At 39.4% G+C, this 144,179-nt stretch overlaps 4 protein-coding genes, 1 long non-coding RNA gene and 1 other non-coding gene across 7 annotated transcripts; 2 read left to right on the plus strand and 4 right to left on the minus strand.

Moving 5' to 3' along the window:
- Positions 1–11,500: 11,500 nt before the first annotated feature.
- LOC110907653 lies at positions 11,501–11,950 on the minus strand. Its single transcript, XM_022152602.1, has one exon. The coding sequence runs from the start codon at positions 11,948–11,950 to the stop codon at positions 11,501–11,503; it is 450 nt and encodes a 149-aa protein (XP_022008294.1).
- An 11,427-nt stretch (positions 11,951–23,377) lies between these two features.
- On the minus strand, positions 23,378–23,692 carry LOC110907652 (28 kDa ribonucleoprotein, chloroplastic-like). The gene has a single exon (XM_022152601.1). It carries the CDS (start codon positions 23,690–23,692, stop codon positions 23,378–23,380), a length of 315 nt encoding a protein of 104 aa, XP_022008293.1.
- A 22,477-nt stretch (positions 23,693–46,169) lies between these two features.
- LOC110904511 (WAT1-related protein At1g21890) lies at positions 46,170–50,119 on the minus strand. Its single transcript, XM_022150351.2, has 7 exons — positions 49,839–50,119; positions 49,676–49,738; positions 49,360–49,476; positions 48,492–48,741; positions 47,269–47,427; positions 46,690–46,841; positions 46,170–46,600 (listed from the first exon to the last, which is right to left on the minus strand). Exons 1-7 carry the CDS (start codon positions 50,030–50,032, stop codon positions 46,402–46,404), a joined length of 1,134 nt encoding a protein of 377 aa, XP_022006043.1. The 5' UTR covers positions 50,033–50,119; the 3' UTR covers positions 46,170–46,401.
- Positions 50,120–66,717: 16,598 nt separating this feature from the next.
- On the plus strand, positions 66,718–68,861 carry LOC110904510. Of its 2 annotated transcripts, none has more exons than XR_004883573.1 (3): positions 66,718–67,038; positions 67,122–68,520; positions 68,731–68,861. It is a non-coding gene; the product is annotated as an uncharacterized LOC110904510 (long non-coding RNA). The 2 variants fall into 2 exon arrangements; XR_002572582.2 differs by having other exon boundaries at positions 67,022–67,038; positions 68,449–68,520.
- A 7,725-nt stretch (positions 68,862–76,586) lies between these two features.
- LOC110907651 lies at positions 76,587–77,354 on the plus strand. The gene has a single exon (XM_022152600.1). It carries the CDS (start codon positions 76,587–76,589, stop codon positions 77,352–77,354), a length of 768 nt encoding a protein of 255 aa, XP_022008292.1.
- Positions 77,355–120,654: 43,300 nt separating this feature from the next.
- LOC118488494 lies at positions 120,655–120,761 on the minus strand. The gene has a single exon (XR_004885032.1). It is a non-coding gene; the product is annotated as a small nucleolar RNA R71 (small nucleolar RNA).
- Positions 120,762–144,179: the final 23,418 nt, after the last annotated feature.

The following is a 144,179-nucleotide window of genomic DNA, read 5'->3' on the forward strand; positions in this document are numbered from 1 at the left end:
ATTCTTAGGTAACTTTATTGCCACTTTTCCAAGCCTTCAGTGCTGTCCAGCTGGCTTCTATTTGGCTTTCACATATTGTTACCTGAAACGCGTTTTAAAAACATTTTGTCAGTGGGAAATACTGGTGAGTGAATCCCAGTTTAATCAAGTTTATATAAAAACAATTCCACAGTGAACAGTATTGAGGGCGCATCCGCAATTACATTTGTTTCCAAGTTATATCAATTACCACCACACGGTAATGTCGTTCCGACTTATGGTCATGTTACTCCTTTACCAGGTGGTAACAAATTTTGTATACAAAACCCCAAATTTACAGACTGTAATTGTATTCTTACAAATACTCAATAACTGTCATTCGCATGGAAAGATATTTAAGGTTTTGTAAAAACAGTTAACAAAAAGATTTACAAAAAGTGGATCAACTCACATTGCTGTCTTAGGTTATTCTTTAGGGTTTCCTGGTGAATATCTATAAATTACACAAATGCACGTGTATCAGTATAATAACCCATTTTAACATTAGTAATACCCTCCCCGAGACGGTATTCCAACGACTACGTCGGGCAGAACCACGACAGCCGTTACGGAACCCTAGATCAGTCAGGTACGGTCTGGCTGAAGACCCATAAACTTAGCGCTCTCGGGAGGCAACCCGAGTTTGTGTGCCAGTGTCTGTTTTGTTCTTCACCATGGCAGCAAGAAAGTGTGGGGAAGTTTCGCTTGATCAGGTACATGTACTCTTTCCTTTATCTTAGTTTGTTGCCTGGTGATCATGTTCTTTTAGGTGTGTTTTTGTATTTGGTGGTGTTGAACTATTATGTGTTAGGGAATGTGTTTTTGTTATTTGTGTTAGGAACGGTCGCTCATGAGTTTTGTTGGTTGGTATTCTCGGGTTTGTTTTAAAAGCACTATACATTGGGGACAATGTCGCCCAAGTGTGGGGATATGGAAACCCGGGAAGGCAAAGGCTTGAAAGAGGTTGAAAGTGATTGAAAATGATGAAAAGCGAAAAAATCGAAAATTTTGAAAATTTTAAAGAATTTCATCGCCTTAAGTGAACTAAATGGATATGAAAACCGAATGTTCCAATCACTAATGGGTCCCTTGCTGGTAGTAAACTAATGTAGTCCCTTGTCATGGTCGTTCCTTTAAGTTTCATGAGAGTAGGTCCGACAGGTGTTTTTAGGATAAAAGAATTGAGGAGAGATGTCTATTTAAGGGTAACATGCTTTAGATTGCATATGCTACATGTCGGCAACCTTTTTACCCTTCTTTGGTGAGAATTTTGAGCCTGTAGAAATGATAGAATAATTTACATTATTACTTCATTTGTTGAGAGCAGGCGGCATGTTATTTTGTGTTAGAACTTGTATGATTTGATGCATGCTGAGACTGTGGTTTAACATGTGCACGTAAATGATAAAGGCATTAGGATATACCTTACAACCGTTGTGTTTGTTTTATGTTTACCGAACCATTACCCTTAGAAGCCCTGTTGAGCCTAATTACCCTTTCGTTTATCCACCTAAAGTGAATTGTTTGATACCGACCGTGAACAGCAAGTTTTGAATAATAAAAAAAAAGAAAACAAAGAAAAGAAAAAAAAATTGAAAAAAAAAAGAAAAAGAAAAAAGAGCAAAAGTAGAATCGTTGTGAATATTGTTTATGTTCTTGGGTAGAAACCAACCCAAAAGTTTGTTATGTTTGCAAATAAAGTTGTCACGGTTTGGTCGTTTGTTTGTTCGCCACACATAAATAAAAATATAAAAAAAAACCCTAAAATCTTCCTACCTTTAGCCTAAGCCCAAAACCGAAAGTCCTTTTGATGCGTGCCGTGTTATATGATACAGTGGAGGTATGATTGTTATACAAGCATATAATTACAGAATTTCATGTTTGGTTTTGAGTGTTATACATACTAGCACATTACACGCTAGTTCAGTTTTTAAACCGAGAGGAGAGTTTATTGTGAGGGGCGTGTAGCATGTGTTAAAATACTAAGCATGTTAGTTTTGAATAGACAAGTCTTAAATTTTATAAATTGCATCAATTGCTCGTTGGACTGTCAATCTTGATTGTGTCAGCCTATGGAACGGGTATGACTTGGGACTTAAACTGTTGCATCGGTATAGGGTTTTAGAGGTGTTGTCACTATGGTGAGTAATTCCGTAACGGTTTGCTTAAGGACAATCAAAGGTAAGTGTGGGGATGTGATGGAAGGTGTGAAACACGAGGGTTAAGTGCGTTATCTTAAGTATTTTAATGCGTTTTATGTGAGTATATGCGTAGGATATGTTGACTACGAAGGTTTGTGTGTCTGCAGGTAAAAACGCGTAATTTGGCGAAGATACGAGGGTTAGAGACAAAGCGGAACGTGCGAGATGGATAAGTGCGGCAATTAGAAATGTTCGGGTATGATACAGGTTGAATTGATAGCTTAGATGCATAAAGGATACGAAACGTTGAAGTTGAGGGGCCATTCGGTCGTTAATCCGAAGATGAGTGTAGCGAAAATATACAAGGAATGTGAAGAAAAGAAGTTAAGGGATTGAAGGGTCATTAGTTGAAAGTTGATACATGTGGAATGAGGGGGAACTGCATGTTTCACGTTGTGGATTACGGACTTTATGTCGTGACCTACGGTGTATGCATGGGCCAAATAAAAAGACACAGCAACATTTACATGCAGCCTACGGTTCTAAACCGTGACTTACGGTCTCGGTCATGTTTTCATAAAAAGAACAGGAGATGGGACATGTGGGTTACGGTATTGATTGGAGCTTACGGTTTACATGTTCATATCTCAACTTTCAAGGTGCAAAGTGTAATTTATAATGGGAACACATTAAATGAAATACCATTCACGTGAATGGTATTTTCATTTAATGTGTTCCCATTATAAATTACACTTTGCACCTTGAAAGTTGAGATATGAACATGTAAACCGTAAGCTCCAATCAATACCGTAACCCACATGTCCCATCTCCTGTTCTTTTTATGAAAACATGACCGAGACCGTAAGTCACGGTTTAGAACCGTAGGCTGCATGTAAATGTTGCTGTGTCTTTTTATTTGGCCCATGCATACACCGTAGGTCACGACATAAAGTCCGTAATACACAACGTGAAACATGCAGTCCCCCCTCATTCCACATGTATCAACTTTCAACTAATGACCCTTCAATCCCTTAACTTCTTTTCTTCACATTCCTTGTATATTTTCGCTACACTCATCTTCGGATTAACGACCGAATGGCCCCTCAACTTCAACGTTTCGTATCCTTTATGCATCTAAGCTATCAATTCAACCTGTATCATACCCGAACATTTCTAATTGCCGCACTTATCCATCTCGCACGTTCCGCTTTGTCTCTAACCCTCGTATCTTCGCCAAATTACGCGTTTTTACCTGCAGACACACAAACCTTCGTAGTCAACATATCCTACGCATATACTCACATAAAACGCATTAAAATACTTAAGATAACGCACTTAACCCTCGTGTTTCACACCTTCCATCACATCCCCACACTTACCTTTGATTGTCCTTAAGCAAACCGTTACGGAATTACTCACCATAGTGACAACACCTCTAAACCCCTATACCGATGCAACAGTTTAAGTCCCAAGTCATACCCGTTCCATAGGCTGACACAATCAAGATTGACAGTCCAACGAGCAATTGATGCAATTTATAAAATTTAAGACTTGTCTATTCAAAACTAACATGCTTAGTATTTTAACACATGCCACACGCCCCTCACAATAAACTCTCCTCTCGGTTTAAAAACTGAACTAGCGTGTAATGTGCTAGTATGTATAACACTCAAAACCAAACATGAAATTCTGTAATTATATGCTTGTATAACAATCATACCTCCACTGTATCATATAACACGGCACGCATCAAAAGGACTTTCGGTTTTGGGCTTAGGCTAAAGGTAGGAAGATTTTAGGGTTTTTTTTATATTTTTATTTATGTGTGGCGAACAAACAAACGACCAAACCGTGACAACTTTATTTGCAAACATAACAAACTTTTGGGTTGGTTTCTACCCAAGAACATAAACAATATTCACAACGATTCTAGTTTTGCTCTTTTTTCTTTTTCTTTTTTTTTTCAATTTTTTTTTTCTTTTCTTTGTTTTCTTTTTTTTTTATTATTCAAAACTTGCTGTTCACGGTCGGTATCAAACAATTCACTTTAGGTGGATAAACGAAAGGGTAATTAGGCTCAACAGGGCTTCTAAGGGTAATGGTTCGGTAAACATAAAACAAACACAACGGTTGTAAGGTATATCCTAATGCCTTTATCATTTACGTGCACATGTTAAACCACAGTCTCAGCATGCATCAAATCATACAAGTTCTAACACAAAATAACATGCCGCCTGCTCTCAACAAATGAAGTAATAATGTAAATTATTCTATCATTTCTACAGGCTCAAAATTCTCACCAAAGAAGGGTAAAAAGGTTGCCGACATGTAGCATATGCAATCTAAAGCATGTTACCCTTAAATAGACATCTCTCCTCAATTCTTTTATCCTAAAAACACCTGTCGGACCTACTCTCATGAAACTTAAAGGAACGACCATGACAAGGGACTACATTAGTTTACTACCAGCAAGGGACCCATTAGTGATTGGAACATTCGGTTTTCATATCCATTTAGTTCACTTAAGGCGATGAAATTCTTTAAAATTTTCAAAATTTTCGATTTTTTCGCTTTTCATCATTTTCAATCACTTTCAACCTCTTTCAAGCCTTTGCCTTCCCGGGTTTCCATATCCCCACACTTGGGCGACATTGTCCCCAATGTATAGTGCTTTTAAAACAAACCCGAGAATACCAACCAACAAAACTCATGAGCGACCGTTCCTAACACAAATAACAAAAACACATTCCCTAACACATAATAGTTCAACACCACCAAATACAAAAACACACCTAAAAGAACATGATCACCAGGCAACAAACTAAGATAAAGGAAAGAGTACATGTACCTGATCAAGCGAAACTTCCCCACACTTTCTTGCTGCCATGGTGAAGAACAAAATAGACACTGGCACACAAACTCGGGTTGCCTCCCGAGAGCGCTAAGTTTATGGGTCTTCAGCCAGACCGTACCTGACGTTCGTTCATGGGGGTCGAAGTGAACATTTACCCACCGAGTTTCCTGCATATGCTCGGTAATTAACATTCCAAATTCCCATATGCTCTCTTCTACCAACGATATTTGTCGAATCAATACGGAACAAGTGAAATCCACATTTGCCTACCGAATTTCCAAGGTGTTTTCGATAGTTGACATGTCGAGTTTTCACATTCTCTCCTATCATGAATACTTCTGTTGGATCATTGCTTAGCCGCTTCAATATACCATGCCCGAGATCTTCTCTACTCACCTTTCTCTTATTCCCACTCGAGCCATCATCCCCGACTTTGTTAGTTGGAGTAATCAAAGTATGCTTCGGTTCGGGATAAACTTGGACTACATCCGTCTCTAGTTCTTCAGTAGGTGCTAAGTCTTCATGTGGGTTTAAACATATAACTTCAAGTTCAGGAAGACTTTCAACCTCTTCTTCATCTTCATCAACTAAGACAGGTATTTCTTGTGTTTTTTCAACAAATGCAGGAATGGATGTGGTATTATCCTCCACAGCCTTCAATCTTGCAATTTGTTCGTCTATTCGATTCGATCGTTGGACCATAGCCTCAGTTCTCAACCTGCTCTCTTGTGCCACCTCCCTTATAAAATCCATGATTTCATCAAGTTTAGAATTTTGGTGTTTACCTTGACAATCATTTTGACTTTCGTAATGCTGATCTAAACTCCCTTGGTAATTACCATGATTATTATATGCTGACTCGGAGTAGTCATGGTAACAACCATAATAATCTTCTTGGTATCTTGAGAAGGGCACCACCTCAGATTCATAATCAACATAATCCAACTTTTCATACTTGTGGTTGACATTTGACTGATAGTGTCCCTGATATGAAGGTGCCTTGTACCCAGACATCAATTTTTCTTTCCAAAATACCGGGTCTGCCCAAAACACTAGGCAATTGACGTGATGTCGTGGGTCACGCAAATTTAATCCCCAAACAACTATAGATAGTGGTAAAAGGGTATCGAACTCAGGGAGTATGTGGAAGGTGTGTCGATTGTATAGCTTTGTACTTAAACTAATATTAAACTAAATTGCAGAAATTAAAGTTCAAGAGTTTGGATTGTTGTTTTAGAAAACTAAGTTAAAAACTAATTCAAATCAAATGTTGGTTGTAAAGCAAATTAGGAGAGAACAATGATCACCTTAGGTTTCAGTTTCTTTAAACAGTTGTGTGTAATTCCAACTAGAAAGAGTTACGTAGACATAACTCGTGTATAAATGATTGAAGTGATAAAAGGGGACAAAGTACTCGGATTATATAAACGCGAGGTTGTTTCCCGATGACCAATTAATCAATAACCAACCCTACCCCTTCCCGTGATATCTCGATTGCCAACGGCACCAAGAACGTACGATTAAGACTAGAAATTGCAATATCGATTAACAAGTTACAAGCAATCAAACATACACCATGATATTCAAGCAACGCAAGTTATCATTCTAGAAATTCAGAAATAAAACACACAAAAGTTCAAGAAACCTTCACCTAAGATGATCACCGAAGAGTTTAGCCGGACATGGCTTGGTGAATCGTCATCATAATCAAACCAATGTTCATACGAATCGAAAATACAAACCGGATGATACGAATTGTTCAAAACCCAAGTAAGCAGCCAAAATTCGCCCCTAAGATGATCCAAAACCGTCCAATGATGAGGAATGCCGAAAAGACCCCATCAAACTAACTTAAATGTGGCAGTTACAAGTTTTCTCGCAGACTCCACCGTAAATTACGGCATCACCGTAATTTACGGTGAACACAAAAGTTTTATGGTGATTCTCTACTGATTTACGGTGAGCATATAATGAAATCCAGGTCCACCGTAAATTACGGTAGGACCGTAATTTACGGTGGTGAGCTGATTTATCTTCTTTGTTTTGTCTCTTGTTCCATGCTCGACCCGTTCATCACCAAAGTCTCCAAAACTGCACTTAATCCATCTTTTAGTCCCCGAAATGCACCTGAAACATAAGCAACAGTAGTTATCTAATTCAAGATAATTACACGATTAAGTGAAGGATTATTTCATCTTTTAACATGCTTAAGGGTTGTCCAATGGACCACCCGTCACATCCCCACACTTAACCGTTGCTTGTCCCAAGCAACTCATCAAAACGATTTCAAAACAAGTGATCAAATTAAACCAAGCAAAACATGCAATCTTTTTACCAACCCCTTTTTAACACCCAAGGAATGCACCCCTCTCAAATTCTCTCCTCTCGGCTACAAGTGAAACCTTGCAAAGATAAGCTAGACACACACTAGGCAAACGGGTGGATGCACAATTATAAGCTTGTACCTAAATCGATCATTCTCCTAAAATGGGTCAAACATGAATGCAAATCAAAGGGACTTCAAGGTTGTAACGCGGCTAGGTGTATAGGTAGGAAATGGAATATATATGAAGTAGCGAAAATTCGACCCGGTCTTTTTATTTCAAACATAAACAAACGAACAAACAAACTTAACTACTATATACAAGACAATTAAACTTCTCTTTTTTCATTATTTTTCTCTTTTTTTTTTCAAGCAAACTACCATACAATAAAGCATTAACCATATTTACTTCAAACAAGCAAACTACTAATACTATCACTTAACACTATAAGACCGGGTCAAATTTGGGTCAATTTTTAAGTAAGTGGCTAGGGGGAACAAATGATAAGCTTCAAAGGCACAAAATGGGCAACTAAATGTCCAAACCCCCGCCCCTCTCACTACCATGCTCATATATATAACTTATGAGGTCCAACCCCCCAAATCCCACACTCGCTCACACCAACGACGAGGCTACCTAAATGCCCTTATCCTTTCTACATTCATGTCTAACTAAGGACTCAAATCGCATTCAAGCACATGTTCTAATGCACCCCCACCCGTAGCCACTCTCATCAAAGACAATCATTATTTATGTACAAGTGTGGCTACAACTCTCACCAAGAATGAAAAAGGTATCAAGGGTTGCCGGTGCATCAACTTGGGGTTAAGTTAGGGCGTTCAACTTCTCACATCGTTTCGCTTGGCTCAAAATTTTTCAAAAACTCCAAAAATTCCCCCCATCCCCACACTTGGGATACATTGACCCCAATGTATGGCTTTGGGAGGCTTTGATCACTAACTCAATCAACATCAACAAAAGCTTGTTTACTCAAACCCCAAATTTCTTTTTGTATTTTTCATTTTATATTTTTTTTTTGCTTTTTTTTTTTAACACACAACACCACCAACAAGCACCAACCCAACCAACGACACAATCATACACCACCCAACCGCCCAACCATAAACAAAATAAAATAAAACTATGCACAAATTATACAAAAGAGAGAGCACCACCTGACTAATAGTAGCGCGGTCCTGGAGGTCCAAAAATGGATGACATCATGTCATTCCATTCTCCGAATCCAAACGCGCCGCTGCTACTCCCTCCTTGTTGTCGGGCTCCCTCTTGCTGCCTCGGGTCAAGCCATTGAGAATGGTGAAGTGGTGGAGTCGGATATGAGATGCTACCATTATAAGGCGGTAATGAGGCATAGTCCACATGTTGTGGATCCTCAACAACCGGCCTTCCGGCATGCCAATCCGCATGCATCCTCCTCTCCTGATCATCATGGTATCTATTATTAGTGTCCACTTCTCTAGAGTATGCGAAGGTACGGTTCCATGCCTCGTGGCGATCGAAGCTATGTTTTAACGACCGCTCTATACTTGCGCTATTCCTCGTGTTTTGATCATACAACGTCCTTTCCGACCCCGACCATGTATCAAAAATAGATGCCGGAGGACGTTGACTTTCAATCACCTCTTGCATTGTACCACTATATGCCCACCCCGGCTCATAAGATTGTTGCGCATAGTCATAGAACATACCACCGTGACCTCCACCATGACCCCCTTGACCCACATTCAAGTTTCACCCCACCTTGCGGTTGCTCCTCATAATCTTCATCCCCGCTTGGGATCTCTGCTTCACTCTCGGGTTCATCCTCTTCACCCGGTAACAAATCCCTTGCATTCGCCTTAAGAGCTCTCCACCTTTGGCCTTGCGACTTTAACTTGTGATAACGCTCCGTCTGAGTATACGTCCAAACACTCCCCAACTTATCCAACGTGAAAGGTTGGTGCCTTTTTGTTGTTCCCCGATCTTCCGATGTTATCGCCTTCTGTTGTTTCATCAATCCCGTAATTATTCGATAATAAGGGACGATGTCTCTTCCATACTTATTTCGGCAGATCCATAAGCGGTGCATGATAAGGTAACGTATCGGGAAACGTGGAGCCCCATGCATCAACGAATAAAGAACGGGTACCTCCGGAAACCTCACCTGTTCTTTGTCTCCCCTTCGTGGAATGACATTGAGAAGACAGATTGTATGCAACAGTTTAGCTTCTATCTTCAAATTCTTCCGGTATAGAATACCACTGTATTTACCGGGTAAGAATAATGCTGCTAACATGTCATTCCATCGAACATGTTTCTCCGGGTTAAGCAAGAGGTCATCGAGAGTGGGAACCATGTACTCACGAGCCGGGAGACTGTCATACTTCCCGAGCTTCTTTAACGTGTCGAATGACATCTCCACCGGTACCCCGTGCACCTTGCCAATCAACTTCATCTGTGACGGCTTGTTAAAATTATGACATTTCAAGGTCGCCATCCATTCTTGTATTTCTGTCATAAATAGGTTACTCTTGTCTTTGTCGAAGCATTTAAGCGCCCCTTCCCAACCTAGCGCCCGAAACTTATCAAACACCCCAAACTGTTGAAACTCCACTTCCCGAACCTCTCGTTCACAAATGAAAGCGGCTGCCTTGTTCTTCAACTTATTCATGCAATCATGGTAGAGTGTCGGTTGCCATTCCTCTGCTTGATCATCTAATGGACCCGAATTCCACACCGGCTTTTCACTCGGATCCAATTCCATCTCTTCTTCGCCTTCACTTTCGCTTTCACTAATACGACCCATATATTGCCTTTTTCGCGGTGGTTGTTCCTTTTGTTTGCCTTTGCCTTTCGATGAAGATGAACTTGATCCCGCTTGTTCTTTTGTCTTAGCCATTTCCTACACGCATGAGACAAGCAACAAAAGCAAACACAAAATTAAATCCTCTTTTCCAAAACATCCCCACACTTGCTTGTTATCATGGTTGTAGATGTTAGTGAACCAAAAGTATCTCAAAATTTTTTCAAAAATTGGGCATGGTGTCTCTACAATGTAGAACATCCCAAAAGTTCACTACTTTAACCACAAATCCTACATCTACAACCAAAACCATGTTCAAATAATCGATTTCATAATCATATCTAAGAACAAGCAAGTGGGCATGAACAAGTAACCTAAAACACCTTACTTTTCACAATGTAGCACCAAAATATAACAAAATCAGCTTTCATACCTTTGTTTGAAGATGCACAAGTGCTTGTGAAACTAAAACTCCAAAAACCCCCAAATAATCTCGAACTAGGGTTTGGGATTCGGACCCAAAAACCGTGTTTTCCCCTAAATCTCTCGTCAAAATCAACAAGATTGTGAAAAATTAGCCAAGTTAGACTAAAATTTCACTTGATTTGGACAAAAATTGAAGGAATTATGAAAGATTGAAGGTAGAAGAGCTATGGAGGTTGTGGTGGGTCTTGAGAAGAAGAAGATGATGGTGATGGAAGAATGTAGAATGACAAGAATGTGTGTGGCTGGGATTAACTCACGTGAAGTTGTGTTTTTATGTTTTTTTTTTATTTTTTTATATACAAGCGGACCTCAAACGTCGGACACAAAAAAACTCCGCACCGTAAATTACGGTCTCACCGTAATTTACGGTGAGACCTGGACATGTGTTCTTCGTCGTAAGTCAGTAGACTTCTACCGTAAAACTTCAAAATTTCTTAACTCCACTGTAAATTACGGTATGACCGTAATTTACGGTAAAAACTGAACCTGAAATCTCACCGTAATTCAGTAGAGTTTTACCGTAATGCCCAAAATATTTTAACAACCACCGTAAATTACGGCCATACCGTAATTTACAGTGCACACTGGGCATCTTTGCTTCGCCAAAACTTGAGGTTTTTATGTGAAAAATTTTTAGATTTTTTTTAATTTTTAATTTTTTTTTATGTTTTTTAATTTTTTCAAAACTTGTAAAAATTACCCTACCCCCTCAAAAATCCCGTGTTGTCCTCAACACAATGTAAGAGCAATTCGTAACCCGAACATCCCCACACTTGTTTCGAACACGGACTTCGAGGAACTATGGCAATTGTGCAAATTATACAAAACAAAACAAAACAAAATACTACTATATACACTACCGAACCTGGGCCTCTCATGGTTGTTCTTCATCGACCGGGCGCAAAATGTAGCCCGCTTTGTCAAGCTCCAAGTTGTTGATGTCATTTCCCTCCAAGTACTGCTTCAAGCGGTGACCGTTCACCGTTTGTTGTTTCAATGTTTGCTCGTCTTGGATGTCTACATCACCAAATTGCCCAACTCTCCGAATGACATACGGACCCATCCATTTGCTTTTAAGCTTGCCCGCGAACATCTTCAATCGTGAGTTATACAACCAAACTTTCTGACCCACTTCGAACGTTTTCTTTCGCAGTTTCGCATCATGCACTTTCTTGAGTTTATCTTTATAAGCCGATGCACATTCGTACGCCTCATCTCGAATCTCTTCTATCTCGCTCAATTGCGACTTTCTCAACTTACCCGCCTCATCGTAATCCGCGTTGACTGTCTTGATCGCCCAATGTGCCCGATGCGCCAACTCCATTGGCAAATGACAACCCTTACCATACACCATCCGCCAATAGGAGTCTTGTAGGCCGTACGGTATGCCCACAAAGCATCATCTAACTTGCTCGACCAATCCTTTCTATCCGTTCTTACCGTCTTCATGAGGATCTCTTTGATTTGACGGTTGGACACTTCGACTTGTCCACTCGTTTGCGGATGGTAAGGTGTGTCAACTCGGTGGTTCACGCTATACCTTTTCAATAATTTTCCGAAGTTGAAGTTCTTGAAATGTGACCCACCATCACTTATAATAACCCGCGGGATTCCAAAGCGAGAGAAGATGTTAGATTGAACAAATTTACAAACAACCGAATGGTCGTTTGTTCGTGTTGCAATAGCCTCAATCCACTTTGAGACATAATCCACCGCCACCAAAATGTAAAGAAAGCCATTTGAATTCGGGAACGGACCCATAAAATCTATACCCCATACATCAAATATCTCTACAACCAAGATTGGTTGTAATGGCATCTCGTCCCTTTTCGATATGCTTCCCATCTTTTGACAATTAATGCAATTCCTAGCAAACTCAATTGCATCCTTGAAAATGGTGGGCCAATAAAACCCACAAGAAAGAACCCGATAGCCTGTTTTATGCCCACTGAAATGACCCCCACAAGCGGACGAATGGGCATGAGTCAAGATTTCCAACACTTCCGTCTCGGGCACACACCTCCGTATAACTTGATCCGGTCCGATCTTGAAGAGATCCGGCTCATCCCAAATGTATTGCTTCACTTGGACCATGAATTGTTGTCGACGCTTTTTGGTCCAATGAGTTGGAATGGCACCCGTGGCTAAATAGTTGACATAATGAGCATACCACGGTGCGACGAAAGTGGAAACGGCTAAAAGTTGCTCATCGGGGAAACTTTCATTGATTTCACTCACATCATCGGTCCCTTCCACCGGAATCCGAGACAAATGATCCGCTACTACATTCTCACTTCCCTTCTTGTCTCGGACCTCTAGATCGAACTCTTGTAATAATAAGACCCACCGAATCAAACGCGGTTTCGCATCCTTTTTCTCCATCAAGTACCGGACCGCACTATGATCCGAATAAACCACCACCTTGCTTCCCCAAATATACGAGCGAAACTTATCCAAAGCATACACCACCGCTAGTAATTCCTTCTCGGTTGTGGTGTAGTTAAGTTGTGCTTCGGATAAAGTTTTGCTTGCATAGTAAATAACCACCGGTTTCTTGTCAACCCGTTGACCTAAAACTGCACCAATAGTGGTGTCGCTCGCATCACACATTATCTCGAACGGCTTTGACCAATCGGGTGGTTGCAAAATAGGTGCCTTGACCAAGTGTTCCTTCAAAACAGTGAAAGCTTGCATACACTCGTTAGTGAAATCAAATGGGACATCTTTTAATAACAAGTTGCATAAGGGTTTGGTGATAACACTAAAGCCCTTAATGAAACGTCTATAAAAACCCGCGTGTCCCAAGAATGACCTTACACCCTTAACATTTTTAGGAGGTGGCAAAGATGATATTACCCGTATCTTTGCCTTATCCACCTCCATTCCCCTTTCAGAAATCACATGGCCCAACACAATGCCCTCTTGCACCATGAAATGACTTTTCTCCCAACTTAGCACTAAATTTTTCTCAACGCACCTTTTCAAAACCTTTTGCAATTCGTTGAGACAAGCATCAAAAGTAGTGCCAAAAATGGAGAAATCATCCATAAATACTTCGAGCGACTCTCCAACCATGTCCGAGAAGATACTCATCATACATCGTTGGAAGGTTGCCGGAGCATTACACAAGCCAAATGGCATTCGCCTAAAGGCAAAGGTGCCATATGGACATGTGAAGGTGGTCTTGTGTTGGTCATCCGGGTGTATGGCGATTTGATTGTAACCCGAATACCCATCTAAGAAGCAATAATATTTTTGACCCGACAATTTTTCAATAATTTGGTCAATGAAAGGTAGCGGGAAATGGTCCTTAGAAGTGGCGGCATTCAATTTTCGGTAGTCAATACACACCCGCCACCCGGTAACCGGTCGGGTGGCAATTTGTTCACCACTTTCATCCTTGACTACTTGAATGCCGGCCTTCTTAGGCACAACTTGGGTGGGACTCACCCAAGCACTATCCGAAATCGGATAGATGATTCCCGCATCCAACCATTTAATTACCTCCTTTTTAACTACCTCCCTTAGGTTCGGGTTCAACCGCCTTTGAGCTTCTCGTGTCGGTTTGGCATCTTCGGTCGTGATGATTTTATGCATAACAATAGATGGACTAATTCCTTTGAGGTCGGCAATCGTCCATCCAATAGCACCCTTGTTCTCTTTTAAAACCTCCATCAATGCTTGCTCTTGTGCCAACTCCAAATTAGAGGCAATAATGACCGGTAAGGTGTCATTATCCCCTAAGAATACATACTTCAAATGGCTCGGCAAGTCTTTGAGCTCCAACTTTGGTGGTTCCTCCAATGATGGTTTTGTACCCGAATCGATTTCCACCGGTAGACCCTCGAATTGGTGGGTCCATGGTGGTCTACCTTCTTTCAATGCCATAGCATCTTGTGCTTTCAAACACTAGACGAAATCCAAACTTGTTGAGCATCCATCCCGAAGTCCAAACTTGTTGAGCATCCAAACTTGTGAGTACACTTAACAAAATTGTCCGATTCAAACACTAGACGAAATCCAAACTTGTTGAGCATCCATCCCGACACGAGATTCTTCCTTATCTCTGGGACATAAAGCACATTTGTCAAGGTAAGCTCCTTGCCCGAAGTCATCTTCAAGACGACCGTGCCTTCCCCCTTGATGCTTGCGGTAGCTTTATTTCCCATATAAAGATTTTCTTCACCTGAAGCTTCCTTGAATGTAGAGAAAAGAGCCTTGTCTCCACAAACATGGAGGGTTGCACCCGTGTCAACGAACCATCCTTTTGGGTTTTCACCCATCGCGTTGACTTCTTCAATCATAGCCGCTTCCTCGGTTATCATTGCGATTAGAGGCATACCATCCTCATCAACCATGTGCGCACGCTCACGCTTAGGTTTCTTGCATTGGTTAGCACGGTGCCCCGTCTCGTTACAATTGTAACAAGTACCTTGGAAAGGCGCAGGCTTCTTTTTCACAGCCCCCTTTTTCGGTCCAAGGTTGTTAACCTTTGCTTTCCCTTTGTTGTCCTTTTTACCCTTGCCTTTCTTGCCCTTTGAGGACTCCCCAACTTCCACCATGTTTGCCTTAGCCGAAGCTTGCAAAATGGTGCCTTTTTGGGCCACCCTGTTTTCTTCTTCTATACGAAGACGAAGAAAAAGATCCTCGACCGACATTTCCTTTCGCTTGTGTTTAAGATAATTCTTAAAATCCAACCAAGCAGGAGGTAATTTTTCGATCATGGCTGCCACTTGAAATGAAACGCGATTGTCCTCAGTTGAACCAGAACCAGAACCGCAACAACAACAACCAGGGCAACGGACACAACAACGGTGGAAACAACAACAATAATGGCAACGAAGCTAGGGGACGCGCTTTTGTGCTAGGTCGAGGTGACGCAGTGAACGATCCCAACGTGGTTATGGGTAAGTTTCTCCTTGATGATATTTACGTTACTGTTTTATTTGATTCGGGTGCGGATGCAAGTTATATTTCTGTGAAAGCCAGTAAATTGCTAAAACGTACATCAACACCCCTAAGCACCAAACACATCGTAGAACTAGCTAACGGTAAGAGTTTAGAAGCCACACAGATAGTCAAGGGTTGTAGTATTGTCTTAGCTGGTCAAGTTTTCTCCATCGACCTTATTCCCATAGTCTTGGGAAGTTTCGATATCGTCATTGGGATGGACTGGTTATCCCAACATCAGGCAGAGATCTTATGCAGTGAGAAGATCATTCGTATTCCACGATTCGGTCAAGAACCTCTCGAAGTTCAAGGTGACAAGAGTGGTGCTGTAGTTGGCATCATCTCCTTCTTGAAGGCTCAGAAATGTTTACGAAAGGGGCACACTGCCATTCTGGCACTCGTTACAGACGCATCAGCAAAGGAAAAGAAATTGGAGGATATTCCAATTGTTCGCGACTACCCTCAGGTGTTTCCTGAAGACTTACCTGGCTTACCGCCTCACCGTCAGGTCGAATTTCAAATCGAGCTCGCTCCAGGAGCAGCACCCATAGCTCGCGCACCATATCGTCTAGCTCCATCAGAACTGGAAGAACTATCAAAGCAGATACAAGAGCTCTTGGAAAAGGGCTTCATTCGTCCAAGCTCTTCGCCTTGGGGAGCTCCAGTACTATTTGTGAAAAAGAAGGACGGTACCTTCCGGATGTGTATAGACTACAGGGAACTCAACAAGGTGACGGTGAAGAACCATTATCCTCTTCCACGCATAGATGATTTATTCGACCAGTTGCAAGGGTCGTGTTACTACTCCAAGATAGACTTGAGGTCTGGTTATCATCAGTTGAGAGTCCGGGAGGAGGACGTCTCCAAAACTGCATTCAGAACTCATTACGGTCACTACGAGTTTCTTGTCATGCCGTTCGGGTTAACGAACGCGCCTGCCGTATTTATGGATCTTATGAACAGGGTGTGCAAACCCTATCTTGACAAGTTTGTCATTGTTTTCATCGACGACATTCTGATCTACTCCAAGGGTCAGGAGGAACACGAGCAGCATCTACGCCTTATTTTGGAACTCCTACGGAAGGAACAACTGTATGCTAAATTTTCGAAATGCGACTTCTGGCTTCGTGAAGTCCACTTTCTAGGCCATGTAGTAAACAAGGATGGGATCCATGTCGATCCATCCAAGGTAGACTCGATCAGAAACTGGCCTGCACCACGTACGCCAACGGAAATACGCCAATTCTTGGGTTTGGCGGGGTACTACAGACGGTTTATCTAGGATTTCTCAAAGATTGCTCAGCCACTTACACTACTGACACAGAAGGGTGTCACCTATCGCTGGGGAGACCCTCAGGAGACTGCTTTTCAGCACTTAAAGGATAGACTTTGCAGTGCACCTATCCTCTCTTTGCCAGAGGGCACAGACGACTTCGTGGTTTACTGTGATGCATCCATTCAGGGTCTTGGATGTGTGTTAATGCAGCGCGACAAGGTTATTGCTTATGCCTCGCGTCAACTTAAGATTCACGAACGGAACTACACGACGCACGATTTAGAGCTGGGAGCTGTTGTTTTCGCGCTTAAGATATGGCGACACTACCTGTACGGTACCAGGTGCACGATTTACACCGATCACAGGAGTCTCGAGCATATCCTTAAGCAAAAGGATTTGAACATGCGTCAACGACGATGGGTTGAACTACTGAACGATTACGAATGCGCCATCAAGTACATCCAGGCAAAGCCAATGTTGTGGCTGACGCCCTCAGTCGGAAAGACACTTTACCACGGCGCGTGCGAGCGCTACAGCTTACGATTCAGTCTAGCCTTCCAGCACAGATACGAGATGCTCAGGTAGAAGCATTGAAACCCGAAAGTGTCAAAGCTGAAGCCTTACGCGGCTCACGACAACGAATGGAACAGAAGGCAGACGGCGCCTACTATGTAACGGGGCGCATTTGGGTCCCACTTTATGGCGGTCTACGCGAACTTGTGATGGATGAAGCACACAAGTCTCGCTACTCGGTACACCCAGGGTCGGATAAAATGTACCACGACATCAGAACTACTTATTGGTGGCCTAGCATGAAGGCCCACATCGCTACTTATGTCAGCAAGTGCTTGACCTGTGCGAGAGTCAAGGTTGAATACCAGAAACCAGCGGGCCTACTTCAGCAACCCAAGATACCGCAATGGAAATGGGAAGAAATTTCCATGGATTTCGTTACAAGCTTACCTAGATCCCAGCGTGGGAATGATACCATATGGGTGATCGTGGATCGACTCACCAAGTCTGCACACTTCCTAGCTATAAAGGAAATGGATAAGTTCTCCACTCTCGCAGACATTTACCTTAAAGAAGTTGTTTCGAGGCACGGGGTGCCCACCTCCATCATTTCGGATCGGGATGCACGATTCACGTCAGAACTATGGCAAGCAATGCACAAATCTTTCGGCTCACGGTTAGACATGAGCACAACATATCATCCTCAAACGGATGGGCAGTCTGAGCGAACGATTCAAACTCTTGAAGACATGCTTAGGGCATGCGTTATCGATTTCGGCAACGGCTGGGAAAAGCATCTCCCTTTGGTGGAGTTTTCGTACAATAACAGTTATCACACCAGCATACAAGTCGCTCCATTCGAGGCATTGTATGGACGTAAATGCCGGTCACCCCTCTGTTGGGCAGAGGTGGGCGATAGTCAGATTACGGGTCCAGAGATTGTAGTGGACGCCACGGAAAAGATAGCACAAATACGACAACGCATGGCGGCAGCACGCGACCGTCAGAAAGCCTACGCGGACAAGCGTAGAAAGCCTTTGGAATTTCAGGTCGGGGACCAGGTTTTACTTAAAGTCTCACCCTGGAAGGGTGTGGTTCGTTTTGGCAAACGGGGCAAACTAAATCCGCGGTACGTCGGACCGTTCGAAATCATTGAGAAAATCGGCAAAGTAGCCTACAAGTTGTACCTACCAGCTGAACTCGGGGCAGTTCACAATGTATTTCACGTGTCGAATCTGAAGAAGTGCCTATCAGATGAGACCCTTATCATTCCTTTTAAGGAACTCACTATCGACGAGCGGTTGCAGTTCGTCGAGGAAGCAGTAGAAATCACGGACCGGGATGTGAAGGTCCTCAAACACAAGAGAATCCCTCTTGTTCGAGTACGTTGGAACTCCAAACGTGGCCCAGAGTACACCTGGGAATGCGAAGACAGGATGACAGAAAAGTACCCCCAGTTATTCGGAACCAATGCAACCACTACTGAGGCTGAAGCTACTACTTCGGAATTTCGGGACGAAATTCCAGATCAACGGGGGGAGGATGTGACACCCCAGGAAAACCAGTGAACGTTATAATCTACCTAGCTTCCTCAGTGAGTGCATACCAAATTTCGGGACGAAATTTCTTTTTAGTTGGGGATAATGTGACAACTCGTACCTTACCGTCTTTTATATTACGTGTAACTGTTGAACTAGATATGATTGCGTGAACTTTAATAATTGAATGTTATGATTATGTGATATGTGTGTTAAATGTTAGTGTAGTGAACGAGCCCAAACCACACACTATAACCCGAACGCACAAGGCTAACCGGTCACACAAGCCCATTCGGGCCACTCCTTGTAATCGGACACCATAGGGCAGCCGAGTTGGGCTCGGCCCACTCCCCTTTTACGCAAACAAACACCCTCTAGGGACTTGTTTTCTCATTTGTTGCAAAACATAACACACACAAGTTACACCAAAACCCTAGAAGCTCTCTCTCTCTCTATCGTGACTTTTGGGACCCGACGGCAAGCATTCTTCGAAGCTCGTGAACCCAAATCGATCCCCTACTTTCATCTCGGTTAGTATGATGCCACTAATTGTATGCTTATATGTGATATTGTTAATAATCGGATTACATGATCGGTTAGGGATATGCTAGTAACTCGGTTGATATGTTGTATGATATGTGTATGCATGATAAACGGATTGAAGTTTGCTATCCTTGTTATTGTTCTTGTTGTAAATCGAATTGCCTGTTTAGAACCGAATGGATATGTTTAATCGGTTGTGTCATATTTGAACTTGGTTAATATGTTTAGATGGTAGGGTTTAATCCGGTTGGATGATGATGATAAGTTGTTCATGCTATGTTTAGTCTAGGGTTCATACGAATTAAGGTTTGGAAACCCTCGTTCGATCTAGAATTTACATATTGTGAAACTGTTAGTTGTTGATTGATTTTGTGCAAGTTTGGAAACCACGAAACTGATTGCATGAAACATGGAAATCTGTTACAATTTGATAGCCACACGGTTGCGACTCGAGACCACACACTTCCGGCACAAACCGCACCAGTCGAGACCGAGGTTGCGAGTCCCGTTGCGACTCGAAACCGGACCATGACAAGTCGAGACCGAGGTTGCGAGTCCCGTTGCGACTCGAAACCGGACCATGACAAGCCGAGACCGAGGTTGCGAGTCCCGTTGCGACTCGAAACACTCCTGTTGCGACTCGAGATCGCTGGTTGCGACTCGAGACCAGTTATTTCGCACACACTGTTTTGGACCCTACACTATCACGGGCCCAATCGATTGGGCCAAGTAATTGGACTTACGTACTAGACTGCTAATTGGACTGTTTATGTTAGCTGGGCCGGGTATAGTTTGGGCTTAGACATCCGAATCGCACAAGTGGTGAATTGCTATACTTTGATTGTTTGCATGCTATACGTGTTTGCTATGATTCATGAGTGCATTACTTGAACCAAACCTGACTTGTATAATAACCATGATAGGACGTGGTTGACCACTTACTAGCTACCTATACTTTCTGTGTATCTGCCGAGCAACCCAAGGTGAGTTCACACAAGCCAAGGCATGGGGTTCCCAGGGTGGGAATGGGGATTTGATGATTTACTGTACATACATAGATGGTAGAACCTACTGCTAGACTAGTAACACTTATTGAACGATCTTCGCACACCTGCCAAGGGTTGGCCGCGATATTATGACTGACTTCGCAGACCTGCCTTAGGAAGGCCGCGAACTGTAATCTGCTAATCTTCGCACACCTGCCTGGTAGGCCGCGATACAAACAAACCTAGTCTAGAATACTCGGGAGGAACATCCCCTAATATCTTCGCACACCTGACTGGGAGGCCGCGATACGAACTAAATGATATACGACTTAACGAACGAACAAAACGCTACTCACACTATACTATTACTGAACTGTTAACTGTGAACTCGCTCAACTAGTTGTTGATTATCTGCTGCATGCCTTGCAGGACCTTAGGTACATTATGGAGCTTGCACAGGGAGGAGCAGGTCGTTGTGGGATACGGATCGTGAACGATATTTGAACTTATAACTTATTTGGGTTTTCATTATTATGCTTCCGCTACTTAAACAAAGTTTGGTTTTTGAAACATCAATCATGTCGTGATGAATTACTCTATCTACTTTTATTATTAAATGCTATGTTTGATATGATTGATGGCTTGATCCTGGTCACGTCACGCCTCCAAGCGGTGGTACTCCGCGTGTGGGATTTTGGGGGTGTGACAACTCAGGTCCCTGCGCGCGCGCAAGACACACTGGTGCGCGCGTAGGTTTGCACACGCATGCGTGGTGCGTCCACTTGGCTCAAGTCTATATGCGCGTGCGCCACGTCACCTGTGAGCCTATACGAGCGCGCCACACAGTCGCGCCGTATTGGCTCACTCTGGTGCGCCGCGCACGACACAGCAGGACCCATGCACCATGCGCGCAACCGCGCGCCTCCGTGCCATGTGTACTCGCGCGCGCATATGCATGACTGCCACGTCATGCGCCGAATCACCTACCACTTGGTCCTTGCAACCCTTGTGCTCCACCACACGCGCGCGGTCAAAAATACAAAGGCGGCTCTCAAGCGGCGATTCGAAGTGCAAAGTGCGCCATCAAAGCGCCACATTGCGCCTCATCGCCCACGCCACGCGCGCGCGCGCGAGCGTGTGCGAGTTAGGGTGCTCCGCACCCTTCGCGAGGACACTAGTGTGTGCTTCCATGAAACAATAAGGATGGAGAGATCCTACTTAAATACCCCTTTAAGTTCCATCTCTCATCCTATGTGGGACAAGGTGCCACTTTCCCACTTATTTCAGCATTCAAGTTTCAAACACCAACTTTGAGCATCGATGTCTCATTCATCTTAGCTCCGTTTTGGACGTGGTTTAGTTCGTTGCGAAGCCCTTCCAACGTAGAACACAAACCCACAAATAAATACATAAAACCCGCTCATTTTATTATATTTATTTTTAGTCCAAAATTAGGAAAAAAATCATTTTCCTAACAAAATTTCCAACATTATATGTATTTTATATGTTTTATATAGTATATTATAAGTTTAGTCCAACGATATTACAAGTATTATCATAGAAGTCATGCATAGAGGTAGGAGGATAAATCTTCTATTTTAAAACCTCTTTTGTATATTCACCAATGCACAAGTTGTCATAAGACAACAAGGATGGTCATGAATGAACAATAAAAAAATGAAATATACATACTAACTAGGAGGAAAACATCAAGTGAGGTGTGGATTGTAAGTAGGATAGCCCAATCTTTCCAAGTAATCACACATACACAAGTTCAAGCCTTGTTCAACACTTGTGGGTTAAAACCCTTTTAAAAACAGAAAGTTTAGAGGATTAAAACCTCTGGATTTGTAAATTACAACCTTGTTTTTAAGCACACTTAATCATAGTCTTGATTAGTGGCATAAGGACGTAGGAATGTTTGAAGAAAACATAAGTTTATGTATGTTTACTTGATCAAAACAGAAAGTTCTTGCACTTTTAACCTCATTATGGTGCTGTTCCATCTTTGGTTTTCCATAGAAAACCTATGGAAACATACCTAGGGTTGTTCCAAGTGCTAGAAACAAGAAGAAGTGAAAAAGATGGAAGATAAGTGAGTTTAAACTCACTTTTGTAACTTGATATGATTCTGACTTTGCTACTGTTTTTGCACCAGATTTGGAGTGTTTAGAGAGTGGTAATGAAGTGTTTGTAAAGTGGGAGAAGTGTGGAAGTGAGTTGGGTTTTATAGGAGGTGATTAGTGTTGAAAATGATAATCAGAGATGAAAAAGATAATCAAAGGGAACTGATTTTATTGATATATTTCTTCCATTCAAAACAGAAAACGAGCCTTTATTTATAGGCTTTACAAGAACAAATAAAAGGAAAGACTTAAATATGGAGATGATGTTAGGATCTTTTATTTTTCTAAATTATTTTTTTCCTTTTCTAACACTCCCCCTCAAGTTGAATTGTGGGATTGCCACGACTCAACTTGGATTGGTTTTGTTTTTGAGTTTTGATTTTGGGTTTTGATTATGTTTGGTTTTTGGTTTGGCTACCGTCTCCTTGACATGGTAGTTTGAGCTATTGAGTTACCGCCTTTAGACATGGTAACCTTTGATTTGACTTGAGTTACCGCCTTTCGACATGGTAACTTTTGGTTTGATTGAGGCTACCGCCTTTCGACATGGCAGCCTATTTTGGGTTTTGGTTTCCCCTGAAGTTGAAAAAATTCAACTTGGTCATTTGGGTCTTGGCATTGGTTTTGAGTTTTTGGGTTTTGGTTTTTTGGTTTTGGGTTTTTTGGGTTTTGGGTTTTTTGGGTTTTTGGTTTTGGGTTTTTGGTTTTGATTTTTTTTTTGAGTGGATTTTTTTGAGCTCTGATTTTTTGAGCTTTGATTTTTTTTTGAGCGGAAACGTTATTTGTTTTTTTTTCTTTTTTTTTAATATTTTCTTTTATTCAAAAAAAAGGGAGACCTTTGCATTGCATGTTTAACTCCAATGGTGCGACCTCCAACTGATGACCATTTTTCAGCTCAATTGCACGCTTGGCATCATCAGTCGCAACAAATTGAACAAAAGCAAAGCCACGGTATTCAGTCGACCCTTTCTGTGTAACTATAAGGCAGCGCCTAACTGGTCCGACATCACTGAACGTTTCTTCAAGCTGAGAATTATCGAAAGAGTAGGGCAAATTGGAGACGAAGACGATGGCTGGACTGTGTTGCTGACTTCCACCGTCTTCTTGCTTCATCTTCCTCTTGTTTTTCCCCATCGATCTATCTGTGATTACGATCAAATGCGGACAAATCAGTTGGTTTTAGGGTTTTACGGACAAAAGAGAGCAAATGCGGCTGGTTGGTTTTCAAAGAGGCTAAGATCCTTCGATATACAGAGGAGATATGGGCAGGGTTTTTCAAAGAGATCAACAGGGGTTGGTTTTCCTAATCGGTGAAGAAGAGCTTATTCCGGCGAAACTGCGGTGGAGATACGGTGGTCACAGTGGTTGGTTTGCTTTGTTTTTCGATCCGTGAACAACCTTTTAGTAGCGCCGAACAGAACTGTTAGGGTTCAAACAACAAGAACGAACTGAAACAAGGTCTGAGCGGCTAGGATTTCTTGCAGCGACGGTGGATTCAGTCAGATTTTGGGATTTTGGTTGAACGGTTTTGGTTTTGGTTTTGGTTTGAGATTGACGAACAGAGTTTTCAAGGATCATAACTCTGCTGTGATACCATGTTGTAAATGATAATCAGAGATGAAAAAGATAATCAAAGGGAACTGATTTTATTGATATATTTCTTCCATTCAAAACAGAAAACGAGCCTTTATTTATAGGCTTTACAAGAACAAATAAAAGGAAAGACTTAAATATGGAGATGATGTTAGGATCTGTTATTTTTCTAAATTATTTTTTTCCTTTTCTAACAATTAGGGTTGGTTTAGGTGGCCATTTAACGCAAGAAACACAACCAAAAACACAAAATTGGTCAATGTTGGAGTTGCAAACAACAATCTGTCGGATCAGGGGGTGTAGCATTGCACGACCACAAGGGGGGGGGGTACCTGTGGCGCGACGCGAGGGTGGGTAATCCGGGAACAAGTTTGATTTTTGACATATTAGCCCCCTGTAGTTTATATTTGAGGTTTTAATGTATTTTAGGGGCATTTTATTTAATAAAAGCATATTATAAGTGGTTTTTAAGTAACATAAACATAAGATCAAGTACGGTCACGTATGATTAAGTATATGCATCGAGTACATGCATCGTATAAGTTTAAATCATGCGTAGAAAGCGTAGAATCCATGTATATTACGTATTTGCTAGTTTATCACATATTTTCAAGAATTACACATATAGGATCAAGTGTTTTATGAATCCAAGTGTACGAACATGTACGAATATGTAAAACATGAATGTAAGGAATACGAATTTTATTTATGATCCAAGTCTCGGATTTTACAACGGTATAAATGAAAAGACGAAATACAAGAATACAAGATTTCCAAAAAATAGAAATACGAACAATGCTTTCTAATTATGGAAGGTACGAAAAAGCAGGGCATTACAACTATTAGCTAATCATTCCAATTTTAATGATATTTTGAAACCGAAAATCTGCAAACAAACCTCAATCATTCCAGTTACGTTTCAATCACAATTCGACCTAAATACCCACTCGGAATTGCATTCATAACGTTTGCACATTCGATTATACCCTCAAGTTTCCCTCTGCAACCATGTACAACGATCAGCGAACTCACTAGAGTAACTGACCGCCGAACAGGAACGTGTTCCACCTTTCCAACGTCCTATCCGGTAATTAATTACATACATTCTGATTGTTTTTATTTGTAGTATAAAATCCCTATGTTTATTTAATAATCAGAGGAAAATGTATACCTAATTTGATGAATCAGTAGGCTAGGGTTTATGTTTGTTTAATTTGGGAATTTAAGTCTTTTGGCAACTGATATGCCCTCAATAAATATTATGAATTTTCAAAAATAAAAAAAACCCTCAGCTGCCGGCTGTTTCCAACTCAGTTAGACATTTAGATGAAAATGACAACTATTTGCAAAAGTGAGGGCCATTATGGTACAAAAATGTAATTTTGGACGAAAATGACAAACAGACCCAAACCTCAAGGACGATTTTGAGAATTTACTCTTTTTTTAATCAAAATGTCTTTAATGAAACACACACACGCACGCGCGCGCGCACACACACACACACACACATATATAGAGGCCGGTTAACGTATAATACCTCTTATCCTACATTATGTATGCGATGCCCTCAGCCGTACGATTTTCAATCGATCAAACAGAAGAAGACTAACAACGATCGACCAGCAATCGAAGAAGATGAACAGTAACACACACACAGATTATACACATGCGTTTTGTTTTCTTGAAAAAAATAACATGCGATTTAACTGGGAAGATTCACATGCGAATTAAAAAAAATATTTAGTAATATGCGAATTCCTTGGAAAAATAAGAACTGAGTAACACACATGCGAATTCCTTGAAAAGACAAAAAAAAAAAAAACATTAAGACGTACATGCGAATTCAAAATGAAACATTGCAATACATATTCATTTTATTGGATTTCACATATTATGATTTCGCAAATGGAATTCATTAAAATAATTTAATGGGGGGAATCGCATGTTACAATTTTTAATTAGTTATGGGAATTCACATGTAAATATTTTAATGTGCATATTTTAGTTATGCGAATTCAAAATGAAACATTGCAATACATATTCATTTTATTGGATTTCACATATTATCATTTCGCAAATGGAATTCATTAAAATAATTTAATGGGGGAATCGCATGTTACAATTTTTAATTAGTTATGGGAATTCACATGTTACATTAAAACATAATCGCATGTTAATTTTTAGTGTATATGTTATATGCTATGAAATCGCATGTGTATATTATTATTTAATGTGCACAACATCTAATCGCATGTTATTATTTTAATATGCATGTTATTGTTCATGAAATCGCATGTGTTTAGGTTTCTTCAAATGTAATGCTCTGATCTGATACGAATCAATCAAACAATCAATAAAAACCTAAAAATTGAACTGATACGAATCATAATTACAGAGATAGTTGTCACACCCCCAAAATCCACCATGTGGAGTACCACCGCTTGGAGGCGTGACGTGACCAGGATCGAGCCACAATCATATTGAACAACGTAATAAGTAAATTAAATCAACCACAATACAATTGGTGACCAAAGCTAGTTAACTAAGTTCGAATTAATCAGCGGAAGCATTAAAAGTAAAACCCAAAAACATAAGTCCATAGTTCATAAGTTTAAAGCGTAAGTTTAATAAGTTCAAAAGGAATTAAATATTAAATACGGAACATAACAGTCCGTATCCCACAACGACTCCTTCCTCGTGCAAGCTCCAGCATTTAACGACCTGTAAGGCATGTAACAACGAGTCAACAACAAAGTTGAGTGAGTTCACGGTTGGTTGTTTAGTTTTAAGTTGTTTCTGAAAACGTGGTTTGTCTTTCGTTGGCGTAATTGCCGTGGGGGTTACCCCGTAGTTGAAAGCATGATTAACCAGTTCATTCTTTATTACCCAAACCATATCCATGATCAGTGGGGGCTTCCCCATGTGAACCACTAGACTTTACCATATCGACCACTAACGCAAATAAGTTGTGCCCTGTGTCAGTGTCTATCGTCACTGACAGTCTGCCATAGTCCATTAGTACACGCCCGTCCGACTGGCACGGTGTGAGGTTTGTTAAACCTAATAGCGCTATTAACTAATGACCCACTCGCCATTGGCCTTGGCGATTAAGTCGATATAAAATGAGGGACTTCATGATAGAGTTTTGTCTAGTAGGTTTTAAGGTTGTTGTCCTACCCAAGGAGGACGAACGTATGTAGTTCTACCCAAGGAGAATACGCAGGATTAATATTGGCATCCTACCTATGGAGGATGGCCGTACATATCCTACCCAAGGAGGATATGTAGATTCCGTTTTAAGTTCTTTAACCCATTCCCAACACCGGGAATCCCATGCCTTAGAAAGTGTGTGAACTCACCTCGGTTTGCTCGGTTAGATTCTCAAATATAGCTAACAGTCGAGGTCGGTCAGTCACGTCCTAATATAATTACCAGTTAATCATTTAGTGGTTTTTCAAATAGAGCACAAAGTTCCTACACGTATCTATCACATAACATGCATTACTTTAACGGTCTATGCCCATATAATCTCCCCATCTATTCCCGTTCACAAATAAACGTACGATATTGCACATAACACTTTTATTGACACATAACATGTTAGATCATTCACAGATAGCATACTCGACATATAGACACGCAAATTACTACTTATGTCATTTCAACTTAAATATCCAAAACTGGCTATTTTTTGAGCATTTTAATAAAAAAGTTAACTTATTCCAAAAATTCCCAAATTTTTACAGAATATCTTAAACGATCCAAGTATTATTGTGTAAAAATATCGGGGTCCAGTTCATTGCCAATATTTTATAAAAAAATCATTTTCCGGACTGCACTCAGATTTATCTTTTTCTGACTGCAGTCCACTGAATAATTCATTGTAAGTCGGATTGACGAAATTCCAGTGGGACAATTACTAAGACATCAGTGTCCATCTACAGTACCCATTTCATGATCTAACTCTACACAGAATTCAAGTTATGGCAGAAAACAGAACGCATATTTTCAGTAGCAAAAATGCAGCTTTAGCTGCTGTTACAAAATGACACTTTAAAAATAGTAAACGAAGTCCAAAAATTATGATTCCAGTGCCATTAGAACCGTATTTCATAATACATAAATCTAGACTTCGGAAAATACATTTTTCGCTAAGTTACAGTCCTGTTACAGCCAACTGAAGTTGGCTGTAATTACCAAACAACCTACTATTTCAGCTTCTAACTTTCTAACTTGTGTTCGATTGATCCGTTAACATGTTTAGTGATCACAACAACATCAAATATCAATATTAACAAGTAAATCAGCAACATAATCATCATACACCAAACAACATCATTCTAACATCATTTCTTCATGTTTAAAGCTTTATGTTTAAGTTTTAACTTTATGTGCTTTAGTGTTCTTGAAGTTCTTCACATTTACCATCATGTTTCATACTTTAACCACCTCCATAGAATGTGAAATGAGTAGATCTAAGAGACTTACCACTAGCTTAAAGCTAGGAGAGTTCAAGTGAAGAAATTTGGTGGTTAATAGCGAATGGAGAAGGTCCTTCAACTTCCGAACGCACCGAGCTTCGTTGTTTACCTTCTTAAACCCTTGTATGCTTGTAGAATGCTTGAAAGTGATCAAGTGGTGGTGCTACTAGGGGCGGCCGAACAAGGGAAGAAGGAGAGAGCAAGTGTGGGTTGAAGGTGTGTTGTGAAGTAAGAGAATGGTGGACTAGGAGTTATTACTTATAGGCCCCAACATTTCTTTAACCTTGGTGTAATGTGTCATGTAAGAGGGAACATAATCTAATAAACAATTGAAATAAAATCAATTGGTGTAAGGGCCATGATGACCGTAGGTTAGGTGGGGGGGGTATGTAGAGTAGGTTTAAACTAAGTTAGTTACTTTAAGGTTAAATCGTAAGTATTAGTTAGGTCTCTAGTTAGTTGATATTTTTATGAGGTGTTATGATGTTCGGGGACCATAACTAGCTCAGTAATGTTAAAACAATGCTTCTAGCATTATTTTGGTGTTCCGGATAAAGTCCGGTTGTTCGGTTCGGTGTTGTTCCGTTAAAGTGCTTAATTAATCCGTAAAGTGTCATACAATATATATTTTTGTAACGTTTTTAATTTTCAACACTCAGAAAAACATAACAGACTATTTAATGACTTTTCTGTACATTATTAGTATGTTAACAAGTACATGTAAGTATAACACAGTAATCAGAGAGCAGTTAAGTAATTCCACACAGTCGTCATGCACTTTAATTAACATTAATAAATTGTACGGAATATATGGAATTTTGAGGGTTGTCACATTCTCCCCCTGTTAAGAAAATTTCGTCCCGAAATTTAGCGTGTGGTTACTGAGGAAGCTAGTTAAGCTGCGTTGGTTTCCTGGGGTGTCACAATAGTTGTGTAACGAACTCATGATATGCTTGCTTGTTGAAGGAATTGTCTAATTTTCCCTCTGATGATTGAATGGGATGTTTGATATACCCTTATCTAAGAAAAATGAATCAGGGACACGTGTAGGGCTGTGGGCATCGCGTACGTAATGTAGGATTAGAGCTATTGTATTCTACACTTTCTCCACACACACACACACACACACATATATATATATGTATATATATATATATAATAAAATTAAGCTATATAAAGGAGATTACTTAAAAAATATATATAAGAGTTAAATGCCATTTTAGACTCTGTGGTTTGGGCTATTTTGGCAGTTTAGTCCAAAGGTTTTATTTTTCACCCGTGGGTCCAAAAAGGTTTCACCATTGCCATTTTAGTCCACTGGGTTAATTTTATCCATCATATTTGTTAACAAGAAAGGCAATTCGGTCATTTATATGACCGAATTGCCCTTCTCGTTAACAGAAAAAATGGATGAAGTTAACCTAGTGGACTAAAATGGCAACGGTGAAACCTTTTTGAACCCACAGGCGAAAAATGAAACTTTGGACTAAACTGGCAAAATGGCCCAAACCACAGGGACTAAAATGGCATTTAACTCAAAATATAAAACATAATGTAAGAGTAAAATGCCAAAATCATCCCTAATGTTTGGTTATATTTTCTTGTTTCATCCAAAAGAACAAACATGTCCTTCACCTTAACAGAAAAATAAACTAAGTTAGTTATTTAGATGAAAATGACAATAAAACGCAAACTTGAAAGACTTAAATGCATACAACAATCATTTTGGATGAAACAAGCAAATATGAGTAAACCGTAGGGACAATTTTGGCATTTTACTCTTCTAAAAACTTATCATGTCCATTAAACAGGTTAGTAAGCTAACATGTTTATTAAACTGGCCGACTTACTATTAATACATTTATTTTAAGCAATGTTATATTCAGATTATTAATCCATTTAATAAATGGGTTATATTATTCAATTATAGGGAATTGGATCTTATCACCACAAACTAATCAAAATTGGCCGCTGTGCCACTCCCAACTTTCACTTTGGCTCCCGTCACCCCTAACTTAACACTTTGGTGTACCTATCAACCCGACGTTAACTAAACACTAACTCTGTTTGTTTTTTTAATCATACGTGTCATTGTAATCCTACGTGGCCAATCCGATGTAGAATACAAACCCCCCTTATCCTTTGCAACCTTATAAAACCCCCAAAATCATAACATCGATACGTAACACACACACTCATCTCTCTCAGTCGACGATTAAGACCTATTCTTTTTCAGTCGACGATTCAAGCCAAAAATCATACAAAACAGAGGTAAGGTTTATGTTAGAGTTTATTGTATTGTGATATTATAGGTCGATTTAACTCATGAAAGGTATTGAAGTGATTCTTTGGTATGGTGGATGTTTAGACTTTGCTTTTGAGCAACCTCAACATATTGGTTGTGATTCTAGGTTGTTGCTCGTAGATATTGACCATCTCGCGTACTTTGAGCTAGTAGATTATGCCATGGAAATCAATACCTATAAAAGTAGGGATTTTTACATGTATGCGCTGATGCTAATGGTGAATTTATGCTTTTAATGAATGATAAAGATGTTCTGCACATGGCAACAAAGGCTAAAGCATGGACTAAACCATTCATGGAAATGTTTATTCAAGAGAGCACAGTTAGTTTTGAACATAAGGCCCAGTCCAGTTCCCAGCACATTAAGCCACAGGCCCAGTCTACTTCCCAGCCCATTAAACCACAAGCCCAATCTAGTTCCCAACCCCAAAAACCAGTAGCCAAGTCCAAAAAAAGTAGTCCATGTAGGGAGAGTGACCAGGGCATCTGGTAAAAGTGTTACAACTCCTGTAGTCCCTAGATCTAGATATACTAGGTCAACTACTTTAGGTGTACATGCTGTAGTGGAAGAACCTGCTAGTTTAGATAAGGAGACTAGTGTAGAAAAGGCTACATGGGCATTTGATTTTGATAAGGAGTCTAGTGTTAAAGAGGGGGCAGAGGAAGAACCAACTGGTCAAGATAAGGAGTCTAGTGTTAAAGAGGGGGCAGAGGAAGAGCCAATTGGTCAAGATAAGGAGTCTAGTGTTAAACAAGGTGCAGAGGAAAAAGTACTCGTCAAGAGGGAGACACGGGTGTTAAACAGGGTGCATAGGAAAAAGTATTTGGTGTTGATAGGGATAGTGCTGGTATAGAATCTGATTTGGATGAAGATAGAGAGGTTAGTGAAGACAATGATTACAATGTTGAATTAGTTAGGACAAAAGAGTCTAGTTCTGATGATGATGAGGGTCTTTTGAGGAGGGTAATGCTGTTGAGGTTTAGGATGAATTAATTGGCTCAGTGTCAGACATAGAATTAATTGGCTTAGAGTCAGACATAGAATTAATTGGCTAAGAGTCAGACAGAGAAGATGCTGGATGGAGACAGTCACAAGATGCAATTAAACAAGCTAGTAAGGATGAAGTTGCAGCTACAAAGAAGTTAATTGAAGAGTGTCTAAAACCTAGTGAAAAAGAATGTAATTTGCATGAATCTAATGATGTAGGGTGTTCACATATAGAGGGATATAGTAGTTATGTGGAATCTGATGGTGACATTGCAACATCTGATGATAGTGAAGAGGATGATGTCAGAGGTAAGAAGTTTAAAGAATCTGCTCCCACTGTAAGTGAAAACACCAACGGGAAAAAGTTTACTTGGAAAGTTGGAACAAGGTTTGCTTCAAGGGATTCTTTTAAAGAGGTAGTTAGAAGATATGTTATGTCTAATGGAAGGAATCTATTCATTGCAAAGAGTGATAAGAAGCAAGAAGGTCGTATAGTAGTCAAGTGTGTAGGAGGGTGTCCTTTCTATCTGTTTTGTTCAATGCACATAGGGAAAGAGTATTACATGATTAAAAGTGTGAAAAAAACACACTTTCTAGAGAAAGATGATTAAGAATAGGCAACTTACAACTAAGTTTATAGCTGATGAGTTCCTACCTTTATTTAAGGCCAAACGAGACTGGTCTGCTATGGAGATCATATCCGCTGTTAAACAAAAGTACAAGGTCATTATAACTAAGTGGTTGGCTTATAAGGCTAAATCATGTACACATAAGAAGCTTCATGGATCAATGAGAGATCATTATAATAAAATAGGTTCATACCTGGATGTATTAAGGAAAGCAAATCCAACATCAACTTTTAAGTTAAAAACTGCTCCACCAGGTTTCATTAATCCAAATCCAGAGGCCACATGTGAAGTATTCTTTAGACTGTTAATATGTTTTGATGGTGTTAGAAAAAGGTTTTTAGTAGAATGCAAGAAGGTGTTGTGCTTAGATGGGTGTTTTTTAAAGACCTCCCTTGGTGGAATGTTGTTAACTGCAGCTGGAAGGGATGGTAATGAGAAAATGTATCCCTTGGCATGTGCAGTTATAGAAGGAGAAAAAAATGAGAGTTGGGAATGGTTCATGGATGAGCTTAGGAAATGTTTGGGAGTAATTGATGGTGGGAGAATCAGGGACATTCATATCTGACCAGCAAAAGGTTGTTCATTACTTATGTTTTATACATACGTTTAGGTATTCAGTACTTATGCAATAAACAACTGTTTTATACTTATGTTTTAAACAAATGTTTGGTTGTGGCAGGGTCTGTTAAATGTTATTGCATTGGTATGGCCAAATGCAGAGCATAGAAACTGTGCAAGACACATATATGCAACCTGACACAAAACATTCAAAGATGAAGAGCTTTTTTTTTGAACGGCAAAAGATGAAGAGCTTAAGGAGTTGTTTTGGAAAGCAGCCAGGGCGTATTGTGAAACTGACTATTTGTAAGCCATTGATGAGATGAGAACAATCAATCCTGATGCAATAGAGGCCTTACTGAAGCAGAATCCCAAATGGTTTAACATGTTCTATTTGAACACCCACACCAAGTGTGATGTAGTAGTAAACAACATGGCAGAAACTTTTAATGGTCTTATCATAAATGCAAGGTCAAAACACATTATATACATGTTAGATGACATAAAGATTCAAGTCATGAGTAGGCTGGATACAAAATGAACAGAAATGGCTGCCAGAAATGTTATCATACGCCCTAAAATCCAGGAGATTCTTCTAGGATGTTCCGTGACAGGCCTCGAATCAACCTCCTGTAACTGTTGAAATTACTAACAAGAAACTTCTTACTAGAAGAATCTTCTACCACGTATTTGGCTTCCAAAGTGTTCAAAATAAAAGGAACAAGACTACCCTTTATGAGCTTTGGTACAAAAAACCATCTGAGCTGCGTAAATTAAGAGTTTAGGGTTATGGAGCTGGGGTAAGGGTCACTGATCCTAAGATGAGGAACATAGGGGAAAGAGGTATAGACTGTATTTTCATTGGGTATGCTGAGCATTCATTTGCTAACAGGTTCTATGTAATAGAACCAAATGACTACGTGTCTGTGCATACGGTGATTGAAGCAAGAACTGCAGATTATGATGAGAACAAATTCTCTTCTATACCTAGACCTAAGAATATAGTTCCAAGCTCTAGTAACTCTCAAATGGTTGATCAAGTGATTGATACTCCTCCGGAACCTAGGAGGAGTGGTAGAGCACGAAAAGCTAAATCATTTGGTTATGATTTTCAACTATATTTGGTTGAAGGATCTAGAGATGAGATTTAAACTCAATATTAATATTGTTTCATTATTGAGGAAGATCCTAGAACCTATAGTGAAGCCATGACATCTCGGTATATAGCATTCTGGAAAGAAGCTATAAATGATGAAATGGACTCTATTTTGTAGAATGATACTCGAAAATTGTCTGATCTACCCCTTGGGTGTAAACCACTTGGTTGTAAATCAGTCTTCAAGAAGAAGATGAAAGTAGATGGTTCAATTGATACTTTTAAAGCTCGATGGGTTATCCAAGGCTTTAGACAAAGAAAGGCATATAATACTTTGATACATATGCTCATGTATGTAGCAAGAATATCCACTATTAGATTGTTGGTTGCTCTAGCTGCAATACACAATCTTGTGATTCACCAAATGGATATGAAAATAGTTTCTTGAATGGTGATTTGAATGAAGAGATATATATGAAACAACCAGAGGGTTTTGTTATGCCTGGCAATGATCATAAGGTTTGTTAGCTAGTTAAGTCATTATATGGCTTAAAGCAAGTATCCAAACTGTGGCAACAAAAGTTTGATGATGTGGTTTTGTCTAATGGTTTTGTATTAAAACATGCGAACAAGTGTGTATATAGCGAATTTGATGATTCTAGAAAAGGAGTCATAATTTGCCTATATGTAGATGACATGTTGATATTCGATACTGACCAAGATCAAGTTGATAAAAAAGAAATTTTTGTCATCTTGCTTCGAAATGAAAGACATGGGGGAGGTGGAAGTGATCCTTGGTATACGGATCAAACGTGAGAACACTGGCTTATCGATCTCTCAATCTCATTATATTGAGAAGATGTTGAAAAAGTTTAACTTTCATGATAGTTCTCCGGTTAGCACTCCAATGGATCCTCCTTTTAAGCCCTCACCTAATAAAGGTGTAGCTGTAAGCCAACGTGAATATTCAAGGGCTATTGGATCTCTCATGTATTCTATGATTAGCACTATACATGATATAGCTTATGCTGTTGGAAAGCTTAGTAGGTATACTAACAATCCATGGGCAAGTCATTGGCAAGCTATGAATCGAGTATTTAGGTACTTGAAAGGAACCATGAAATATGGTTTGACTTACACATGATTTCCTTCATTTTTAGAAGGTTATTCAGATGCAAGCTGGATTAACAACATTGAAGATCATTCTTCCACAAGTGGATGGACTTTTCTGCTTGGAGGAGGTGACATATCTTGGGCATCTAAGAAATAGACTTGCATAACTGATTCAACAATGGAATATGAGTTTATAGCATTAACCGTAGCCGGCAAAGAAGCTGAGTGGCTAAGATGGTTGATTTATGAGATTCCTTCATGGCCTAAACCTATATCACCAATATCTATTAGATATGATAGTGTTGCTACCTTGGCTAAGGCCTGTAGCCAAGTGTATAATGGAAAGTCTAGACACTTAGGTGTTAGACACAGCATGATTCGTGAGCTCATCATGCATGGGGTAATATCGGTGGAGTTTGTGAGAGCTCAATAGAATTTAGCCGACCATTTAACCAAAGAGTTAAGTAGAGATCTTGTGCACAAGGCGGCTGTAGGGATGGGATTAAAGTCCACATGAAATTTCTCGTGTTAAGATACCCAATTCCCACCCAATATAATGTTAGGTGCTGAATTCAATGCGGAAATCTTAACATCTAGAAATTGGAACACATTAGTAGCATCATCCCAATGTATGTGTTTAGACCTGCAAGTTAAAGAGGTTGAAGGCTTTCTTCTTAATAGTTCTTTGAAAAATTGCATATACAGGTGCAAGAATAAAGAGGTACCTATATGAGCATGAAGTTTAGCCGCTTCAAGAAGCTAGGACTTGGCTTTGATATGTTCATTGAAGGATAGGACACATGCTAGTAAAAATAGTGTCAAGAAAGAACATATGAGTATCTAAACTTAGGTGTATATTATCTTCATGTATTCACTATGAATAGAAAGGGTTCAATCCTTAGCGACCCCTCTATATTCGAATATTTGGAATGTGTAATATACTAATGTGAAATTCAATCGTCGTGATATTTCATTTATTCATAAGTTTGATTGTTGTGAATTTATTTAAGTTAATCAAGGATTACGCTAAAATGGGGAAGGATTGTTAGATATTTTAGTGTAATCGGGATTAACTTGGTGACCAAAGGGAATTATAATATACATCGAACAAGTTAGGAGGTGCAGGAGTGCACGCTTGTTCGAGTTGTTATAATTATAAGTGTTCGGGCGGAGCGTCGAATGAGGGTTCTAAGGGGGCAATGCCCCTTTGGCGGGGATCCGGGGGCAGCGCCCCTAGGAGCAGGGTCTAAAGGGCAGAGCTCCTGGCTGGAGTCGAGCTGCCCAGAGGCAGTTATCTGCAAAACAATCCCCAAATTCGTATCTTCTTCTTTGGTGACATCACTGGTTCATTCACGAATTCAAAAACACACATGTAGTTCAATTTCTCAAATCATAGTTATATCCAATTGAATTACTTGGGGGAACCACCTAAATAATTTGATCTGAGAGTGATTATACGCATCATTAATTATATCTGTGGTATACAAAATTCTCCAACAATATATATTAGTCAGAATCGTTTTGACTTTGTATCATACGGTATGAAAAAAAAACCCCTTTATCTAGGGCTGTCCAAAAAGCTCGCAGCTCAGAGCTCGCTCGGATTTAGCTCGGAAAAAGCTCGCTCGATATGGCTCGGTTTGAAAGTGAGCCGAGCTGGTTAGAAAGTGAGCCAGCTCGGCTTGGTTTGGCTCGCTTGGTTGCTCAACTCGGCTTAGTTCGGATTATTTTCTTCATAATATATTTATTTTTATATACATTATAATATATTACAAAAAAAACTTGTTATTTATATATATTTAGGCTTGTAATTTGATATCCATGGCATATTTGAATCTTAAGTACCTTGCTAATAAACTAATATTGCATTCCATTGAAATTGTAAAACTTATTTTTCGTTGTTAAACATGATTTTAACTTGTAATGTATTAGTATAAACTTATTTTGAATATGTTTTTTTGAAGTATTGAATAATACTTTAGGCTGTTGAATTTTGAGAGTTATATATTATATTTTTCTTTATAAAAGGCCCAGACTATCCGGACACCTTCTCCGCCTAATTTCACACTTTTTGTGCCCTAGACGCCTCGTATAGCTCTATACGAGGCGTATATGCACTGAATTCGAGGGGATCTCAGAGGGCGTCAGGCACGAAGTTTAAGGAACCCTATACGAAGGGTATAGCCCTATAAGAGGCGTCTATGCTTGGTTTTTTTTTTGGCTGAAATGAGGGGTGTTTTGATGGGTTTTGGTATGGTTTTTTGGATAGTTTGGAAGATGTGTTTTTTTATTGAAATTTTTTTTGTTTTTAAAAAAAGTTTTTTTTCTTTTTTACACTATAAAAAGTTTTTGTTTTTTAAAAATCAACTATTTTAAAAATCGTCCTTTTTTGGTTTTAAAAAAAGTTTTGTTTTTTTTGTTTTTTACACTATAAAAAGTTTTTGTTTTTTTTAAATCAACTATTTTAAAAATCGGCTCTTTAAATATATTATATCGATTAAATATTATATTGTTTTTAACATTTTACTTTTTTAAATATTATTCTTTCGATTAAAATTTTATCTCTTTCAAATATTGTTTCCGTATTATATTCAGGGGGTTATATTGTTTCCGTATTATATTCAAAACATATTTTGTTTCCATATTATCTAAATTTAAGACAACAATCATTAAGTAACCGAATAACTGAAAACAAACATAAATATGACATATATAAGATAACTTTTTACATCCATAACAAAAATATATAAGATAAGTTTGTACATCCATAATAAAAATAAAAACAACAACAGGTCTATGCATCCAAATCCGAATCCGAATCCTGATGCTGCGGCTGGTGCTGCTGATGTGGTGCTCGAACCGGTGGAAGCGGTATCGGGGGTAATCCCTCTCTCTCTCGTCTATCCTGCTCCGCCCGTACCAGCCAACCTACCAAATCGTTGAGCCTGTCAAGCTCGGCTCGTACATCCGGATGTAGCGCAGCTCCTGGGGCATGACCTGGAATAACGTGACGTGGAAACTGAGGTGCCCCGGCAGGTGGCGGTGGCTGTGGCACCGCTGCACCGTCTACATCCTCCGGAGGGTCCTCCACGGGCACTGCATCAGCAGGATCTGCAGGAGGATGAACGGGCTCGAAATGCTCTGGTAGGGGCTCCTCTATCCATACGCCCCCTTCGCGGTTTTTAAACCGCGGGCCAACGGGGAACCTCTTGATTACCCTCATCCCCCACAGCGACTATATACCCATCCGCGTCGGCATGATTGCCGGCGTCCGTAGATGTGGGTCCTGGTGTGGTACGAGGCCCAATGAACGGGCAATGACGGTCACGTACGCCCCGCCATACAAAAATCCGCGCTCCTGCCGGTGATGGGCGGAGGCGTAGTACTGGGCTAGACCGTGTGCTAGCGCGCACGGCCTCCTATACAACAAACAATAAAGGAAAAAAAGATCTGTGGTCGTACACCACTCACGGCTGTAGCCGCGCGCTGAAATAGAAGTAGCGAGCAAATGGTGCAGATACCTGCAGATAGTGTTAGCGAAATACAAAAACAGAGATTAATAAACAGTGCATATATAATCACAATAATTGCCATAATAAACGTACATACCTGTACAGTGGGTCCCTAACAAACGACACCCTCCCCTTCGACTTGTCGTGCTCCCAATGATCCGCCCCCGCAATCACCTGCCAAAACCCTACAAGAGTGGGTTTTTCAACCACCACTAGCCCCGCTGTGTAAATCTCAGTCTCGATCTCCCCCTGCATGTATAAACCACAATGCACCGCAAACTCTGCTAGCGTCATCGAACGCATAACACCAGCAAGCCTGAAAGAAACCTCAGGCGGATGGGGAGCACCTGGGTACGGAAGCGGCATTGGGACCCCAGGAGGGTGAAATGTGAATGACGAAAGGAACTCGACCAGCAGCTCCCTGTAGGTCGGCGTGTGCGTCAAATCCAAAAAGACGATGCCACGGCGAATCGACAGGTATAAACCGACGCACTCTCGGCGTCTTAGCAATCTCATCCATCGCATCCCAGTCGATCGATGCATGCGATCCAATGTGCATCCTCCTAAGCTTCTGGCAATGACGGGCGGCCTCGGTGCCGTCGGGAAACTCTAGATATGGATGCCCCTGCAGCGTATCCACAGGCGGTCGCCGTCTCCGTCGTGGACCCTGCTGAACCGGCTGTACGTGAATGTCATCGCCCGGAATCAGATCGTCCTCCATAATAAATACTGTATTCGTATAAAAACAATAATTAATAAGTAAATAATTAAATAATAATAATAATAATAATAATAATAATAATAACAACATTAATAATAATAATAATATTTAATAACAATAATAATAATGTTTTTAATAATAATAATTAATAAATAATAATAATATTAACAATAATTAATAATAATAATAATAATAATAATAATAATATTTAATAACAATAAAAATAATGTTTTTAATAATAATAATTAATAAATAATAATAATATTAACAATAATTAATAATAATAATAATAATATAATTAATAAATAATAATAATAATAATAATAATTAATAAATAATAATAATATTAACAATAGTTAATAATAATAATAATAATAATAATAATATTTAATAACAATAATAATAATGTTTTTAATAATAATAATTAATAAATAATAATAACATTAACAATAATTAATAATAATAATAATATAATAATTAATAAATAATAATAATAATAACAATAATAATAATAACAATAAAAAAATAATAATAACATTACAAAAAAAAAAAAAAAAAATTCAGAGCCTCGTATAGCCCTCGTATAGGGCTATACTCGGCGTCCTGTTCTACTTGTTCATCTTCAACCTTATAGTCAAACCCCCAAAACCCAACAAAATTCAAATTTCAGGGCAAACCTACGGTCTAAAGGCAAAAACGAGACAAAAATACTTAACTATGGGATGAAATACGTACCGGTGATGCTTCAAATCTTCAAAAATACGGTCGAAATACGTACGAGGCGTATAGCTCTGTCTTCTCCGTATGTGTGTGTTTTTTGTTGTTTGGGGGTGTAATCAGTGTCGTCTAGGCCCCCCCAGACTTATACGAAACATAGACACCTCGTATAGAGCTATACGAGGCGTCTATACTTTTTGTTAAATGACTTTTTTGCCCCTGTATAGCCCCCAGTATAGGCATTTTTTAGGGGCAAAATGGTAATTAACCAAACCAAAAAGATATTTCTGGAGTGGTTAATTACCATTTTGCCCCTAAATAATGCCTATACTGGAGGCTATATAGGGGCAAAATGGTCATTTAATAAAACTTTTTTAATAATTAAAAAAGGAAAAGGTGTTAAAGTTGCCGCCTCAGTTGTACTCCTCGTACAGACCTGTATGTGTCGTCTAGGTATGCAAATTACCTTTGAGCCCATGTTAAAGGGCTATACTGGGGACTTTCAGGGGTAAAATAGTAATTAACAAAAAATATTTTCAAAATTCAAATTTAAAGTAAAAGAATTGTTACCGCTCAGATAGACGACCCGTACAGGTCTATACGAAGCGTCCATTTTCAAAAAATTCAAATTTTGAAATTCAGATATTCAAAATTTAAATTTTCAAAAACCCGCCCAAATAGACGATCCGTATAGCTCTATACGAGGCGTCTGGTTTAAGTAAAATTACTTTTTAGCCCCTGAAATAAGCCTAGATTGGGGGCATATCAGGGGCTAAATGGTCTTTTGGTCAACCATATACGACCCGTCTAGCTCTATACGAGTCGTATAGTTGTATTTTTTTGTAGAAATTATAATAAAAATTACTTTTTAATGAATTTTAATTATAGAATAATGATAGAAATTATAATAAAAATTATAGAATTTGTAGAAAATTATAGAAAAATACGATTAATTACAAAAAAATACTATTAATTACAAAAAAAATAGTATTAATTACCAAAAAATACTATTAATTACAAAAAAATACTATTAATTACAAAAAAATACTATTAATTACAAAAATCATTCTCCCGTATAACTATCTATGTAATTAAGACTGGGGTTTGATCTTGGCCGAGGATTCATTATCGATGTATACCATTCTAAACGTGGCAAGTACATATCTTCCCATTGTTCTGTATGGGGTCTTCGGTGGGTCAACCATAGCCCGTGTGCTGGTGGCATAGGATAATCCCCTTCCAGCTTAACATGTATGAAGTGGTTCTCGTTAACATGTGTAAGCGTTATGAATAATGGTTGTTGATTAGCCGGAGGACTTAGTATTGGGAAGTAAGTGGAACTCGCACCCATGGTTGTCGTTAACAGGTGCACCCCGATACCGTACGTTTGTGCAATAAGAAGTCCTGCAAAGGGGAAGTCCATCTAGTGATTCTCCCCACAACCGGCCACTGAATCCCAAATTAGGCCCTGACAATGCGTGTAAAAATAACCTTCAGCCCATGCTTCAAATATTGGGAACCAGATCGATTCGTTCTGATCCATTTCTTGGACAAGGTCCCTTCTAATAAGCCCCCATGAACTCTGATCCATCCCTAAGCCCACAGCCACAGACCGAAACCCACAATGACCGTCCGGCATCACATCTCGTGTGATGATTCCCACGTACTCGTCCCCAATGATTAAAGGAAAACCGTGATCATCTCGTGTCTCTTTCTTCTTAGAACTCTTTGAACGGCTTAGGCTCGCTTTGGGTTTTTGGGACCTTATAACCGACTGTTGTGAGGCCTGAGACGGAACGTACGAGCTGTGGCGAGGTTTATCGTACTTACTTTGTCGTGAACCTTCAAAGCACGTGTTTGCATCACCGAAGGAGCTTCTCCTCAATTCTTCATCTATACGAGAGGCCTCGTCCAACCTTTCTTGTACCTGCTTTGTTGTTGGTCGGCCACGAGTATTTTGTTGGACAACCGGTGGTTTCTTGGTAGATTTCGTTGGAGTCAACACTGCTTTAATCTTTGAAAGCAGGCTTTTTTGCTGAGCTGGGGGGTGCGACTGTAATTGTTGTCTAACAACATCTAGCTCTTCGACCACGTCAACGGAGTCGTCTATCAATTTACAACTTTGGAAGTTAAGTTTCCGCCAGAAGACGTCTATGTCTTCGAGTTGAATCGGACGCTCTGCACGGTTAAAAACAATATTGTTTAAGTAAAATGAAAAGAGGAAATATATCACACAAGTGTTGTACGTTTAACAATTATTACCTTCACGCATGTACTTTTCTATCCTACAAGCACAGGGCAACCCACAGCTGTGCCACATTTGGCAACCACATGATGAATTAAAGCGCTCCAAGACATCTAGCTTCCTAATTGCCTCTCCATGCAACAAGTCAAGGGCTGTATGGGATACTTTTCCAAGTAGGTGTTGAAACATCGGGTGTTTGTGGTGTTTCATTGTTTTTTCGATGCTTTCTCGAAAAGTCTTCCTTATTTCACCGAACTGTGTCTCAACTATATCCCGGACACAACCAACTATACGGTCCAGCGAGCTCCTATCTTCGACGTATCTCTTTAAGTTGGCGTGTTGGCTCTCAACTCTGTTTGTAGTACGATTACCAAAGTTGCGCCTCTTATCAGTCCACGCAAAGACAAACATCTCCTTATAGTCTTTTAGCCAGTTATCGTACACGTATTTAAAGACTCCTAAAAAGTAAAAATAATTTAATAAAATTTGCCTAGGTGAGTCGTATGTTATTAGAAAAACTTACTAGAACGTTTGCACTCCACAAGTCGCTTTCGCATGTTGCGCAAGTGGTAGTCGTAGATGGGTATGGATGGAGACTCAATCAATGTCCCCCAGAATGACAAAAATTTCTTCCAGTCTTCGTCTATGAAGGCACCCTTGCAGTGCTTCATAACATTCTGTTGTATGTGCCACCTGCAAAGAAGCCTGGAGGCGTCTGGAAATACTTTAGCACACGCGCCCATAAGGGCTAGGTCTCTATCCGTTAAAATCACACGCGGCTCCATACATTCATCCAACATTGACTTAACCCTCTCAAGCACCCACACAAAGTTATCACCCCGTTCTTTACTAACAACGGCATGCGCGATAATAAACGATTTGTTGGTAGGCGTCATACCAACAATTTGGATAAAGGGCATATTGTATATGTTTGTCTTGTACGTCGCATCGATCATCATGACGTGGGGGAATGCACGCCACATGACTCTCGAGTCCCGATGAAGAAAGAAGATCTCTGTTACGATCTCTGTTCCGGGTTCTTCCTGTGTCTCGTAAATAAAGTCGTTGTTTATCAGCACATTTTCTAGTGACTGCATGGGAGTCAATCCTTGTCTTTGTTCGGCTCTAATCTTTGCTACAACGTTTTGAACGTCTTTCTGAACATGAAACCTGTCGGGGTCCTGCTTCCTTATCGTTTGAAATATTTTGTGCGGCTCCATGTTTTGAGCTGTCAGCTGCTCGATCAGTTTCATTTCGCTTGGAGTAAACCTTCGCACAAACGCGTGGGCCGACAGGTCCTCACAAAGTCCGTGGTTATGTTCAATTGTTCCGTCTTTTATCTCCCAGGTTTCATACGGGTGGTTTCGGACAGCCAGCAGGTAAAACGGGCAACCGGTTTTTTTGCTTCCAGCTTTTCTAAGTGTTGCTGTACTCTGGTGCTCACCACCACGATCACATTCAAGCCATACCCTCCCGGTTCTTCCCCCGATTTTCTTTGATCGACGGGTGACAATAACCAAAACCATCCGCGTTTGCTATTTCTTGTATCCGTTTCTTTAGTTCATCTAAGGAGTTGAAAACCTGTAACATCGACAATATTAATAATAATAATAATAAAAATATTAATAATAAAATAGTAATTTATACCGTCTTTTTTAAGTACGGACTGTCCAGAATGGGAGGTGCTTCAGCACCATATCTACCATATCCACCATAACCTCCAACGTCCGTATTGTTTTGATGAACGTAAGGAGTGCCCGGGGAAATGAATTGCTGATGATCACCGTCTCCTCCGTATCCACCGTATCCCCCGTATCCACCGTATCCACCGTATCCACCATATCCACTGTCTCCTCCGTATCCACCATCTCCTCCGTATCCACGGTCTCCTCCGTATCCACTGTCTCCTCCGTATTCACCGTTTCCTCCGTATCCACAGTCTCCTCCGTATCCACCGTCTCCTCCGTATCCACCGTCTCCTCCGTATCCACCGTCTCCTCCGTATCCACTAGCATGGTATGAGTCATCTACAGGAGCTGTTTCATCAACAGGAGGATGCTTGTTCAAATCTAGAAACGGGCTGTTTTGTTTTCCTTGTATACTAGACACAACCTCCTCTTGCTCATTAGAATCGGGAACGCCAGACTCCTCCAAAATAGACAACCGTATCATCATTAGTAAATAATAAACTAAAACAACAAGTAATTAAAACATTTACGCTAATAACTGTTACCGGAACGCTTTCGTGCCCCCACTTTTCGCTAGAATACTGCCCGAAGATATAGTTGCCGTCCCAATATGATGACATTTCAACACTTCCGGATGATAAGAACGCAAATACAAACAACAAGAGTCTTTCGAATAAATAAAAGAAGAAACAGAATGTGAGTGTTTGTTTGTTGAATGCTCGGATGTGGACCAAGAACGCACTGTAGGTTGCATTTTATGTGAGCTAAAGACGCCTCGTATAGGTCTTTACTCTCCGTATGCCTTTAAGTCATGTCGGGCATAGTCTCATCATAGTCAAATCGGTCAGCCCAAGACGCCTCGTATAGGTCTATACGAGGCGTCTAAGTACCCTCGTATTGACCCCTCGTACAGGGCTAGACTCCCCGTCTGATGTGACTGATGTGACGTTGTACGAGGTGCAGAAGCTGGTCGGGAAAAGCAAACCTATACGCCTCGTATAGGGCTATACGAGGCGTCTAGAAGGGTGTGGAAATAGGGAATAAGGTGTGTGAATATGTAGACCCTTATAAAATCGAGCCAAATCAAGCCGAGCCAAACCAGCTCGGTTTAAAACCAAGCCGAGCCCGAGCTTAGATTTTCAGCTCGGTTTCAAATCCGAGCCGAGCCAAGCTAGCTCGGTTTATAATTGAGCCAAGCCCGAACTTACCCTGACTCGGCTCAGCTCGGCTCATGAACAGCCCAACCTTTATCGCCATGGTTTTTGAGCTAAAAAATCACACATAATGATGTGTGTGGGGGCCTTTTAATTCAGTTTCTAAAGGTTGGCGTTTAAATCGGAATTGTCTACCACTAATCCGTCACAAAAGGCTTTCTGTCACTTCCATGTCGCTAATACCCTTCGTTGGTTTGTTACAGTCACTAGAGCTTCATTCCACCTTCTAACATAAATGAATACCTAAATTTTCTTTTGAAAAATTGTCTGCCGACAAAAAAAATCATCGTGAACCAGAAGTTCTGCTGGTAATATAGTGGGAAGGAAATTACGGGCAAGCATCAATGACAAAAATCTTTGTGTAATCGATGTGTCATAACAGGTATTACTAATCGATATCTTTGTCATTAAAGCCCTTGTTTGTAGTAGTGATATTTACTGATGATAGATGTGATGCACATAGTTTAAACTTTGTTATCATCATTTTCAGTTTCCATTTACTCAATATGTACTATCATCATTAGAAGCGGGCCCACGATTTGGTGGCCGGTTAAGTTACCACTGAGAACATTTAATTTGTTAACGTCCTGTAGTATTTGATTCTCGTTTTTATGTGTAATATACGGAAAAAACACATATTCGAAAAATGACCCATATAAAAAAAAGTTGTTGCATGCTCCTTTTCATAAGTCATAACTATGTCAAAAGCAGTCACAAACTCAGAATGATTTCATTATATGTTGCAAAAAGATGAATTTGTAGCTCACATTCATAATAAACCTTTGATTGGGTTACATAATAACAATAAAGGGATATATATATATATATATATATATATATATATATATATATATATATATATATATATATATATATATATATATATATATATATAAGTTATAGCTAGATAATTCCACCACTTAAGGTGAAGAATCATGAAAAGGGAACCACATAAAATACAAGTCAAGAAAGGTTAAGAGGATTCATGGCTCTTGTGGAAGACCTGTCTCTATTTTTGTGACCTTAATTGGTTCATCCATGGTGTCACATGTCGGGTGATGGCGCTTGTCGACGGTTGGTAGCTCGTGAGCCGCACCTTTCTCTATTGTTAGTAGATGATCTTTGCTTTTACCCCACACCACTGAGTAAAGCCCCATCACTATGATAACGGCCCCTATCAAACTGTTATCACATGTCACAAAATGATAAAGTTAAGTTATAGATATCACTAATGTAGTTAAGTTGATTTGAGAAAACGAGTAAGCAATTACCTTCCAAGATGAACTTGCTCAGACAACACAATAGCACCAAGAACCGCGGTTATGATCATGCATAGTGGGCTGAATGCAGTCACAAACACTGGACCACGCATCCGGTTAACAACTCCTTGAACATAGTAGGCAATCCCAGAGCAAACCACCCCCTAAAAATTCATTAAAACTGTTAGGATCAAGAATCAAGCTTTAGACTTTATCTTTAAATTTTAAAAACCATATCTAAATCACTTTATTAGTGTCCCCAAAAAGACTATTACACAGAATAATATCTTTTATCTGCATATTGTAATGTGATGGAGCATATAATGACATCATATTAAATACTAAAATTATACGGATTCTGTCACATCTTAATCGTTATATTCGAGAGTTGTATAAACATCAAAACTATAGAAAGAATATGTCTCGTCTTGCAATATATGAAAGATACCTTAGGGCAAAAGTAGATTCATTAGAACAGTTGGTATGATCTCAACAGTTGGAATATGAATATATATATTATTCCTCTATCTTCACATGCAGATATAAACAAGTAATAAAAAAGAATATAATGTTATATAATTAATAACTTACGGAGTAAACTGAAGCTAGGAGCCGAGAATCGAAGCCAAGAGCCCATGCTTTAGGATCACGCTCTACAGCCATGGCTATAATCCCGCCTTCCACTGTACCGGCTAAGCATACCAACGCCGTTAGACTCAGCTCAGCTGGATACTCTTTCAGCGTCATGGACTGTGCTTGTAAAATTACATTTTCTTATTATCGACTTTTCATAATATTAGGAGCCAAAAATAAAGCGTGCAAAGTATCCAAAGTTAAAATGGACCATTGATCAAGAAAAATGAATGGTCAAGATAGAGACGGTGACAAATGTGTAAATAGCTAGAAACGACCTATAGTTATTTTATGTGTATACGATTGCGTGATTAAGTACACAAGTTGCGCTTTTTACTTGTATAAATGTACATGGTTATATATATAAGTTGCGTAATTATCTCAGTTTCTTACGTTTTCCACAAAAAAAATTCAGTTTCTACACGAACCTCCCTCTATATGTTTGTAAAGTGGTACAAACTTGGAGAAATAAATGGCTAAACTCGATATAATCTTGATAAGGAAACTTTAACGGATTTTATTGTGAAAAGGGTTAATGATTTTCATTTGAGAGTTATTTCACTTTCATATATGTTTTAATCATATATGTATAATTTTATTATATACTTGAATAAAAGAAGTTATTATTAATACCTTTTTAATCATGTTATTGTAATATAGGTCTTTATTTATAAAAATCAAATACCATGAATGGTTAAAAGCAACATAAGTGGATAATGGCCGGAAACAAGCATTTGATTAGAATACGTTAAACTAATATCTATCCCATTATTAGTTAACGTTAAATAATTCCATTTTAAAGCTGCACGACAAAGATTCGTACGATAGATAGAATTTGTTTGTTTCGAATAATACAAATGTATATTAGTTTAAGACAAAATACTGCAGAAAGAACAATCTGATGAAAATATCAAACTCTTCATGTTAGGTGATATAATCATATGTGATCTAAAAAGTAAAAAGATATATTTTTATCATTTTGGTAAGTATAAATTCGTTATTTCTTAATAAAATTTACGGTATATATTCGTTCTCTCTTAATAAAATTTATGGTTAATATACCTTAATCAAATTATTATTTACCTAGAGTTTGCACCTTATACTATTTACCATTATTTTATACGACAATCTGAATCTACACTATTTGCTCACAATATGATACTTGAGATGTTACACAATACCTGCACGATAAAGTAGCCGGCCCAACAGCATGTGCAAAGTAGAATCATCACAGTACCGGCGAGCCACTGTTGTTGCCCGGAAGACGAGGCGGCAGCATGGTGCGCGCTTGATGCTCCATGATGAGAGTACCATAGTATGTCAACAATTGGCCCTTTGTACAAGGTCATAACCATTGCTCCAGTCACTGTAATCACTGTCCCGGCTACCTTCGCTTGACTATGTATCCGCTTTAGATTCAACTTCTCCAACCTAGATTTAAATTTTCATTATTTAAAAAAGCTGATTAAGAAAGCTTAGTGAATTTTGATTATTAGAAAAGGTTGATTAAGAAAGCTTAGTGAATCTAAACAAGGTGATATACGAATTTTTTGGATTAGTACGTGGTTAGATTCCGCCAATTACTTTTAGACGCTTTATTTAAAGTTATATGTTTCTCACTGAATTTTCGGTGGTTCAGGTGGTTTGGAGTTCTTAACATAGTTTTTGTCATATGTTTGGCTTCTAGGTGATGAACTAGTGGATCAGGTACGTTTCTTACAATTGAACACTGCCACCTTGTGCGAAACGTACTGGATCCGCTAGTTAAACTAGCGAATCACCTAGAAGCCAGACATGATTCAAAAACTGACCAGAAACCATGTTAAAAACTCCAAACCATCCAAGTGAACTCATGCAAGTTCTATTTCGACTTGGTGAAAAGTAAACTCCATAGAGTTTATAACCAAACTTAACCCCTCGCTTACATATTTTCACCAAACTCCATTGAATTCGCTTATAGGGTAGTGAACCGCACATAGAAACACTTAGTGGAATCCTAAACCACCTACTAAACCCAAAAAAATCAGTGATGTATATATACACACACACCTGAAGATTAAGGCCAGTATAAAGGTGAGGGCAGGAAGGACGTTGATGATCGCAGAGGCGTATGTAGCAGATGTGATGGACATTCCCAAGAAGTACAGGTTTTGATCGATCACAGGTCTGTAAATATGATTGTAACATCAGTGATCTGTCTATAAAATTTTGATAGAGCACAGGTCTTTTCAGATATCATGTGTTTTCTACTTGTTTCTGTAAGTAACTAATTATTTATGCCATGCAACTTATAATTAAAAAAAAAACTTAAGTTAAAATATATCTTTACAAAGTAACAATAATATTTCATGGTAAGAAGAATTACTCAAGCAATCCAAGAAGTAGAACTTTGAGGAAAACCGAACGTGTCATCTTGGGCCTTATTTTGCTGCAAAATAAGAGCAAACCATCAAGTTTAACTCATAACTAATTAGGCTTGGTGTGGATGTGCATGCATGTACATGTATGTAATTCATTGTGAAACAAACCTCTCAAAAGCAAGCGCGAAAGGAGCGATGACAAGAGTAGCCGTAGCATGACGATATACCACGAAAATCCAGTGGCTGAGTCCGCGTTTCATGCCGATCATGGTTATGATGTACATTCCTGCATAACCAAACTGGAGAGCCACCATGAGTAGGTATGGCTTTGCTGAGCTTAAAGCTTGTATGAGAAAACCCATTCTGCTATGTGTGTAGAGAAATGGGTACTCTAGGTTTATATGTATTTAGTTAGTGGAATTTAGTTTCTACTTGATGTGCTTATTTGGAGTATTAGTGTGGGTTTATATACACATGGAAAGCAAATTTTAACCTAGGTGGTAAATGTTGAGTGGAGATCAATGGGAACACAATGTTTGTCACGACATCTATGCTTGCACCAAGGGAAAGCACTCACTTTGATTCTTGCATTAGAATATTCTCTCATCCCTTTAAACATTTCGTATGATGTTATTCATGTTTCACAACGATATGTTAAGTGATGGAATCTATACACATGGGTAAAAGTAAACGTACCTCTTATATGCTTGACGCATCTCCTTATGAGAAAATACTGACGTGATGTGAATGATTCACTAGCTAGGGGGAGGGGGTAAAATAAATAAAAACCACAAGACGATAATACTTTTAGCACAACCCTTAATTGAATTTTAAAACCTGCTAATGTAGTAAATGTATTAAAACCGAATATTACTATGCGAAAAAAGAATGATTACATGTTAGGACATCACTATCAATGTAATAAATAAAATACATCCAACATATGATCTCTTACATCAACTAATATTGGGTGTTTTATTTACAAAGTGCACACAAATTTGTTTTGGTTGGTTGAGTGGAAATTTCCAAGTCGCGTAGCATGGATTACTCCCTCACATGTTTACTTGTGGAGTCATCCTCTTATTTTTAGCTAATGCGTCCAAAAAGAAATGATTATATTTGGGTGGGTCATTTTTTATAGTTAATTATCTCTAACCACACAAAACACAAATAGTTAAGTATCTCTCACTGGACAAAACACAACGAGGTAAGATTCATCTAAGGTGTCGCATATACATGAGAAATACCGACATGATTTTAAGTGTATAAAAAGTAAATTAACAATAGTATTTATGTGGTTCACTCAACTCGACTCATGCAATTAATGTATATCTATGGTTAGAAAAGAGAGTTTTCTAGTTCATTTTATTTATGTTTACGGTGACAAGAAAGATCAATTTGAGAGGACCAACAGTCTTATTATTTTGATGAGTCCTTGTTGTCCTTCCCGTGTTCTTTAAGAACTCGACTTTAACTGAGTTGTTGCGTACTAGCTAGGGCTCTCTCCATTATCGTAAAGGTCAATCCATTTTCACAAAAATCGGCTTGGAACGATCACATAACTCAACTATTGTCGAAATTGTAGCTCCGTTGCCTCCAATATGAAATTATAAAACATCTAGAGACTCCTCGTGTGGATGTTGTATAGTATAAAATGGACTAAATTTGAGTTGTTGGTTAAACTTCAGACATACAACCATGGCCTGACACATGTACCTTCTAATAAGTCTAACTTAGTTTAGCCAGATATCAGTCTAACCCGAATATCTCTAGCCATAACTATCATACATCTCAATATCAATGTAGCATCATAACATATATAACTCCTAAAAAGCAATAACATTATTAGCGTTAGATATCTCTATCATGTCTAGTAATAATATAAGTTGTTATCATACTAAAGTATCAAGTTCCAACAATACTTTCTGTTAAGAAACAAAATGTAGTATCACATTGAGTAGGAATCACCACAAAGAAACATTTAAAACTAAAAGAAAAGAATATTGATACATTGTTCTTTTATTTGAATATGAATTGAAATTTTGTTGGGGAAAATGAAACTTAACCACACGCGTTCGTATATAAGAAACTCAAACTAATACGAAAATAAAGGTATAATCTGAAATAATGTCACAACCCCTGACCCTGCCATGGGTGGGAGCCGTGACCAGATACAAGTGGTACCGGTGTTTATTAAAATTATCGCAACAGAAATTTATTAGGAACCGGTGTCAGGAAAAATATCAGAGTTTTCAAACACCGTAGTTTTCATTTCATAAACTCTGGGATGAAACCCATATTTACATAAAGGATTTTCACCAGGATAAACCCTTAATTACAAAACACGTTTTATTCAGGTTTACATAACCACTTATTTAAGCTTGAGTGCCTCATAACATTTTTTCTTATCTTCATAGTAATCACCTGAAACGCGTTTTAAAAACATTTGATTAGCGAAAAATACTTGTGAGTTCATTCAATTCGTATAAAACACACAATATTGTAATTACAGCATTAAGAGTTTTTACATTTGTTTATATCTTTCAATTACCCACAGTACTTGTCACTCGCCCATTTCGGTGACTGCGGTCATATTACCATTGGCCCTTTGTCCAATAGTAAAGATCATCAAGTAATGTATACAAAACCCCATATACCGGCTATAATTTCAAAATACAAAGACTTAATCACTGTAAATACAACTAGAAAATATTTAGGGTTTTGAAAGCATTTTGATAAAAGAGAATGACTCATATTGTAGATTTAGGGTTTTCATTAATAGACTTCTTGTCTAAGTCTTGGGTTCCTAATTAAGCAAACAATGCAACACGTATTAGTGTATTAACAAAATTCAAACTTTAACGATAATCACGAGATCAAAACCACAACGTAGATGACAAAGTATAGCCCTATTCAGGTAGCACTTAAACATCCGTTAATTTGGTTTCAGATCGATCAGACAGAGTATTGTACCAGTGATTCGGGTTAGCACGCTGATTACAGAACAGAGATTTAGAGCTTCGGGTATTATTGCAGTGTTACGAGAGGAAAAGAAAAAAAACTGAACAATTTCGAATGTCTAATTCTCGTTCCTTATATAGCTGAGTTTTGACCTCGTCGCGTCGCGCGACCGGTTTCTGGTTTCACCTTCGCGTAGCGCGAAGGGGTTAGCTAGGGCATAGGTGACATGAGTCACCACGTAGGCATGCCACGTGGTGCTGCGTGTTTTCTGGTAGTCAACGAGGTGTCGCGTCGCGCGATCGCATAACTTTACCACCGTCGCGTAGCATGACGTGACCCAACAAGGTTTTTCTTCGTTTTTCGTGCTGGTTTCCATCATACGCGTTCGGGGTCTTGATTCCGAATCGTTATGGACCTTATTCAAGGGTTGTTATAAATAAAGAACCGTTTAAGATCAGAAAAGAGAAAAGAAATAAGCATATACGTAAATAGATTGTGGTCCAGAGACGTTACAATTTCTTAAAAGAAAAGAAACAAGCGAACTTTCATAAACGAACAACACCAACATATCTCGATATGGTGGTACCAACGAAAAATGTTCAAAAATCCTAGAAGGTTAGGAGTATAGGTGTGAGTATATATTAATACTTGCAGGACCATTCATGCTTACCGTTGTACTCCTTTTTGTACCATCTAATATCATTGCAAGCCATCATAATCGTTATATAGTACGTCTGAGACACACCTTGATTCTAACTAAGCAGTAACATTTAATTTTTTTTTCTAGATAAACCGCTTTAGAGATGAAAATAGTAGATGCACAACTTAAAGTTGATAGTGTTATGCTCTATACACCAAATGAACGGTTGATGACGATACGTGAAGATGAGGCATTTCAAATGAAATTATATTTTCAATTTTCTCAATTTCATTTTGGTCACTTCACCAATAGAAAACTGTAAATTTAAATATACAAACTTAGGAGCTTTGGAAGAAGAATCTATTTTTAAGTTCCAAGTAATTTAAGGCAATTATTTGTTCGTGTGGCGTTGGAACACAATAACATGACCCCACAATAAGATTGATCGGAGAGAATCATGTAATCTGTATGGGAGAATCTGTAGCAACTTTAGAATCTCCACTGCTTTGTCAAGTAAATTTGATTGGATTGGTTGTGGGTTTCTTGATTTCATTGACCACCCAATGCTGTTAGGTTTAAGTGGCATATGACGTCATTTGTAGGGTTTAGGTTTCTAGTGTTTGCGAGAAATACTACTAATATTATTGTGTTGTGGGTGGTATCAACCTTTGCAAAATAATTGCTTACCACTTTCTGATTTGGATATTCATTCAATAATATATCATAATTCAAATAATTCACATTTCTTTTCCTTATAGTGGAAGTGACGCCTCCTTTATTCTATAAAGCCTAATGGATGAGAAATAATTGTGAGTTTGTGATTTATAATAAAAATTATTAAAATTGAAGTGTGTGCAAGAGCCAAGAGGGACACCAACCATGTATATTTGCTTATACGTTTACTTTATTTGTTTTTATTGATAATAACTAGGATTAAGACCTGTCCGTGTTGCGGCGCGGGTACATTGTAAACATTGAATGGATTAGTTCAAACGTTATATGATGCATTAACCATATGAAAACACACATTTCGAAGTATCCTGTTAAACTCAATGTAACTTGTATAAGCTTTGTGATTGGATCAAACGTAAAGTAAATCAAATTCATAATCATAACGTATTATATGTGACCCAAGTCATACATATAAAACGTAACGGGTATGAAGGAAAATCTGCACATGTAATCGAAAGAGATTAATTAGAGCTTTCGAAAAAGGGGAGAAAAAGAAACCATAATTTGACTCCACTCGGTACGAAACAAACTTTACAAAACATACATAAAAATAACACGAAAAATATTATATTTGACCTTAATCATTTCCCAAAAAAGTTTACATCGTGTAGGTCCCTTTTCTCGGAGGATTACGAACCTAAACCTTGTTATACAAACCTACTAGCGAGTGCGGAATCCAAGCTAGCAAGCAAACCGAGTTAGTAGCAAGTAGAGAAACAAACACACAAGTTCACCGATTAACACAACTTGTATTAATGCAATGAGGGTTCGGTTACAAGCTCAATGTTTACAGAAATGTTCTATAAACTCTCTAAGTGTGTGTGTGAGTTTTGGACAGAATGCTCTCAAAGCTCTCTATCTCTCGGATGTGCAAATGGCAGCACTTTCAGAACTAACTCACACATACACTGCATGGGTATATATATACCCAGCCCATGATGCCAGATCGAAGGATCCGATAGATGGTCCGAAGGATCATCTATCGAGGATAAGTTGTTCGAATCATCAGCATTGACCTCGAAGGATCATCCTTCGAGGTCTAACAGTCGAACTATATCTTTCGTGCACCTCGAAGGATCAACAGAATCCTTCGAGAAGCTATCCTTCGATCAGAACATCTTTCAATATACAAACTGTTGTCCAAGTCAAACCGGAGGATGGTTGACTTGGTCAACTTACAACACAAATCTGGACATCGTTACATACAGACCGAATACAGACAAAGTACAGACACAAGTGCACCAACAAACTCCCCCTTGGCTGTAGCTTTGTCTTTATCTTCTATGGTTGTAGACTCGTCTTGAACTTCGACGGTCTTTGGTCTTCGAGTTATCAAAACTCTGATGTCCTTTCAAGTCTTCAATGTCGGAGGATCTTCAAAGTCTTCACGTCTTGAAAGCAGAGAGTGTATCAACAAACTACCCGTATCATGTAGGAAGTGTGTTGACAAACTCCCCCTTAACATAAGCTCCCCCTTGAGTTATGCTCGTGAAAAGACTTTATCTTTATGAAGTGAGATCCTTGAGGTGTTGATGATGGTCAGCGGCTACTCGATCATCTTCATCCTTTGAGCGCCTTCTCGTCGTGTCTTCATTCCAAAGCTTGTCATCGACCATGTTCTCCTTGCCTTTAGAATCTGCACATGCAAGAAATCTAAACGCGTAATGAGAACAACCGCTTGGAACATAGTATAAACAAATGACACACGAATGACCATGTCACAATCAAACACCGTCCGACAGTTTGAAAGTTTAATAAAATTATCAAGTTTAAATTCTAACTTTCAAAATCTGCAAATTTTGACCGTTTATGAAGATTTAGTCAGTTCGGTTTTCGTTCAGGTTTCAGGTAACGAAGACTTGAGCTCCAACATCGTACGATCGAAAATAAAGCAGAAATAAAATCTTTTTGGCTTTTATAAAGTTTATATTAAAACACACCTAAAATCTTTTTGGTATTTTTGAAATTAAAAGACAACAATTTAAAATCCTTTGAGTGTTATCAAACGACATCACCGCTAATGTCGTGCTGATATGCACCAAACGACGAAACTGTTTTAAAAGAAAACAATAAAAGTTAAACAGTAAATAAATAAATATATACAAACATTCTTTTTGCGAGTTTCGAGGGTAAGAGAATCATATCAGTGTACGGTCATGTCAAAACACTCTTGTTGTTCAGTTAATTAACATTAAGATAAGCATCCTATAACAATTATCGGTATTGTTGTCCACTTAAGCTCAACTTATCAGATGTAATCATGTTTAGAGGATACGTTAATGTATGATTTATACTTACCGACCGGTGTTCATCCACATCACGACACATTCCCGTATCAAGGTATGGACGAGAATTCATCTTACCGGTGAGTATACTGATTATCATCTGTTTGACCTTATAAATTGTGAGATACTCACTTATTTTGATTTGAAAACAAGCCCTATGTGATATAATCACTTATTGATGAGGAACTTGATTTTCGTATGCATGAGGGCACAGGTGCAAGTCCGTGAACAGGTCAGTACTTCCGTACAGCAGAGAGACGAACTTGACACCCGGAAAAATGTGATATTTTATCACTTATTTGATATGGACATGTGATTGTTTATCACTTATTGAGGTCGAATGCAGTATGCAATATGTACACGTATGTATAGTATCATGGAAGATCTAGACTTGCGTCCCCGTTATTTTTCGGTAAAAGATACAACCATGATACCCAGATGATAAGCAGCATAAAGACCGAATATCTCAGAACCTCGGCAATCTATCAAACGAAATTTCGGTACTAAGACCATATGCCAATGAATGGTTCCCACCTGGTCTTCAGTCTATTAAGATTTATATCACCCTGCACACTTTAAAATGATTGTGAGCCTACCGACACATCTTATATAGAGCTGCTTATCGTTTTGCATTTAAGGTTTAAAGAGGTTAGGATAGACCACTGATGTACTATCATTTTCTCTTTTGCTCGCCAGGAAACTCATTTTTGTTTTTCTATTGTTTTTGTGTTTTTGAAATTTTTCGATGTTTTTGGATTTTCAGATTTTTGGATTTACTCCCCCTAAAATCAATAAACTAAGACAAATTTAAAACACAAAGGTATTTACAAAAATGATTTTCCAATGTTGGTTTTACTCTTGCTTGACCTTAATGCCGTTTACCAATAATAAGAAATCAAATCTAGATTTGTCAAAAACTTTGGTAAATAAGTCGGCACGTTGGTCATCGGTGTGGACCTTAACAACATCGATTAGCCTTTTCTCAAAGCAATCACGTATGAAGTGATATTTGATTTCGATGTGTTTGGTCTTTGAATGCTGCACAGGATTTCTAGTGATATCTAAAGCAGCAGAATTATCAACGTAAATAGGAGTAGTTAGGAATTCAAAACCGTAGTCCCGCATTTGTTGTTGGATCCAAAGAACTTGGGAGCAACAACTTGAGGCAGCAATGTATTCAGCTTCGCATGTTGATGTAGCGACACACGTCTGCTTCTTGCACTGCCATGTAACTAGGCGATTTCCTAAGAACTGACATCCAGCCGTTGTGGATTTACCGTCGATTTTGCATCCGCCAAAATCAGAATCACTAAAAGCTACCAATTCAAAGTTATTATCCCTAGGGTACCACAGACCGGTGTCAGGGTACGCCTTCAAATAACGAAAGATCCTTTTAACAGCAGCAAGATGGCAAGCAGGCATGTTGGGTACATTATGTCTGGCCTTGATGCTGTGAGGTACATAAGAGATCCGATCATAGCGCGATAGTTTGAGGGGCTAACAGCTTCTCCCTTCAAGTCAGGAGTAATTCCGTGATTAGTTGGCAATGGGGTACCAATGGGCGTTGCATCAGACATCTGGAACCGGCTCAAGATGTCACCAACATATTTAGTCTGATGGATGAATATCCCAGACTCCGTTTGTTGTACTTGTAGGCCCAAGAAGAAAGTCATTTCCCCCATAGCACTCATCTCGAATTTATCCTGCATGATGCGCTCGAATTCCCTACACAAGACATCATTAGTAGAACCAAAAATAATATCATCAACGTATACCTGTACCAGAAGAAGATCTCCATCTTGTTCTTTGATGAAAAGAGTACAGTCGATAAGACCTCTGTGAAAACCGTTCTCCAGCAGATAGTGAGATAAGGTTGCATACCAAGCTCGCGGTGCTTGATGTAGACCATAGAGAGCTTTGTTGAGCAACCAAACCCGATCGGGATGGATAGGATCTTCAAAACCTGGAGGCTGCTCGACGTACACCTCTTCTTCAACCACACCATGTAAAAATGCACTTTTCACGTCCATCTGATAGACCTTGAATCCTTTGAAGGACGCATAGGCTAGAAAGATTCGAATTGCTTCGAGACGTGCAACAGGTGCATAGACTTCGTTGTAGTCGATCCCTTCAATCTGACGAAAACCCTGAACGACTAAACGTGCTTTGTTTCGGATAACAACTCCGCGGTCATCCTTTTTGCATTTGAAAACCCAACGGGTACCAATCTTCTTGTATCCAGCAGGTTTCTCTACTAGTTTCCAGACACCCAGCTTCTGGAATTGTTGCAGTTCTTCCTGCATTGCTTCAACCCAAGCGCTATCTTTCAAGGCTTCTTTCCATGTTCTTGGTTCTTCCTGTGAGACATAACACGCGAAGGACCAGTCGTTTTGTTGCCCGGATTCTCGAATAGCTGCATACAAGCCTGCATTGTTGTTGTTTCGCAACATGTTTCTTGTTTGTACGCCACTTTGCACATTTCCAATGATGTTTTGTTGAGGATGGGTATTATGAATCCTTGTTTCTGTATTATCTGGAACTGGAACATTTATACCCAGGTTGTTAAGATTAAGATCAACAACCAATTCAAGACCCGGAATTGACGAAGAGGATGATGCAGTAGTCTCAGCTGTTCTATGTGTATCCACTGGAGGAGTACCCTCTGAAGTACCATGAACTGCTGTTGTAGGAGCTTCTTGATCTGCATCTAGAAATTCATCATCCTCTGAAGATTCGTTCAATTCGTTTGCATCATGAAAATCCTCATTGTTGAGAGTATTATTGTTCACCGAAGAAGATGGTTCTTGATTAACAAGAATCGGACGAACCACCGGTGAAACTGTTGCATTGTCACTCTCGAAAAACATCCTAGCCGCAGCATTTTCTTCAACGACTTCAACATTGATCGAATTGAAGAAGTCATCGTACTCAAACATCCAAGGTTGACCCGGATTTTTGACTGGCAAGGTGTGCCTTTGTACTCTGACCTCAGACCATTCCTCGACCCTTTTAGTCTCTAGATTCCAGACTCGTAAGTTAGGGGTGGCATACCCAAGAAAGTATCCATCAATTGCTCTTGCCCCAAACTTTCCATTAGGATCGATGATTGTGCATGGAGCTCCAAACGGTTCTAGATAAGACAAATCTGGTTTCCGTTTTTGAAGAAGCTCAAAGCATGTCTTGTTGTGTCTTTTGACTGTAAGGACTCTGTTCAATGTGTAACATGCAGAGGCCACAGCTTCAGTCCAGAATGGAATGGGCAACTGTGACTCTACCAACATTGTCCTAGCAGTCTCGATCAATGTGCGGTTCTTACGTTCAGCGACACCATTCTGTTGAGGAGTATAAGCTGCACTAAACTCATGAAGAATACCCTTTGAAGTGCAGAACTCCGCCATGGAATGATTCTTAAATTCAGTACCATTGTCGCTACGTATCCGCCTAACCTTCAACTTATACAAATTCTCAATCTGAATGATTAAGTTTTTGATAATACCAAAGGTTTCACTCTTGTGTGCCATGAACGCAACCCAAGAAAATCTTGAATAATCATCAGTAACCACGAGGCAGTATTGATCACCCCGAATACTCTTGTGCTTGACAGGACCGAACAAATCCATGTGCAAGCGTTCAAGAGGAACTGCCACCGTGTTGATCTTCTTTGTAGGATGCTTCTTCTTTGTTTGCTTTCCTTTCTGGAACGAAACACAGATGTCTTGAAGATGGAAATTTTTGAGGGGAACACCATTCACCAATTCATTTGAAACCAAATGATTCATTTTGCGTAAGTGAATGTGACCCATTCGTCTGTGCCAAGAGATAGTGTCTTTTTCTGTGGCTTTGGAAACGAAACAAGTTGCTTGTGCAGACGTGGTAATAGCTTGGCTCATGTCAAGGACGTACAAATCATTTATCCTTGGAGCCGACAAGAGAATCCATTCTTTTGGAATTTTGAAGCCGGGTTTCAGCACATAACATCCATTAGCATCAAAGTGTACTGAAAATTTCTTGTCACAGATTTGAGAAACACTAAGAAGATTGTGATCAAGTTGTTGCACAAAATTGATCTTGTCAAAGCTGACAATCCCGTTAGATATCATTCCTTCACCTGTAATGTATCCACCTTTATCTCCAGCAAAAGCAACATAACCTCCTCTAATAGATTTAACGTCGTAGAGAAGCTTCATGTCGCCTGTCATGTGCCTGGATGCCCCACTATCAACAATCCAATGACTACTGATAGTTCCTCCTGAAGCACCCTGCACATGAACTCAAATGAATTAGTTGGAGATGGGGACCCAAGCCATTGTGGTCTTGGGTCTTCCATTTTCATCAATGACAATAACTTCTTGTCTTTGATGGTTGGTGAATTGTGATGGTCCCCCTGTTTCAACAACCGTTTTTGGTTTCCAAGTCTGTTTGGTTTCACCAGTGTTTTTCTTCAAAATTTTAACTTCTTGATGATTTGAAGTTTTAGAATTGTCTGGTTTTACAACAACAGATTGTTTTTGAACCACATCGGTTTTAATCGCTTTTTCAATCTTTTTGACCTGTTGGCGTTTCTGTTTCTTTTCCCTTTCTTTTACAAGTCGGGGATCTTGTTTTGTGGAAACAGTTGGCTTACGGTCAGTTTTGCCACGGGGATCATCGACCTTTCCTTTTTGTTTATGAAGATATGGACAATTACGAATAATATGTCCAATGGTTCCACATTCAAAACATGATCTTCGTTCTACAAACCCCGAAGAATCATGTGATCGTCTAGCCGATGATGTTGAACTTTGTGAACCCGAGGTACTAGGTTTTGAACTGCTTGGTTCATTTCTTTTCTCGACAATAGCTTTCTTGACAAAATCTAAGTTAGATTGATTTTCAAACTTTTCAATTTTGTCCGTTCCCGTCGATTTCACAAAGTTAACCTTTTTCTTCTTCTTTTGGTTCGGCTTCTTGTTAGCTTGAGCCGGTGCTTTACCTTTGGGTTTGGTGTGATTTTGTTGTGTTGGCAATGTTGGCAATTTCTTGTTGCCAAATTGCTTTCGGATTTCAGCTTTTGGAATAGGAGGACACTGTGTAACTGTAACTTTAGGTCCTGCCTTTCCCAAGAACTTACTCGTTGAATTCTCAAAGACTTTACAGATTAAGGATTGATTGACATTCTTAATGGGAAAATCTTTGTCTGAGTAAATTTTATCATCACCAACTAGAGTGTACAGCAAAATCACACTCTCCGGCTCTTCCGCAGATGAGGACTCAGTTGCAACAGTCTTAGCGGGTTGAACAGGGGGATCACATAGAATGTGATTCTCAAGAGGTATGTCCTCATTTTTGGCTACCGCATCAGACTTTGCTGGGACAGTATCGTCAGATTCATCATCAGACGAATCAGCATCCTCAATCACAACTGGAGGATCTTGATTCTGTTCAGCACTCACAAATGTATCTGCTGACACATCTGAATCTGAGGATACTTCCTTTTGGTATCCGAGTCCTGCAGTAAACTCCTTAACATCTAGAGGCACAGAAGGTTCAAAGAAAACCCTGTCCTCTTCATCAGGCATGGCATCATAATTATGTCTCACTGGTGGTGGACACTTCTTGTAGCCTATGCATGTGACATCTCTCTTTTCCTTCTGAACATCAATGATGTGATCTAACACATAGCTAGAGCTCAAATAACTGTCTAGCTTGAGTTGGATCGCATCACTTTCGGTTTTCACACAAGCCATCTCTTTTTGCATTGTTTCAAGACGAGAGATATACAAATTAATATCAGTTTGTTTTCTTGAAACCATTTTAGTCAGTTCAGTTTTATCTTTCTTTAATGTTTCAATTACTGACTTAAATTCCTTTTCATGGTTTTCATAAAACATGTTGGCTTCTGTGCATTTAGAGAGATCCACAGTCAACTTCTGATTGTGGATGAATGTCACATCATATTTCTCTTGCAAAGCCTCATGCTTGCTTTGCAAGTCACACCAATCAGCACTCAAGGAACTATGTTTGTCTTGCAAGTCAAACAAACTAGCTTGTAAAGCATCATGTTTGGCTTGCAACTCAGACATGTTTCCTTCCAAATCAGCACACCTAGCATGCAATCTATCACATTCATCACAGTTAATAGCAGTGGGTTCATCGACACATACCTGACTTGATGAACCGTCGACATTAGCCATAAAGGCTGAATGGAGAGAAGACGAAGTATAAGCAGCTTGATCCACCAGAATAGATCTTCTTTGAGTTTCTGCTGCAGCTTCCTCCAAGAGTTCATCAATATCTGCATCGATTGCTGCATTCGATGTCTCACCCACATAATCATCACCAGAATTGGATGATTCTTCATCAGCACTCCTGCTATAACCAGAAGAGTCTTCATCTTCAGACGATTCACCACCACTGGCAGAAGATTCTCTACCACTGGTGTGAACTAACTCTTTCACAATTTGAGCAAAACATGCTGTTTCATCAGGAGCATCACTACCCAACTGGATTGACCAGTCACAACCTTCATCCACCTGAACTGCAAGTGCTCGGTTGGTTTGGTTATTTGCAGGCACCAATGAACGCTCAGTGTTTCTGTTCTGATTCTGCTGGTTGCCTCGGTTTCTGAAGGGATTTTGATTCCCGTGCTGTGCTGGCTTTGTACATTCCCTTTTAAAGTGGCCCCGTTCACCACAGTTGAAGCACTTAACAGCCTGCTTATCGAACCCATACTTGGTGTCTCGCTTACTTTCCAAGCTGGTTCTGCCAGTACTTTCCATCCAATCCTTTGCTCTTCTCACAGCACTCGCAAAGGCCCACTTGATATCCATCAAGTCCATCTCTTCCTTATCAATCTGCCTGTAATCTTCTTGTGTCAGATTAATGTTTCCAATCTGACCTTCTATCAACCCACAGTACGCGCTCACTACAGTGTTAAGTAGCTCCATGTGTTCCTTAGCTACTTCTACACTGACTTTAGAGAAACTTGAAGTGTCAAGCTGTACTGTATTTGGCTTTGATTGTTGACCTGCAGCAGATGATGTTCCTCCATAACACGCATATTGTGGTTGTTGAGCAGGAGGAGGAGGTGGTTGTATTGGATTTCCATACAGATCTGTGGTTGGAGGCGGCTTTACAGGAACTTGCACTGGATTGCCATACATATCCGTGCTTGTGACAAACGCCGTTTGAAGTGGAGCATGTGAACCGGCTTTTGCAGATGAAGAAGTGGAGGTGCCATAATACATCTCTGGATTCTGTGGCACTGCAACTCTCTTTGCCTTCAACGTTTCTTCCTGATCCTTGTTCTCCAGAAGCTGCACGAAATCGTTGATATTTGTAGTTTTCAACGTTCCGTTGTACTTCAAGATTTCCAGGAAGTTATTCCATTGAGGAGGCAATGCATCGGCAAACTTCTTTACCACCTCTGTTGGAGTCGTTGTGACTTCAAAGTTGGTCAGCTCAGTAAGTAGGTGATAGAAACGGCTTGTCATATCTCCCAAGGACTCCTTATCCATACATGTGAAGCCATCGAATTCTTTCTTCAGTAGATCTCGTCGTAGTTGACGTGTGGCTTCATTACCTACTCCTCTTGTCTTCAATGCATCCCACAGCTTCTTCGTAGTCTTGAAACTGACGAACTGATGATAAATATCCTTGCTCAGTGCTTGAGTGAGAATAGCGTATGCTTTCTTTTCTAAGTCATACGTCTTCTTTTGATCATCAGGAAGATCGGCAAATGTAGCTGTCGAAGAAGCAGCAACCTCGATAGATTGATCGAATTCCGTAGTGAACCGCAACCACAACTCTGTATTTTGACCAAGAATGTATGTATGGAAACGATCAACCCATCCCGGATATTCATTAAGATGCATCAACTTTGGAGGCCTGTTCAAACTTCCGGTTTCACTTTCGCTTAGTAGAAGACTTTGAATACTCGGAGTTTGATTTGAAACAAACGCCCATTGACCAGCTGGAGTGGCATTTGTTTGTGAGGATGTAGATACCGGCGATTCAGCCCATGATGGAGATTGACTGGTATTCATGTATTTTCCACTGTCTGGAGCCGGATTTCCCCACCAACTCGGATTCATCTTTGACAAGAAAAATAAATTCTATGTCCAAGTCACGAAAGATGATGAGCACCCGAAAGATCACACACAGTCGAAGGACCCTAGTTCGAAAGATCTTAAAAGAAAACAGAAACTTGTTAGCAATAAACAGACCACACTTCGAAAGATCAAATCTTGTTCGAAGAATCAACAGTGCTCGAAAGATCACTGTTGAATCTCGAACAATGATTTCGAAAGATTCAAGAACTCGAAGGATTCCCCTTTGAAAGATCCTTATCTTTCGAGTTAAATCCTTATCTTTCGGACACCTGTCTTTCGAAAAGATTCCTTTATCGAAAGATATGCTTCGGACTTCGAAGGATGGGTCGAAGGATAATAATCTTTCGAGCCTTCCTTGATCGAAAGATAGTCTTTCGAGGTCGAAGGATATCTTTCGAGAGGTTCTGACACACTGGCACAAAGTGATGGGTTGGTGAAAAGGTGACAGGTTGGTAAGTCAACTTTCGGCAAAAGGAGGTAAGGTCTGACACAGATTTCTACCAACTTTGAAATGACCTGAAAGTTTACCAAATATGGACAATCTTATCCACACAGTCCGGTGACCGGAATAGTTACCGGAGTATGCCGGAAATCACCAAAACACTCAAAAACAAGTTTCTAAGTTACCCAACCCCACTTTAAACACTCCCGGTTAGTTTAGACACGTTTTTACTCAAAGAAAATGCAAGAAACTAAGTAAAAACAGGCGCAAAACCAAGTGTTTCAACACACCAAAACTTGTAAAAACCCGGTTTTAAACAAGGTAAAGAGCCTTAGCTCTGATACCACTTGTAGGTCCCTTTTCTCGGAGGATTACGAACCTAAACCTTGTTATACAAACCTACTAGCGAGTGCGGAATCCAAGCTAGCAAGCAAACCGAGTTAGTAGCAAGTAGAGAAACAAACACACAAGTTCACCGATTAACACAACTTGTATTAATGCAATGAGGGTTCGGTTACAAGCTCAATGTTTACAGAAATGTTCTATAAACTCTCTAAGTGTGTGTGTGAGTTTTGGACAGAATGCTCTCAAAGCTCTCTATCTCTCGGATGTGCAAATGGCAGCACTTTCAGAACTAACTCACACATACACTGCATGGGTATATATATACCCAGCCCATGATGCCAGATCGAAGGATCCGATAGATGGTCCGAAGGATCATCTATCGAGGATAAGTTGTTCGAATCATCAGCATTGACCTCGAAGGATCATCCTTCGAGGTCTAACAGTCGAACTATATCTTTCGTGCACCTCGAAGGATCAACAGAATCCTTCGAGAAGCTATCCTTCGATCAGAACATCTTTCAATATACAAACTGTTGTCCAAGTCAAACCGGAGGATGGTTGACTTGGTCAACTTACAACACAAATCTGGACATCGTTACATACAGACCGAATACAGACAAAGTACAGACACAAGTGCACCAACACATCGAAGCGCAGAAAAACTTGAATTTATACCAAAACGTACATAAAAATATGCACGTAAAAATGGTTTCTTTAAACGAAAACTTATTATATTTTACCTAACTCGTCTATAAAGAAAGTTTACGTCGAAATGTAGAACAAATCATATTTATAGCTACCCGTACATAAAATATGCACGTAAAAAATAGTTTTTAAGTAAAGGAAGTATAGGGGTAAATCGAAACAAAATATTAGTAAAAAATTTAATAGATTAAAAACGTTCGTAAAACAGTGCCAAATAGCACCATGCCACAACGGCATCGACTCTCAACATCGAAAAATTACACTGAACGAAAAGCAGATTTAAAATCGTTGAACCACGCACACCTGTTACAGTGTGTTAATGCGAAGAAATTAACCAGAAACATAGAACGTAGAAAATAATAACCTAGTCGATCTAGGACCCGCCCGTTGCGGCGAACTTGTCAAAAGGGAAAAAATGGACACGTTGCGACGGTTCTGTTAAATATGAAAAAATAGAGAAAAAAAAGTTGAACCCCACATGCACGCTACAACGTATTAACGCGCATAATTTAGAACGAAACGTAAAACTTGCGAAAGATAAAAAATATGGGTGACCAAAGTTGTAAATAATAAAGTGTTGTGTTAAATTATAAAAGATGGAAACTTTGGGTTAAAAATAAAAAAAATATAAAAGGGATTAAAATACAAAATATGAAAATGTTTTGGGTTAAAAGTGAAAAATCAATTTTTTTTTGAAAAACTCCTTAAATTTGTGGTACAACATATAATGCAACAAAAAGTTGATAATTTATACTTTGTTAATACCATTTATTTTCTTCTATTTTCATAATTATTCAATATATACAATTTGGGTATGTTCTTAGAAACAGTTCCCGTTTTCCGGTTTTCATGACCTACATTTGCCGGTCATAGTTCTTGGCTCATAGCGGAGACGAGTGGGGGCTAGAGAGAGAGAAAGAGCAGAAAGTTCCCGTCGCCGACGTTATGTTGCTCCGTAGGCTAGAGAGCCACCGTCACCGGCGGTGTTTGTCAGTCCAAGGGTTCCTATGGCGTTCTCTAGAATCCCCGATTCTGGCATAGCAACTGGATTTTAGGGCACCGTTCGTCGGAGCTCAAGATCATTGCATGCCTTCTGGATTTTTGGGGTTTTCACTGTGGCCGGTCTATAATGGTTGGTTGTTGCCGGCGTCGTTCAAGGGCACTTATGGTAGCGACTATTATTTCCTCTCTCTGATCACCTTCATTGTTTTCTATTGTTGACCGTGGCTATTTTTGGCTTTTCTTTGTTAGGTTTCGATGATGGCTAGGGTTTCCTATGCTGAGACTCTAACCGACTTTGATGGGTGGTGATTGCTTTTATCTACGATTATCAATGACTATGGGTGTCTTCATCTGAGATGTTCTTCATTTGAATTTTGAAACCGTGAGTTCGCTTATGTGTTTACTTTATTGGCTAGGATTTCTGAAGACCACGTATATTGTATATATATAAATTTGTGATTTGTAGAGTTCCTTTGATAATATAGGAGCTACATCATTTGGTCTATGATTCTTTTTTTGGCATTGATTTTATGCAACCATTGTTTGGCGTTTTGGTTATTGAGTTAGGCAATGATGATTGCGCGGGTGTAAACCGAGATGAGGATTTAACCATGGCGTGGCGTGGCATGTTTGAGAGATGGTAGATATTCATCTGTAACCTCCAATGCAGCCACAGTTATCTCCTTCGGTTACACCCTCTGAGTCTATCCATTGGGCTGTATTGATGGTTGTACCCATTGCTTAAAGTTTTATTTATGGTAAAGTTTTGATGCCTGTACTCATATTTGTGAACCGTGGGCATGTGATATCAGTATTGTATCTACTTCTGGGCTATGATGATGCGTTTTTGTTTGAAGAAACTAAGATTTTAGTGTTTGTTGGCGTGGCACATGAGGTCTTTAACCTCTTAGTGTGCAGCCAACACGCGTAAATTCTGTTTCTTCAACATGTCTGAGCCTATATAACTATACTATTGCTGGTGTGCAACATGTGAAGGACCACTTGACTCTTTAATTGAAGAGAGCTTATGTTCTTCTGGTAATGATGGTGTTGAGTGGTTATGGACTAAGCACGACGTCAGAGAGGGTTTTCGGCCGAGTTGAACTTCCGGCGACCAAACCTAGGGTTCCGGCAAAGTTCCGATGAACCTCCACCAACCGGCGAACTTCCACTTCTTCGCGAACGAAATGCATCTGTATAGTCCTATCTTATATTTTTTTATTGCTTTGCTTCATTAAGCTTCTTCAAGTTCCATTTTGTATTTCTCGGTTTCATTTTTAATTTCAGCGATGTTATTTATGAGTTTGTGCCTATTTTTGAATTAGGGTTTATTGCCTATTATAGTCTACATTACTATCATGATGGATTGAATGTAAGCATGCAACTATCTTATGTTCTTTACATTATTATGAATCAAGTAACAAGCTTTGAATTTAGTGTGTTTGCATTATGATCCACTGATGTTTTAATATATTGTTGGAATTGTATTTTGCACTCTAGGCAGTGTTTCATACATTTACATAGTGTCATTCTGCAGATTAGCTACTGAATGATTGGCTCATTTGTGTATATATAGGGTGATTTGGGCTACCGAGCGCTTTCTACGGTCGCGGGCGGTGGGCTGACCTTTGGCCATTGGGTTAACCAGGTAGCCATGAATTTATTCGTTAACATGGAATGCTTTTATGTATTCATAAATTGCTAAAAGTATGTTCGTTCTTAAAGTTAATAATGTTGTTGATGCTTGAATTGCTTTTTAATGAAATCTGCATGTATCTACACTTTGATTTCCACATTACACCATTACTATACCCTTTGTAATTCTAATTGTCTTTTTCACAACTACAATTACATGCAGATGTATATGAAGGGGTATGTCTTGATGGTTTATAGTGATTACTTGAAGAAAATGGTCGAGTAACACTCTGCCTTTACAGTTTGTTGTGCTTCATCGGAGCAACAAATCGTAGTACCCGCCGCAACGCGGCGGGGTGCTATTTCTAGTTTTTCATAATTATATTCATAACAAGTTAAGAAATCTGTGCAACCAATCACCGATTTCTTGTTTTCAATTTTAAATTTCACTCATATTATATATAATAACTAGTATTAACCCTCCCGCGTTGCGAGGGGGGATGTAAAACCGTGACAAATAGCACCAAGTCCACAGCACCGCTAGCAACCACCAACACTGAAGTTGCGACGTGTTATTGCGGAGAAATTAGACCGAAACACAAAACACAGAAAATACTACCAAGTCGATTTAAGACCCGTCGTCACGATAAATCTATCAAACGGGAAAAAATAGACAACCATAAAAACGTTGAACCACAGACGCGCGTTGCGTAATGTTAACTCGCAAAATTTAGAAAGAAGCGTAAAACAAAATGTAAAAACGTTGAGCCACATGAACGTTGCGTCGTTTTAACTCGTAAAATTTAGAACAAAACATAAAACAAATTTTTGCGAATATGAAAAGTATAGGGTACCAAAGTTGAAAGTAAAAAAGTTCTTAGGTTAAATTGACAAAGATAAAAAGCTTTGGGGTTAAAAGTAAAAAACCAAAATAGTTTTAGGTTAAAAGTGTAATTATATAAAATTTTTCTGAAAATCTCCCTGAGCATAGAGTACAACTACTCTATGCATCAACATGTTGCTAATTTATAATTGATAAATGTATATTTTTAAATTATTTAATTTTTCTCTAATGGTTTTATTGTACTGTTTAAACAAAATTGAATACGCGACTATGTTTAATTTCTTTTCACAACATTCCAATATAATTTTTGTTGAAAAAGGAGTTATATTTAAAATAGAGTATATTTTATGTGTCGTTATAGGTATCCCCGTACCAGTATTTATTTTTATGTTTTGGATTAATGTAAAACATGATTTAATTTTTTTGGGTTACATTACACGACGTTTTTTTAATTAAACTGGTGTAAATGACCTCTTGTGTATCATAAACTATTAAGAGTATCGGTATCGCTACTATACAAATTAAACTGATACCGAGTGAACAATACCTGTATTGGTACTGGTATTATCAAAACAAGTATCAGTGTTTATTTTTATGGTATTCAATTATCGTAAACCACGTGTCGTTATTATTTTGGGCATATCACATCTTTACTTTTTTGGGTTACACGAGACAACTTTTGTTTAATTGAACAGTTGTAATTATTAATTTTTCTTGAACCAAACCGATACTTGGGTCACATGAGACAACTTTTGTATAATTAAACCATTGTAAATACAAGTTTTATTTTGTAATACACATAAATTTTTTTACCAAGCCTATCTCCTCCACCCACCGCCTCCTTCCCCACTGTCAACCACCCTCCCCACCGTCGACCCCTCTTCATCGCCGCCTCCCTCCCCACCGTCGACCACCCACAACACCGCCTTCCTCCTCACCATCATCCTCCCTCAAAGCCGGCAGCCCCACCCGGTCATCATCCCTCACAACCGACAACCCCTCCACCGCTCTCCTCCATCACACCCGCACCCCTCCCCACCGTCTACCACCGTCACTGCCGCATCCCTCCCCCTGTCGTTGTCCCTCATAGCCGGCAGCCCCCTTCACCGCTTTCCTCCATCACAACCGCCACCCCTCACCCCCGACGTCCTCCATCACAGTCGCACCCCTCCCCCGTCGTCCTCTGTCACAACCCCGAACCCACCTTGGGCGGGAGCCGTGAGCAGATAACAACAGTGGTACCGGTGTTTATTAAATTCGTCGCGAAAAATTTCATCAGGACCATAGTTAGAAAAATTTTAGAGTTTGTAAAACACCTAAGTTTAATATTAAACAACTTGGATAAAACCCATATTACAAACAAAGGTTCTTATACAGATAAACCCTATTTTGACAAAACATAAATTTCTTTTCTTTATTCTAGTAACATAACCACTTTATTTATGCCTTCAGTGCTTCATAGCATGCTACTTTTACTTTCACAGTAAGTTACCTGAAACGCGTTTAAAAACATTTTATCAGCGAAAAATACTGGTGAGTTCATTCATTTGTATAAAAAGACACAATTTGTTATAATTACAACATTAAGGGTTTTTACATTTGTTTATATCTTTCAATTACTCAAATCAGTATTTGTCACGGTGGCAGTTCTGTGACTATGGTCATATCATCGTTGATCATTCTTTCAACTAGTGACACTGGACTAGTAGTGTATCCAAAACCCCACATACCAGCAGTAATTTCAGAATACAAAAACTTAATCACTGTAAGTACAACTTGGAAAACATTTAGGGTTTTGCAAATCATTTGAGAAAAAGAGAATGACTCACTTTGTAGATTTAGGGTTTTGATTATTACAGCCTCCTGGTATTAAGCTTGGGTTCTTAATAATCACACAATGCAACACGTATTAGTGTATTAACCCAATTCAAAATTTAATGATAATCACGAGATCAAAATCCCAACATAGTTAACAAAGTATAGCCTTATTCAGGCAGCACTTTGACATCCGTTGATGGGGTTCAGATCGATCGGACAGAGTATCGTACCAGTGATCAGGGTTAAAACACCGACTACGGAGCAGAGTTTAGGGTTTCGGGTTTTGGGTATAATAACCGAGCAGTAAATAGCGAGAGAGAGAGTAAAAGAAATGAAAACTTTGAGCAACTTCTGAATGCAGATTCACGTCCAATTTATAACTGTAACTGACCGCGTCGCGTCACGCGGCCAAACTAGTCCATCACTGTCGCGTAGCGTGACTAGGTGAGTTAGGGCTTAGGTAGCATGAGTCAATACTATAGGTCTGCAACATAGTTGCCACGTGTCCTATGTCGTACCATGAGGTGTCGCGTCACGCGACCAGTCCTTCCTAACACTGTCGCGTAGCGCGACGAAGTATGAACTTGGGTTCCCTCGTTTTTCGTGTTGGTTCTTGTGGCACATGTTTGGGGTTTCGGTTATGATTCGTTATGTCCTTTTTGAGGGTTGTTACATCCTCCATCATAGCAGACCTCTGTCACAGGTTTGATTTATGAGTTTTTTGTTACTTCCACATCTTCACTAGATTGTGTTTGTTTTCTATTTTTTTCTACCATGTTTATTGTTATAAAATACTTATTAGAAATTTTAATTGTTTGATAAGATGTTATTCATTAGTAGCATTTTTTTGATTCTTTGATTTAGATGTTCGTTGTTATAAAATGCATATTAGAATTTTTTTATCGTTTGGTTTAGATGTTATTCATTAGTAGCAATTTTTTGATTCTTTGATTTAGATGTTCCTTGTTATAAAATGCATATTAGAATTTTTTATTGTTTGGTTTAAATGTTATTCATTAGTAGCAATTTTTTGATTCTTTGATTTAGATGTTCCTTGTTATAATATGCTTATTAGAATTTTTGATTGTTTGATTTAGATGTTACTCATTAGCACTTGGTTTGAATATGGTTAATTGATTTGTGCCTATTGTGTTGTTGCTTGTTTGTTGAATAATAGAAATGGGAGAGAAACAACAATCGTCAAATGAACATCTAAAATGCTTATTAGAGACTTGTATTGAAGAGATAAATATGGTGGGTAAAAAAGGATTAAGTTTGCACAAAGACTCATGGAATAAGTTAGGAAGAGTTCTTAAGGAAAAAAATTGGCTTGGATTTGACTCAAAAACAAATGAATAATACCTATGATAATCTTAAAGCCAAATACGTAGGTTGGGTGTATTTGAAAAAAACAAAACTGGCAACATATACAACGCTCAATCAAATACTTTTTCCTTAACAAACGAGGAATGAGAAGAATTTAAGAAGGTATGTTCATTTATATAATTTTTTAATATCTACCTATAAACAAAAAACTTATAACATTTTGGTTTAGGGGCATTCGAAGGCTACATCATTGAAAACAATTCCATTGTCTTTTCCAGAACTTTGTGTAGAATTGTTTAATGGTAATACTGCCACTGGGTTTAGGGACATCCGAAGACTAGCATTGAAAAAAATTTTTATGTTTTTTTTATGAATATTATTTCAGTGATGTATGACTATTATTTAACTGTCATTTTATTTCAGCAGTCCATAGAAGTTAAAAAACAAACAGTCTTCTTCTTGCATACTGTAGAGGTTTGGTCCACCTCTTCTGCTACAGATGTCTGAAGATGTAGTTCGTAGACTGCAAACATTTTACCTCTGAAAAAACAAATAACACCTTAGATATTGCACTGAAGAGGTAGCGCGACGTAACTTTGTGACTTGTGAGTCACAACATTATTTTGTAACCTTTATTTGATTATGTCGTTATTTTAAACAACATTTTATGTTTTTTTTGCATATACATAATTACTGTTGCATCACCCTAGGAATCCAACTAGTTGTGCTATAAAATACAATCAAGGAAAAAACAAAGATAGAAACAACTAGGGTTGCTTCATTTGTAATATATCATTACCCAGCTATACAACTTTTTGTCATTCCCAATCTTAAACCAGATTATACTAGAAACCTAGTGATCATTTTTACCTTCTCAGTATGGTAAGATAGCTAGATAATATGTGATCATCTTAGACAAGTATCAGCTCTCTAAGTTGGTAGAGGCACCCTAACTTCTCTATAGTATAGTACATATATCCTATGGATTTCCGTAGTTACATTGTATAAAGGATACTCACTAACATATTACAAATGCTTATTAGGTCGAAAATGCTATGAAAATTTGGCTCTCATTCGATCATCCTTGTCATGGTTATTCTCTTGAGACATAAATTTCAAAATATCTAAGATCTAGTAACTAATAAGAGAATTATTTTTTGGTGTTTTGAAATTTATTGTGTGAAAGAGTTTGGTTAGAGTGTCGGAAGGAAGGATACTTAATAATTGTAAGTGACATAGAGGAACAAAGATGAATGTTTATCATGGTCAGATCATGCATCAATCAAGTTTGTTTATAACAGTTTTCTCTTCATAATAAATTTTTGTTACAAATAACTCAAAATTGATATTAAAGCTTTATATCTCATGACTAAAACGTTAAGACTTAAGTGTGTGTATATATATCTTTTGCCATTCTAGCTTTGATTGGATGACAAATACTTTTATCTCTTAAAGAAAAGAGATAGAACGCAAAGCCCTTAAGATATCTAGGTTTTGAAAAGGAATATTTTAAATTCTAGTACCATAAACTACTGGGAATTAAAGAAATTTTCCGTTCGAAAAAAAACAAACCAATGTTAGTATCCTTGCATGAGTAGAGGCTTTCAACGCGAGTTCTATCCAAGCTCCCTCGGTCTTTCTCACCATTCAATGGTCTTTCTCACCATTCAATGCTTTTTAATGTTTTTCTTTCTTTTCCCAACACATATTTATTTCATTTTTAATGTTTTATTATTTTATTTTTTTTCTTCATATTTTAGTGTTTCCGCTTGCTTTCTTTTCCCAACGCATATTTTACCTTTTTCTAATTTTTTATTCATATTTTAATACTTATAATTAGTTTAGAGATATTTTGGAAGTGTTAGCCGGAGACTGCCTCGTCGAAATAGCGTGTGAGGGCCCGTTCTTCTCCTGGAAGTTACGGTCTGTACCTTCCTTTCTATCTTGACTCAGCGTCTCTCCCACCCGGCCGGTTTTTCCTTTGTCGGCAATTGAATCGCATTCTCCGATACCCTCAATTCCCGCAGTGGTTCCTGGATTTCTTCGGGGCTTAGTGGGTCTGATATTGATCGCGGCTATCTGAGAATAGTTTAGCTAGATCGATTCGAATCCCATTAACACCCTTAGGGTCAAGGTGCCATTGTTTCGTTTGGTTATTCTGGAGGGGCTAGGGGAGTGCTTTGGTAGACGTTAATGGATCACAATACCTTTCGCGGAGGTGAAGAAGATGAAGGTGGTGGGCCTTGGAGGGATGTTCAGTATCAGAAATATAGAAGGAAGCCTGGAAACGGGGTGGAGATGACGTTCATAGTGCAAAACCTACCGGATCGAACAACAAAAATGGTGTTATGGAGAGCTTTTCAGCCATACGGGTTTGTGTCGGATGCTTATGTAGCACGAAAAAAGGATAAGAGAGGCAATAGTTTTGGCTTTGTCCGATACAAGGGAGTGGAAAATCTAGATGTAACCTTGGCAGGTATGAATACGGTTAAGATCTTTGAAGCAAAAGTTTTGGTGTCTCTGGCAAAGTATGATAAAAATCATAAACAGTTCATATATACTTCAAAAATAGTTGGAGAAAAGATTTGGAGACAGAAAGAAAATCCTCATATGGTCTCTCCTAATAATAATGGAGTCCCCACCGGGGGTGCGACGGTGAAGGAAGGAGTATCATATGCGAGTTTGTTTCAAAAGGATGGTCAAGTCCATTGCTATGGCTCCAAAGTGATCTCGATTAACATTAAAGGTTCCAAATACCCCTTACACTGTATTAACCGATCCATTCATGGTGTGGTCAAAGAGCTGGATAATTTTAATTCCCTGAATGAAGTCCTTAGCAGAGGGGGTTTAAGCAATTTTGGTTTATCATATGTGGGTGGTCTCAGTGTCTTGCTTACACTTGGTGGCTCAGGGCTGGTTGAGGAAGTCATGTCAAACAAGTCAGAGGTTCTGTCTGCCGTGTTCAGTCGCTATAACGTTTGGAAGGGTGAAGATTTGCCTTCTGATCGTGTAGTGTCCCTCCGTATTTCTGGTGTTCCTGTCCATCTCCGTGACAATTCGGTGTATGAACAGATTGGCGGTCTTTTTGGTAAAATAGTGAAGGAATCTTCCTTTTCTTGGTCCGTATCTGATAACTCGGAGGGTTCTATCCTGGTGCTAGTCCCTCTTGGGAAGCGAATTGAGGAGACTGTGGTGCTTAACTGGGAGGAACGAAGATATGTTTTATGGGTTGCTGAGGATGTAATAGCGTGGAAACCTAATTTAGACGGAGATAACCCTTCAATGGAGGAAAATTCGGATGATGAGTCTATGGATGAATCGGATGGAAACTCCGTAGATGGCGGGAGTGAGGACGGGTGTAACATGGAGGATGAGGTCGAGGATGGAGAGATAAGGTCTCCGATTCTAAAGTCTCCGGTACCGGAGGTAGAGGTTCGGCCACCATCGGAACCACCATCAGCGCCGGTTAATGATCGGTTACCGGAAAATGAAACGTTGGACACTGAACGGTTGCATGATTTGCATGGAAATCCCACAAACCATAAAGAAGTAATTAATGGCTCTGTGATACCCGAGAAAGAGGCGGCTGGGGTTTTTGATGGTGGACCCCAGCTAAAAGGTACTTGTGTTAGTGGCTTAGTGGATCAATTAATTGATGATGGCCCAACTCCCATGGTTGGGCTCGGTAAGAGGAATAGGGCCAATAGGAGCCCTCCTTCAACAGGTTCTATGCAGGGCCCTCCGGTTAGAGGTTTTTTCCAAGAGTATGCTTCTGATGAGCATTTGTTTGACCTGAATCGTCCAACATCGGACATTGGGTCATTCAGTGGTGAACCGGTCGGCGGACTTAGCAATGTTCAGTCCCCATCCATCTCGGACGCTGGCCGGAATCAAGCGTCATCAACAGTTGATCCGAATTTGAATACGGAGTTTTCTCCGGATCCTGGCGATAATGATCAGGTCCATCAGTACGTTTGTCGTGAGGTCCTAGCTACAGCAGGGGTTGGAGCGAAAGTGGGAATCGAGTTACAAGGGTTCGAAGAAGTGACTAGATCCGTCATTCTTGGCGAAGGTGAGTTTACTGGTTTACAATGAATTTTTTATCGGTAAATTTGAGGGGGGTTCAGGATTCCCAAAAAGTAGACTGGATAAGGGGAATTAAGACGTCTTATGGAGTTCATTTTTTGGCGATTCAAGAAACAAAATTGGGGGCTACGACCAGTTTTATGTTTAATGGATTTTGGGGTCGGTCGGCATATCAACTGGAATGTGTTCATGCGGTGGGAAGGTCCGGGGGGATTGCTTCACTTTGGAACCCGAGTATGTTTCATTGTGACAATGTGATTAAAGACCGGTATTTTTTAGTTCTGTCTGGAGTGTTGAACCATTTAGGTGTTCGGATTAATTTGGTTAACATCTATGCACCTAATGATGCTCTTGCAAGAAGGAATCTGTGGGTCAAGCTTCTTGATATGAAGAATTCTCTGCAAGGTTTATGGGTTTTCATGGGGGACTTTAATGAAGTTAGGGATGAGTCTGAAAGGTTCAATTCTGAATTCATAGCAACAAATGCAGAGGTCTTTAATCAGTTCATCTTAGCAGCAGGTCTCACTGAATTTAATATGGGGGGTGGCAAATTTACGTACATATCTGATCGTGGGGATAAGTTGAGTAAACTAGACCGTTTTCTTGTTTGCCTTGGTTTTATGGAAAGATGGCCGAAGGCGTCGGTTTTAGCCTTGAACCGTGATGCTTCGGACCATAGACCTATTTTAATGTCCACGGTTCCCTCGGATTTTGGCCATACCCCTTTTCGGTGTTTTAATTCATGGATGGAAATGCCGGGTTCATGGATTTAGTAAAACATTTATGCCAAAGCTTTGTTTTTAATGGCCCAGCGGACATGGCATTATCGGTTAAACTTCGGTGGCTGAAAAATTGCATCAAGGCCTGGCTGAAAGTTGAAAGAGAAAAGTCGGATGGGGTATATTTGGATAAAAAGAATCGTATTCGTATTCTGGAAGGGATGGCCGAGGAGAGAGCCTTGGAGGAAGAGGAACTGTATGAGAGAGCCGAATGTATCAATATCGTTCAGGAGACAGATCGAAGAAAATTATTGGATGCTAAACAGAAATCTCGTGCTAGGTGGGCGATAGATGGTGATGAAAATACGGCTTTCTATCATAGTATCATCAACTCGAATATCAGCAATAATCGTATTAATGGTCTATTGGTGAATGGAGTTTGGATTACTAATCCGGTGGAGATAAAGGAGGCCTTTTTTGACTTTTTCTCGAAGCAGTTTGTTGAACCAATGTCCATTCGGCCGTCTATTATCTGTCAAAATATAGCTTCCCTCTCGGAATTAGACGCTGATTCTCTTGTTGTACCGTTCTCACCTATTGAAATCAAAGAAGCAATTTGGGGTTGTGTCGGAGATCGGGCCCCGGGCCCGGATGGCTTCAACTTTATGTTCATAAAAAAGAATTGGGATCTTTTTCAAGGAGACTTTTTAAAATTATTCCAGGAATTTTATGCTAATGGTTCCATTAATAAAAGCTGTACGTCATCTTTTATTGCTTTAATTCCAAAAATCAAAGACCCCATATCTCCTTCGAATTTCAGGCCCATCAGTTTGATAGGCGTCGTCAATAAGGTAATTTCCAAGGTTTTGGTGAACCGGCTTAGGGGTGTGATCGGGAAGCTGGTCTCGGAAGAGCAATCTGCATTCTTGGCCGGGAGGAACATCTCGGATGGCCCTTTCATACTTAATGAAACTGTCGCTTGGATGAGGAAAGCAAAGAAATCCGGTATGATTTTTAAAATCGATATTAATAAAGCGTATGATTCTCTTAACTGGGGATACTTGGATTCTATTTTGGCTCAAATGAATTTCCCGGTTCGGTGGAGGGGTTGGATTATGGCGACTCTAGTCTCATCTAGGGCGTCAGTTTTGGTTAATGGTTCACCTACTATGGAGTTTGAGTGTTCTCGCGGTCTGCGTCAAGGTGATCCGTTGTCTCCCTTCCTGTTCGTTTTAGCCATGGAAGCGCTTACGGGGATTATGAAGACGGCTGTATCGGAAGGAATTTTCAAAGGTTTGAAATGTACATCTACTGGTCCGGTATTATCGCACCTTGTTTATGCGGATGACGTGGTTTTTCTTGGGGAATGGTCGAGTGAAAATGTTTTTAATTTACGCAGAATTCTAAGATGTTTTCATTTGGTTTCGGGGTTAAAAGTGAACCTTGCTAAGTGCTCATTGTTTGGGGTTGGGGTTGTTGAAGCAGAGGTGCAAATTCTCGCAGATTCTCTGGGATGTAAAAGAGGCGCTTTGCCTTTTAAACACTTGGGCTTGGTAGTGGGGGCTAATATGAATCTCGTTCGTAATTGGAAACCGGTTATCGATGTATTTAAAAACAGATTGTCACTTTGGAAAGCAAAAAACGTTTCCTATGGCGGTAGAATCACTCTTCTCAAATCGGTTTTGAACTCGTTACCAACGTATTTCTTTTCATTATATAGAGCGCCGGTGAAAGTTATTGAGATATTGGAGAGATTAAGGAGAGTTTTCTTTTGGGGAGGTGTGGACGAAAATTCTTATATGAGTTGGATGGCGTGGGATAAGGTTACGGCTCCAGTTGAATATGGGGGTCTAGGGTTCGGATCTCTTAGAGATGCCAATCTTGCGATGCTGGCGAAGTGGTGGTGGAGGTTTAAAACGGATAAAGAAAGTCTTTGGCGAAGAGTAGTATGGGCTGTACACCATAATAGTAGATTTTGGTCGTCAATCCCGGCAAAGGTATCTTTGGCGGGTCCTTGGAAGCAAATCGTGGGTATTCGCCAACATCTGAATCATGTAGGTATAAACCTTATGTATTCTATCTGGTGTAAAGTAGGATGCGGCTTGAAAACAGAATTCTGGATCGATTGGTGGATCGGGGGACAACCTCTTTATTTGAGTTTTCCACTTCTTTTCGCTTTAGAAAAAGAAAAGCTATGTTATGTTTCTGATCGGGTGTCATGGGGGGCTGATAGTATCTCTTTGTCTTGGCGTTGGAACCGGCCATCATTGACTGAGTATGAGGAATTGGAGCTGATGGACTTAACTCTTTTGCTGAGTGATTACGTTGCTTACGAGGGTCCGGATAAATGGGTATGGGATAACGATCCATCTGGATCATTCTCGGTGGCGAGTATAAAGGCTGCAGCAGCGGTGGCATCCAGGTCAGCTCCAGACTACATATTTTCTTGGAATAAATTTGTTCCTAAGAAAGTAGGGGTGGTTTCATGGAGAGCGGTTTCGGAAAGGCTTCCTACTAGAGTAGCTTTGGTTAACAGGAATATCAATATTGGTGACACCAAATGTTTATTTTGTGGTGACTATGATGAGTCCAGTGATCATGTATTCGCTGCATATCACTTCGCTCAGACGGTTTGGAGTGTTATATCGCAGTGGTGTAAGGTGTCCCCGGTGGTTGCTTTTAGCCTGAAAGACATTCTGGACTCTCACTTATACTCGCAAGGTAGCACAAAGAAAAAGAATGTGTTGAATGCCATTGCTTAGGTAGTGATTTGGAGTTTATGGAGGATGCGTAATGAGGTTCTTTTCGGTCAAGCTGAACCGAGCATCTCGAAGGTTGTGGAGGAATCTAAATCAATGGCTTATCACTGGATAAAGAATCGATCGAGGTCTTCGGATTGGTCTTGGAATGATTGGCGGAAGTTTTCCATTGTATTGTAGTGAATCCTTCGGTCTGTTTTATAGTCCTGTAGTTTTTTTTCTGTAGTTTTTTCTTTTGGTGGCGACCGGTTGGTCTTTTGGTGTCTTGGCTTGTAAATGTGGTGTCTAGCTTCTGGCTAGTTGAAGTAGTAAAATTTTGTTGGCCGTTCAAAAAAAAAAAAAAAGTTTAGAGATATTTTAGCTTTTTTTACTTTTAAAATACTATCTTTCACAAATTTATTAATGTGTTGTTGTGACGTATTAACTTTTATCCACATTTCCGATTGTAAAACACCAAAGAAAGATCACACTCTCACACGAACAAGATTCGACAATCAAATGATTTCATTAGCATACTTCAATTATCATAGATTGTTACAAGAGAAAAACAAAAAAAAAAAAAATTAACAATGAATAACTACAATTAATGAATTGTAACAACTTATATCCCCCATCTCTGACCTAATCTGTTCGTAACTGTTATTAACAAACTAATCTTCATAGTTATAGAAGTAACCCCTTTAATGTATCATTATTTAATGTAAAGCCCCTCTACTTTGTAAACTTTGTTAAAACCTGTATAAACTCGTAATTGAGCTGTACCAGTTGACTTTCCTTTGACTCTTAACAAACTCCACCTCAAAGCAAAGTCAACAAACTATAATCAACAGTCAACCAACACCCAATATGTCCAAAATTTTCTGAAACTCTGAACATGGTAATGTCTTTGTCATCAAATCCGCAACATTATCTTCCGTATTATTCTCATTAACTTTTATTTCTACGGAATTAACTATCTCTCGAATAAAACGAAGCTTGACATTGATATGTTTTGTACGTTCATGATACATGTTCTTTTTAGACAGTTGAAGTGACCCTTGGTTATCACGGTACACCACTGTATCCATTATCTTTATTCCCAGTTCCTTGACAAAAACCTTTTACCCATATGGCTTCTTTAATAGCCTCTGTTAGAGCTACATATTCTGATTCTGTTATAGATGATAGAGCAACAACATGTTGCAGTGTTGCTTTCCAACTTATCACACTACCTAAAAATTTAAATGCATAGCTTGTGATTGACCTACCCCTATCTAGATCTTTGGCATAATCAGCATCAACATACCCTATAATCATATCTTCACCCACTGATTCTTTTCCAAACACCAAACCCATATCCTTTGAACTACACAAGTACCTCATTTTCCATTTCACAGCTTCCCAATGCAGTTTCCCTGGGTTTTCTAAATACCTACTAACAACACTTACCCCATAGCTTATATCTAGTCTTGTACAAACCATAAGATACATCAAACTCCCTACTGCATTAGCATAGGGCACTGATGTGTGTCGGTGTGTATATAATTTTAGTTATATTTTAAGCCCTTTTACACTTTTTAGCCAAGTTTTAAATTTATAAAACACGATATTTACTAACACTAAACACACATATGGGCAAGTGCACCCATCGTGGACGTAGTATAGTGTTGGTAAGATACCGAGGTCGTCCAAGGACACAAGAGCTTTTAGTACCGGTTTATCCTCAACGTCTAATCAAATCAAAAATTAGAAAAAAAGGTTTTAAACTAGAAAAATAAAACTAACTAAAATGCTGAAAAATAAAATAAAAATAAAAACAGATAGACAAGATGAATCACTTGGATCCGACTCGTGTGTAGTGTAACCTTTGATTATTTCCGCACTTTTGCACTTTTTAAGAGATTATCTTAGTTATTGTAGTAGGCCCCTCTTTTGAAGGTGACGTTACCCTCAATCCAGTAGTTTGAGTCGGCAAGGATACAATCCTAAAGGGTCGGATTATTGAAAGATAATTAATTAAGTTATTAATGCATAATGTGGTAGGCCCCTCTTTTGAAGGGTACGTTACCCTCGGCTAAGTAGTATGAGTCAGCAGGGATACAGTCCTAAGTAGCCGGGTTAAAGTTTTAATAGTAGCTTACTTATGAGGAGATCAAAGAGTTTGGACCCCCGCCATCCAATACCGGTGGGTATTGAAGGAGGTCCTACTAAATTTGACCCAGGTCCTTTGCAGGATCTATACACTGAACAATGGCAAGACTCTTACCAAACCGTTCCCTTAACCCCCGACCAGGTAGCCAACATATCTCCATATAGACCGTGGAGATATGCATGGTGAAAATCTTTTATTTTATATAGACAGTAAAATAATGCCAAGACACCACGGACAAACGATAAGTAAGAATCACCTTCAACATAAGAAACTAGTTATTAAAGTCATTAATACATAACCAAATAAAAAGTGCGAAAAGATTAAAAATAAAAAGTATTACACTAAACATTTGTCTTCACCAAGTGATGTAAGAGACTTAGGCAAACATGGCCTTTGATTGTCAAGAATTCTTACGATCAATCTTGGATCCCGAGACGACTCACACACTCTATGATGGACAATGAATGATGGTGGTGGATGATGGTGTTGTGATGGTGGTGGGTGGTGGGTGAAGTGTGAGAGAGGTGGTGTGCCAAGGGATGAGTTGCAAGTGATCCAAGCACCCCCTATTTATAGGCTAAACAGAAGCTCGGGCACGGCCCCGTGTCCATCATTCTCTCTTTCTTCATTAATTGCAGTTTTTCTGCATTCGTTGACCACGCCCCCGTGTGCAGAAGCGTATCTGTACTATCAAGATTTCCCTAGATCCTGCGAATCTTAGAGTTGACCACGGCCCCGTGTCCGCTGAGCACGACCCCATGGTGGGCGATTGAAGCTTCTACAACTTTGTCTTTTCTGCTGACACTTGGGCACGTCCCCGTGCTCATTGAGCACGGGGCGTGTTCAGCCTTCTGTTCTCTTGTTTTGCTTTGGAAGATGTTGTCGGGGAGGCCGGGTATGCCACGTTTGTTCCTTTTCTTGTATTTATGTTAGATTCAGCTGCCTTTTTGCTTCTTTTGTTTATTTGAGCTCATTTAATCCTGAAAATACAAAAGGAAGACAAAAACATACTTTTTCCAACATTAGTACTAAAAAAGGTTAGTTTTATGCCACGGTTGATGTAATTTACATGTTGCATTTTGTGCACATCAAATACCCCCACACTTGAATCTTTGCTTGTCCTCAAGCAAAACTCTTTATAATGTGGCTTTACACTCCCAAATGGAATGGGTAGAAGAGAAGGTTTTTGGGCTTGTCATAGAGTGTCGGGATTTCCAACATTCTTTATTAAGTTTTATTCTTCTTTATTTACAATCCTATTCGTCATGATTTATTAAAAATATTTCATAAGATAAATTACTTATTAGGGCATAACATGCCTTTTTAAAATTTCATTTATATACATGTTCACATACCTCACGGGGGATCACTCAACACTCGGCCGAAGGTGTACTTTTAGTGAATCACTCGAGAGCGGCATGGAACTTACTTCTACCATAAGCTTGCCAAGCAATCAATCCTTCTCCTTTTTAACTATTCACCTTTGTAAATATCAGGAGGACTTTTGGGTGAAGGGTTAGGCTTGGGCTAAAGCTGAGTGGTTGGGTTAGTGGTTAGTAAAAGGGCGAAAAGCGTACAAAGCGTCAGTTTTCATAAGACTCGTTATTTTTCAAAACTTTTTATTTTGATGAAGCATTTCTTTCAAACAAAGTTGTTTTTGATAAACTTGTTTGTTTATTTCTTTGGCTTCATCCTCATTTTTTTTAATAACCAAGTCATAAGAAAAACCGAGCTTGTTACTAAAATAAAGGGTTTAAAATGAAAAAGGGTTTTGGTGGGTAAAAAGGGTGCTTGGTTTGGGTTAATGAAGAGGTTAACTAGGGGGATTTTGGGTATGTGGTAAAAAAAATAATGGTGTAGAAATAAAAAGGGTTAGTCCTAATGCCTCCATCATTTACTTACTTGGGTTTAAGTTGGTAAGGACCGGGAATGTATCGTCGTGGCAAGTTCTAGAGTCGTAAGAACCAAACGGCTATTCACACAAGAAACGAAAGATGAGCATTTAGTTTAAATATATGTATTTGTATGCTCAATAAAGGCTCAAAACTCACTTTTGTGTGAATGGGTTTTTATGTGATCAAGTATATATAATTAAATTTTAACTAAGCTTGTCATGTCGTTTCATAATTTTCTTGTGTTGGTTCTTTTTATCATGATGCTATCGGTTGTAAATTTGTAAAAATATAACCTTTTTAGAACTTGAATTTCCCAACTTAAACTTAGACAAGTAAAAAAAGGAATTTTTTTTTGAAAAAATTTGGGGTGATTAGCGGTTCCAATAGAGTTTTGTGTAAGGCTTGTATTTAGGACTTGCAAGATTCAAAGTTTTAGCATCCCCCCCACACTTAAATTACACATTGTCCTCAATGTGTCCCAAAAATAAGTTTTTAGGTTGATTGAATGTGTATAAAGGTGTGAAAAAGCAAAATTTATGTTACTGGGCGTCTGGACACGGCCCCGTGTCGGGTGAACACGACCCCGTGTTCAGAGTGCCAGTAACGAAAACTTACAGAAGGTGGACACGAGGGCGTGTTGGCTGGGCACGACTCCGTGTCTGGCAAAAATCTGCAGAATTAAACAAACAGCAGGTCTGGGGAAGTGGGCATGGGGGCGTGTCGGCCGGACACGACCCCGTGTAGACAATCTGCAAAGGTGAAAAAACAGGTTTCTGTCTTCGGTTTTCCTGTCCCGGCTTTAGTAGCACTAATATTTAGTACTCTAAGCCTCGTATGTACCTGTCTTATCAATAAACACTACACCAAACCACAACATTCATCCTAAATTACCATAGTTTAATCATCCAAACCACAAAGTTAAAAAGAAAAATAAATGCAAAAAATAAAAGAGTTAAAGGAAAGTAAATTGTTCAACACTCCGCACGCAGGCCGAAAATTGTTCTATAGAAAAGAGGGTTAACCTGTGGGATCTTCTACCAGCTGCTCCTGCTCCTACTCCACCCGCCTAGTCCATGTCTTCATCCTCGTCATCATCACCTCCTCCTCCTTGCCCCGCCATATACTCCCGGATGTTCCCGATGTCATCTTGAATATCGGAGATGTTTCTCTCAATTGCTCCGACCCGGTTGTACATGTTGCTAGCCAAGTTATAGGTGTTCCTGGTGCACATGAGGTTTTCCTGCAACAAATCATGTAAACTTTGGAAGTTAGGAAATCGCCTCCTTATGAGGAGGATTGCCCCAGATCACCATGGGGCTGATGCAAGAAATGAGGAGGTGGTTGGAACTGTGAAGCGTGAAGGACAAGTGCTTCTTGCGGGTTCCAAGCATGCCCTTGGACCCTTTGGAAGCTAACCGACCCATCTTCGGCTTCATAGATCAAGTTCATGGAGCGGCAGATGTGTATGTCCACTCTTCCCGACCATGGACTCCTTTCGAAAGACCGAGGCATGTTCACGAAGCGCTTGAAGAGATGGTATATCCACCCCCCGAAGAAGATAGGGGTTGGTGGAGTAGCAAGCCGGTTCCAATTCATGTTTCGGAGCAGGAGGTACGGAACATCGAGGTGTCTGCGGTTATGAATGCAATGAAGAACTATCAGATTTCTTAGCCCGACAACGCCACTGCTATCATGCCTTTGACTAAGAGAGTAGGTGAGGACCCGATGAATGTAACGGTAAAGAGGGTCCCTCAACCTAGTACTCTTAGTGCTGCTTGGGTTGTAGTGCCCATCTCCTATTTGTGCCCATGCAGCTTGGCGTTCGTCTTCAGCAAGTTCACGTAACCCTCCAGTGTTTTCTTCATTTCCCGCGTCTTCCTCCGCATACAACCCCACCATCGACCCAAACTGTGCCATCGAAATTGAGTACTTGGTTCCCCCACATCGGAATTCTACCTCATTATTATCAAATGGCTCGCAGCTTGAATTGAACACAAATGTGCTATAGAATTCCAAAGTATATTCAGGGACCGAGCGAAGGCGAGTAGTAAGGGCGACTCTCAGCGGTCCGGTGACTAGGTTGTTGAAGCGGTCCCATTGGTTCACTAATCCCAAAAGATCCGTGCACACTTGTCTTGGGTATTCCTCCGGTCTGGTTCGTAGCACATCGTATCTTGCTCTAGCGTCGAGCTCATTTGCATTGAACCTTGTGAATTTCTTCGACATCTGAAAGAATAAACCAAAAGTTAGCATGAAATAGTGAAATTTTCGGAGAAAACTGAAAACAGTGAGCTGGACACGGCCCCGTGCTCAGCGGGCACGACCCCGTGTCCAGGCGTCTGTTACACAAAAATTCCATTTTTCGACCCGATCTCGAAAACTTGAAAATTTTTGGTCAAGTAGGTGCGGTTTCCCCCGAAAATGAAACCCCAAGTGCCGTTTTTTCCCAAAACAAACCGTTTACCCCTTCGATTTTATCTTTTTCGGTTCAAAAACAAGGGTTTGGGGTTTTTGTGAGAAATCGGACGAATCTATGAACAATACAAGTGGACTTACTCCCCATAACACTAATCTAAACTAATACTAACAGATTTATGCAAAAATTTGAGGTTCGATCCGGATGAAGTTCAAGAACCCTAGATTTTCCCCAAATTTTTGATGTTTTAACGACATGCAAGTACCTAGTCTAACTACTAATGGTGATAGAATCATACCTTGATGTTGTTAGAATGAGAGGAGACGTCGGAATTCTACAGAAAATCGCCTGAACCAGAGAGTTTTTGGGGAAACGGGGCGTGTGGAATGAAGAAACTGTTTTGAAAAAGGGGTTTTATCCCGACAGTCGCGCGGACACGACCCCATGTCCAGCGAACACGGCCTCGTGCCGAGTAAAATTTTCTTTTTTTTAAGTGCTCGTGTGAGTGCCCTGTTTTCCCAAAACTCGGTTAGAAGACTTGCCGATTAAGATGTCATCCCGCTTGTTCGTAACTTACCTGGTATGATGTTGGTTTTTTTATTCTTCCACCGTTTGAAGCGAGATTTCTTCCTCTTCATCCTTGATGAATCCTTGATAGAGCTTCAGCCGTTGGCCATTGACTTTGAATGGGATTCCATTCCGAGATTTAATTTCTACTACACCGTGTGGGAAATGTGGGTGATGGAAAAAGGTCCTGACCACCTAGATTTTAATTTACCCGGAAATAATCGAAGTCGTGAATTAAACAATAGAACCTGATCTCCTACTCGAAATTCATTAGGTTTAATGTGTTTATCATGCAAATTTTTCATTCTTTACTTATAAATTTCAGAGTTAGAGTATGCATAATTCCTTAATTCGTCTAATTCATTTAATTGACAAAATTGATTTTTACCGGCAAATTCTATATCTAAGTTTACATTTTTAATTGCCAGTAGGCCTTGTGGGCTATTTCTACCGGCAAATGATAACTTTTTCCATAAATGAGCTTATATAGGGATGTACCTATTGTTGTTTTATAAGCAGTTCGAAAAGCCCATAAAGCATCATCTAATTTATCGGCCCATTCTTTTTTATTTAACCCTATGGTTTTTTCAAGTATTCGTTTTAAACCTCTATTAGTCACTTCGGCTTGTTCGTTTGTTTGAGGGTGATATGCAGTTGAGACCCGGTGATAGACCCCATATCTTGTTAAAATTTTCTCAAGTTGATGATTACAAAAATGGGTACCTCTATCACTTATTAATGCTTTAGGTGTTCCAAAACGAGAGAGTAATTTTTTTTCAGAAATCTTACCATGACTCTTCCATCATTTGTTGGAAGTGCCTCGGCCTCGGCCCATTTAGACAAGTAATCTACCGCCACAAGTATATATTAGTTTCCTTTTAATGGTGGGAAGGTCCCATGAAGTCGAGTCCCCACACATCAAAAATTTCACAAACAAGAATGCCATTTTGTGGCATTTCGTTTTTGGAAGAAATATTATCAGATCTTTGGCAAGCGTCACATGTCTTGACAAGACTCTGCGCGTCTTTGTAAATGGTAGGCCAATAAAATCCTGAATCAAATACCTTCATGTGGTACTAGCGGCACCACGATGTCCTCCGTATGGACCTTCATGACAATGGCGGAGAATTCTTCTTGCTTCGCTACCATGTACGCATCGTCGGATGAGTTGGTCAGCACACATTTTGAAAAGATAAGGATCTTCCCAAAAGTAATGCTTTACACCAGCAAAGAATTTTTTTTCTTTGGTGATGTGGCCATCCTTTGGCGACTATACCACTAGCTAGGTAGTTAGCATAGTCGGCATACCATGGTTCTTCTCTGTATTCCACCATTTCCAGGGACTCCGTTAGAAATTTTTCGTTGATTTGCTCGTCCCTGGTTACCTCCAAAGCTGGGTCTTCCAAGCGTGAAAGCTGATCTGCTGCGGTGTTTTCTGCTCCTCTTTTGTCTTTGATTTCAATATTAAATTCTTGAAGGAGTAGAATCCACCTAATCAAACGGGGTTTAGCATCCTGTTTCTTGAAAAGGTATCGAATGGCTGCATGATCTGTATAGACTATTGTTTTAGAAAGAACAAGATAAGAACGAAATTTATCAAAAGCAAATACCACAGCTAGTAACTCTTTTTTCAGTTGTTGTGTAATTTTCTTGTGCATCGTTAAGTGTTTTACTAGCATAATAAATTGGGTGAAAATGTTTTTTTTTTCTTTGTCCCAAGACTGCTCCAACCGCAAAGTCACTTGCATCACACATTATTTCGAAAGGTAATTTCCAATCAAGCGCTATCATGATAGGTGCATTGACTAGCATTTCCTTGAGTGTTAGAAATGCTTGATTGCAATCCTTGTCAAAAATGAAAGGGGCATCTTTTTCAAGTAATTTTGTTAGAGGTCTTGAAATTTTTGAAAAGTCTTTGATAAACCGCCTATAAAATCTGGCATGCCCTAGGAAACTTCTGATTGCTCTAACGGAGGATGGTGGAGGTAATCGAGAAATAGTGTCTATTTTGGCTCGATCAACTTCCATTCCTTCGCTTGAGATTTTATGACCGAGTACTATTCCCTCTTTTACCATGAAATGGTATTTTTCCCAATTAAGGGCGAGGTTAGTTTCCTCACATCAGGATAGCATTCGTTCAAGGTTATCAAGGCATTGGTCGTATGAATCTCCAAAGATAGAAAAGTCATCCATGAAGACTTCCATTGTCTTTTCTATCATGTCATGGAAGATGGCCATCATGCAACGTTGGAAGGTTGCGGGGGCATTACATAGACCAAATGCCATGCGTCGATAAGCAAAAGTTCCATAGGGACATGTGAATGTTGTCTTTTCTTGGTCTTCGGGTGCTATCGGGATTTGAAAGTAACCTGAAAAACCATCCAAGAAACACTAAAATTTATGACCGGATAATCTTTCTAACATTTGATCAATGAAGGGCAAAGGAAAGTGATCTTTTCTTGTTGCTTCATTTAATCGTCTATAGTCTATACATACTCTCCATCCTGTGACGGTTCTCGTTGGTATTAATTCATTCTTTTCATTAGTTATTACCGTCAAACCTCCTTTTTTGGAACTACTTGGACGAGACTTACCCAAGGACTATCGGAGATAGGATAAATAAGTCCAGCGTCAAGTAATTTGATGACTTCGTTTTTAACCACTTCTTGTACATTTAGATTTACTCTACGTTGTGGTTTTATTACCGATTTGTAGTCATCATTCATTAAAATTTTGTGTGTGCACATGGAAGGACTTATTCCTTTAATATCTACAAGTTTCCAAGCGATAGCATTTTTGTGTTTTTTCAAAAGTTTAATTAATTTTTCTTTTTCTAAACTATTTAACTTAGACGAAATAATTACAGGTGATCTACCATCTTTGTCTAGAAAAGCATATTCCAAACCTTTCGGAAGTTCTTTGAGCTCAAGAGGTGGGTCTTTAGGAGACTCCTTATTTGGTTGCTCATTTTGATCAAGAACTTTAAAAGTTTGTTCTATGGCGACCTCTTCTTCAACAAAGTGGTCAATCTTTTCACTTGTATCGGGTGGTTCATCTTCATCTTCAATTAGGGGGTCATTATTGCCAAAAGGATATTTCATTGAACGCTCAAGATCGATGCTCCTTTTGAATGCCCCTAATTGAAGAGGTAGATTGTTGTACTTCCGGTTTTTCAAAGCTTTGTGAGTTTTTACAAAAGGTCGTCCCAACACTAGAGGAGCGTCATCGAGGATGACAAAGTCAGTTGGGATTATCATTTGATTTGTTTGAACCAAGACATCCTCAACTATACCGATTGATTTTATTACTTTCCGATCGGATAGAAAAATAGGTATTTGAAGTGGAGAAAAATCACTGACACTTAGTTTTTCGAAAATTTAATTAGGCATTATGTTAACACAAAGATCTTTAAAAATCGTGATATTACTAATAAAGGAATTTTGAAAAAAACATAGAACCGGTGTAATGTTGATTTCAAATGGGTCTTCTTTTATTAGCGAAGTTTGATCGTTAGTTAACTTAATACTTACCGTTTCGTCAATTTTAGCGTTAGTGTTTAACTCTTTTAAAAACTTAGCATGAGTGGGTATTAAACAATGATTTTCAAAGGAAGGTGACAAGAGATTAATTTCTTCAAAATTAGACTCTTCTTGGATTTTAACGTTGACGGACTCACCTTTTTCGTTGTTTAACTCATGTGTCGGTTTTTCACTTATTTGTTCTTCCATTTTTACCTCTTCAACGATCTCTTTTTTATTTAATTCATCTCTTGCGCGGGACTCCTCTTCCCTTGCGCAAGATTCTTTTATGTAGCGCTCGATAGTTTTAAGGTGTTCTAATATCCTATTGGTCACTTCGGTCATAGAGTAAGGATTGGGATTTTCAAAGCTTGAATCCGGTTGTTCGATCCTTGGTTCCTCATAGTACTCATATGAAGTAGATGGTTCATACCATTGTTCTTCATTGTGAGTGTATGATGGATAAGGGTCGTAATTGTGACAACTCGAGTTTCTGACTTTTGCTTTCGCATTAAATGCGCGTTGACTTTGACTGTTTAGTAGTTGACTTGTTGGACTTGTAATTGTACGCGTTGTGTTTTAATGAAACGTGTTGTCATTGTGCATTGTAGTTGTAAAAGATAATATTAGAATTATTATTTAATACACTTAGTCTAGATCACGAAGCATGGCACACAGTTCGAAGGATCTCGAAACATATCCTTCGATTCGAAGGATCAGCTTTCGGTTCGAAGGATCTCGAAACATATCCTTCGACCAAGGACCCTATCCTTCGACATCTTTCGGCCCAGTTTTCTAATGGGCTTGGCCCATTTCTGTGATACGTTTATATACGTGATACATGCAAACCGGCAGTTATTTTTCAAAACCCTAGTGCTATTGTGTGTGTGTGACGGCATATAGCAAACCTACTCTCTGTTCGAAGGATTCCATACCGTAATCCAGATTTCCGGTTAGTGTGATGTTGTTTATGATGCTTTGATTTCATGATTTATAAATTGTCTTGCAATATATTGTTAGTATGTTAATCGGATCTGTTTTGATGATGTTCAATGATGATGTCTTGTGGATTGGCCATGATAACCGGATATGTATGTTGGTATTGCAATATGTCGTTTGCGTGTTAACCGGAATATGTATGTTAATCGGATGTAGGTTAATCGAATTGATCATATTGTAATCGGACATGTTTATGTAATCGGCACCTATGTGTAAATCGGATAGTTTGAATGATTTTGTTATTCAGATTAGGGTTCTTGATAAACATGGGAATCATGCTTGTTTGATCTTGTTGATGCTAATTGATTTGTGAAATTGGTGTTAATTGATAATCAGTTAGGAAAAACTTGGAAACTTTGAGAAAAACGTAACTGACATTCCGTAACTGATGTTCATCGAAAGATATTAGTAATCGAAACATAGCTGTGACCGAAAGATACCTGTCCTTCGAAACATAGGTGTTGACCGAAGGATAGCATTGACCGAACCATAGTAGTGTTGACCGAAGGATAGCTTTGACCGAAAGATAGTGTGTTGACCGAAACATAATCTGTGTGCCGAAGGATAACTATGTCGAAACATAGCTGATGTGTCGAAAGATAACCATGAATCGTAAGATGCTAACTGTGTATCGATAGATGTGTCGAAACATATTTGTGATGGTTGTGATAATTGTTAGACCGAAGGATGAGCAATATATCGAAGGATGGGTAAATGTGAATCGAATGATAGTTAATGATTAAATGCGAAATGATACGTGATGTGCCGATATGCAAACTGACTGTTATGTGAACATTAAATTGCATGCGTATCATTGTGAACATGAACTGATTTGTTATACGTGCATACAATAGGACGTGATTAATCACTTGTGAGTGCATAACCTAGCATACCGAGCAAACCAAGGTGAGTTCACACGAGCCAAGGCATGGGTTCCCAGGGTGGGAATGGGTTGGATGATTACTTGTGCATACTTTGATATTATAACGAACGATTAAACTGTTGATGCTTACGAACTGCCTTCGCACACACCCTGGTCGGTAAAGACTATGGTCGCGAACAAACTACTCAACTGCCTTCGCACACACCCTGGTCGGTAAAGACTATGGTCGCGAATTGATTAACCGCCTTCGCACACACCCTGGTCGGTAAAGACTATGGTCGCGAACTATTCGAACCTAATCTTCGCACACCTGCCTGGGAGGCCGCGATGGAACTAATCATATGGAACGTAACGATTAAACCATTACTCACACTATATGATATTGCACTTTAAACTGTGAACTCGCTCAACTAGTTTGTTGATTATCTGCTGCATGCCTTGCAGGACCTTAGGTACATAATGGAGCTTGCACTGGAGGAGCGGGACGTTGTGGGCAGTGGATTATGAACGCTATGTTTAAACATTTCGAATAATTGAACTTATGGTTTACTTGGGTTATTTACTTATGCTTCCGCTACTGATACTATGATTGTTTTGAAACATCAATTGTATTGAATGAGGTTTTACGAACTACTTTATTTATGTTATGCTATGTTCAATATGATTGATGGCTTGATCCTGGTCAGTCACGCCCCTAAGCGGTGATACTCCGCAGGTGGATTTTGGGGGTGTGACAGATTGGTATCAGAGCCATTGGTTATAGAGAACTTGGTTTTAATATGGAAAAACGTTTTTATTAAAACCAGACTATAACCAGAACAGTGCTCTCAACGATCCACAACGACGCTTCGCTCCACGTGCAAGACTCAACTTCCTAGGTAATAAGGTTATGTTTATTGCCTACATGCTAGAATTTGCATAGAACTTTGCTCGTAGTATGCTTACATTACCTTGCTCACAACTTGTCATTGCATGAGAATACTTATGTGCTTACACTCTTCTGTCATCGCACTATTCGCGAACCTTTCTCACTTATGTTGCCTTTGATGTGAAGATCAATGGCCGCACGAATTACCATGACTCAAGCCCAGCTAGAGGCTCTCGTTGCTGCGGCAGTTGCAGCCGCCCAAGCAGGTAGTATACCCTGCAGTATAGACACTAGGATCTTTAGATCCTACATTAATTCTCATACTTAACTTTGCCCTATTCGTACACAATAGGTCAACCCGCTCAGCAACAACCTGGGTGCACCTTCAAGAATTTCATGGATTGTCGTCCTAATTCGTTCAGTGGCACGGAGGGAGCAGTTGGACTCCTCCACTGGTTTGAAAAGCTCGAGTCGGTTTTCGAAATGTGTGAATGCCCTGAGGCTCGCAGGGTGAAGTTCGCCACTGGCACACTTGAAGGGATTGCGCTCACTTGGTGGAACGCACAAGTGCAGATCTTAGGGTTGGCAGCTGCTAACGCCACACCCTGGAATGAATTCAAGGAATTGATCAAGAGGGAATACTGCACTAGAGAAGACATTCACAAGTTGGAGGACGAGTTGTATAACTTGAAAATGGTTGGTTCGGAAATCGAAGCTTACACCAAGAGATCGAATGAGTTGGCTGTGTTATGTCCAACTATGGTGGACCCTCCATACAAGCGTATTGAGTTGTATCTCAAAGGTTTGGTGCCAGAAATACAGAGCCACGTTACCTCAGCTAACCTCAACAACATCCAGGAAATACAGCGTCTCGCTCATCGCATCACCGATCAGGCAGTGGATCAGAACAAACTGCCAAAGCGTATCAGTGCTACTGCTGCCACTACAGCTGCTACTTCTGCTACACCCAGCGACAACAAGAGAAAATGGGATGGGGATTCCAGCAGGGGATCGGTGTCTGTTCAGTCCCAAACTCAGCAACGTCGCACCAACGATTACCAGAGTCCGAGTCAGCAATCATCGGGAAGTCAGGGTCAACGAGGTTATCAGGGAAATCATCCGTGGTGCAACAAGTGCAACAAACACCACAGTGGAAGGTGTCGAAAAGATCGCTGTCAAAGATGCCACAAGATGGGCCATGAGGCCAAAGATTGTAGAAGCGCGCGACCAGTAAACCAGAACCAGCAACTCCCACCGCCAGCTCCACAGAATCAGCAGCAGCAGCCACAGCGTGGAAATCGGGGATGTTTCCAGTGTGGGGCTGAAGGTCATTACAAACGCGATTGCCCTCAGTTGAACCAGAATCGCAACAACAACAACAACCAGGGCAACGGAAATAACAACAATCAGGGTAATGGTAACAACAACAACGGGGGAAACAACAACAACAACGGCAATGAAGCTCGTGGTCGTGCATTTGTGTTGGGTCGAGGAGATGCAGTGAATGATCCCAATGTGGTTATGGGTAAGTTTCTTCTCGACGATATTTATGTTACTGTCTTATTTGATTCGGGTGCTGATACAAGTTATATGTCATTGAAAATGAGTAAATTATTAAAACGTACACCAACACCCCTAGACACCAAACACGTCGTAGAACTAGCCAATGGTAAAAGTGTAGAAGCCGCACAGGTAGTCAAGGGTTGTAGTATCGTTCTAGCGGGTCAGACCTTCTCAATTGATCTCATACCCATAGTTTTGGGTAGTTTCGACGTCGTCATCGGTATGGATTGGTTATCCCAACATCATGCGGAGATCTTATGCAAGGAAAAAGTTATTCGTATTCCTCGCTCCAGTCAGGAACCTCTCGAAGTACAAGGTGACAAAAGTGGTGCTGTGGTTGGCATCATCTCTTACTTAAAGGCGCAGAAATGTTTACGAAAGGGACATACTGCCATTTTGGCACTTGTCACTAATGCATCAGCAAAGGAAAGGAAGCTGGAGGATATACCAGTTGTGCGTGATTTTCCTCAAGTGTTTCCTGAAGATTTACCTGGTTTACCTCCTCATCGTCAAGTCGAGTTTCAGATTGAGTTAGCTCCTGGAGCAGCACCAATAGCCCGCGCACCGTATCGTTTAGCTCCAACCGAACTGGAAGAACTGTCGAAGCAACTACAAGAGCTCTTGGAAAAGGGCTTTATTCGTCCAAGCTCTTCGCCTTGGGGAGCTCCAGTGTTATTTGTAAAGAAGAAAGACGGTACGTTCAGGATGTGTATCGACTACCGTGAACTCAATAAGGTGACGGTGAAGAACCGTTATCCTCTTCCGCGCATAGATGACCTATTCGACCAGTTGCAAGGGTCGTGTTACTATTCCAAGATTGATTTAAGGTCAGGGTATCATCAGCTGAGAGTCCGGGATGAGGACGTCTCCAAAACCGCTTTCAGAACTCGTTACGGACACTACGAGTTTCTTGTCATGCCATTCGGGCTTACGAACGCGCCTGCAGTCTTCATGGATCTTATGAACAGGGTGTGCAAACCCTATCTCGACAAGTTTGTTATCGTTTTCATCGACGACATTCTGATCTACTCCAAGAGTCAGGAGGAGCACGAGCAGCACTTACGTCTTATTTTGGAACTTCTTCGAAAGGAGCAACTGTACGCAAAGTTTTCAAAATGCGACTTCTGGCTTCGTGAAGTCCACTTCTTAGGTCATGTGGTGAACAAGGATGGGATTCATGTCGATCCATCCAAGGTTGATTCGATCAGAAACTGGCCAGCACCGCGTACACCGACAGAAATACGCCAATTCTTGGGTTTGGCGGGCTACTACAGGCGATTTATTAAAGACTTCTCAAAGATCGCGCAACCACTTACTATGCTAACACAGAAAGGTGTCGTTTACAGATGGGGTAATACGCAAGAGACCGCTTTTCAGTACTTAAAGGATAGGCTTTGCAGCGCACCTATTCTTTCATTGCCAGAGGGCACAGATGACTTCGCGGTATACTGTGATGCATCCATCCAGGGTCTTGGATGTGTGTTGATGCAACGTGATAAAGTGATAGCCTACGCTTCTCGGCAACTCAAGGTTCATGAACGGAATTATACGACGCACGATTTAGAGCTGGGAGCTGTTGTTTTCGCGCTTAAGATATGGCGACACTACCTGTACGGTACCAGGTGCACGATTTACACCGATCACAGGAGTCTCGAGCATATTCTTAAGCAAAAGGATTTGAATATGCGTCAACGGAGATGGGTTGAACTTCTGAACGACTACGAATGCGCCATCAAGTATCATCCAGGCAAGGCCAATGTTGTGGCTGATGCCCTCAGTCGGAAAGACACTCTACCTAAGCGCGTGCGAGCGCTACAGCTTACTATTCAGTCCAGTCTTCCTGCACAGATACGAGCTGCTCAGTTAGAAGCACTGAAACCCGAAAACGTCAAAGCTGAAGCCTTACGCGGCTCAAGGCAACGCATGGAACAAAAGGAAGACGGCGCCTACTATGTAACGGGGCGTATTTGGGTCCCACTTTATGGCGGTTTACGCGAACTTGTAATGGATGAAGCTCACAAGTCTCGCTATTCGGTACACCCAGGGTCGGATAAAATGTACCACGACATCAGCACTACTTATTGGTGGCCTAGTATGAAGGCTCACATCGCTACGTACGTTGGAAAATGCTTAACCTGTGCGAGAGTCAAGGTTGAATATCAGAAACCAGCAGGCCTACTTCAACAGCCCAAGATACCACAGTGGAAATGGGAAGAAATTTCCATGGATTTCGTTACGGGCTTACCAAGATCCCAGCGTGGGAATGACACTATTTGGGTAATCGTTGATCGACTCACAAAGTCTGCTCACTTCTTGGCTATCAAAGAAACGGATAAGTTTTCTACGCTAGCAGACATCTACTTGAAAGAAGTTGTTTCGAGGCACGGAGTGCCCATCTCTATTATTTCGGATCGCGATGCACGATTCACGTCAGAGCTATGGCAAGCAATGCATAAATCTTTCGGCTCACGGTTAGACATGAGCACAGCATATCATCCTCAGACGGATGGGCAGTCTGAGCGAACTATTCAAACTCTAGAAGACATGCTTCGAGCGTGTGTTATCGATTTCGGCAACGGCTGGGAAAAGCACCTCCCTTTGGTGGAGTTCTCGTACAATAACAGTTACCATACCAGCATTCAAGCCGCTCCATTCGAGGCATTGTACGGACGTAAATGCCGGTCACCTCTCTGTTGGGCAGAGGTGGGGGATAGTCAGATTACGGGTCCAGACATTGTTGTGGACGCCACAGAAAAGATAGCACAGATACGACAACGCATGGCGGCAGCACGCGATCGTCAGAAAGCCTACGCGGACAAGCGTAGAAAACCATTGGAATTTGAGGTCGGGGACCGGGTTTTATTGAAAGTTTCACCCTGGAAGGGTGTGGTTCGATTTGGTAAACGAGGCAAACTGAATCCGCGGTACGTCGGACCATTCGAAATCTTAGAAAAGATTGGTAAAGTAGCCTACAGATTAAAACTACCAGCTGAACTCGGTGCAGTTCACAATGTATTTCACGTGTCGAATCTGAAGAAATGCCTATCAGATGAGACCCTTATAGTTCCTTTTAAGGAACTCACTATCGACGAGCGGTTGCAGTTCGTCGAGGAACCAGTTGAAATCACGGACCGGGATGTTAAGGTCCTCAAACACAAGAGAATCCCTCTTGTTCGAGTTCGTTGGAACTCCCAGCGTGGCCCAGAGTATACCTGGGAACGCGAAGATCAGATGAAAGAAAAGTATCCCCAGTTATTCGAAACCAATGCATCCACTTCTGAGGCTGAAGCTACTACTACTGAATTTCGGGACGAAATTCCAAATCAACGGGGGGATGATGTGACACCCCAGGAAAACCAGTGAACGATGTAACTTACCTAGCTTCCTCAGTGAGTGCGTACCAAATTTCGGGACGAAATTTCTTTTAAGTTGGGGATAATGTGACAACTCGAGTTTCTGACTTTTGCTTTCGCATTAAATGCGCGTTGACTTTGACTGTTTAGTAGTTGACTTGTTGGACTTGTAATTGTACGCGTTGTGTTTTAATGAAACGTGTTGTCATTGTGCATTGTAGTTGTAAAAGATAATATTAGAATTATTATTTAATACACTTAGTCTAGATCACGAAGCATGGCACACAGTTCGAAGGATCTCGAAACATATCCTTCGATTCGAAGGATCAGCTTTCGGTTCGAAGGATCTCGAAACATATCCTTCGACCAAGGACCCTATCCTTCGACATCTTTCGGCCCAGTTTTCTAATGGGCTTGGCCCATTTCTGTGATACGTTTATATACGTGATACATGCAAACCGGCAGTTATTTTTCAAAACCCTAGTGCTATTGTGTGTGTGTGACGGCATATAGCAAACCTACTCTCTGTTCGAAGGATTCCATACCGTAATCCAGATTTCCGGTTAGTGTGATGTTGTTTATGATGCTTTGATTTCATGATTTATAAATTGTCTTGCAATATATTGTTAGTATGTTAATCGGATCTGTTTTGATGATGTTCAATGATGATGTCTTGTGGATTGGCCATGATAACCGGATATGTATGTTGGTATTGCAATATGTCGTTTGCGTGTTAACCGGAATATGTATGTTAATCGGATGTAGGTTAATCGAATTGATCATATTGTAATCGGACATGTTTATGTAATCGGCACCTATGTGTAAATCGGATAGTTTGAATGATTTTGTTATTCAGATTAGGGTTCTTGATAAACATGGGAATCATGCTTGTTTGATCTTGTTGATGCTAATTGATTTGTGAAATTGGTGTTAATTGATAATCAGTTAGGAAAAACTTGGAAACTTTGAGAAAAACGTAACTGACATTCCGTAACTGATGTTCATCGAAAGATATTAGTAATCGAAACATAGCTGTGACCGAAAGATACCTGTCCTTCGAAACATAGGTGTTGACCGAAGGATAGCATTGACCGAACCATAGTAGTGTTGACCGAAGGATAGCTTTGACCGAAAGATAGTGTGTTGACCGAAACATAATCTGTGTGCCGAAGGATAACTATGTCGAAACATAGCTGATGTGTCGAAAGATAACCATGAATCGTAAGATGCTAACTGTGTATCGATAGATGTGTCGAAACATATTTGTGATGGTTGTGATAATTGTTAGACCGAAGGATGAGCAATATATCGAAGGATGGGTAAATGTGAATCGAATGATAGTTAATGATTAAATGCGAAATGATACGTGATGTGCCGATATGCAAACTGACTGTTATGTGAACATTAAATTGCATGCGTATCATTGTGAACATGAACTGATTTGTTATACGTGCATACAATAGGACGTGATTAATCACTTGTGAGTGCATAACCTAGCATACCGAGCAAACCAAGGTGAGTTCACACGAGCCAAGGCATGGGTTCCCAGGGTGGGAATGGGTTGGATGATTACTTGTGCATACTTTGATATTATAACGAACGATTAAACTGTTGATGCTTACGAACTGCCTTCGCACACACCCTGGTCGGTAAAGACTATGGTCGCGAACAAACTACTCAACTGCCTTCGCACACACCCTGGTCGGTAAAGACTATGGTCGCGAATTGATTAACCGCCTTCGCACACACCCTGGTCGGTAAAGACTATGGTCGCGAACTATTCGAACCTAATCTTCGCACACCTGCCTGGGAGGCCGCGATGGAACTAATCATATGGAACGTAACGATTAAACCATTACTCACACTATATGATATTGCACTTTAAACTGTGAACTCGCTCAACTAGTTTGTTGATTATCTGCTGCATGCCTTGCAGGACCTTAGGTACATAATGGAGCTTGCACTGGAGGAGCGGGACGTTGTGGGCAGTGGATTATGAACGCTATGTTTAAACATTTCGAATAATTGAACTTATGGTTTACTTGGGTTATTTACTTATGCTTCCGCTACTGATACTATGATTGTTTTGAAACATCAATTGTATTGAATGAGGTTTTACGAACTACTTTATTTATGTTATGCTATGTTCAATATGATTGATGGCTTGATCCTGGTCAGTCACGCCCCTAAGCGGTGATACTCCGCAGGTGGATTTTGGGGGTGTGACAGTAATTTTGTTCTTCATAATACTCATACGAGGTGGGTTGTTCAAGCCATAGTTCCTCATAATAAGCATATGAAGGTGGTGGCTCATATCTTGGTTCCTCAAAGTGTGAGTATGAATGCTCATACCTTGGTTCATCAAAATATGAGTATGAGGGAGATGGTTCATACCTTTGGTCTTCATAGGATGTGTATGAAGTCGACGATGGTTGAAATAAGTTACAATATTGAACCGAGTGCGGGTTACCACAATTAGTGCAATAGTCTGCCCTATAATCATCCCCATCATAGGTGTAGTTGTAGCCTCCTGAGTATTGATCCATGAGAATCACTCAACAGACCACAATAGAGTCTCAAGACCAGAAAACAAAAATAAAAACGGAAACAGAGGCTGGACACGGCCCCGTGTTCAATGGACACGGCCCGTGTTCAGGGTCTGTATCTGGGCGTTTTAATTAAAAGTTACTGGTTTTATGCAGCACGGGGGCGTGTTCAGTGAGCACGACCCCGTGTTCAGACTCTGTATCTGGGTGTTTTATGAAAAATATGCAGCACGGCCCCGTGTTCAGTGAACACGGCCCCGTGTTCAGGCTACTGTAAATGCAAACTAAACTAAAATGCAGAAAAATGTGCGCGCGTTTTGAAATACTGATTAGGCCGTCGATTTTAAGCTTTCTTAAAATCCTTGTGTCCCTGGCAACGGCGCCAAAAACTTGATATGTGTCGGTGTGTATATAATTTTAGTTATATTTTAAGCCCTTTTACACTTTTTAGCCAAGTTTTAAATTTATAAAACATGATATTTATTAACACTAAACACACATATGGGCAAGTGCACCCATCGTGGACGTAGTATAGTGTTGGTAAGATACCGAGGTCGTCCAAGGACACAAGAGCTTTTAGTACCGGTTTATCCTCAACGTCTAATCAAATCAAAAATTAGAAAAAAGGTTTTAAACTAGAAAAATAAAACTAACTAAAATGCTGAAAAATAAAATAAAAATAAAAACAGATAGACAAGATGAATCACTTGGATCCGACTCGTGTGTAGTGTAACCTTTGATTATTTCCGCACTTTTGCACTTTTTAAGAGATTATCTTAGTTATTGTAGTAGGCCCCTCTTTTGAAGGTGACGTTACCCTCAACCCAGTAGTTTGAGTCAGCAAGGATACAATCCTAAAGGGTCGGATTATTGAAAGATAATTAATTAAGTTATTAATGCATAATGTGGTAGGCCCCTCTTTTGAAGGTGACGTTACCCTCGGCTAAGTAGTGTGAGTCAGCAGGGATACAGTCCTAAGTAGCCAGGTTAAAGTTTTAATAGTAGCTTACTTATGAGGGGATCAAAGAGTTTGGACCCCCGCCATCCAATACCGGTGGGTATTGAAGGAGGTCCTACTAAATTTGACCCAGGTCCTTTGCAGGATCTATACACTGAACAATGGCAAGACTCTTACCAAACCGTTCCCTTAACCCCCGACCAGGTAGCCAACATATCTCCATATAGACCGTGGAGATATGAATGGTGAAAATCTTTTATTTTATATAGACAGTAAAATAATGCCAAGACACCACGGACAAAAGATAAGGAAGAATCACCTTCAACATAAGAAACTAGTTATTAAAGTCATTAATACATAACCAAATAAAAAGTGCGAAAAGATTAAAAATAAAAAGTATTACACTAAACATTTGTCTTCACCAAGTGATGTAAGAGACTTAGGCAAACATGGCCTTTGATTGTCAAGAACTCTTACGATCAATCTTGGATCCCGAGACGACTCACACACTCTATGATGGACAATGGGTGATGGTGGTGGATGATGGATGATGGTGTTGTGATAGTGGTGGGTGGTGGGTGAAGTGTGAGAGAGGTGGTGTGCCAAGGGATGAGTTGCAAGTGATCCAAGCACCCTTATTTATAAGCTGAACAGAAGCTCGGGCACGGCCCCGTGTCCATTGGGCATGGCCCCGTGTCCTTCCTTCTCTCTTTCTTCATTAATTGCAGTTTGTCTTCATTAGTTGACCACGCCCCCGTGTCCGCTGGGCACGACCCCGTGTGCAGAAGCGTATCTGTACTATCAAGATTTCCCTAGATCCTGCGAATCTTAGAGTTGACCACGGCCCCGTGTCCGCTGAGCATGACCCCGTGGTGGGCGATAGAACTTCTACAACTTTGTCTTTTCTGCTGACACTTGGGCACGCCCCCGTGCTCATTGAGCACGGGGCGTGTTCAGCCTTCTGTTCTCTTGTTTTGCTTGGGAAGATGTTGTCGGGGAGGCCGGGCATGCCACATTTGTTCCTTTTCTTGTATTTATGTTAGATTTAGCTGCCTTTTTGCTTCTTTTGTTTATTTGAGCTCATTTAATCCTGAAAATACAAAAGGAAGACAAAAACATACTTTTTCCAACATTAGTACTAAAAAGGGTTAGTTTTATGCCACAATTGATGTAATTTACATGTTGTATTTTGTGCACATCAAATACCCCCACACTTGAATCTTTGCTTGTCCTCAAGCAAAACTCTTTATAATGTGGCTTTACACTCCCAAATGGAATGGGTAGAAGAGAAGGTTTTTGGGCTCGTCATAGAGTGTCAGGATTTCCAAGATTCTTTATTAAGTTTTATTCTTCTTTATTTACAATCCTATTCTCATGATTTATTAAAAATATTTCATAAGATAAATTACTTATTTGGGCATAACATGCCTTTTTAAAATTTCATTTATATACAAGTTCACATACCTCACGGGGGATCACTCAACACTCGGCCGAAGGTGTATTTTTAGTGAATCAGTCGAGAGCGGCATGGAACTTACTTCTACCATACGCTTGCCAAGCAATCAATCCTTCTCCTTTTTAACTATACACCTTTGTAAATATCAAGAGGACTTTTGGGTGAAGGGTTAGGCTTGGGCTAAAGGTGGGTGGTTGGGTTAGTGGTTAGTAAAAGGGCGAAAAGCGTAAAAAGCGTCGGTTTTCATAAGACTCGTTATTTTTCAAAACTTTTTATTTTGATGAAGCATTTCTTTCAAACAAAGTTGTTTTTGATAAACTTGTTTGTTTATTTCTTTGGCTTCATCCTCTTTTTTTTTTTAATAACCAAGTCATAAGAAAAACCAAGCTTACTACTAAAAAAAGGGTTTAAAATGAAAAAGGGTTTTGGTGGGTAAAAAGGGTGTTTGGTTTGGGTTAAGAAATGAAAAAGTTTAGGCTCAAAGGGGTTAACTAGGGGGATTTTGGGTAGGTGGTAAAAAAATAATGGTGTAGAAATAAAAAAGGTTAGTCCTAATGTCTCCATCATTTACTTACTTGGGTTTAAGTTGGTAAGGACCGGGAATGTATCGTCGTGGCAAGTTCTAGAGTCGTAAGAACCAAGCGGCTATTCACACAAGAAACGAAAGATGAGCATTTAGTTTAAAGATATGTATTTGTATGCTCAATAAAGGCTCAAAACTCACTTTTGTGGGAATGGGTTTTTATGTGATCAAGTATATATAATTAAATTTTAACTAAGCTTATCATGCCGTTTCATAATTTTCTTGTGTTTGTTCTTTTTATCATGACGCTATCGGTTGTAAATTTGTAAAAGTATAACCTTTTTAGAACTTGAATTTCCCAACTTAAACTTAGACAAGTAAAAAAATTAAATTTTTTTTGAAAAAATTTGGGGTGATTAGCGGTTTCAATAGAGTTTTGTGTAAGGCTTGTATTTAGGACTTGCAAGATTCAAAGTTTTAGCATCCCCCCCCCACACTTAAATTACACATTGTCCTCAATGTGTCCAATAAATAAGTTTTTAGGTTGATTGAATGTGTAAAAAGGTGTGAAAAAGCAAAATTTATGTTACTGGGCGTCTGGACACGGCCCCGTGTCGGGTGAACACGACCCCGTGTTTAGAGTGCCAGTAACGAAAACTTACAGAAGGTGGACACAGGGGCGTGTTGGCTGGGCACGACCCCGTGTCTGGCAAAAATCTGCAGATTTAAACAAACAGCAGGTCTGGGGAAGTGGGCACGGGGGTGTGTCAGCCGGACACGACCCCGTGTAGACAATCTGCAAAGGTGAAAAAACAGGTTTCTGGCTTCGGTTTTCCTGTCCCGGCTTTAGTAGCACTAATATTTAGTACTCTAAGCCTCGTATGTACCTGTCTTATCAATAAACACTACACCAAACCACACATTCATCCTAAATCACCATAGTTTAATCTTCCAAACCACAAAGTTAAAAAGAAAAATAAATGCAGAAAATAAAAAGAGTTAAAGGAAAGTAAATTGTTTAAAACTCGGCACGCATGCCGAAAATTGTTCGATAGAAAAGAGGGTTAACCTGTGGGATCTTCTACCATCTGCTCCTGCTCCTACTCCACCCGCCTAATCCATGTCTTCATCCTCGTCATCATCACCTCCTCCTCCTTGCCCCGCCATGTACACCCGGATGTTCCCGATGTCATCTTGAATATTGGAGATGTTTCTCTCAATTGCCCCGACCCAGTTGTACGTGTTGCTAGCCAAGTTATAGGTGTTCCTGGTGCCCATGAGGTTTTCCTGCAACAAATCATGTAAACTTTGGAAGTTTGGAAAACCGCCTCCTTTGAGGAGGATTGCCCCGGATCACCATGGGGCTGATGTTGGAAATGAGAATGTGGTTGGAACTGTGGAGCATGATGGATAAGTGCTTCTTGCGGGTTCCAAGCATGCCCTTGGACCCTTTGGAAGCTAACCGACCCATCTTCGGCTTCATAGATCAAGTTCATGGAGTGGCAGATGTGTATGTCCACTCTTGCCGACCATGGACTCCTTTCGAAAGACCGAGGCATGTTCACGAAGCGCTTGAAGAGACGGTATATCCAACCCCCAAAGAAGATAAGGGTTGGTGGAGTAGCAAGCCGGTTCCAATGCATGTTTCGGAGCAGGAGGTACGGAACATCGAGGTGTCTGCGGTTATGAATGCAATGAAGAACTATCAGATCTCTTAGCCCGATAACGCCACTACTATAATGCCTTTGACTAAGAGAGTAGGTGAGGACCCGATGAATGTAATGGTAAAGAGGGTCCCTCAACCTAGTACTCTTAGTGCTGCTTGGGTTGTAGTGCCCATCTCCTATTTGTGCCCATGCAGCTTGGCGTTCGTCTTCAGCAAGTTCACGTAACCCTCCAGTGTTTTCTTCATTTCCTGCGTCTTCCTCCGTATACAACCCCACCATCGAACCAAACTGTGCCATTGAAATTGAGTACTTGGTTCCCCCACATCGGAATTCTACCCCATTATTATCAAATGGCTCGCAGCTTGAATTGAACACAAATGTGCTATAGAATTCCAAAGTATATTCGGGGACCGAGCGAAGGCGAGTAGTAAGGGTGACTCTCAGCGGTCCGGTGACTAGGTTGTTGAACCGGTCCCATTGGTTCACTAATCCCAAAAGATCCGTGCACACTTGTCTTGGGTATTCCTCCGGTCTGGTTCGTAGCACATCGTATCTTGCTCTAGCGTTGAGCTCATTTGCATTGAACCTTGTGAATTTCTTCGATATCTAAAAGAATAAACCAAAAGTTAGCATGAAACAGTGAAATTTTCGGAGAAAACTGAAAACAGTGAGCTGGACACGACCCCGTGCTCAGCGGGCACGACCCCGTGTCCAGGCGTCTGTTACACAAAAATTCCATTTTTCGACCTGATCTCGAAATCTTGAAAATTTTTTGTCAAGTAGGTGCGGTTTCCCCCGAAAATGAAACCCCAAGTGCCGTTTTTCCCAAAACAAACCGTTTACCCCTTCGATTTTATCTTTTTCAGTTCAAACACAAGGGTTTGGGGTTTTTGTGAGAAATCGGGCGAATCTATGAACAACACAAGTGGATTTACTCCCCATAACACTAATCTAAACCAATACTAACAGATTTATGCAAAAATTTGAGGTTCGATCCGGATGAAGTTCAAGAACCCTAGATTTTTCCCCAAATTTTTGATGTTTTATCTACATGCAAGTACCTAGTCTGACTACTGATGGTGATAGAATCATACCTTGATGTTGTTAGAATGAGAGGAAACGTCAGAAATCTGCAGAAAATTGCCTGAACCAGAGAGTTTATGGTGATAGAATCATACCTTGATATCATTGTCTGAGTCATTATTTTAACCTATACAATGACATACCATCCCCTCCTTTTCTGGTTCTTCAAAACCTAAAGGCTGCTTCATGTAGATCTTCTCTTCTAAGTTTCCATGCAAAAATGCAGTCTTTACATCCAGTTGTTCCAGGTTTAAGTCTAGTACACCTGTTATGGTTAGTATTATCCTTATAGACGAGTGTTGGACAACTGAAGAGAAGATTTCATTGTAATCAAATCCTGCTCTCTGTGTAAAGCCTTTAGCTACCAGTCTGACTTTAAATCTTGGTCCTTTTTTAAGCATAAAAATCATTTACATGGTTTGATCTACTACCCTTTTAGTTTCTCAACAAGCACCCAAGTTTGATTATCATGTAATGAATGCATTTCATCTTTCATAGCAGCCATCCATTTGTCCTTATGTTCTAAGTTAATAGCCTCATTACAGGTAATAGGTTCTGTAACACTCTCTATTTCAGCAGCTAAGAATACAAAAGCTTAAATATCTTCATTGCTTATGTATTTTGCAGGTGGAATAACTGCCTTCTTGGCCTATCCCTAGCTATATCGTAAGGGATATCACCAGAGATACTAGGTTCACTTGAACTTAAACCTTATTCCAAACTCCTATTCTGGCTCCATCTCAAACTGAACCCCTGGATTTATCTCTGCATCTTTCACTGGTTGTTTACCAACAAGATCTTTGTGACAACCCTAACTTTCAAGGTTAGTATCTCTTCGTCACGTGATCTTGTTTCTCGTTATTTCTCATTCATATTTTCCCTGCGACGATAGAAATTAGTAAACGCTTGTGACTGCAATTTAATTGCTAAATGTATTATGTGTTTGAGTAAATGTGTGTAAGTGTGTAAATTGGGCCCGAATCCTGTGTCGTGTATATGATTGGGCCACGTCCTCGTGTTTTCATTTAAAATGGTGGTTTTAATTGGGCCGCATCCCAAATCTTTAAAGCACAAAGAGAACCCAACTAGATTAGAGCCCAACCCATCACTTTTACCTTTGGTCATGGAAGTCCAAGTGTGTGGGCTTAGGCCCAGTTCGGTCCAAAGGAACAACCGCCCCAAACTATTACCTTTTATGTATACGTAAATTGTTATGAACACAAAGTAATGCAAACCCTACTTCCCTACCTATTGTGTGACGACAGTGGACCCCCCCCCTTTCGAAGCAGTAACTTTCCAGCATTCGGTTAGTGTGTATAATATTTTATGTTTGAATCAAATCTCTAAATCTCTTTGTCTTACATGCCTAGTGGTACCGAATCTTGACTATGGTTACTGATTGCATTGGTATTTGATGACTAAGTGGATTAATTGTTTACATGTTACTAGATGATTATGCTTTGATAAGTGGGCTGTGATGAATATAAAATTCATATAATCATAATCGATTTCTTGGATAATATAGAATTCATATAATTAAACTGTTGCGTGTACAATTTTTATCATGAAGTTTTAAAGGGGGTTTGGGTAATTAATAAACCATGTTAGGATGTGCCGATTCAATGAGAGTGAAATCTGTTGAAGTAAAGGATTAGGATGGCATGTTAACCACCTGTTAATTAGATGATCCCTTTGATTATAAAGGGATGATTTGTTAAAATCTAGAAACAAACAGTAGTGAATCAATGCTGTGATGAGTAGATTATGTGCAAGATTTATGCTAACAAGTATGTGAAACAAGGGAATTTGCTTAATGAGACTAACTGTGCAATTAGTAAATGGACATTAGGATTGTTGGGCCAAGGGATTTGATCGGCTGCATAGCCATTACGACGCGCCTGGGTTGCATGGCCACGGGTCATCAGCCAAGCCCACACCAATATGTTTCGTTTGAATTGTTGATTGGGCTTAACACATGTAGTTTAGATCAACAAGTTTATTGGGCTGCATTGTTTAAATTAAACATCGATTGTTGGTGAATGGGCGGCTTAGGAACTAATTGAATATTGGGCCGTGTGATCGGTTGGGCTCGAGCGGCTTAATCTAGGAAGTTTGATGTAGATGGGCCCCTACGTTGTTCGTTTAAGTGTTATATGATAAAAAGTGTTGTTCGTTAGGTGTTGTTTACTAAATTGTTGTTGATTGCTACACGAGTTCCCAAAATGCATGATGATATGTGTATGTTACTAGCATGATACGTGGTACAACTTACGTTATGTGATTGAGAAACTGACTGAATCTGGTAACTACAATAGGATTTGATTAATCAACTGTTTAACGGGCATTTAATCTAACCCAGCAAACCGAAGGTGAGTTCACTGCTCTTTTTCCAAGCATGCATCCCGGGGAGGGATATCGGGTAACGTTCCGGGGAGGAATGTCAGATTAATGGGATGTTTGTTATTACTCATTTCTATCATATAAGACCCCTTACATCTACCAATAGTTTCCAGGGAGGCAACGAAGTTATTAGTTGATAGCGCTATTAGGTTTGGCACCCTCACACCGTACCGGGGAGCACGAGCGTGAACTAATCACCTTAAAGCATGACCAATGTTTTGATAGAGACATTGGGGTTGGGCAAATACGCCATTGCGGTAATCGAGTTAATAACAACATCAAATCGAATCGTTAAACTGTATTATACACATATCTGGTAACTAAACGCGTTAACAAAACTTTGAACTCAGCAGCGTCGTCTGACACACTTGTTTGCATGCTTGTAGGTCGTTAGATGTCTTGGATTGGAACTTGCTGTCTGGAGTAGCTGGAGTGGTCATGGGTCGACTGGAGGGATTCATGTGATTGAACTATTGATATCATACATTGGTTTTTGAAACAGTTTAACATTGGTTTACTATTTGCTTCCGCTGAACATGTTGGTTTTCATTTAAACTCGTTGATGGTATTTTACATTAATAATTAAGGATTTTGTTTTGCAACTTGTACGCGTTCAATGTAATTAGTGGCTCGTTATTGGTACGTCACACGCCTAACAGGGACATTCCCTAGGTGGTATTTTGGGGGTGTGACAGTTTGGTATCAGAGACACTGGTTATAGTGAACTTGGTTTTAAAACGTTTTTTTTTATAAAACCAGACTATAACCGAACAGATTCGAAAATCGACCATGACACTCAGCTCCAGATTGCAAGGTTCGTCTTCTGTTTACTTTATGCATTACTTGTTTAGTAGTTACACACACATGACTTGCATGAAACAACATATCTGGTACCTTGATGTGATTACCTGTGCTGCATATCTTAGTAGGGCTAGATAGTGTGGCACTACCCTACGACTCTAGTGACTATAAATTCTGTGATGCCTTTCGTTTTACTATTTGAATATGGGGGAAACTTTTAGCGCAAGTTAAGAGGCACTGAGAGGAGCATGCAAATTGCCTTATTATTATGGGTGCACACATAATAATAACTTAAGGTGCATGTAAGTACCAGTGAGGCTTAACGAGCGTGAGAAGGGTTTTGCTCTATTGAGTGTAAACATGGTAGTTTGTAGATTTCAACGTGATACTTGACTTTTACCTCATTTCGACTCTTAAGTTTGTTCCCTTCTCTTATATAGAAACATGAGCGGACGAGACCATGGACGCGGCCACATTGCTATGCTTCAGGCCAAATTAACCAACTTCATCAACACTCGTGTGGCTGAAGCCCTAGCGGCTTACCAGGCTGGTTAACCTACGAATCAAAACAATCCACCTGCTTGTACGTTCAAGATGTTCATGGATTGTAAGCCACAGACCTTCAGTGGGACTGAAGGGGCTGTAGGACTCCTGCGATGGTTTGAGAAGGCAGAATCGGTATTTGCAATGTGTAACTGTCCTGCTGGGGACAGAGTGAAGTATGCTACGAGCACACTCGAGGATGGTGCCCTGACATGTTGGAATGCCCAGGTTCAGATGTTGGGTATCGAAATGGCAAACGTCAGCACTTGGGAAGACTTTAAGGATTTGATGAGGGAGGAGTATTGTCCTCGTGATGAGGTTCAGAAACTGGAGAACGAGTACTACAATTTGAAAATGGAGGGATCTGAGATAGCATTTACGAGGAGGTCTCATGATCTAGCAACTTTGTGCCCTAACCTGTCTCGACCCCCACATCGGAGAATTGAGTTGTATCTCAAGGGCTTAGCACCAGCTGTTAAGGGGTATGTTACTGCTGCAAACCTAGACAATCTACCCCGTATCATCTGTTTGACACATAAGATTACTGACCAAGAGGTCGAACGTGGCAACTTGCCGCCACGTGTTTCTGCTACTACCTCTACTGCTGCAGCTACCATACCTGCCAATGATAACAAACGCAAGTGGAACGATGCTGACAAGGCAACCAGTGCCAGTCAATCTCAGAAAAGACCTGATAATAACAACAACCGCAGTCACAGCCAGTCCTCATCAGTTAATCAAGGCCATGGCAGCAATCAGAATCAGGGCTCTTACGTTGAAAAGAAGCCACAGTGTAACAAGTGTGGCTATCATCACTATGGACAGTGTGCCCGGACTTGCCGTAGGTGCGAAAAGGTGGGCCACGAGGCCAAAGGCTGTAGAGCCCCACAACCAAAGCAGCAGCAACAGCAAAATCAGCAGCATCAACGACAGCAACCCCAACAGAACCAGGGCTTTAAGAAAGGGTGTTTCCAGTATGGGGACGAGGGCCACATCAAGCGAGATTGCCCTCAACTGAATCAGTGTGCTGGTGGTAACAACAATGGGAACAATAACAATAGGAACAACAACAATGGGGGTAATGGGGGAAATGGTGCGCACGGGAGGGTGTTCACTATTGGAGCTGGGGAAGCCAGGAATGATGGCAACGTAGTGACTGGTATGTTTTCGATAAATGATTTATTTGCTTCTGTTTTATTTGACTCTGGTGCCGATTGGAGTTATGTGTCCTTGGGGTTCAGTCGTCAGTTAGAGTTGACTCCCACACCTCTTGTAAATAAACACGTAGTAGTAAATCGATAGAGGCTTCCCATGTTCTGTTTGGCTGTAAACTTGATCTCATGGGTCAAGTGTTTAACATTGACCTACTCCCTGTTACTCTTGGAAGTTTTGATGTGGTTGTTGGCATGGATTGGTTGTCCAAGCACCAGGCGGAAATTCTCTGCAAGGAGAAAATCGTGCATATTCCTCTCCCTAGCGGAGAATCTTTATCGGTTCAGGGTCAACATAGTGGTGCTATGGCTGGTATTATCTCGGTGATGAAGGCTCAGAAGTTTCTGCGTAAGGGCTACCCTGCTATTTTAGCTCTTGTTACTGACTCGCAGTCTGATGAGAGAAGGATCGAGGACCTTCCAGTGGTTCGTGAATTTGCCGATGTATTTCCTGAAGAACTCCCTGGTTTACCTCCGCATCGTCAGGTGGAATTTCAGATTGACCTCGTGCCAGGAGCAGCCCCGATTGCTCGTGCTCCTTATCGCCTTGCGCCAGGAGAGTTGCAAGAGTTGTCGAATCAACTCCAAGAGTTGTTGGATAGGGGTTTTATCTGACCCAGCTCTTCGCCTTGGGGAGCCTCAGTGCTGTTTGTGAAGAAGAAGGATGGGTCCTTTTGGATGTGTATCGATAATCGTGAGCTCAACAAGGTGACAGTCAAGAATCGCTACCCTTTACCGCGCATTGATGACTTGTTTGACCAGTTGCAAGGGTCAAGTTTTTACTCGAAAATCGACTTAAGGTCGGGCTATCATCAGGTGAGAGTCCGGGAGGAGGATGTTCCTAAAACGGCTTTTAGGACGCGTTATGGACATTACGAGTTTTTGGTTATGCCATTCGGATTGACAAACGCACCCGCAGTCTTCATGGATCTTATGAATCGTGTGTGCAAGCCGTATCTCGACGACTTCGTTATCGTGTTTATTGATGACATTTTGATCTACTCTAAGAGCAAGGAAGACCATGAGCGGCACTTACATCTTATTTTGGAGCTCTTGAGGAAGGAGCAACTCTACGCGAAGTTTTCCAAGTGTGACTTCTGGATTCGAGAGGTACACTTCCTTAGGCACATTGTTAATGAATTGGGGATACACGTGGATCCTGCAAAGGTTGATGCTATCAAGAATTGGGCGGCACCAAAGAATCCTTCTGAGGTGCGACAATTTCTTCGTCTCGCTGGGTATTATCGAAGATTTATCAAGGATTTCTCGAAGATCGCTCAGCCTCTGACCTCATTGACACAGAAAGGCGTGATATATTCTTTGGGAACAAAGCAGGAGGATGCGTTCCAACTATTGAAACAGAAACTCTGCAGTACGCCGATCTTATCCCTACATGAGGGTACCGAGTCTCGACAATTGAAGGTTCATGAAAGGAATTACACGACTCATGATTTAGAATCGGGGGCTGTGGTTTTCGCATTGAAAATCTGGAGGCACTATCTGTACGGTACCAAATGCACCATTTACACCAATCACAGAAGCCTTCAACATATCTTCGACCAGAAGGAATTGAATATGCGACAGCGTCGCTGGGTAGAACTATTGAACGACTACGATTGTGCCATCAAGTATCACCCCAGTAAAGCTAACGTTGTAGCTGATGCCCTTAGTCGAAAGGAGTCGAAACCCAAGCGTGTGCGAGCATTGCAGCTCACTATTCACTCAAATCTTCCTGATCAGATTCGTTCGGCTCAGACAGAAGCATTGAAGGAAGAAAACTATGAAGCTGAATACTTACGGGGCATGGAGAAACGACTTGAAAAGAGATCTGATGGTATTCTCTACTGCATGGAACAGATATGGATTCCCTTGTTCGGTAACTTTAGGGCACTTGTAATGGATGAAGCGCACAAGTCTCGATACTCTGTTCATCCGGGCTCAGATAAGATGTATCAGGATCTCAAAGTTTTGTATTGGTGGTCGAAGATGAAAGCTAACATCGCAACGTACGTGAGTAAATGTTTGACCTGTGCGAAAGTCAAGGTGGAATATCAGAAACCCTCAGGCCTGCTGCAACAACCAGAAATACCCATGTGGAAATGGGAGCAGATAGCAATGGATTTTGTCACTGGTTTACCGAGAACTCAAAACGAAAACGATACCATCTGGGTGATCGTTGATCGTCTCACAAAGTCAGCACATTTTCTAGCAATTAAGGAAACGGATAAGTTCTCTCAATTGGCTGCTGTTTATCTGAAAGAAGTGGTTTCTAGGCATGGAGCACCAACTTCTATTATCTCTGATCGTGATCCGCGTTTCATTTCTGATTTATGGCAGTCAATGCATAAGTCGTTTGGTTCACGTCTAGATATGAGTACTGCTTATCACCCACAGACGGATGGTCATAGTGAGCGAACCATCCAGACACTTGAAGACATGTTGCGGGCATGTGTGGTCGATTTTGGCAAGGAATGGGAGAGACATCTACCGTTGATAGAGTTCTCCTACAACAACAGCTACCACACTAGTATTCAGGCAGCTCCGTTTGAGGCACTCGGGCGAAAGTGTTGTTCTCCTCTCTGTTGGGCTGAGGTGGGTGACAGCCAGATCACAGGTCCTGAGTTTGTACTTGAAACTTCAGAAAAGATTATTCAGATCAGGAATCGTATGGCAGCAGCGCGTGATCGTCAGAAAAGCTACGCCGACAAGCGTAGAAAACCTTTGGAATTCGAAGTTAATGATCGTGTCATGTTGAAGGTCTCACCCTGGAAGGGTGTGGTGCGTTTTGGGAAATGCGGCAAGCTTAATCCAAGTTACGTTGGGCCATTCAAAATTCTGGAATGGATTGGTAAAGTGGCTTACAAACTTGAGCTACCTCCTGAGTTGGGTAATGTTCACGATGACTTTCACGTTTCCCAGTTGAAGAAGTGTTTATCTGATGAAACACTGATTATGTCGTTTCAAGAGCTGAAAATCGATGACAAGTTGCAATTTGTCGAAGAACCGATCGATATCATGGATTGAGAGGTCAAGGTGCGTAAACATAGTCGTATCCCGATTGTGAGAGTTCGTTGGAACTCAAGGCGTGGACCGCAGTTCACGTGGGAGCATGAGGATCAGATGAAGCTTAAGTATCCTCAACTCTTTCCTAATGATCAATCTAAATCTGGTACTACTGGTGAATTTTGGGACGAAATTCCTCTTCAAGTTGGGGATGATGTGGCACCTGAGGAAAATCTGCAACAATCTTGATTTATCACTTCACTCCTCTGTACTTACTTGTCAAATTTCGGGACGAAATTTCTTTCAAGTTGGGGATGATGTGACAACCCTAACTTTCAAGGTCAGTATCTCTTTGTCACGTGATCTTGTTTCTCGTTATTTCTCGTTCATATTTTCCTTGCGACGATAAAAATTAGTAAATGCTTGTGACTGCAATTTAATTGCTAAATGTATTATGTGTTTGAGTAAATGTGTGTAAGTGTGTAAATTGGGCCCGAATCCTGTGTCGTGTATATGATTGGGCCACGTCCTCGTGTTTTCATTTAAAATGGTGGTTTTAATTGGGCCGCATCCCAAATCTTTGAAGCCAAAGAGAACCCAACTAGATTAGAGCCCAACCCATCACTTTTACCTTTGGTCACGGAAGTCCAAGTGTGTGGGCTTAGGCCCAGTTCGGTCCAAAGGAACAACCGCCCCAAACTATTACCTTTTATGTATACGTAAATTGTTATGAACACAAAGTAATACAAACCCTACTTCCCTACCTATTGTGCGACGACAGTGGAACCCCCCCCCCTCGAAGCAGTAACTTTCTAGCATTCGGTTAGTGTGTATAATATCTTTATGTTTGAATCAAATCTCTAAATCTCTTTGTCTTACATGCCTAGTGGTATCGAATCTTGACTATGGTTACTGATTGCATTGGTATTTGATGACTAAGTGGATTAATTGTTTACATGTTACTAGATGATTATGCTTTGATAAGTGGGCTGTGATGAATATAAAATTCATATAATCATAATCGATTGTTTGGATAATATAGAATTCATATAATTAGACTGTTGCGTGTACAATTTTTATCATGAAGTTTTAAAGGGGGTTTATGTAATTAATAAACCATGTTAGGATGTGCCGATTCAATGAGAGCGAAGTCTATTGAAGTAAAGGATTAGGATGGCATGTTAACCACCTGTTAATTAGATGATCCCTTTGATTATAAAGGGATGATTTGTTAAAATCTAGAAACAAACAGTAGTGAATCAATGCTGTGATGAGTAGATTATGTGCAAGATTTATGCTAACAAGTATGTGAGACAAGGGAAATTGCTTAATGGGACTAACTGTGCAATTAGTAAATGGACATTAGGATTGTTGGGCCAAGGGATTTGATGGGCTGCATAGCCATTACGACGCGGCTGGGCTGCATGGCCACGGGTCATCAGCCAAGCCCACACCAATGTGTTTCGTTTGAATTGTTGATTGGGCTTAACACATGTGGTTTAGATCAAAAAGTTTATTGGGCTGCATTGTTTAAATTAAACATGGATTGTTGGTGAATGGGCCGCGTAGGAACTAATTGAATATTGGGCCGTGTGACCGGTTGGGCCCGAGCGACTTAATCTAGGAAGTTTCATGTAGATGGGCCCATACGTTGTTTGTTTAAGTGTTATATGATAAAAAGCGTTGTTCGTTAGGTGTTGTTTACTAAATTGTTGTTGATTGCTACACGAGTTCCCAAAATGCATGATGATATGTGTATGTTACTTGCATGATACGTGGTACAACTTACGTTATGTGATTGAGAAACTGACTGAATCTGGTAACTACAATAGGATTTGATTAATCAACTGTTTAACGGGCATTTAATCTAACCGAGCAAACCGAAGGTGAGTTCACTGCTCTTTTTCCAAGCATGCATCCCGGGGAGGGATATCGGGTAACGTTCTGGTGAGGAATGTCAGATTAATGGGATGTTTGTTATTACTCATTTCTATCATATAAGACCCCTTACATCTACCCATAGTTGTCGGGGAGGCAACGAGGTTATTAGTTGATAGCGCTATTAGGTTTGGCACCCTCATACCGTACCGGGGAGGACGGGCGTGAACCAATCACCTTAAAGCATGACCAATGTTTTGATAGAGACATTGGGGTTGGGCAAATACATCTTGTAGCCATTGCGGTAATCGAGTTAATAAACCCTCCTTGAATAATCATCTACCAAAGACAGACTATACAGGGCACCTCCTAAAGACTCTTTTTTGCCTGGCCCTATAAGTCACAATGGACAGAGTCAAGTACCCCCCTAAGTTATACAATGAATCTTCTTGTTGAACTTAATCCTATGTGACTTTCCCATTACACAAGAATCACAAACAGCTGCCCCATTCTCTCTGAATTCACCAAGGACTTCATGCTTCTTTAACTCCATTAGACCTTGATCACTTATATGGCCCGGCCTTCTGTGCCACAAATTTTCCTCATTCATCTGTATTTGTCCTACAACACAATTCATGCCAAGAACCACTTTCCATCTAACGTGTATATATATATATATATATTGTTCTCACCCCTTGTACTAGTTAACATGACCATTGATCCTTTAATGACTTTAGCCTTTCAATCTCTTAGACTAACACTAAGTCTAGCCTTCTCAAAGGTTCTAAGAGTATATGATATTCCTGGTCAAATCTAGAATATATCTAACCTTTTCAAAAATTATCTCAGTTCCATTGTTAAGTTTAAACACAACATAACCCCGCCCCTTTATTGAACATGGTCTAACAAATATCTCAGTTCCATTGCATATCAGTATCTTTGAAGTATTCTTCATGTGGAGTCATATGGAAAGATCCACTAGTATCAAGGATCCAATCATCACTCTTAGGAGACTTTGCAATCACTAATACATCATCACTCTCATAACTGTATAAAGAGTTTTCAGGAGTGTTGTTACCTTAGTTCTAGGACACATTTGCATGACACTTCTTCTTTTTATGCCTTTCTGGACAATCCTTCTTGAGATGTTTTTCTGAATTGCATATATAGCACTTTCTTTTGAATTTGGACTTAGACCTAGAGCCCCCTTTTTCCTTTGATGTTTTTCTGCTCAGATCTGCCTCTCAGAAACAGCCTATCTCCATTCTCTTCTTTAACATCAAGTTTCTTCTTTAGTTCTTTTGACTTGAGGGCTGCAAGAATTTCTTCCATTATTAACGTATCTCTCACATATATAAGTGTATTTACAAAATGCTCAAAATTCTGAGGAAGAGATGTCAAGAACAATATCGCTTGATCTTCATCTTCTACAGTAACTTCAATATTCTCTAAATCTAAAATCAACTTGCTAAATTCGTCTGTATGAACTTCCAGAGTCTTCCCTGTACTCATATTGAAGGTGTACAGTCTCTTCTTCAAGTACAAACGATTTGCCAGTGATTTGGTCATATACAGAGATTCTAATTTCACCGAAATTCCACCTGCAGATGTCTCTTTTGAGACCTCTCTCAAAAACCTATCTCACAAACTCAGAATAATGGCATTGTGCGCCTTTTCAAGAATATCCTTTTTTTCCTTTTCTGTGAGATCATTGGGCAGATTCGCTTCACCAACAAGAGCATCAATGATGTGTGTAAAATGCAACATATAAAACACATCAATTAAGGCATAAAACTAACCCTTTTTAAGTACTAATGTTGGAAAAAGAGTGTTTTTGTCTTCCTTTTGTATTTTCAGGATGAAATGAGCTCAAAATCACAAAAGAAGCAAAAAGACCACTAATTCTACCATAAATACAAGAAAAGGAACAAAAGTGGACTGCCCGGACCCTCAACGGCACCTCCCAAGGCAAAAAGAAGGAAACAGAGTCTGAACACGCCCCGTGTCCAGCGAACACGGGGGCGTGCCCAGGAAGCAGCAAAAAAAGACAAACCAGTAGAAGCTTCCATTGCCCACCACGGGGCCGTGTCCAGCGAGCACGGGGGCGTGGTGAAAGTACAGCAGGCGCATTAATTGTAATTCGCAATTACAATTAATGAGGAGAGAGAGTGTCAGGCGGGCACGGGGCCGTGTCCAGCGGACACGGGGCCGTGTCCAGCCTTCTGTTCAGCCTATAAATAGAGGAGCTTGGTTTCATTCTCTCTCATCCCTTGGCACACCACCTCTCTCACACCTCATCCACCACCCACCACCACCATAACACCATCATCCACCACCATCATCCATTGTCCATCGTAGAGTGTGTGAGTCGTCTCGGGATCCAAGATTGATCGTAAGAGTTCTTGACAATCAAGGCCATGTTTGCCTAAGTCTCTTACATCACTTGGTGAAGACAAGTGTTTAGTATAATACTTTTTATTTTTAATCTTTTGCACTTTTTATTTGGTTTTGTATTAATGACTTTAATAACTAGTTACTTATGTTGAAGGTGATCTTTCCTTATCGTTTGTCCGTGGTGTCTTGGCATTATTTTACTGTCTATATAAAATAAAAGATTTTCACCATTCATATCTCCACGGTCTATATGGAGGTATGTTGGCTACCTGGTCGGGGGTTAAGGGAACGGTTTGGTAAGGGTCTTGCCCTTGTTCAGCGTTTAGAGGTCCTGCTTGGGACCTGGGTCAAATTTAGTAGGATCTCCTTCAATGCCCATAGGTATTGGATGGCGGGGATCCAAACTCTTTGACCCCCTCATAAGTTAACTACTATTAATACTATAACCCGGCTATTTAGGACTGTATCCCTGCTGACTCAGACTACTTAGCCGAGGGTAACGTCACCGCCAGAAGCGGGGCCTACCATAATTTGCATTAATAACTTAATTCATTATCTTTCAATAATCCGACCCTTTAGGATTGTATCCTTGCTGACTCAAACTACTGGGTTGAGGGTAACGTCGCCTTCAAAAGAGGGGCCTACTACAATAACTAAGATAATCTCTTAAACAAGTGCAAAAGTGCGAAAATAATCAAAGGTTATACTAATACACGTGTCGGAACCAAGTGATTCATCTTGTCTATCTGTTTTTATTTTATTTTTATTTTTCAGCATTTAGTTAGTTTTTAATTTTCTTAGTTTAAAACATTTTTCTAACTTTTTGATTTGATTAGACGTTGAGGATAAACCGGTATTAAAAGCTCTTGTGTCCTTGGACGACCTCGGTATCTTACCAACACTATACTACGTCCACGATGGGTGCACTTGCCCATATGTGTGTTTAGTGTTAGTGAATATCGTGTTTTATAAATTTAAAACTTGGCTAAAAGTGTAAAAAGGGCTTAAATATATATCTAAAAATATATATACACTAACACACATCAAGTTTTTGGCGCCGTTGCCGGGGACACAAGGATTTTAAGAAAGTTAGGAATCAACGGCCTAATCATATTTTTATTTTTCTTTAATTTTTTAGGATTTTTTCTTAGATTTTTAGCTTCTGCAGAGCTCAGCACGGGGCCGTGCCTGGTCGGACACGGGCCGTGCTCAGCAAAGTTACTGGCAGTTTTTGTTTTTCAAGTTACAGAAGGCTGACCACGGGGCCGTGCCGGTGCAACACGGGGCCGTGTCCAACCTCTAGTAACTGGGATCTGGAAAACAATCACTGTATTTCCGACCACGGGGCCGTGTTCGCTCAACACGGGGCCGTGGTGAACCTTCTGACCGACATTCTTTTTTGTTTTTATTGCAGGACTTGGAACCCGACACCATCCTCACATAGTGTATGAGCTCCAGTTCTAATAAAGACATAAAAGAACCGCTAGAAGAACCCGAACGCTTTCTTAGAAAAAGGTTAAAAGCCAAAAACCAAGAGAAGGTTTCGGGTGATCCACCCCCAATGGCGGACCAACGTACCCTTATGGATTATCTACGGCCCACCGTAGGTAATCTTGGCGCCGCTATCAATGCTCCGAATGTCGAAGCCAATAACTTCGAGCTCCGACCGCATTTGATACAAATGCTCCAAAACTCCGCAACCTTCCACGGGCTTGCGGACGAGGATCCTCATCTACATATAACTAATTTCTTAGAAATATGTGATACCTTTCGGATCAATGGAGCATCAAACGACGCCATACGCCTCCGTATGTTTCCGTTCTCACTAAAAGACCGAGCGAAAGCTTGGCTCAACACCCTCCCAGCTGGATCGGTAAACACCTGGGATGAACTAGCCCAAAAGTTTCTATATAAGTATTTCCCTCCTTCTAAAACTGCTAAATTGATGGCTGAAATTAATACATACTCACAAGAGGACGGGGAATCCTTATATGAAACATGGGAAAGGTTCAAGGAGCTACTACGCAAGTGCCCCCATCATGGCCTCGCAATATGGCAACAAGTATCCACTTTCTACAATGGATTGTTGCCACACACTAGGCAGACACTTGATTCTAGCTCCGGGGGACTTTTAGGTAATCGACGCCCACACGAAATATATAATCAAATTGAGGAAATTGCTCAAACCAATTTTCAATGGCACACTCCCCGGGGAAATAAGTCTATCGCCCCGGGCGCCCATAAGGTCGACGAAAGCACCTCTTTACAAGCCCAAATCGAGGCCCTTTCTTCAAAAATTAAAAAACTAGAAATGACAAAAACAGTCTCGGTTATGGCTTGTGAAGGGTGTGGTGGGTCACATGAAAATTGGAGTTGCATGAAAGAAACGGACGATCAACAAGAAATGGTAAACTACATTGATAATAGACCTAGGCCGTCGGGTCCTCCAACGGGAACTTACAACCAAGGATGGCGAAACCACCCAAACCTTGGTTGGAGGGAAACCGGCAATAGTAGTAACCAACAAACCCAACGAACAAACTTTCAGCAATCAAGAAATGAGTCACAAAATTTCACTCAACAACATGGTGGACGAGAAAGGCTCGAAGATACTATATCTCGCCTCGTCTCCGACACTGATAAGAAAAACTCGGAAAGATTTCTACAATTAGAATCTAATTTTAGGAATCAACAAGCTAGCATTCAAAACATAGAAAAACAAATAAATCAACTAGCACAAAATTTTTCCGAGAGACCGCAAGGCGCATTACCTAGCAATACCGAAACAAACCCAAAGGCACAAGTTCACCTCATCACACTACGAAACCGCACCGTAGGGCCTGCAGAAGTACCTCAACCAACGGAAGAAACAATGCCAACACATCTGCAGGAAAAGAACTCTCCCCCATCACCAGAACCTACCAAGGCTCCTCGAGTTCCATACCCCGGTAGGTTAATTCGTCAAAAAACCAATGAGCAATTCGCAAAATTCGAAAGTTTGTTAAAACAATTGCATGTCAATATTCCTTTTATCGAAGTCCTAACCCAAATGCCTAAATACTCTAAATTTATGAGGGACTTCCTTACACATAAAAAGAAAATTGAAAATTTGCAATTAGTTAATTTAGGCGAAGAATGCTCTGCCCTCGTACTCAATAAACTACCCCAAAAGAAAATCGATCCCGGAAGTTTCACGATTCCATGTTCAATAGGGGAATCACCTGTTCGCAATGCCTTGGCCGACTTAGGGGCTAGCATTAACCTCATGCCCTCGTCAATGTTCAAAAGGCTTGGCTTGGGAACCACGAGCCCTACAAAAATAAGCATACAACTCGCCGATCGATCAGTCAAGTTCCCACAAGGTGTCATCGAGAATGTCTTGGTAAGGGTAAGCAAATTCGTTTATCCCGTTGACTTTGTCATACTCGATATGGAGGAGGACACCGAGGTCCCCCTTATCCTAGGGAGACCCTTCCTTGCCACAGCACAAGCAGTGGTAGACATGAATGAAGGGACACTGACTTTAAGGTATGGGGACGATGAGGTGAAGTTCGGAGTTGGGAAGAAAATAGAAGACGACGACCCAGTCAATTACATGAAGGTTATTGATTCAAGCTTGGATGCCGCTCTCCGACGGTGTAACTTGGGAAGCAAGGCACTCCACTCAGAAAAGATATAACCAGAAATCGGGTCTAGCCAAGGACCCTTATAAACGTGGCGCACCACGGAGGCATTCTGCGGATCTATCCTTAGTTTAGTTTAGTTTAATCTTTTAATTTTTGCAGAATAAGACACACTCATGGTGGTAATGGATGAAAAAGGGAACGAGAAAAATGGAACCATGCATGACGAACAGAGCAACCCGACAAAAATCTCCATCACAGAAGGCTCAACACGGGCCGTGCCCAACCAACACGGCCCCGTGCTGAGCCCCTGCAGAAAAATCACCCAGTTCAGGTAACTGGACACGGGCCGTGTTCAGCGGACACGCCCCCGTGTCCAGCCTTCTGTTTCAACTCTGAAATTTTTTGTTACTGGCACTTGACCACGGGGCCGTGCCCGGTGAACACGGGGCCGTGTCCAGGATGCCAGTAACAAAAATCTTTGCTTTTTAACATACTTTTATACATTCTAATCAACCAAAAATATTATTTTTGGACACATTGAGGACAATGTGTAATTTAAGTGTGGGGGGGATGCTAAAACCTTGAAATTTTGCAAAATCCTAAACACAAGCCTTACACAAAACTCTATTGGAACCGCTAAACACCCCAAATTTTTTCAAAAAACTTTTTCATTTTTTATTTACTTGTCTTAGTTTAAGTTGGGAAGAACAAGTTCTAAAAAGGTTATATTTTTACAAGTTTACAACCGATAGCGTCGTGATAAAAAAAGGAACCAACATAAGAAAATTATGAAACGGCATAACAAGTCTAGTTTAAAATTCGATTATATATGCTTGGTCACATTTAAAAACCCATTCCCACAAAAGTGAGTTTTGAGCCTTTATTGAGCATAAAAATACACATATTTAGATTAAATGCTCATTTTTCGTTTCTTGTGTGAATAGCCGCTCGGTCCTTACAAATCTAGAACTTGCCACAACGATACATTCCCAGTCCTCACCAACTTAAACCCAAGTAAGTAAATGATGGAGGCATTAGGACTAACTATTTTTCTTTCAAAACCATTATTTTTCATTTTTTTAACCTACCCAAAATCCCCCTAGATAGCCCCTTTGAGCCTAAACCTTTCATTTCATTACCCCAAAACAATTTTTTTTACCCACCAAGAACCTTTTTCATTTTTTTTCTTTTATTTTAGTAACAAGCTCGGTTTTTCGTCAACTTGCCCTTTCATGTGACATCAAAAAAAAAAAAATCTTATATGAAGTCAAAAACAAACAAAAGCTACAAAAGCTTGTTTGGAGAAATACTTCAAAAATAATAAGTCACTAAAAACAAGGTATTTTACGAAAACCGACACTTGTTACGATTTTCGCCCTTTTTTTACTAACCACTAACGAACCACCCACCTTTAAACCCAAGCCTTCACCCAAAAAGTCCTCTTGATATTTACAAAGGTAAAAAGTTAAAAAGGAGGAGGATTGATTGCTTGGCAAGCCTATGGAAAGACGTAAGTTCCGTGCCGCTCTCGAGTGATTCACTAAAATATACACCTTCGGCCGAGTGTTGAGTGATCTCCCGTGAGGTATGTGAACTTGTATATAAATGGAATTTTAATAAAGCATGTTATGCCCAACTAAGTAGTTTATCTTATGAAAAGTTCAAAATAAATCATAACGAATAGGATTGTAAATAACTAAAAATAAAACCTATAAACCTTGGATTCCCGACACTCTAGGACAAGCTAAAAAAACTTCTCTTCTACCTATTCCATTTGGGAGTGTAAGCCACATTTAAAGAGTTTTGCTTGAGGACAAGCAAAAGTTCAAGTGTGGGGGTATTTGATGTGTGTAAAATGCAACATATAAAACACATCAATTAAGGCATAAAACTAACCCTTTTTAAGTACTAATGTTGGAAAAAGAGTGTTTTTGTCTTCCTTTTGTATTTTCAGGATGAAATGAGCTCAAAATCACAAAAGAAGCAAAAAGACCACTAATTCTACCATAAATACAAGAAAAGGAACAAAAGTGGACTGCCCGGACCCTCAACGGCACCTCCCAAGGCAAAAAGAAGGAAACAGAGTCTGAACACGCCCCGTGTCCAGCGAACACGGGGGCGTGCCCAGGAAGCAGCAGAAAAGACAAACCAGTAGAAGCTTCCATTGGCCACCACGGGGCCGTGTCCAGCGAGCACGGGGGCGTGGTGAAAGTACAGCAGGCGCATTAATTGTAATTCGCAATTACAATTAATGAGGAGAGAGAGTGTCAGGCGGGCACGGGGCCGTGTCCAGCGGACACGGGGCCGTGTCCAGCCTTCTGTTCAGCCTATAAATAGAGGAGCTTGGTTTCATTCTCTCTCATCCCTTGGCACACCACCTCTCTCACACCTCATCCACCACCCACCACCACCATAACACCATCATCCACCACCATCATCCATTGTCCATCGTAGAGTGTGTGAGTCGTCTCGGGATCCAAGATTGATCGTAAGAGTTCTTGACAATCAAGGCCATGTTTGCCTAAGTCTCTTACATCACTTGGTGAAGACAAGTGTTTAGTATAATACTTTTTATTTTTAATCTTTTGCACTTTTTATTTGGTTTTGTATTAATGACTTTAATAACTAGTTACTTATGTTGAAGGTGATCTTTCCTTATCGTTTGTCCGTGGTGTCTTGGCATTATTTTACTGTCTATATAAAATAAAAGATTTTCACCATTCATATCTCCACGGTCTATATGGAGGTATGTTGGCTACCTGGTCGGGGGTTAAGGGAACGGTTTGGTAAGGGTCTTGCCCTTGTTCAGCGTTTAGAGGTCCTGCTTGGGACCTGGGTCAAATTTAGTAGGATCTCCTTCAATGCCCATAGGTATTGGATGGCGGAGATCCAAACTCTTTGACCCCCTCATAAGTTAACTACTATTAATACTATAACCCGGCTATTTAGGACTGTATCCCTGCTGACTCAGACTACTTAGCCGAGGGTAACGTCACCGCCAGAAGCGGGGCCTACCATAATTTGCATTAATAACTTAATTCATTATCTTTCAATAATCCGACCCTTTAGGATTGTATCCTTGCTGACTCAAACTACTGGGTTGAGGGTAACGTCGCCTTCAAAAGAGGGGCCTACTACAATAACTAAGATAATCTCTTAAACAAGTGCAAAAGTGCGAAAATAATCAAAGGTTATACTAATACACGTGTCGGAACCAAGTGATTCATCTTGTCTATCTGTTTTTATTTTATTTTTATTTTTCAGCATTTAGTTAGTTTTTAATTTTCTTAGTTTAAAACATTTTTCTAACTTTTTGATTTGATTAGACGTTGAGGATAAACCGGTATTAAAAGCTCTTGTGTCCTTGGACGACCTCGGTATCTTACCAACACTATACTACGTCCACGATGGGTGCACTTGCCCATATGTGTGTTTAGTGTTAGTGAATATCGTGTTTTATAAATTTAAAACTTGGCTAAAAGTGTAAAAAGGGCTTAAATATATATCTAAAAATATATATACACTAACACGCATCAATCAACTATGCCTTGATTAACCAGCAAGGCACGCATCTTCAATCGCCACAATCCGGAATCATTCCGACCATCGAACTTCTCTAATTCGAATTTAGTTAAAACCATTCTTGTTCTTCAATTAGTGAACCCTAATTGAATGAATCTTCTTTGAATCAAGCCAACATGGCTCTTATACCACTTTTGGTAAAACACCAAAGAAAGATCACACACTCACACGAACAAGATTCAACAATCAAATGATTTCATTACCGTACTTCAGTCATCACGGATTGTTACAAGATAAAAAACGAAAAAAGAATGAACAATGAGTAACTACAACGGATAAATTGTAACAACTTATGTCCCCCATCTCTGACCTAATCTCTTTCTAACTGTTATTAATAAACTAATCTTCATAGTTACAGAAGTAACCCCTTCAATGACTCATTATTTACTGTAAAGCCCCTCTACTTTGTAAACATTATTAAAACCTGTATAAACTTGTAATTAAGCTGTACCCATTGACTTTTCCTTTGACTCTTAACATTTTCGATATAAATTTCACTTAAATCGATTTTCTTTATAATGTACAAGTCAATGAAGCATGACCGTACAAACTTACAAAACTGCTATGTGTCTCCATTTTTATTATTTTTTTATCTTTTACCTATTACAACCTTTAAAATATGTTATTTTATATTATTTGGAATTTATCATTTCGTCATGTTTTATATCCACATTTCAACGTGGGATTATTCTCGACGTGAATACACCAGTGTGCATGTTGAGATAAAGCCTTACAAATTTAAGACTCCCGTCACAACATGAGTTCCTGTGAGAAACGCGGAATACACTCAGTAGTTAATTTAAAGTTAAACTAGTTAAATTTTCGCCCGCGCGTTACGGCGGGGACCCAACGACTGCAAAACGCGTGTCAGTAACAGCAAGCAGATACCGAATATCAAAACATAAATAAAAATGTCGTGAAAAGGATAGTCAATCCGTCCAAAAAAGTGATTTTAAATAACCTAATATATAATAATAATAATAATAATAATAATAATAATAATAATAATAATAATAATAATAATAATAATAGGACCCACACGTCCTACACATTGGAAATTCGGTTGTTTTCAGTTCAGTTATTATGGTGCTAACACGTTAATATATGGATGAGCTCGGTACCGGTAACGGCACCGAAAGTACCGATCCGGAAAATCATCGAAATTAGGTACCGGCACCGAAAATGCTCGGTACAATACAGTATGGTATTTGAAGGTAAAAATCAATAAATATAGGTATGGTGCTAGACCGGTATCGAACCAAAAGTAACGATTCTGAAAACGCCAAAAGGTGGGTACCAAATTGGTACCGAAAATGATTTGGTATAGTAAATTTGGTACCGATACGATACCGGTTTGATTACATGATTTGATACGATTTGCTAAATATCCAAGTTTATTTTAGATGTTACAATCCATTCATTACGTAAAAAGACAAAAAATAAAGAAAAATAAGTTGTTGTGTATATAAAACCTCATTCAAATGAAACACAGTTTACTGTGTGTATGAAAAGTAATCTAAACTGTACAATTACTTGCATTGCTATGTTGTTACAGGATTTGATGAGCTCGGTACTAACCAGTACCGAAAATACCGTTACCGAAATCCCCAAAAGTGGGTACCGGTACCGAATATACCTGGTACAGTAGGGCTTGATACGGTCGGTACTGGTACGGCACAGGTATTTGAGGGTAAAACCCGATGAATACCGGTGCCGAACGGATACCGAAAATACACTCAGTTTGGTAAATTTAATTACGGTACCGGTACCCGATATTATTTATTCATTTCTATTTTTATTGCTGTTAATTTATTTCTCTTTTTAACATTTATTATTTATTACTCTTCGTTTCGTTGGTTTTTTAATATAAGGATAATTGGTTTTGACTTGGTGAAAGTGGGAGGAAGACCTTGGCTATATTTACCAAAGTTACTTTTACAACAAAAAAGAAATTATATTTTTTTTCTTATCAAAGTGTTGTTCATTTTTTTTTTCATTTAATTAAACCACAATTTTTTACTTACTACCAAATTTAATAGATTTTTTTTCAGAAGATTTCTTCTACATGTACATACGGTTAAATCGTGACATCGATCATGTTGTTGCTATTTATTTGTTGAAACTTGACTTTGATGGTTTTAATAGGATTATCGATACACGGCTCGACTATTGTATTAATCGCAACTCCCTTGTATGAGCATTGAGCGTTGCTTGATTGATCACGAGGAGATATTTCATTACAAATATATGTGCATTTATATCTAGACATTCAACTGTAAGATTAAATATATTATGTATTAATATTTAATCTATAGCCATCATAATCATTTACATAATATAGATCAAAATATTTAATAACCTATTAAATAATTAGTTGGTAATTGTTGATGGACCATATTACCCTTATTAACTAATTAGGTTTCTTCCTGGGTGCTTATATAAGGAGAATTATGTGGAGGTTAAAGGGTTACTCAGTTACACAATTACACACACCCCATTAGCCATAACATCATAATTTCGACCTCCTCTCCTAGCCGATATCCCTTTTCGGTTTTTCTAAGCACCATCATTAGTCAGCACCCTAAGGAGGAACCAGATCACGATGACAAGCATGTCGAACTCCATTACTGGATTCTCCAACGCATTGTCTGCTATAACAGGTATGTTTTAATGTTTTCCTTCATGTATAAATAGAACTGATCCAACATAGGGTATCAGAGCATATGTTGATTAGTCAGTTCTGTTTTCGTATCCATAATTCTGGGATTGAAACTTGGAAAACGGATTTTTTGTAACTTTAAAACGTTGACAGCCGGTTTCGAGTCATGAAGATCGACTCGAGATCTCTGTTTTCGGGAAAAAGGATTAATTATATGTTCACTCGAATTCAACTGGGTTATGTTTGACCGAAATCTGTTTAGAAAAACTATTAATATTCAGGTTTCGGGTTCCAGAATTTATGTTTTATGTTTTTAGGGTTCATCATGTTCTTGGGAAAATTCGAAAATTCTGTTATGTTTTGGAATGTTTTAGGATTAATGAGTGTTTTTTCCATGTTTGATCCAATTTTATCTTTTAAGTTTATTCGAAAACTGTTATTAGATAAACAGTTACAATTTTTCGAAATATGTTGATAAAATTAGATCATCTTAAAACAGGAAATAATATCTCATAATCCCTAAGATTTCGAATTTTCAGTTATGTTATCACAATAAACAGCTGTTAACAGGAAGCTTCGAGATCATCAGATTACGACTCGAGACCATTAGTCTCGACTCGAGACCATAAGGTCTCGACTCGAAATCATCAGGTCTTTAAACCTTCACAACTCGAGACCAACAGATCTCGACTCGAGACCATAAGGTCTCGACTCGAAATCATAAAGGCTCAAAGGTCTACAACTCGAGACAAAGGTCTCGACTCGAGACCATAACGTCATAACTCGAGACCATAAGGTTGCGACTCGAGACCATAACGTCATAACTCGAGACCATAAGGTTGCGACTCGAGACCGTGGTTGCGACTCGAGACCTCATCATGACTCGAGATCTCATAAGATATAGTAGTCGAGACCATGGTTCCGACTCGTGACAACAAGGTTGCGACTCGAGACCTCATAACTGACTCGAGATCTCATAACTCAGTCGAGACCTGACTCGAAACCTCACTATTTTAGGCTGTTTAAATGTGAACTAAAAACCTCATTATTTACCGCGCTAACGGGTAGTTTGCTATTAAATAATTGGTTTTGTAGTTATTTAGTTAATTAATCAGAATCAGATAATGTTTTGCAAAACCAAAATAGCTTAACTTGAATGAGCTTCTGATGTATCATTTCTGGCCAAAGCTGACTTGATACATCTACTTATCATTCAAGTATTACGAAAGCTATGTTAAGTGTGCGTCATAAGCATGAATGTTTTAATATCTGGCCAAAGCTGATTTAATTCTTTCATAGATGGCATACTTAACAAGTGCATAACTAAAGTGATTGTCTCAATTTCTGGCCAAAGCTGTTTTGTTACAACCACTTTGCACATATGCTTAAATGATTACACTTCTGGCCAAAGCTGTTTTGTCTTCGTTTAAGTAGAATTTTAACTAAGTCTATTATTTTGATGTTAGTAATAGACAATATCACAGCTTCATAACGTAAAATGGTCATTATTTATGCCTGCCTTAGTTTAACGTGCCCTTAGATCACATTAGGACTTCTTCCTTAGTATCATAACTTGCTCATCTTATTTCCACTATCAGCACCAAATCAGGGGATTCCATCTTTGACTGGTGATAACTTTGCTGCATGGAAGGATGCTCTCATGCTTATGCTTGGGCTGCTAGATTTTGATTATGCTCTAAGGGAGAATAAGCCAGCGGACCTTACCACTCAGAGTACTGCTGCTGAGCAGATACTTCATGAAAAGTGGACTAGGTGTAACCGCATGTGTCTCATGTTTATGAAGCAGTCCATAAGCAATGCTATCAGGGGAGCTATTCCTGATTCTGAAGATGCTAAAACCTACTTGGCTTCTGTGGAGGCGCAGTTCAAGGGGACGTCTAAAGCACACGCTAGTACCCTTATTCTCAAGCTGGTGACAACTAAGTATGATGGGAGGAGCGGCATTCGCGAGCACATCATGATGATGAATGACATGGCCAATAAGCTGAAGGGGCTGGAAATGGAAATCAGTGATGGTTTCCTTATATGTTCCTGAGGTAACTCGGAACCTTGTAGCAGGACCAAAGTTAAACATGGACGGTTTTATTGTTTCCCATGGTCATCGCAAACTCTCTATCCTCTATGATTCTGTTCTTTATGGTACTGGTATTCTGGATGGTGGTCTCTATAGATTAGAACTAGATGATGGCTTTTCCAAATCTTTGTTGTCATATAACATTAATGAATCACTCACAAAGATGGAAGAGAAACGAGACTTAGAGACTTCATCCATGTTGTGGCATCAGCATTTAGGCCACATTTCAAAAGAACGATTAAATCGTCTCATAAAGGATGAAGTCTTACCTCCTCTCGATTTCTCTGATTTTGGAACATGTGTCAAATGTCTTAAAGGTAAAATGACATTAGCGAATAAGAAAGGTGCCACTAGGAGTTCTAATTTATTAGAACTCATTCACACTGACATTAGTGGTCCATACCAAATCGCTGGCATAACAGGACATACTTCATTTATCACTTTCATTGACGATTATTCTCGTTACATGTACTTGTATCTTATTAAGGAAAAATCTGAATCTCTTACAACTTTTAAAGATTATAAGGCTGAAGTTGAAAAGCAATTAGATCGTCATATTAAAGTTGTGAGATCAGATAGAGGCGGTGAGTATTATGGAAGACATATTGATATGGGTCAAGCTCCTGGTCCATTTTATGAGTTTTGTAAGGGCCAGGGGATTGTGAACCAATATACCATGCCTGGTACACCTCAGCAGAACGGTGTCGCTGAAAGAAGAAACCGTACCCTTATGAACATGGTGCGCAGTATGTTAGCCAACACTAATTTACCATTATTCCTCTGGACTGAAGCGTTAAAAGCAGCTGTTCATATACTCAATAGAGTTCCTTCTAAGTCTGTCCCTAAAACTCCTTATGAACTCTGGACAGGAAGGAAACCGGGTCTTAAATATATGAAAGTATGGGGCTGCATTGCTGAAGCAAATTTTTACAATCCTTTCCTAAGGAAACTTGACCCTAAAATAGTTACCTGTTTCTTTATCGGGTATCCTGAGAACTCTAAGGGTTATCGTTTCTATTGTCCTTCCCATGTCACCCGTATTGTGAAACCAAGCGTGCCGCGTTCCTGGAGGATTTCAAGGTCAGTGGGAGCAGTACCAACCCTTACGAAGAATTGCAAGAAGTACAAGACGCGGGGGGGGGGGGGGGAGACTCGTCGCTTACCATTACTCCGATTACTCCTCTTGTACCCAATGCAACTACTGCACATGAAGCTACTGCACCAACTCCAAATTCACCTCTACAATCAGAACCCATTATACCTCATGACGAAGGCACATCAAACACTCATAACCACGACAACGCTGAACCCGATAATCCACTCAGGAGGTCATCTAGGCAAAGAAGGCCTACTAATTGGGATGATTATGTTATCTACCTGACTGAAATGGATCCCGGAAAGCTCAATGATCCTATCTCTTACAATGAAGCCACTAGCAGTGATCAGTCTTCTGAATGGAATAAAGCAATGATTGATGAGCTTGAATCCATGAAGAAAAATGACGTTTGGGATTTGGTAGAATTACCCAACAGAGTCAAACCCGTAGGATGCAAATGGGTGTTCAAAACAAAACTGGATCCGAATGGGAACGTTGAACGCTACAAAGCGAGATTGGTTGCAAAGGGCTACACTCAGAAAGAGGGAATTGATTATCAAGAGACGTTTTCACCTGTCTCTCGTAAAGATTCATTAAGGATCGTCATGGCCCTAGTAGCTCATTTTGATTTGGAGTTACATCAGATGGACGTTAAAACCGCTTTCCTTAACGGAGATTTGGACGAAGATGTTTACATGAAACAACCTGAAGGCTTTAAACCTGAAGGTCAGGAGCATCTAGTCTGTAAGTTGAAGAAATCCATTTACGGGTTTGTCACACCCCGAATTCCACGTGTCACCGGTGGGCCCGGTAGGGGAGTATCGTGACGTGGTTGGCAACATCATAGTCAAACAACACAATATATAAATGCACAGCGGAAGCAAAAGATAAATATATTACAATCCGAATATAAAGTAATATCAAGTATTACAACGGAAAGTAATGGATCCACAGGCGGATCTTAAAATATAAACATTGTTCAACAGACTTTAGACGCCTAGAACTTGCAAGATTCCTTATTAACGTCCTGAGCAGCTTCCAACCTATTACGTACTTATACCTGCCACTTAGACTTTTGAAAATACGTCAGTTTTCACTGGTAAATACACTCAACTGACTCATTTAAAAAATGTCGATGAAAATTGGTTTAGGTGTGCAAGGCATGAAAATATGTTGACACTTTGACTAAAATGCACAGAGGCAAAATTAATCTTTTATACTTGGGACAAACTATATCTCATGTTATCAGTTTTACATAACTTGCTCTACATACGGGGCCCGGTTCTATGTCGGTTCAAGATTAACCGACACACCACTATTCCCTTATTGGGAATCCCTTATTGGGTATAATTAATTAATAAGCATATTGCATCTGTCAGGTGTATACCTACACCCCGTGCTTAGGTCGTGCCCATTGCAATTAATGAGTCAAGGATATCCAGGACACGGTCGCATTAACCCCCAATGTTTCAGTCAAGCAATACGAATTAAAACAGGTTATTTGGATTTCTCGACTCGTTGGTCTTTGAATCCCATACCTGACCATGCGGTATTTATATTACCGTATCCCAAGCCCGTAATAGGGAAAATAAGTTAAGAGTATTTACCTGAGCTGGCTTCTGTCTTAAATAGTAAGAATTATAATAACTCAGCTGTATTCACTTAAGTAAGCGTAGGTACAATTTACCGGAAGGCTCTAGTCTGGAATGATGGTATAAATAACCAATTAGAATGTTAACGAGTCTTTAATTAAGCCTAAGCTTAGACTGGTTAATTATATGGTTCAAACGCACGATTAGGCGAAGACCGGAATAGAATGTGATTTAGACCCAACAAGTTCGGAGACTTGCTTAATATGGGTATTTCATACACATTCTGGATTTTGAGATAAAACCGATAAGGTTTGACCCGTTTCGGCTAATTTATGCAAACTAGTTACATAAACCGAACCGAACGCGTAATAAGCGTAACGGGTGAACGTAAGAGCCATATACAGGTTTCCTAAGTTAATATGCTTCAAATATGTTGTGACATCAGTAAGATATCATTTATTATGCCCGAAATGAATTTAAACACAAACTATGCCCCGTAGGGGTAGTTTGGTCATTTATAAGGTTATAAAAGGGTTTAAGTGTTTTACTGAGTTACAGGTCTGATGTAATCAGTAAACATACTCAAATTAATGAGTTATAACAGTAGGATAAAGTACATATGTGAAATTTATCAATTATAACCAAACTATACCCCGTAGGGGTATTTTGGTAATTTCACATAAGCCGAAAAGCTCAAAACTGAGGTCTGAGTTTAACAACCTTTGCTTACTGTTAAAATATTATAATTTGCCTCAAATATCAGTAGGTATCAACCCTTGTATGTTTAAAATACTTATAGTACATACTATGCGTTAAAACGCTTAAAAAGGCGATTAAAGCCATTTCCGGGTTTGATACTTAAATCTGATATTTTTATATTTCCAGAAGGCTTAAAATAATTTATTTAACATGTGTGATCAGTGGCAAAAGGTTTGGAGTCGTTTTGATATGTAAAACTCATTTTATGGCCCGTAAGGGCAAAATCGACAAGTATCGGATTAAGCCTACGACTATGAGTTATGCTCAGCCTAAAATTAATTAAAAATCTTTAAAATTCCCAAAATAATATATTACATCAGTGGGTAAGAGATTTGATATCAAAAAGTATGTTTAAGTAAGTTATACGCTAATTACGCCATTTTATTAACATAAAGCATTCATTTTGCGATAACGAGCATAACTCTTAATCTACAATTCAAACTGATGTCAAACTTTGCGTACACGTTTATCTATCAGTAATTAAAGTTTCTACTCTTTTACATTTCCAAAAATCACGTTTTAAGGCAATAAGGGCATAATGGTCAACATATGAGCAATTAACGGAAACGCGTAAACGAGTGGGTCAATCAATGAACCAACCACAGAGGGTTATACTAACATGTAGCCTAGTCCTAAGGAAGCTCTAAGGCATTTCCAAATCATACTAAAGCGGGTCAGAACTGAAGTCAAAGCAAAAGTCAAAGCTTTGCGACTTTCGGTTCCGAATCGGTTCAAAACAGAAAGTTGTCGGATCAAACAAGCTTAGATAAGTTCTTATACTTATTACCAAGTTATATGAGTGATAAAATAGGTTACATGCCTTCTATATTGCTAATTACATGTAAATTTGCAAATTAAGCTTCTGTTGACTTTTTCTAAACAACTTTGACCCGACATTTGATCTAGTTAGAGTGGGAATCTGAGGGTGCGGTTTATTGCCCACATAATTACCAACTTATATCTACCTTCAATTTGACTAATCACTGGACCATTAGTGATTAATCGATAAGTCAAACCTTAATTTCGATGTTTTGACTTTTAAGCTAATAACTAGGTAAAACTGAATTAGGGAAGATCAAGGATGCTTACCAAGGTCTAATGCACGACCAGGAATGCTTAGAGAATGGCCTTGAGCTCCAGAGAAGATCAGATGTTGAGTTTGGAATTGAATGATCAAAATGTGCAAACATTGGGGCTTTTTATAGTGTTCTTGATCCATTAAGATCATGACAAATTATGCTATACATGATCATGGATCAGTAACAACTAACAAGTGTTCCTAAGTGTTTAGGGGTTGATTAGGGGTCTCTTGGAAGTGTTTAAGGGCGCATATGACGTTTACATGGGCTGAAAAGCCAACAAAACGAGTTTCTGCATCTGGGACCTGCTTACGGACCGTAAGGGTCCAGCCTTACGGTCCGTAAGGACCTGGCCTGAAATCTGAAACTTTCACATTTTGACAGATTTAGCCCCTGCACTTCTAAATGCCATTTCCGACACATTCAAGGCCCGTTAAACCATTTTTAAGGCTCTACAATGATGCCTAAGCCTAGGGAACATGAAACATGCTCAAAAATATGCCGGATGTTGGTTCGTTTAGTCGTACGGTCGCGTCGTTCGGTTAATCACGACGAAACACGGACAGACGCGAAAAACGAACCAAATGACGCGACGAATGGAATTTTATCAATCCAAACACTAAAATAAAATATTTTAGTACTTACATAAATTTTTGGGTGTCCGGGGATATTCAGGATGTAAGATATGCGCGTAAACGCAAACTTGTGCGCTTTTTGACACTTTTAGTCCCTGCATGACTTAAAAGTTTATTTTTGCGCACCAAACACCTCTAAGCCTTTATCTAAGCTATATAAAGGATAAATAGGGTATGTTTAACTCATGGTCATATTCCGGAAGGTCCGATAATATACGAATCGGTATACTTTAGCAGTTTGACGCTTTGGGTCCTTCTAATGCGCAAACTTGCATAACTCATCATTTAATAGCATTGAAGCCTCATTTAATTCATATTATGCATTCTTGAAAGTATTGTTAAATATCAGAATGCTTCGGGCTCGATAAAAGGTCATTTAGAGGTGTAATTAAACATATTGACACTTTTAGTCCCTTATACTTGCAAAGTTGCGCGTAAATTCACTTTTGGGCACAAAAGCCTTGGGTGGCCAATGATTGGCAATCCCGAGAGTATAATCAAATATCATGAGGCTCTCGGTTTGTTAAGAGGTCACTCAGAGGTAAGAATTAACATGTTGACGCTTTTAACCCTTGTCTGCGCAAACTTTCAATTAATTACACAAACGGCTACACTTGATTAACAAATGGCTCATTTGTGAATATGAAACCGTAAAAGGTTATTTAGAAACTTATTTTAGGTATGTTAATACTTCCAGTTCTTTCATAATTAATGTTTTTTTTCGATTTCGCGAAAAATTAGTCCCTTATATTCAAGGTTTGACTTTACTAGAGTTTATTACACGTGTCAATACTTCGTTAAACGTGATTTTACGAGGTGTTACAGGGTTGAAACAAGCATCACGTCAGTGGTACGTCAAGTTTGATGAAGTCATGAAGAGGCAAGGTTTTATGAAGAATCAAGTGGATCAATGCACCTACCTCAAGATGAGTGGGAGCAACTTTACTATACTTGTCCTTTACATAGATGATATTCTATTGGCAAGTAATAGTTTAGACATGTTGCATGAGTCGAAGCGGTTACTTTCGCATAACTTGGACATGAAGGATCTCGGAGATGCTTCTTACGTCATTGGCATCGAAATTCACCGAGATAGACACAAAGGGATCTTAGGATTGTCCCAAAGGGCTTACATAGATCGTGTCCTTACACGTTACAACATGCAACAGTGCAACCCTCTGTCGCTCCAGTAGTTAAAGGAGATGTTTTCTGTTCATTCCAGTGTCCGACAACAGAGGTTGAGAAGGAGCAAATGAGCCAGATACCTTACGCGTCAGTAGTCGGGAGCTTGATGTATGCTAAAGTCTGTACTCGCCCAAATATCGCTTATATTGCTGGAATGCTAGGCCGTTATCAGAATAATCCTGGCCTAGATCACTGGAAAGCAGCTAAGAAGGTACTTCGATATCTGCAAGGGACGAAAGACTATAAACTGACTTATAGAAGAAGTGATCATTTAGAAGTGGTGGGCTATTCTGATTCTGACTTTGCCAAATGCAAAGATGACAAGAAATCCACTTCGGGCTATATCTTTATGTTAGCAGGCGGCCCTATCTCATGGAAGAGTCATAAACAACAGTTGACCACAACTTCCACAATGATGGCAGAGTACATTGCTGTTTATAACGCAACCTGTCATGGAATGTTGCTTAGAAATCTGATCACTGGACTCAAAATTGTTAATTCCATTTCTAGACCATTGAAGCTTTACTGTGATAATTCAGCTGCCGTTAGTTTCTCGAACAGTAACAGTTCAACTGGAGCTGGTTTATATCTCGATACAAAATATCTATTTGTACGTGAACGAGTTGAGGAAAATAATCTTTGTATCGAGTATATTAGTACTAAGGATATGCTTACGGATCCGATGACTAAAGGTCTCCCTCCTAAGGTTTATGAAGAACATGTTCGGAATATGGGATTTAGTAAAGACCTTATTTGAGCATATTGTAATAGCTTATGTTTATGATTAATGAAATTTCCTCAGTTTGATTTTGTATGTCTATTAGAATATGTTCAACCGGTATAATGGCATATAGACAAATAAAGTTACAAGTCAAACAAAGGGCTTATGCGTATTTTGATCATGACGATTAGGTTTTAAATTAAGGCTATAGTATGATTAATGGGGGTCCTGAGTCGCATAATGATTCAACGGCTGTATTTCTCTGCTATAGTACTTGTTTAAGGCTAAAATGAGTGTTAACTCCTGATCAGGCTTATTTAATACTCATAGTAAATGATTACTCGGCTAAGTGGGAGAATGTAAGATTAAATATATTATGTATTAATATTTAATTTATAGCCATCATAATCATTTACATAATATAGATCAAAATATTTAATAACCTATTAAATAATTAGTTAGTAATTGTTGATGGACCATATTACCCGTATTAACTAATTAGGTTTCCTCCTGGGTGCTTATATAAGGAGAATTATGTGGAGGTTAAAGGGTTACTCAGTTACACAATTACACACACCCCATTAGCCATAACATCATAATTTCGACCTCCTCTCCTAGCCGATATCCCTTTTCGGTTTTTCTAAGCACCATCATTAGTCAGCACCCGAAGGAGGAACCAGATCACGATGACAAGCATGTCGAACTCCATTACTGGATTCTCCAACGCACTGTCTGCTATAACAGGTATGTTTTAATGTTTTCCTTCATGTATAAATAGAACTGATCCAACATCAACACATATTAACGTAAAATTTTATCGTTATAATAAAAAGTCATGTTACACTTGAGATGCTAAACAAATATTGCGTGCCAGTTTTCTATGTACCAACAAAATAACACAAAAGAAATTTGTTTTATCATATCTTGAGTGAACCGTGTTATATTATTACGTATCCAACAAGGAATTAAGATGTGAGTTTGCTTGAGTGTTTAGTTTAAAATAAATATACAACTTGGTTTATCAGGCTAGAAGTTGGCTACAAAGTCCAAATTTTCTAAAAGTGTAAAAAGTTTTAAAACATCAAAATGTCAACCATAAAACACACATAAAACCCACAAATAACAAAATAAAGATTATTAAAATATTATATGTGTGGGTTGTGTTTTGTGTTTTGGATAATAAGGTTCTAATTATCGAATGTCAAAGGGTCATGCATAGTAATGTTATGACCCCGAGATCTATGGACGTAGTTTTTAAAAGGCTTAGTTTTGCTATTCAAAAAGGGGTAGCGGCGCAGCTTGTAGCCCGTTTACCAACTATCTCGATATAAATTATTATTCTTTAAAAGTTTAATGTTCTATTAAAAAAAATGTCAAACATTATTGTGTTTTATATTGATTAGCATATTGTGTTTTATGTTCATAGTTTTATGATTGTGTGTTTAAAGTTTTTATGAATTATTAATGAATATGAGGTTTTAGTAGTCTCCACCCTGGTATTTGTGGGTTTTAGATGTGTTTTATGGATAAAATTATAGTGTTTTATGACTTTTTACATTTTTTTAGAAAATTTGGACTTTATAGCTGAACCACACCCTAATTTACCGTATACGGTAGGGTAACTTGAGTTTAAATGAAATTCTTGCTCTTTAACTTTAACTTGTTTGTCATCGATATGTGCTTCATAATTAAGTATTTGTGCAAAAGTAGAAATATATGTGATAAAATGATGCACGTAGGCCTAAACAAACGTGCACATTTGGACAAATGATCGATAAAAGTTTGGAAATACCTTTGGTGCTTTTGTTAGATAGAAGAAAGTGAAGAACCATCAAGAATTTGTAATGGATATTTAAAGTAAGAGTGAAAACACTAGAGATTTCTGATGCTTTCAAAGCTTTTACACAAAACTCAACATCATTCGATGATTAAAATTTTTATTATTACTTACAGACCACAAATTTAAAATGCGTATAAATATAGGCTTTGGTTCAATTAAGAACCACCACGAGTTGTAAGAACTAAGAGAACTCTTGCTTCCCTCGTGAGTTGGGCCACATTTTTTTGTAAAAACGTAGATGGAAATATTATAAACACATCTGTAAAAAGAAAAAGGAAAAAATTGTCGAGTCGGTAGTTATCCCTTATGTAAGCTTTGTTAAACTAAGTGGACCCTTGCATTTCATGGATCAAGAACGAGTATATCAAGATAGTGATGTCATCCTTTTTTGGAGGATTTGGTTCACATCTCCCGCCCTCGAGTGAAAGATGGAATGCAAAACTTCGTTCTGTTAAAACTTTATTTTGTACAAGTCTTTTGAAAACAATATAACTTGTGATGTCTTTTGAGTACAAAATCGTGACTTGTAAACTTTTTATATCTTGGAATGGATAAACATCGTGCATATTTTATTCATATAGTTTGCTTACTTACATCGTATGCAATGAAAACTAATCAAGTTCACACCTTACGTTTCCGTCTATGAGCGGGTGTGACATCGACGAATCCGATTTTTGCTTTTCAAACAGAAAATTCTCCATCTCCTGCACCCAATCCGAATATTTTTTGTCTGACAAAGCATCATTGACTTGCATTTGTCTAGGGTAATCGGAAGGGTGAAGGTAACAGGGTGAGTTGTGGTTGACGACGTTGCCGCCATCTTTTGTCACTGGTTCATCGTCTCCGGCCACCGGCCATGCTTGCGGAGGACGACTTAGATTTCGTTGAGCAGCAGGATCATTGCTCTGATACCATTATAAATTTCAGGGTAACCTTTTTTTTATTATATTGAAACTTTTGATACAATGGAATGAGGAGATAGCCTTCGTTCAAATAGTCTGGTCAGAGGGGGCAACGGGGTTCTACAATTTGGTGAGTGCGGTAGCCTATATAAGAGAGTCGTCGTTCTAAAAAAAATTGGATGTAAATATGGTGGAGATAACACCTATAATTTCAAATTCCAATAAATTATTCATTGAGCCCTACTTAATCTGACCGCCTAGAGTTGATAATTACACATAATTTCTCTCATTTTCGTTTCTTTCTTTTGCATTTTGATTGCACATAATTTATCTCTTTAGACTGATTGATAAAACATGTCCCCCAAGTCCATTTTATTTTGAACTCGAAGAAACCGGAATTCCAGTGACAAGTTCGAATTCGAAAATTTGAATTAGGTACAAATCTTAGCCACACTAATACTTTTAGTTTGAGACATATCTTATATGTTGTCATATAAGATAAAAACTTAAAATTACAAGGGAAGATATATTTGGGATGCCCTTATGGAATTGAGATTTTGTAAATATGGAATTGGCTTCCATACTCTATATGGGCTGTCATTTAGATAGCATCATTTAGGTTCAAGATTCTCTTTAGATTTTAGCTCGGATAGCTGCTCTAATTTAATTATCAAACGAAAACCATGGGACGTAATTCTATTTATCAAGATTCTCTTTCACAAGGTTGTCAATAGTGGTCGTTATGGTCGCTATAGCGAATAGCGTAGCGTATAGGTCAAAGGTCGCTACAAGGTATGTAACCATAAATAGCGGGATTTCAGTTATCTTATATTTTTTTAAATATAAATATCGATTAAATATAGCTATAAAATAGTCAGAATTCAATCATGACGTTAGCCAAATGCTCAATAACCCGCATAGGAATTTGGTTCATCGACGCACTCATTCGGAAATTCTGACCCTACTTGATGATATTAACTTCGATAGCGATCTTGGTGTGGTGGGTGGGTTTGAAGACTCTTCGTTTTCTGATGATACTGAAGAAGATTTGATTTCTATGTGCCTTGATATGGATAAGTTTAATGCGTCATCTGTTACCTGGTGAATCGTCGTCAGCTGCGGTTTAAGTTTCAGCAAGTTTGAGTTTGACTCCTGGGCCTGAGACCTTTGTTTCGGGCCCGAGTGAACTAAGCCGTTTAAATCTCAAACCGTTCAGTTTCAACGGTTTATGAACACTCTTATAATGTGTTCAAGTGGATATAAATATTTACAACCTCTTTAGTTGTTTATGTCAAATATATAGGTTAGTAACGTACTAAGTTCGGAACGTTTGTATACAATCTTTTTGTACAGTTCTGCAATAACTGGACCAATTGGAAAGCAATATGCTGATCTTTGTGGCCTATAATTGCAAGTGTTGCTAATGAAAGTGTTTTAGAATTTTTTAGTAGATTGGCGAGTCGGTTTTTACGCTTTGAACTGATCTTTTCCTTTTTTATTTGGAATTGTTAGAGTTCAATGTGAGTTGCCGGAGTGGGAGTTTAAAAGCTATCTCAGATGGCATGAGCAGGTAAGTTTCATCACATTATCTTCACATCATTAGAAGTTATGTTTTAAAATTGTTTTTACCAGGTATATTTTTTTAATTTATTTGTGGCAGGCTGATTAGTGTTTATTTTATGGGCTCCATGTTGACAGGATAATTATACGGATGCAATTACATACTATCACAAGGTAAGTCGGTTCATTTGTTGGTAAGAACAATTATGATCATATGAAGTGCATGTTTTGTTTTTTTGTAATTTGCAAGTAATTGGATTGGTTTTTATGGATGAAAGTCGTCAAGGTATATAATCTAAAATTTATTTTTAGAAGAAAATAAAGAATGTGTATACAATTTTATATGTTGTATAAAAGCATTAATTAATTAATATAATGACAAAGTTTAGAAAATAAGCCTGACCCATACTGAAAGTTGGCTACATTTATACTTTTGATTATTTCAATTTTAATTTATAGAACTTGTGGGAATATGCAGGTGTTACTGAAAATCGGATCATTCATTAGCTATCTATTCAATTTTATAATTAATTAAAAACATATAATACAACAAAAAGTATACTATCGTTTTATATTCGACAAAGAAGAATAACAATACCATTAGTATATAATTTGTGTGCGTGTGTGTATATATATTCACGAAATTTTTTGGCTAATAAAATAATAAAAAGTTAGTTTTTGGTGAGAATTGTGCGAAGTGAATTTAAATGTTTGTGTTAAGCCACCCGTGAAACTCGCGGGATCTTAGACTAGTTATGTATATAATAACTATCACTCATGAGAGATCACAATAATCCGTAATTAGTTTTATATGAAATTCGGCTAGGAATTAAGGACAAATGAGGGGAGTTGTTGGTGGCTCAAATGTGAACTAGCTATACGTCCCGAATTTAGCTTTGTGTCTAGATATCGAAACTGCATTCATGGACTCTACAAGCCCTATTTCAAAGGTCTCGAGTTTATGTGGAAATTCTGAGTTCCTTTAGCTTCTATGTTATTGTTTTCTTCAGGATCACTAGGGAGTTTTATAGTTTTTTTTTTTTTGAAAGGTGGGAAGTTTTATAGTTTATAAACATACACATTGACAAATATATCATCGGTATTAATGTTGATGTGATCATAATAATATACAAATATATAAGCTTTTTAAGTTTCTTGATTATAAAATATTTAAAAAAAAAACATATGTTTTTAAAAAGCATAAAGCAGTTCCATTATATGTTTACTAGGTTAGAACCCCGTGTATTACACGGGTTGAATAAATGTAAGTTTATATATTAAATAATAAAAAGTTATATCTTTATGAACCCCGTATATTGTACGGGTTAAATAAATGTAATTTTATATATCAAATAATAAAAAATAGTTATATCTTTAAAAACCATGTATATTACACAGATTAAATAAATGTAATTTTGTATACTAAATAATAAAAACGTCGTATCTTTAAAAAACTCGTGTATAATCGGGTTGAATAAATCTACCGAATAATAAAAATATTACATCCTTAAAAAACCTCGTATGTTATACGTGTTGAATAGACCTAAAAAAGAGTTATATCTTTAAAAACATGTGTATTACACATATTAAATAAATGTAATTTTGCATATTAAATACTAAAAACGTCGTATCTTTAAAAGAACCCGTGTATAGTCGGGTTGAAAAATCTACCAAATAATAAAAAAATTGTATCCTTAAAAACTCCGTGCATTACACGTGTTGAATAAATCTAATTTTACATAGCAAATGATAAAAAGTTATATGCTTAAAAACTTCGTGTATTACACATGTTATATAAATGTATCATTTTATAGTAAATAATAAAAAAAGTTATATTTTTAAAACCCCGTGTTTTACACGAGTTGAATAAATATAATTTTGTATACCAATTAATAAAAAAGTTATATTTTTAATAAATTAGGATAACATTTAATATTAATTTATTATTTATATATTTAATATAAGATAAGATAAGTAGGAAAGAGATGTATTTATTTTAAAAATATATTAAATTAACAATTTAGATTTGAGGATAATATTCTATTATAGTATGATAAGATTTAATATTAATCTATTATTTATTTATTTAGTTAATATAAGATACGTATAGATTTGAGGATACCTCCTATGAAT

Source organism: Helianthus annuus, chromosome 16, assembly GCF_002127325.2.
Source record: "Helianthus annuus cultivar XRQ/B chromosome 16, HanXRQr2.0-SUNRISE, whole genome shotgun sequence".
In the NCBI taxonomy this organism is placed as follows: Eukaryota; Viridiplantae; Streptophyta; class Magnoliopsida; order Asterales; family Asteraceae; genus Helianthus; species Helianthus annuus.

Coding starts and splice junctions, on each gene's coding strand:
- LOC110907652 (XM_022152601.1), bottom strand. CDS start 23,692: ATGGGGAAAAACAAGAGGAAGATGAAGCAAGAAGACGGTGGAAGTCAG.
- LOC110904511 (XM_022150351.2), bottom strand. CDS start 50,032: ATGGGTTTTCTCATACAAGCTTTAAGCTCAGCAAAGCCATACCTACTC. Junction 48,742..49,359: donor ATACTGGCCTTAATCTTCAG/GTGTGTGTGTAT, acceptor ATTTAAATCTAG/GTTGGAGAAGTTGAATCTAA. Junction 46,842..47,268: donor TCCTAGCTTCAGTTTACTCC/GTAAGTTATTAA, acceptor ATGAATTTTTAG/GGGGTGGTTTGCTCTGGGAT.
- LOC110907651 (XM_022152600.1), top strand. CDS start 76,587: ATGAATTTTTTATCGGTAAATTTGAGGGGGGTTCAGGATTCCCAAAAA.
- LOC110907653 (XM_022152602.1), bottom strand. CDS start 11,950: ATGGAGTTGGCGCATCGGGCACATTGGGCGATCAAGACAGTCAACGCG.